The sequence below is a fragment of the Nelumbo lutea genome, chromosome 1, assembly GCF_056320005.1.
Source record: "Nelumbo lutea isolate HS-2025 chromosome 1, American lotus-T2T, whole genome shotgun sequence".
NCBI classification, from domain to species: Eukaryota; Viridiplantae; Streptophyta; class Magnoliopsida; order Proteales; family Nelumbonaceae; genus Nelumbo; species Nelumbo lutea.
Genome location: NC_142684.1, coordinates 77,456,359 through 77,564,447, shown reverse-complemented (window position 1 = coordinate 77,564,447; position 108,089 = coordinate 77,456,359). Strand labels below are relative to the sequence as shown.

Genomic DNA, 108,089 nt, shown 5'->3' with positions numbered 1-108,089 from the left:
AGAAACCAAATTTTAGCCCAAATGCCCATAAATCCACTGTTAAATTGACATGGTTATTCCCTCTTGATGGTCTTGATTATGCCACATCACCATACTTGATCCCCAATCGAACTCCATCACATGAAACAAAATCCTTAAATCACCAATCGACAAAATTTCAACTTTAAGTTCCTAGATTTAACAAATCATCCATCAAAGATTCCATTTCAATGTGTATAACACTACAATGCTCCTCAAACCTAAAACCTATGATCTGCACATACCTAAGACAATTAAACCCTTCCAACAGCCCCATAATCCCAATTCATACATACCCACTAAAATTTATTACAAAATTCCCTTGTTTGACCCAATATCAAGCCTTGATTTTGTTTTAACGAATCTTATTAATCAAAAGCTCACATGTCATGAATCTCTATCATCCAAGCCTTATTTGACCAATAAAACCCTGCCACCATGTTCAGATACCCCAAAAAAAAACCCTAATACATCAAACTATATGTCCTAATTCACCCATTTGACCATTAAACTAGGAAGATGCTATTTTGATGCATTAGATTGAATTGCCACATCAACTACCCAACCTAGGATCTTAAGAGAGTGGGGACTAGCGTCAACTCTATACTTGACCCCATTAAAACACTTCGGGCTACCACTGTTAGCCCTAAATATACATTTTTTGCCACTGTCAGCCCCAAATATGGGGCTACAACGTCTAGCATGCCCCAATCCCTCATTAGATGCACGAAATCCATAAGAAGCCTTCTAAACTCAAGAAAATTTATTGCACAAAGAAAGGAGGTTCAATTGCAAGTCATTCTCTCTTAAAATCTTTTGTCTATTTTAGTGAAAGAGCTCTATTGAATTATAAACACTGTAACTAGATGAATTTCAAACTCATCTCCCTCCCTTTTCCTCTATAAATAGAGGCCTAACTCAAGCTTGAGGAGGAGATGAGAGTAGTTTCCCAACTTTTGTAATACAACCATTCTGCTTAAAATCTCAAAATCCCTAAAGCCAAATTCAAGCCTCATCCCCTGTTTTTCAAATTTAACACTAGAAACAATCAGCCTAGTTTTGTGTCTCGCTCAAGTTTCATTTAAAGTCCTTTTAACTATAGGAAAGTTTGTTTCAAGGTCGCATACAAGAGCTAAGCCTCTCACTCCACCATCTCTCTACTTTTAGTTTTGTTTAAAATTGCTTAAAGTCTTAAAACCAACGTTTTTGAACCGTCGTTGACCTGGACGGTCGGACTGTTTGGACTGGAAACCGGTCACTCAAACAGTTCTGGGTTTACCTCAAACCATCATCTTGTGGAAAAACGTTGAAAGAGAAAAAGAAAATGTCAACTCGGCCGGTCAAACCGTTGACCCATTCGACTTGGCCAATGGTTAGCGGTTCGATATTTTATAAATTTTGTTTTTTTTATTTTAAAATAAAAATAAAACAAAAAATAAAATACATAACATATCCTTCAAAACCCGAAACTCAAAAGACAGCGAGTTAGGGTTTTGACATTTTGTTTAGCCAAACACCCAAACCCAAAACCAAACTCTGAACTCTGCAGATTGAAGTTGTAGCAGCAATAGGCGTTCACCTAAGATGATGGCGGCGATACACCGGTGCCACCCTTCCCAAAATCCGCACAATCACTTGTTGGTCACCAAAGTTGCAGCGAAATTCAATGACTAAAGCTTCATTGCAGCTTCTGGAAAACATTGTGAAACCAAAAGGTTTCACTCTTAGGAACGGCTCCGGCGGCTATCTTCATTGTGGCTATTGGTGAACACTGTGGACTCCAACCTTTGGTGACTACTATTGCGGATGCCGGTGAACACTGTGATTTTTAGGTAACTTAGTCAGTTGGTTCCTATTTAGATTTTAGTTTTTAACTTTTTAATTTTTTTATATCTCATTTAGCCATTTCAAATTTTCAATGATTTTTAATTAACTCTTTTTTTGGCAATATTATGATTTTTCAAAGAACCGAAACACCATTTGCATCGGTGACCACTCCATTGGAGTCGAGAGCAACTGTAGAATCTGAGATTGAGGCATCCCCTGTTTTTCAATTTTGATTTGAAGCTTAAACTAGTATATTTCTTTCTTATTTGGATTTGGCATTTTTGCTAAGATAACTGGAGTCTGGAAAACCGAAAAAGTATGCTCCATCATATACTGTTCTGTTGGATTTTTTGGCTACCTACTATTTGGTGACTCAATCATGTCTGATATACTTGTCAATTTCGATCAAAATTCTGGTTCCACGATTAGCTCATTGCTTAATGACACAGTCTGCTTAAGCTACGCACTCCATCTCATGTTGGTCTTTCCTCTTCTAAACTTCTCTTTGAGGGCCAACATTGATGAACTTCTGTTTGCCAAATCCCCCCTCTTGGCTTCATACAACAACCGATTTTGGGCCCTTACTTGTGGTCTACTTGGGTTAATCTACATAGCAGCGATAGCCATCCCAAATATTTGGTATTTCTTTTAGTTCATGGGATCAAGGTGAAAAGCTAACAACTGTTGAAAGAAAAATGAGAGTTTTTCAGATATATAATTTGAATTTCTTTCTTATTCAGGTCAAGTATGCTACTAATTTGAATTTGGATTCATCGACTCAGCTTTTTAGATACATCAAAGAAAATTAGAAAAATGCAGATGCTTTCGATTTGTTTCTAGCATTGAGGGAATTCATATTATTAAAATGGTGGATTAATTCTGGTTAGTTCAACCTTATATGGTTTTAGAAGATATGGGTTTGGCACCTTGTACCTAATGGGAGGTGATACTTAACCCCTCAAATTTGATGAAAATTTGAATTGAAATCCAGTTAGTTTTGGTTAGTTCAAGCTTATATTTGATATTTTGAACTTTTGAGTGGGAGGTGATAATTTCTAGTAATAATTCTAAAATAGCATAAAGAAACAAGATTTTTTTTCACATTTAGTTAGCATACTCTGTAAAATTCTCGGGTCTCGCTGCTGTGAAAATGCAAGGAGACTCTTTAGCTAGTTTTTCGAAATCTGAATGCTCAAAAAGACAAAGTGCTTTAGTGATGTAGCCTGATTTCATTTGATTTGTTTGATAGTATATATTTTGGTTTATGAGTTTAAATTTTGGTTGTTTAGCTATTTCTCAATTTTATTTTTGGTTGTTTAGCTGAATTGTGTAATCATATATTCATATAATTCACTTTACTTAGTTATTTAGCTGAATTGGTTGTTTCGTTTAACTTTTGGTTGATGGGTGTTTGTGATTCTTTTACTAAATAGAGATGTAATCGAGAACAAAAAATGACCAATCTGATCCACAATCATCATCAGAGTCTACCTCCTCAAAAGTTAGGGCGAAAACTGATCCTGCATGGGAATATGTCACCCTTAAAGTAGATCTTATTAGTGGAGCAAAGTCAATGACATGCATGTATTGTCAGAAAACTTTTAAAGGGGGAGGCAATAATAGGATGAAGCAACATCTTGCCCAAAGAAAAGGAGAAATTGTTGTTTGTCGGAAAGTACCATATGATGATAGGATTAAAATGGGGTAGTTGTTAGATGGAATTATTGAAAAGAAAAAAGCTTCAAGCTCTAAGTTTGGATTGGATGGTACTAAAACAAGTGATGATGTTGATATTAAGGAAGTGCATCCATCTGGTACAAATGAAGAGAATTTAAGGAGTAGTCAAGGGAAAAAGTCAAATAAACCCTTAGGAAAGGGGAAATCACTTGTAGGGCTAATAACTAGCCATTTTGTTCCATGAACTACTTCAGGAGTATGGCCATCAATTAAGAGTGCATTAGCATCTAAGGAAACAATTAAACTTGTAGATCGTATTGTTATGAAATGGATGTACGATGCTTACATTCCTTTGAATGCCATTAACTCAAAATATTTTCAACCCATGTTGGATGCAATTGCTAGTGTTGGTTCAGGTTATACAGCTCCTTCATAGTATAGTTGCAGGGCTAATTTGCTAAGAGATTTGGTCAATTAGGTTCAATTGTCCAGTGATAAACTTCGTAGGGGGTGGGGATCTTTTGGTTGTACCATAATTGCTGATGAATGGACATATACATATAATCGGACTTTGATAAATATTTTGGCATATTGTCCTGGAGGAATTACATTTATTAAGTCTGTGGATGCCTCTGATATTGTTAAGAGTGCAAATAACTTGTTTGGCTTGTTCAAGGAAGTTCTAAATTGGGTTAATGTTGAAAATGATGTTCAAATTGTCACTGATAATCTAGCAAATTATGTAGTTGTTGGAAGATTATTGGAGGAAGAATATCCATGGATTTTCTGGTCACCTTATGCAGCACATTGCTTGAACTTGATGTTGAAGGAAACTACAGAGATTGATTATATTTAAGATGTGATTAGACATGCTTCTAAAATAAAAAATTTTGTATACAATCACACTTTTGTATTATCAATGTTAAGAAAGAGACCTGGTTAGATAGAGATAGTGCGCCCTGGAGCCACCCGCTTTGCAACTAGTTTTCTTGCATTAGACAATATTTTGAAGCACATGCATGATCTACAATATTTGGTGATTGATAGAAATTTCAACAAATCTAAATATGCAAGAGATGCAAAGGGGAAAGAAGTGGTAAAGATTATATTGGATCTTGTTTTTTTGGAAATTATGCAAAACAATAGTGGGTTTCACATCACCACTTGTTAGTGCATTGAGAATTACTGATTTAAATAGGAGGCCTACAATGGGGTATATGTACCATATCATGTTGAAAGCAAATGATGCAATTAAAAAATAGTTCCATAATAGGAGATCTGAACATGGCCCAATTTTGTAGATTGTTGAAAAAAGATGGAACAGGCAAATGGGTCAAAAGTTTCATCTTGTAGATTATTATCTCAATCCAGCCTTTCAATATAATATAAATTCAAAAGTTAAAACCCCAACTGTTATGTCAGCAGTTCTTCATGTCAATGAGAGGCTCATAGATAGAAATGAAAATGTGCAAATACAAATCAACAAAGAGCTCTCTCTTTTTAAATCTTGTCTTAGTGATTTTGGGAGGGACATGGCTTTGAGAACGGTTAAGAGAATGGCTCCAGGTAATAGTTTTCTTTCTTATGACATGTTTGTTATTTCATTTTTATTATATAATCTCTTATTTCATTTTATTTATTTGGTTCTACAATCTATATAATTTATAGGTGAATGGTGGATGAGGTTTGGTTGTGGTACCCCAATTCTTGCAAGAGTCATTGTGTGAATTCTTAGCCAGACTTGTAATTCATCTAGTTGTGAACTTAACTGAAGTGCATTTAAGCGCATTCACACAAAGAGAAGGAATAGGTTGGAGCATCAAAGGCTCAATGATCTTGTATACGTTCACTGTAACCTGCGTTTGATGGATAGGTATACATTTTATGTTTCATAATGCATATTATTTATTATTTATTAGTGTCTAATATATTCCTAATTCCTTATGTCACTCCATTTTACTTTATCATTTGTGATAATAACTTGTAAGAGACAAATTCAAAAGTTTGACCCAATTGAAGATGATCATATTGATATTCTAGAAGATTGGGTGGTAGATTAGGATGAGAATCCTCCATTATTTGACAATACTAAAAATGATGATATGTTTTGTGGTGATAGTACAACAAATCCAATATTGGAACCTTAAGCAAACAAATGATTTAGGGATGAAGGTAACTTAGTTAATATCATCTCATATTCTTTGTTTCATATTTTAGTCTTGAATCTTGAGCTTTATGATTAATGCGTATAGAATTCTAATTTTGTCTTTAATTTTTTAGATGACTATAATTTTTTCAATGAGATGTTCGAGGAAAATCTAGAACATGATCATCTAGATGCAAATGAAGATGAAACACAACTTAGAGATGAAGGTGAAGCACAACCTGGAGGTGATGATGATGCACCACCTGGTTTTAGTTGGATCCGTCGATGAAGAGTTTATAAATTTGAAATTTGAACTTGTTATGTATTAATTCAACAATTTGTCTTTGAGACTTCATAGATTTAATTTGTGGATCTTATGTTTTTATATTTACTATTTAGTTGTAACTCACGGGTTATAGAGACTTGGAAGTTGGAAAGGTTATTTAATTTTATATTATTGCATCTTGTTTTATGGTAGTTTAAGTTGTACTACCTATTTGGTCATCTCTAACAAGTCAGTTGTAGGTTTGGGACTACACTGGCTTAGGTTATACAAGGTACAATGCAAGAGATGGTGGTAAAGAAATACTAAAGTAAGCACCATGCACTCACAGGAATGCAAATTTTGTTGTTATCATGAAACTATCAGTCAAATACTAAGGTCATCTCTTTCTTTCATGCAGAACTTGAAGTTGCAATTGTTTCGTGCTATTCAACAGGATTATAGTGAAGTAGCCAAATGGGTAATCAAACTTGTGGAAAAATCTGGGACGAAGAAGGATGGTGGATTGATAGAAGCTCAACTTGTGGAGCTCAGGGTCTGTCTATGAACAATAATTTAAATTAATACCAATCAAAAGAATTTTTTAGAGGAATATTGTTCACTTTTATGTTTTATTTTCATCCAGAAAATGGTACCAAAGAATAAGGCAACTAGGCAAGTGATCAATCGAATGCTCTTTTATTTGTGATTAAACTCCAGAGGAAGATTATAAGAACACTAAACGAGAGCATTGATGAACTCAAATAACGTAGAGATAGCCTATGGTGGAGTAGGTGGATCCCCAGAGAGGAATAAAGGAGGTATACCTACTATAAATTTTGTGTAAGCATTATAATTGCCCAATTTAGTTGAGTGAGGTGGCTATGTTAAATTGTTAATTGAGCAACTGGTGTATATAGATGGAATATGGTAATGGTAATTGATGTAGCTACATGCTTTAGGATACTTGTTTTCATTTCCTAATGTGTGGTTTGGGATCCTTTTTACAGGTTGGAGTTGATGGGGCCAAGAAAACCTGTGGTGCAACAGAATACAATTGAGAAGTAGAGGAGAATATCCTTCTAGTGGAAATGATAAGCTATGACAGCATCGGCCTTAGGCCTTGTTTGTTTTTCGAAAGGTCACCTATCTAGGTAACAGCCCTCATTCTCTCTTTCAAAAGGTCATCTATCTAGGTAATACAACTTATCCACACTTATCCAAGAAAGTTCACTTACTTGCCCATACTCTTTTTTTTCCTATTATGTTTTGTAAGCTTGAGGAGTTGAGGGTTGTTAACCCCTTGAACTTGAATTATTGTTAATCCCATTTCTTGAATGAGATCCAAGAGATCTTAGAAAATAATTTTGCTCTTATAAATGGATTTTGAGGGTTGTTAATCCCTTGGCTTACTCTCTATCTAAATTGGAGGTGAAAGCACTTTTGTTTATCTATTATTGATGTTATTTTTCTATCATTACCTAGCTATGCCGGGTTTTTTTCTTTCATATTGGTGGTAGGGGTATTCTTGTCATTATAACTTCTTTTATTTGTTTTATATAAAAGAATCCACATGGCTGTGTAATTTTCTATATTTTTTGGATTTTTCTATATTTTTGGAAAATTTTCTTTATTTTTTGGTTTTTCTGTATTTTTTGTATTTTTGTATTTTATTATTTTTATATGTAGATATTTTTATTTTTTCCATATGTTGTTCATTTTTTTTGTATTTCTCTGTGTATTTTTTGTATTTTATTTAAACTTTTATGGTATTCTTCATTATATATAAATATTTTTTGTTTTTAATTTATTGATGACATCACGGGTTGAACCGTTCGACTCGAACAGTTGAACTGCCGAACCAAAAAATGGTGCCCAGAATGGTTCCGTTTTCAGGTCAGTTTTTAAAACCTTGCTTAAAATCGTGGGAAACTTACATTCCCGACTTCCTCCAAATTGAGAAAAAGAGGTAGAGAGACGAGGATCTTAGGGAAACTCTGATAACATTACCTCAAATCAATTCGGGCCAAATTGGGAACATTTTCGCCAGATTTTAGAAGCTCTAAGTAATCCCATTAATTTGTGCTTTAGTAGAATTTGAGCCTGAATTACTCCCATAATGGGCTGCTATAGCAACTTGGAGAGATGAGTGCCTAACACCTTCCTTCTCCCAATCTTTGGGACCAAAAACCTTTCGGTTCAATACTTTTCCCATGGAGGACAGTCACTATTAAAGACTTAAATCAAAATTTTTAAATCTAAAAATGATGACCCATTTTCTATAAAAAATAGATGGCGATTCCATCTTTTTGATTTGGCCATGAACTTCTTGGAGCTCACACTTAGAGTTCTTTTTTGTACTTTGGCATGCCACTTAATGCCGATCAATGATTTAGGAATAAATTGACAAATTTTGGGAATTCAAATACTGCATTGGAATACTAACCTAAATTACTTGATACTAATATAGAAATTTCCTTTTTTATTATAGTTCCACGTTCCATAACTCTATTTGAGTGGACCATTATAGGTGACAAATGATCTATAACCAACTGATGATTTAGCTTTGTCTTGAATCATTATTTTACAATGGAATGTTCCAATGGCAAGTTAGACAAATTATTAAAACATAAAACCCATCAAACTCTCAAAGATTTTCCAATGAACTTCTTTCCACCTATTCGATGGAAAACAAAATCAGTTGTCATCAAATCAAATTAAATAAAGATTTAAAAACTAAAATAAAGTGCCTTAGTTTTGACAACCTCAAACTTATAAAATACATCTCTTCAGGAACCCAAGCTGAGTCTTTATCAATAGTTTTTTATTAATAAGATTGATTGTTAACCCAAGCCGACACTGAACATTGATTACATTTTCGTTTAGGCACTGCCCTTTGCTATATTTAAAACATCTCTTTGGGAATGTAATAATTTCTTATTCCGGTATTGTCATTTTCAAGTATTTAGGCGTTCTTACACTTTGCATCAGTAGTTTCCTTGAAAACCTCACCATGGCTGTTGTTCTTATTACTTTTTTCATTTTTCAAATCTACTAGTAGAATGGCCTATGCGATGCACAGGGTATTTGATATTGATGGTGATCTATGACTATACTTTTATATCTCGGGCATAGATGAAAGTTTACAAACTATTCAAGTCCTATGACAATTATAAAATACATAAAAAAGATTATCCTCACAAAATTATAAGATCTAAATTTTATAATATGCATATAATGTTGGTTACAAATGCATTAGATTGAAACATTAGTGCACCAAATCAATGATAAAATTAGATTCAACCACATTATATGCAAATACAGTTCATCCTGGTGAAACACAAAATTTATGGAGAATAGGAGATGCCACTCTTAACCAATCTCCTATTTTGTAATAACCTAAAACCTATGAAAATAATTACTATTAATGGTTAGAAGTAAACAAAGATATTATGCTAATTTACACAAGTAACCATTGAATAGCAGAAGTCATTATCTAAGATGACTATTAAATGACTTACATTTAAGCCTAAAACATTTTCTTCTTACTTTTAAAATAAGAGGAGATAAAGAAATTAGTTGAAAGAAAAATTTACCAACCAACCACTAAAGTAACATATATGCAAACACCTTCTAGGCATGTTGAGCACCTATGCACATTTGTCCAAGAATAAAACAATCGAACAATTCATAATGTGTCACTGCATTGCATATGAGTTACGACATAAGATGTAGACCCTATTTAACAACCACACACATGATAACAAACAGTCCCAATGGCCAAATGCTCTTATAAGACCTGGGCCTAATTGACAAACATGTCTAGGGCCTATGGAATGAAATTTTTATATTTTCATTTTTTTGCAATTTATGGTTTTCTTTGTTTTTTTGTAATTTTTGTTATCTTTCATAAATTTTTATGATTTTATACATTTTTTTTGTAAATTTTTTTGCATATTTCTTTTTTTTTGTAATTTATATTATTTTCTTCATTTTCTGAGTTTTTTATAATTATTTTGTATTTTGTATTTTTTCTTTAATTTATGTTATTTTCTACATTTTATATCTTTATTTATATATTATGTATTTTTTATAGTTATATTTTTCTAGAATTTATGTATTATGTGAAAAATTAATGGGTTGGGCTAGTTGGGTTGGGTTATGATAGGTTTGGGTTGAACCCAAAATGGGTCATTAGTGGGTTGGGTTGAAGCTCAACCCAAACCTAAGTACCTAACCCACCCAATTTCCTTTTAGAAACGACATTTTATTTTTTTTTTGCCAACAACTATCATGCACCCTCATATAGAATTGGGATGTCAGAATAACCAAAAAACTAAGGGGTAGAATTAGTATGAAAAACCAGGATCTTTCGACCACACTAACTAAATCATTCTAATTTTTTAAACATGGTAGTATATATAAATTTTTATTTTATTCTATAAATTTTGTTCATTTTTCTATAATTTATGGTGTTTGTTTCTTTTCTGTAATTTATTTTTTCTTCAATTTTTATGATTTTCTATATTTTTTTTGTAAATTTTCTCTCTATTTCTTTGTTTTCTGTAATTTGTATTATTTTCTTGATTTTATATGTTTTTTCATAATGATTTTGCAATGACATATATACAACGGGAAAATATAGAAAGTTGAGTGTAAAGTTGAAAAGTAAAATCAATGTGTTTTGACCAAACCAATTGCAACATTCTCATTTTTAGTATGGTAGGTATAGAAATTTCTATGATTTTCTATATTTTTTGTAAATTTTATATGTATTTCTTTGCTTTTTTGTAATTTATATTGTTTTCTTCATTTTATGTTTTTCATAATTATTTTGCAGTTACAATATATACAATGGGGAAAATAGAAAGTTAAGGGTAAAGTTAGAAAGTAAAATTAGGGTGTTTAGACCAAACGAATTGCAACATTCTCATTTTTAGTATGGTATAGAAATTTTTATGAGTTTTTATATTTTTTGTAATTTTTTTGTGTATTTCTTTGTTTTCTTGTAATTTATATTGTTTTCTTCATTTTGAGGAGAAAGTTGCATAGGATAAGAGAGACTCCATTTCTGCTTCCTCCTTCCTATTGTAAAGTAGGGAGAATGGATAAAGACATACACCATGCACAGAGGGGTTTAAAGGAGAGAACTGGGGTTTTAGAATTTATGTCTTCTTTTAATGTGTGAATGATGACATTTGGACTTCTTGAAAGAATGGTAGGATCCATCTAATGGACACCAAGAAAGGTGCGGAATGGGGGGCAAATTTCAAAAAAAAATTTCCTACCTTCTTCCAACTGGGAATCATATTCCTTAAATTTATAATACATTATTCAATGATCCTACTTGAACCATAAACAAACCAGATCTGAACCAAAAGGAAACAGGAAGGATTATACCTGATCCGGAGAAATAATATCTCCCAAAGTTGGTGTTCACGCCCAAAGAAGTAACCAAGATCCGCTCCTGCTGAAGATGACACAGTTGTGGATGGAACGGAACCAGCAGGGTGCGTCCTACACACTAGATTCTTCACAAGAACCCTCTGAAAACCTTGAACACCGAATCCTAGTGTCTTTCTTGCAAGACTATTGTCAAGAACTGCTTTCTTGACTTCCTGTTGCTGCAAAGATCCAATCTTCCAACAGATAGTGGCGGCGGCTGAAGGAGGAGAAGTCCAGGGACGAAGAGGACAAAATTCTCTCTTCTCTCTAGAGTCTGTGAGAGATCAAATCTCAGATTGCAGGATGTGTTTCTTGCTTTCTCAAACCCCCTAGTTCGAAATCTAATATTTCTGCTAGGGTTTTCTCCTCTTTCTTCTTGATTAAGAAACCTCCCAATATTTTGGGAGTTATCCCAATCCAAATCAGTATTTGGATAGAGGTTAATCTTAATCGTATCTGCAGATTAAGTTAGTTAACTCCTGATCTTATCAGGAGGTTACCAGATTTAAATCTAATTTGAGTTTGGTCTCTTAGAGTGGATAAGGTCAAAGACCCAATCCTTTTACTAACACTAATCTCATATTCGCCCTATGAACTGGTGATCATATCAGCCCAGTTCGAAATGGGCTTTTGGCCCATTAAGTGTTCAATGTTTAACTAGTTTCCAACCTGTTGCCCAATTGGGCTTCTTTGTATGGCGTGGGACCCAAGCATTGATCTACACACCAGCCACATGGGTTTGGCCCAGCCTTTATTACAAGGCCCATCCGAATTCACTGAAAGACTCAGTGACCCCCTTGAGCCCATCACATGGACCCTATGGGCCCAAACTTACATTAAGTGGTCCCTGGGCCAAGCCATCTTATAAAAACCCAGGGACTGTGGGTAGGTTAGCCCATCAGGTATTACCCAAAATGGCCTTACACTTAACCTCTCAGCCCTTAATGATCAAGCACTGCCCGTCAAGAGAAGACCTCTCTCTCGGCTGCAAGGAACAGTGCCGCACTCTCTGCTCACATGGATCCCGGGAATTAAAACCTTTTGCAATGATTGAAATCAATTGCCGGAAGTTTGGTTTCCAACAGAGAGAGTGCATTACCGATCATTACCATTGTCCAACAAAGGGGCTGATCCTGTCACTATGACCACTCACTTAGATGAATTCTCAGACTACCCCAACATGTCCAGGTTTTGACCCCCACTAAGGATCTCACTGATTGACACATCAAAGACAGCCCGATCCGACACCTAGTGATGTGTCATAATCGAGTCTAGGGGTCAGGTGTAATTTTCTAGTTTTGCCCATCTGTCTCCAAGGTCTAGGGCAATACTGGAAATCTGGTCCGGTTCAAGGGTTCAAGCAATCCCATACTGCATGTGCCTTGGGTCTTACCCTGATGGCCGAAACAAGTCATCCCAACACTTGGTGGCACACCATTATCAGCCTTGGCAGGATAAATCTCCCCAGACTTATCCAATGGCTATGAACATTTAAAACTAACACAAGTTTCTATAAGTGTCTAGTTTTAGGGTCTTACACAGAATTAAACCAAACAACATGAATCAAACATGCACTTTAATTTATTTCCACTAAATAACAAAAGTACATCAAATCCGATTGAAGCTAAGGGCATACAAGACTGTCTAACAACTCCCACTTGCACTTAGGTCCAATCTGGTACAAGCCGGAGTCCCATACTTTCCACGTGTTTCTCAAACACCTTCTATGTCAGTGGCTTAGTCAATGGGTCTGTCACATTATCCGCTGATGCTACCTTCTGAATTAGGATGTCCCCTCTACCAACAATCTCCCGCAGTACATGGTACTTCCTCTTGATGTGCTTTGACTTCGAGTGGGCCCGAGGCTCTTTAGCCTGGGCGATCGCTCCATTGTTGTCACACAACAACGGGATGGGTGATGTGCTGGACGGAATCACTCCCAATTCGTGTATGAATTTCTTCATCCACACGGCTTCCTTGGCAGCTTCACTTGCGGCAATGTACTCGGCCTCGGTTGTGGAGTTTGCAGTGGACCCCTGTTTGCTGCTTTTCCAGCAAACAGCACACGATCCTATCGTGAAAACATACCCAGATGTAAACTTTCTATCATCTGGATCCGATTGGAAATCGGCATCGGTATACCCCAGAACTTGTAGTGAACTACCATCGAATACCAGACAAAACTCTTTTGTCCTTTGAAGGTATTTAAGTATGTTCTTCACAGTAGTCCAATGCTCCTGCCCTGGGTTAGCCTAGAATCTGCTTACTACACTCATCGCCTGAGCTATGTCTGGGCGAGGGCACAGCATGGCATACATGATGCTCCCTATGGCCGAAGCATAGGGAACGTCTCTCATGCCCTCAATCTCCTCAGAAGTCTTGGGAGACATCTTCTTGGAGAGAGTTACTCCATGTCTGAAAGGAACATTTCCTTTCTTGGAGTTTTCCATGCTGTACCTTTTGACAATTTTGTCAATGTAAGCAGCCTGGGATAATTCAATTATCCGCTTCGATCTATCTCTATAGAGTCGAAGACCCAGTATGAATGAAGCTTCTCCAAGATCTTTCATGGAGAACTGCTGTGACATCCATACCTTGACCGAAGTCAACATTCGTACATCATTCCCAATGAGTAGGATATCATCCACGTACAATACTAAAAAAGTAATCTTATCCCCACTGGACTTCCTATAAACATAGGGCTCATCCTGATTCTGCTCAAAGTCAAACGTTTTGACGGCAGAATCAAAACAGATGTTCCAACTCCTAGAAGTTTGCTTAAGTCCATAAATGGATCTATTGAGTTTACATACCATGTGTTCCTAACCAGCAGCAATAAAGCCTTGTGGCTACTACATGTAAATATCTTCATTAAGATCTCCATTCAGGAATGCGGTTTTGACATCCATTTGCCAAATCTCGTAGTTATGGTATGCTGCTACAGCTAGCAGGATCCTAATGGATTTAGGCATGGCCACGGGCGAAAAGGTTTCCTCATAATCGATGCCTTCTTTCTGAGTATACCCTTTCACCACCAAGCGAGATTTGTTGGTCTCAATCCTGCCATCGGGGCCCTTCTTCTTCTTGTAGATCCATTTGCAACCAATTGCTTTTACCCCAGAGGGCGGATCTACTAGAGTCCAAACTCCATTGGTCTCCATCGAGTCCATCTCAGCTCTCATGGCCTCCACCCACTTCTGGGAATCTATGTCTAACATAGCTTCCGCGTAAATCACGGGATCCTCTTCACTAGTCAAGGCTTCCACCAGGTACGTATCCTGGTAATAACCATATCGGACTAGTGGTCTGGATACCTGGGTGGACCTTTTAGGTTGGTCACTACCTGGAACTTGTGGGACATCTTCCACTGCTCCTGAGCTCTCCTCATCAAGAACTATTTCCTGACGGTGAGTGTCCATGATGTATTCAGATTCTAAGAATTGAGTGTTTCGACTGCAGAACACTTTCTGCTCACTTGGGTCATAGAATAGATAACCCACTGAATCCTTTGGGTAGCCTATAAATAGGCAACGACTGGTTTTGGATTCCAACTTGTCCGCACTTGTTCTTCTAACGTGTGCAGGACAACCCCAAATCTTCAAGTGTCTCACACTTGGCTTCCTTCTGGTCCACAGTTCATATGGAGTTTTTAGAACTGATTTGGTTGGAACCCGATTCAGCACATAGATAGCAATCTCTAATGCATATCCCCAAAAGAATGTGGGTAATTCTGAGCGTACGAGAAGTGACCAGACCATGTTCAACAAGGTCCTATTCCTCCTCTCTGAAACACCGTTGAGTTGTGGTGTAGCAGGAGGAGCTAGTTGTGACACTATCCCATTGTCCTTTAAGTAGTCCCTGAATTCGTCAGAGAGATACTCGCCACCTCGATCTGATCGAAGGGCCTTAACTTCTCTCCCTATCTGTTTCTTGACTTCCTGTCTAAACTCTCTGAACTTTTCAAAGGATTCAGATTTGTGTCTCATTAGGTACACGTAACCATATCGTGAAAAATCATCTGTAAAGGTGATGAAGTACACGTGTTAATTCCGTGTCCTAACGCTCAGGGGACCACATACATCAGTATGTATTAGGTCAAGTGTGCCTCCAGATCTTTCAGGCTTACCGTCAAATGGCTGCTTAGTCATATTACCTTGAAGGCAAGGCTCACAAGTGGGAAGATTTTCTACGGTTAGAAAATCCAAAGGACCATCCTTTACCAGTCTTGTGATTCGGTCAATACCGATATGGCCAAGTCGGTAATGCCAGAGGCACGTGGGATTAATTGTATCACGATTCCCTTTCTTGGGATTTTCGACTGACATAGTTTCAGTTAGGTTAGTTTCTAGAGAAGGATGTAGAACATAGAGACCATTCTCCAGTTCCCCGCATGCGATGAATTTGTTATTCCGTTTAACAGTAATCATATTACTAAAATAAATAGTATATCCATCAGCACACAGTTTAGAAACAAAAATTAAATTTCTTCTCAAGTTTTGTACATAAAGACAATCTTTAAGTACAATGACTCATTCTCTAAAAACTAATTCTACGGTTCCTATCGCCGCAGCTACAACACTTGCAGTCGTTCCCAAGAATAGTGTCACCTCGCCATCACTCAATCTTCTGCTAACTTTGAACCCCTGCAGTGAGTTACACGCATGAGTTGAAGTCCCGGAGTCAACACACCAGGACACAGAAGTAAATAACATATTAGTTTCTATGACGCAAGTTTCGATGTTACCTTTCTTAGATTCCAAGTAGGCAGGACAGTTCCTCTTCTAGTGGCCGGTCTGTTTGCAGAAGTGACAGACATCCGATGCCTTGTTCTTCTTCTACTTCTTGGGTTTGGTAGCTTTCTTCTGGGGCTTCTTTGCCTTTCTCTTTCTCTTGCCCGATCTGTTAGCTTCAGCAAGCATAACCACAGGCTCATCTTTCTTTAAAAGATCCTCGGCCCTATGCAACATATTGCTGAGTTCCTGGATGCTGACATTCAGCTTATTCATATTGTAGTTCATAGTGAACGCATTGAAGGAAGAGGGTAAAGAATTCAGGATGGCATCCACTTGCGTGCCAAGATCTAGCCCGGATCCAAGAGCTTCAAGTTCATTAATGTATCCCATCATCCGAAGACAATGGTCATGAACTTTCTGCCCCTTGGACATCTGCGCGGTCATGAACAATTTCAGGACCTTCTGTCGAGTAGAACGGTATTGCTCTTCATACATTGTTCTTAGACTGTCCAATATGTCCTTGGCTAGTTCGATCTGATCGAATTGCCTTTGTATTGAGTTGTCTAATGAGGTAATGACAAAGCAGCGGGCTAGGGAGTTCTTATCCTCCCAATCTTGGTAGTCCCTCCTACGGGACTCAGAAGCCCTATCACCCGAACGTTCCAGGGGAGGATTTTTCACCACCTTATCTAACTTTTCAGAAGTTAGGACCAGCATAAGATTTTTGTACCAGTCGGCATAGTTTGAGCCCTTAAGCTTGTTATCATCTAGAAGCTTTGCAAATTGACCGTTTGCCATTTTCTGATAAAACAACAAAAACGTTAGTCCACAACCTTAGTTTGATTCATGTTACCTATGGCTTTTAATCTATGTTCCATTCCCATTTACTTATCTCTGAGATTTTCACTCCCTTCTCAGTGACGGAGACGACGAAATGTCTTTAGAAATGTGGGAAATCACATAGGGTGCGTGATGCCAACTGTTTCAGCTGCATAACCCCACCACCTTTCTGTGACGGATCATATCCACTCATCAGATGAGTTTCCCTTTGACCTCTATCAGACAAGGTTCAGAGCCGTTTTTAGGTAAACCTTTCTGTCCAGTGAGTGCACACCCATCATATTCAGGTTACGCCAAGGTACCGTGAGAGAGTTCCCATTTTCTGGTGAAGCCCCTCCCACATCGGTCTATGACGCCCCTATCATCTAATGAAACACTCTAACAGATCCAACAACAAATGGATAGCCCAATTTTATGGTGCATTTCCTCATTACTGATGGACCCATCATTGTGCTAATGATGGAAGGCCTTTAGAGAGTCCATCAAATGGATCTCCCTATCACACGCACTCATATTTGCTTGGAGGGAACAAAATTACGCCCTAGTTCTAATTTAGGTCAAACCAAAGTGGCTCCCACTGGCTTTCATAAAGCCAGATTTCTGGTGGGCCTCAATCGGCTAGGGGTTCCGTACACATCCCTTTTCAGGATTGTGGGGCCCACTAAGTAGAGAGGGGTCATCCAATGACCTTAAGGGGCACCATGGCAATGATGTGCATTCAGCCATGATGTGCGCAAGAGTCACTAACGAGTTAACATGGGCCAAGTGCTTATGCCCCATGGTCGTAGCACATCATACATCTAAACATCACATGTAGAGGAAGAATTGATCCAATCAATTAACTGTTGTAAAGCCCATCGAATGGTCCATTTAAAACTTAAAGCATTAACAATTAATGTTTACTAGGTGTATGGGCTGAATTGCAGTTAGCAGTTCGGCCCATACACCTTTTCTCACAATAATGGGCTTTTGCAGTTTTAACCCTTTAAAACTGGGCTTTACAAGTGGGCCGAATTAATCCCTGTAATTGAACAACAGATTTGGAATAATCAGTGTGAGAAATATGGACTAAAAAACAGCCCCCTTCGAATTTCAGATTCGGTCCAAACAATTTTGGTCCAATCTAGTCCGAAAAGGTCCAAAACTGATTTTCAATTCAAGAATTAATTCAAGAGAGATATGAAGTTAATAATTTTTGATTTTAGACAATCACAAATAAAAAATATGGACTGTTTGTACCACCTACAAAATAGAGGTTAATCACAAAAGTTACAGTTTCATAAACTATAAATCGCAGTATGCGATTTCTCCATCTACAAATCTCCAGCGCTGCCATCTTCTTCCTTCTTCTTTAATCAAGAAAATAAATAAAAAACAGAAATCCTATTTCTATTAATTAATTACATTCTTGATCAAATCCTATACATTCAGTCTAGAAAAAAAAAATATTTACAGACCGAATAATAATAAAAGGAAGAAAAAAGGGTGCGCAGACTATCTACGCCAAAACTGCACTGCGATCTCCAGGTTCGAACAGTCCATTATATAAAAAATAAATAAAGAACAATTCTAAATAAATTTTTGGATTTAACAAAATTAATTTCAGATCAAACGCCCTTAACAAGCAACCATTTCTTGTAAAAAAAAGGAAAGCAATCTATGTAGATCTTGGCGGAACATTTTATGTTCATCTGCACAGGGTCAGATATGATTTTCTTTTGGTTCAAGATTCGAACCTGTGGCTCTGATACCACTGAAAGAATGGTAGGATCCATCTAATGGACGCCAAGAACGGTGCGGAATGGGGGGCAAATTTCAAAAAAATTTCCTACCTTCTTCCCATTGGGAATCATATTCCCTAAATTTAGAATACATTATTCAATGATCCTACTTGAACCATAAACAAACCAGATCTGAACCAAAAGGAAACAGGAAGGATTATACCTGATATGGAGAAATAATATCTCCCAAAGTTGGTGTTCACGCCCAAAGAAATAACCAAGATCTGCTCCCACTAAAGATGACACAGGTGTGGATGGAACGGAACCAACAGGGTGCGTCCTACACACTGGATTCTTCACAAGAACCCTCTAGAAACCTTGAACACCGAATCCTAGTGTCTTTTTTGCAAGACTATTGTCAAAAACTGCTTTTTGACTTCCTATTGCTGCAAAGATCCAATCTTCCAACAGGTAGTGGCGGCGGCTGAAGGAGGAGAAGTCCAAGGACGAAGAGGACAGAATTGTCTCTTCTCTCTGGAGTTTGTGAGAGATCAAATCTCAGATTGCAGGATGTGTTTCTTTCTTTCTCAAACACCCTAGTTCGAAATCTAATATTTCTACTAGGGTTTTCTCCTCTTTCTTCTTGATTAAGAAACCTCCCAATATTTTGGGAGTTATCCCAATCCAAATCAGTATTTGGATAGAGGTTAATCTTAATCTTATCTGCAGATTAAGTTAGTTAACTCCTGATCTTATCAGGAGGTTACCAGATTCAAATCTAATTTGAATTTGGTCTCTTAGAGTGGATAAGGTCAAAGATCCAATCCTTTTACTAACACTAATCTCAGATTCGCCCTATGAACTGGTGATCATATCAGCCCAGTTCGAAATGGGCTTTTGGCCCATTAAGTGTTCAGTGTTTAACTAGTTTCCAACCTGCTGCCCAGTTGGGCTTCTTTGTATGGCATGGGACCCAAGCATTAATCTACACACCAGCCACATGGGTTCGGCCCAGCCTTTATTACAAGGCCCAGCCGAATTCACTGAAAGACTTAGTGACCCCCTTGAGCCCATCACATGGACCCTATGGGCCCAACACTTACATTAAGTGGTCCCTGGGCCAAGCCATCTTATAAAAACCCAGGGACTGTGGGCAGGTGCAAGATTAGCCCATCAGGTATTATCCAAAATGGCCTTACACTTAACCTCTCAGCCATTAATGATCAATCACTGCCCGACAAGAGAAGACCTCTCTCTCGACTGCAAGGAACAGTGCCGCACTATCTGCTCACATGGATCCCGAGAATTAAAACCTTTTGCAAATCTTTTTGAAACCGTACATATATATATATATATATATCTTATTTTGCAAAACAAAATTCCAACGATTGAAATCAACTGCCTGCAGTTTGGTTTCCATCAGAGAGAGTGCATTACCAATCATTACCATTGTCCGACAAAGGGGCTGATCCTGTCACTATTAACAGAAATTTATTCATCGGGTCGGGCTTTGACTCTTTATTAACAAAAAACTGTTAGGCCCGAGCCCGAGCCCGACCCGACCAATGGGCCTACAGCTTGGGCCTGAGCCTGGCCCTGATGAAAAGCCCGAAGCCCGAAGCCCGACCTAATAAAAGAAATTCAAAATTTTCCCTATTCAAATGGACATTTTCTATTTTAATTTAGATGTTTTTTCCCCTATTTAAATGAACAATGGACCTACAAGTGAATCAATGACCTTCTCAAATCAAAAAATTTATTCAAATAGACATCACATAGGGTTTTTACTTAGGTTTAACTATAGGTCGGGCCGGGTTTACTTAGGTTTAACTATAGGTCGGGCTGGGCCGGGCTCGGGCTGGGCTATTTTGGCAAAGGCCGAGCCTGGCTCAAATTTTATGCGGGTTGGGCTTTTTGGCCCGAGGTTAAGCTCGCGAGCCAAAAATCCTGTTCAAGCCCGTCCGGGGGTCGGGCCAGGCCAGGCCAGCCCGTCAGGCCACCTGGCCCATGAACAGGTCTAATTAACGGAGACAATTGAAAAAAAAAACATGGAGAAAAAAAAAACATCATTTAATCATCTAATAGATTGTTCCATGATGAAAAGAGAGAGGTTGAAAAAAATCCATTCCTCCCTTCAATTCAAATTCGTGGTTTGGGCAAACCATCCAATACTCGACACGTGTTGGCTCTAATCAATGAAGAGGTTCGTCATGTAGGTAGTTCAAGAGAAGATCAAATAAGGCAAGGAGTAGGTTCCACAACAATCTTATTATTATTGTTATTATTTTATTTGCTTTATCTAATTACAAGTGTTAACCATTAATTAAATAAAATTGAAAAAAAAAACATAACAACGGATAGAAATGGAAAATGAAAATCAAGCTTTAAAATAAAAAAAAAAACATGATAAAGGGTAAACACGGAAAGTAAAAAATAAGCTTTTTGATGAAACATTGTCACCATCTTCTTTTTTATAAATGGTATAGAGATTATCCAATTACAAGTGTTAACAGTTAACCATTAATTAAATAAAATTGGAAAAATAAAAACATATTAATATAAAGGAAAAAAATGGAAAGTGAAAATAAGATTTAAAATACAAAACATGATAAGGGTAAAAATGAAAAGTAAAAAATCAGGCTTTTTGACGAAATGTTATCACCATCTTCATTTTCATAAATGGTTAATTAAATAAAATTGGAAAAAATAAAAACATAATAATATAAAGGATACAAACGTAAAGTGAAAATAAGGTTTAAAATACAAAGCATGGTAAGGGTAAAAATGGAAATTAAAAAATCAGGCTTTTTGACGAAACATCTTCATTTTTATAAATGATTAACCATTAATTAAATAAAAGTAGAAAAATAAAAACATAATAATATAAAGGGTAAAAACAAATCATCTAATCGATTGTTCCATGATGAAAAGAGAGGTTGAAAAAAATCCATTCCTCCCTTCAATTCAAATTTGTGGCTTGGGCAAACCATCCGATGCTTGACATGTATTGGCTGTAATCAATGAAGAGGTTTGCCAGGGAGGCACTTCAGGAGAAGATCAAATAAGGCAAGGAGTAGGTTCCGTAGCAGTTTTATTATTATTTTAGGGTAAAATGTAAAAACCTCCCCTGAACTTTTTGATAATCATAGAAACCTCTCCTATGATTTCACTTTAGCAAAAACTTTCCCGTTATGTTTAAAAATTTTGACAAAAACCTCCCATAATGGCGGAAAACGTTAAACCGATGATCAAATATTTTAAAATTCCTATTTTACGCTTTTACAAATTAAATCCCTCGATCTAAACTGGTCTTGATCAGCGGTGAAGTTCCTGTGCTACAGTTCGACCTTCCTGAAACTCTCTCTCTCTCTCCATTGACGAACCCAATAGCAATAGCTTGATGAAAGACAAAGAAGAGAGATAAGGAAATGAAGAGAGAAAAAGCGAATATTAGAAGGTTTACTGTTCATTATCTTCAACGAATGAAGACGACCTGAACAGAGGACGCCTTCCCGCCCCACCATATTAGACTTGAATAGAGAACTCCGCCAGAGATGACATAGTCATCATCCCCTTCCACTTTGTTCTCTTTCTTCCTTCCCCCTCGTCTTTTATTTTCTTTTTATTCGACTCCTCCCTTGTCTTCTACAACTATTAATAACCTAGTCATCAAAGCTTGGTTCCTCTCTCCAAGGAGGTGGAGTCACACAGTCAGAGTCTCCTACTACTCCTTGAGAAAGATCCTTGGTGGGTGTAGAAGGCAATAGGGAAGAAGAATTATCCACTCGCAAATTTTGAAGTGTTGTAAATGTTTCCCTCATAACAGACATGGCTTCAAAGAATCGGGTACATGATGCTAGAGCAACAGGAATTGGTCGGAGCATTTCCCCCCATATAGATGGTGGATTCCTGAAGTTCTGGCTCCATTGAAAATTTGCGACAAATGCTATCAAGGCCCCATAATCACTTGCGACCTTAAGCAACAGTTCTGAGAATTGTTTCTGATATTCTGCTTCCACTGGAATGCAATCTAGTGAATATGGTTGTTGAAGTCGAGCAATGATGTGATCTTTATTCTGAATAACATCCTTCAATATAGCACTAATCCTTGCCGGTGATTCGTACTTTTTTTCCATTTCACTCACATGCGTTAGATGTGGAATATTCTTGTCGTCCTTTGGACATTGGAGCTCCACTTGCAAATCTGCTATTTTTCTTTGTACGGTGGTTAACTCTCTCAAGACCTTTATCAAATCATCACTTATTGGCAGACAAGCTTTGCAGATCTTCTTGGGAAGGAGGAGGAGAAACTGAAAAACCAAGATCAGCTGCAAGAGATAACATCAGACATCCCTCCTAGGCGCCTAAGAGGTTTCTTTCCAACCCAATTCGTATCACTCCCCATTGACATATCAGCAATAGCAGCCTTCCAAATCAACAGTAGGCCCTCTCTCTTCTTTGGTTTGCGCGTTGGCCAGAATTTACACAATGCAATAGGGGAACCGCGGTCTCGTTTCAGGATCTGACCTCTTTGATTCGGAATTGGTCTAAAGGGATCTATTGTAAGAAAATGGAGTTCCGAGCTTTAGCTTTTCAGAGTTGATGAACAGAATATATGTTGGAGCTAACATGACACACTAGCGCTTCTTCTACTCTCAGCCTGCGTGAATGACGAACTAAAAACTCACAACAGTGTATGGGATGTGAAAATGAAAAAAGAATGGAGAAGAGAGGGAGAAAGAGAGAGAGAAAAAGAAATTAAAATCAGTGAAGGGAGGGGTGTCGTTCGCGGTTTCTCTTGATCTGTTAGGGAGGTTGGGGATGATGGACAGTGACCTTCCTTCTAGTCTGGCTTTGGTTTCACCGAGAAGGGACGTCACGCTAAAGTTAGAATCAATGATGGAGTGATGCGTCGTTGCTGTGGAGAAGTGACCGGAGAGGGGGAAGAGAAGAAAACGTTGCCGCTAAGATCGAGAGGTTTTTAATGCCGAGTCATCGCTGCTCCTCTGTTTTCATTTGAAGGGGGGAAGACAATGAACAGTCGATTATCTTCCCTCTCTGCTTTAGAATTCGGCCCCCTACTCCATTGCAACAGTTGGTTTGCGTTCTTCTACTCTGTCAAAAATAATATAAAATGTAAGATGTTGCTCCAGTTACGAAGTGATGAGATGACATAGGGAGGTTTTTGTCAAATTTTTTAAACATAGCAAGGAGGTTTTTGCTAAAGTGAAACTATAGGTCAGGTTTTTATAATTGTTAAAAAGTTCAGGGGAAGTTTCTGTATTCTATCCATTATTTTATTTGCTTTATCCAATTACAAATGTTAACCGTTAATTAAATAAAATTAAAAAATAAAAAACGTAACAAATGGTAAAAATGGAAAACGAAAATCTAACTTTAAAATAAAAAAATGATAAATGGTATAAATGGAAAGTGAAAATTAAGCTTTTTGATGAAACATTGTCACCATCCTCATTTTTATAAATGGTACAAAGATTATCCAATTACAAGGGTAAGGGTTAACAGTTAAAAATGGAAAATGAAAATCAAGTTTTAAAATAAAAAAAAAACATGATAAAGGGTAAAAATGGAAAGTAAAAATTAAGCTTTATGATGAAACATTGTCCCCATCCTCATTTTTATAAATGGTACAGAGATTATCCAATTACAAGGATTAACAGTTAACCGTTAATTAAATAAAATTGGAAAAATAAAAATGTAATAATATAAAAGGTAAAAATGGAAAGTGAAAATAAAATTTAAAATATAAAACATTATAAGGATAAAAATGGAAAGTAAAAAATCAGGCTTTTTGATGAAATGTTATCACCATCGTCTTTTTTATAAATGATTAACCGTTAATTAAATAAAATTTGAAAAATAAAACATAATAATATAAAGGGTAAAAGTGTAAAGTGAAAATAAGCTTTAAAGTACATAACATGATAAGGGTAAAAATGAAAAGTAAAAATTTAGGCTTTTTAGCGAAACATCTTCATTTTTATAAATGGTTAACTGTTGATTAAATAAAATTAGGAAAATAAAAATATAATAATATAAAGAGTAAAAACGAAAAGTGAAAATAAACTTTAGAGTACAAAACATGATAAGGGTAAAAATGAAGAGTAAAAATTCAGGCTTTTTGACGAAACGTTATCACCATCCTCATTTTTATAAACGGCAGAGATATAAGTTCATCAGACTTTTGCATTTTAAGAGGATAGGGTAGGGAGATTTCTCTAAAAGAATTAAACTTCATCCAAGAAAACAAATAAAATCAAAATAATACAACTTAACATAACTGGGACAGGGCCACTGCTAAGAGGCCATGCGGTGAAATTTTTCATGTTAAGAGAAGAGGAAGAAGATAACCGTGGATTAGTGGATTAACAGTTTTACTCCTTCCAAAACTGACAAGAAAAAGTATTTATAGCTACGGCAATCTAGCTACGAATACAAAAATCCGTAGCTAAAGTATGGGCTATTTCTACGGAGATATTACTTAATTAAAAACCGTGGTTAAAAACCCTGTATGGCAACGGATTTTATTTATCAGCAGTCATAATTAGATAACCCTAAATCGTAAAATATATAGTTACCATATTGACCGTAGCTATTATCTCTCCCCAAATCGTAAAAAATATCTTCCTCCTTTCATTTTCGATCCAAAGAAATCCCTCTCGCGCGTATCTTATTTTAATTTTTTTCCTTTTGCTTTCCATGTCTAGGTATTGGAACTTCATTGTTTTCCCCTTCCTTTTCAAGTTTCTGACTATCGATTCACAGAATATGAGTTTTAGGTCTTGATTCACAGTAGACATTAGATTTGAATTTTGCTGCAGATTTGATCACCAATGGGTTATACAATCAGCGATTTTGGAATAGAGGTATGATTCTAATTCCTTCCTTGAAGTTTCTTTCACTCGATCCAATATGCACAAAAAACGAGTTGCATCTGACTTAAATAAGTTCTAGTCGATGATTGGCAGCAGATTTGATAACCGTTACAAGGGGTTTAATTATACAATCTGCAATTTTGGGACAGGTACGACTCTCATTTCTTCAAGTTATTCAAATATGCACATATTTAGGTTTTTTTTTTTTTTTTTTTTCACTTGTAGGGAGTTTATACAATCTTTTTCTTTTTTGTTTTTGAAAACCATCATTTTGATGTTTCTTGATTAGTGTCGTGAGAGCTACATGCTACGAAACAAATCTGAGCATTTATGTGTACTTATTTTTCAAATAACCTGAGATGATCAAATTCCAAGACACTACATTCCTATCAACCATTTGATCAAACAACCACCGAACATGATCAATCTTGCTACATTTCGCATACACGTCCATTAAACTATTTGAGACAAAAAGATTTCTCTTACATTGCCAACAATAAGTTGTCCAGGTATTAGCTGCCCACACTTCAAATTCAATAGTTGTGAATATGCATTTAAAACTAGATTGCAAATTCCCTACCAGCCATATTGTTGATTTTTCTTGAACTTGTATGCATTGTGAACTTTAGTGACAAATGGTTAAAGGTTTCCATCATGCATGATACTCATATCAGTACCATGCTTGACAAATGCAGAAGCCAAGCAGGAGTTTATCATGTAGGTCCTACTGAAGAGGTTGTCCCTAGAGATATCCTTAGATTTGAGTGATGCTTTTGTATCCAATAATATTAGGAGTGAAAATTAGAATTCTTTCGTATGGAGGGACTTTCTAAGTAGAAAAATATTCCTCACAAGTATCAGTCTGGGATACTGAAGAGGTAAGAATTATATAGGCTGTTTACCCCAATTATCGATTCCTTAACTGCAATGGCATCACATTTTCTCAATCCTTGTATAATTCTCAATTTAAACCATCCACAATCCTTGGGGAAATCCAAGTTAGCTGATCCTCCTCATGATGATATGGCAATTAACAAGACAATGAGAATACATATCTCCAGAATCCAATGGATATACTTCAGTTATCTAAATGTACATATATCTATCTTTTTTCACCATCCAAATGGTGCTGAAATGAAATTTTCATAAAGGTGCTAAAATGGATAATGCTGACAACGTTTTTTTATGATAATGATGTTTGATTATTGATTTTATTCTATTTGTTATGTTTGCTAGATTGAACACCAAACAATTGGAAGGAAGAAACATTGATGAACACGATGTTTTTACAGGTATTAATAATATAATGCTTTCTCTCTCTCTCTCTCTCTCTCTCACTCTCTCTCTCTCTCCTATTCTCAACCTTTCTTATCTCAAAAATCAGTGTGACACAAAAATACAAATCAGTTTTACAAAGTTTATTTTCCATTAACTACAGGTGTCTCTTTTAAGTTAAAATATTTTTCTTTTTTCCTTATTTCCCTTGCCAGTAGGTTGCTATAAAACATTTATACCAGAACTCATTGAAAAGAGCTGGATCAAGAAAAACTTAAAACATCTAGCATACAGAGTTAACTTCCTAAAGCTACAGGTGTCTGGTTTACCATTTTCTGCATTCCTTATTACCCTCACTACTAGGTCGTTTTAAGATGTTAGCACCTGTCCTCACCAAGTCACCATTTCCAAAGGATGAAAACACTAGAGACTGCTGTTCAAAACAGGCTTCTCTGTCGCTATTCCCAAAAAGATCTACTAGAAATAGATAACTAGATACATAAAACGGAGGAAGAGGAATCAAAACATAAAAATACAACAATGAGATGTTCCTCTTAGAATAAATGAAGTTTAGCTAGGCCATCTACCTTATCATTAGGTAATATTGGGACATAAAGAAACAAGAAATCTTGCTATCATTCATGACCTGGCTATGAAGTGCTCTAACCATCCTTAACAAGTGGTATTGATTCCAAAGAAGACACATGTAGGATGTAGCATAGCCTCGTAATCCAACAATTGGCACCACAATATTGGTGACCAAAAATGGTGTGAAAAAAGAGGGCAACAATAGCATGACTATTGAACTTTGGAGTCCCAAATGCCTAGAGACAAGGGCTTTATATTGGTGTGTACAAAAATAAAAGTTGTGGCCGCAGATGGAGATGGAGCATGCATAACATATTTGATGTCCTCCATGGCACCCCTGCCTAGAGCTTTCATGGCAGTATAGAACCAAGGTGCAATGTATTTATATGCACCCATATTGGCTCTTCCTGACACCATACAATCTCTGCATCTGAAAGATCAAAACAAATAAATTACATAATAAGTCAGCACCATGATCCTCCAAATCACCTAATTCCACTTCTAGTTAATTTGGAACCAACCCTAACTCTACATAATCAAGAATATCCAACATATCCAGAGGGTTGGGGGTGCTGGAACCTAGCATCTGTGCGAGCAGCATATTGGTACAATTGGCATGGAAAGTGCTGCTAATACTGGAGATAAATCCTGCTTTAGAAATGACTTTCTAGAAACATCAAAAGAAATTTTCAAACCTTCAACAAGTTCCTCATATGACATTTTATGGTTTAACAATCCTTGGCAGTATTGACATCACAAACAGATCCATCCAACTCTTCATTCTGATCAAGTTCCAGTAGTAATGATGTTGATTATTTCTTTTGTCTTAAGACTATATGGTTCAAAACACATCAGACTAGACTCTAGGGTTAGGCATCATATTTCACTTTTCCAATCCTTAAGTTATACTTTTCTTTTTTAAGGTTTTAACAGTTTAGCAATGCAGAAATATCCTTTCCACACATACACACACACATATATATATATATATATATATATATATATATATATATATATATATATATTCCTTTCCTTTTCTCAAGTTAGATGAACCTACTTGGATATCTCTTTTTCTCTTGTTGGATTAGGTCATAAGGGAAGGGACCTTTATAAGATGCTTGAAATGAGTCCCTTATTTGTCAAAAGCAGGGTGGCCTTGGACATCATCAATCTCATATATTTGATTTGCAATTCTTGTGGCATAGCAGGTTGTTAGGAGCCATTACAGAGTTCAAATCAGCCCCCCACAAGATTGTTTCCCCCCACAACGTCCAACAGAACATCCCCGCCGTGTATTGCGAACATCTCCCAATGATGACATCATCACTTCTGGTATTATCATCGGGGCATGTTCCCAATACATGGTGGGGATGTTTTGTGGGACGTTGTGTGTGGGGCGGGGGCGATTTGATCTTGCCATTACAATGAATGGTTTTCTGAATTCTCTGTGGATATGAGAGATAAAACCGTACACTATTAGAGGAGAAATTCATATAGAATATGCAAAATGAGTACTAGTATGGACTTTAGAAATATGTACTTGGTGTTGCAAAACATGAAAATAGTTAGTTGGGGTTGACGTCAACATCTTTCTGCTTGTTGTTCAAGCTTATGTAATCTGAGAAAGCTTCCTTGACCTCATCTTGAGATATGGAGCTTAAACTCTTCCGGACATAACCATTAGCGGTCCTCCTTGATGGTGTTTGGAAACTCTGGATTTTGTACATCAAGCATTCATTGATCCATTATTGATACACCAGTTCTTTGTTTTTTGATAATCGGTACACCATTTCTTCAACTATATTGAATTTGTTCTTCTGTAGCTTCTAACTTGCTTTGATAGATCATCATTAACATGCCTTAGATTATTTCTCTTCCCTCACTTGAGCGACCACTTTGCCCTGCAGTGTCACAAGTTGATAACAAAAATAAAAGTATATACTTATCTTATATTCTCACAGTAGGCATCATATGGATGCATATGTGTTGGTTGATGAGTGGGTTTGATCATAGTAACCTCTGTCATATTGGAGAGAACAGTTAGTCTAGCTTCAAGGTTAACTAATTTAATTGCCAAATCCCACTTCTCTAAATGAAGTTATTCGGATTTCAGGATTTGTAACTGATGCTTCGGCTTATATGTTGTTGCAAATATTTGTTTCTTTTTCTTTACAGGGTGATATCTATTCACCATCAAGTTTTTTTCCATTGTAATGAAAAATTTACCTTACTAGCCAATAAAAAACCTTACATTTTTTTTTTTTTTTGGTAGAAAGGAAACGTTACATTTGAATGGCGTCTGATCTATCATTCTTTGGTTTTAATTGATTCAAATGAGTTCTAAAAATAAATTGTATGAAAGTGTTGTTTTAAATATTCTTTTACTTGTGCATTTTCAGATAAACATTATACATTCTATTTTAGTTAATTGTGAGGTTTGGTAACTACTAAAGTAGGTACTGAAAGCAAAATGAGGAATAAATTCCAAACCTGCAATCAGCTTAAATCTAGGGGTATTATTGGTATATGATAAAACTTTTAGAGGTAAGATAATTTCCCCAATACCCTTGTTTCATCATTCAAGAAATAAGTTGGTTTCAAGTTGCTGAAATACTGAACATGGAATTTTATTTGGAATCCTTTCTCCATTCCATTTTCATTGTCTCCTATAGCAGTTATCAACACCATCTGAGTAATGATTTGCTTTTTCCTACATTCCCCCTACAATTTATACTCCCTGTATACCTTTTTCTTTTGATATAATTTTTGTTATCTATATGAAATGTACCTGTTTGAGCAAGTTAGGTTGTTATCAGTTAACCATGGCATGCTTGCAAAATTAGGATTCCTTTTAAAGTGGGTTAAAATAAGTTCCATTAGAGCAAACTAACAAGTTCCATAAGTAATTTTTTGTTGTTGTGAGGCCACCCTCCAGATCATAAACACTTGTTATAGGCTTCTAGGGTATTCAAAAGGCTGGTGTTTTTCTTTGTGTGTATTCTTTGTCTCAAGAGTAGAGAAAGCACAAATCACCTATTATTATCCTGTTAATTTTTAGCCCACATTTGGAATAACTTGTCATTACTGCTTGGCATCTCTTGGAATGCACCACCAAGTATCATGGAGCTTTTCTTACTTTCCCAAAGTTCTCACACAAAATAGAAGGAACGTCTTATGGCAATATAGGATGTACAAGACATGCTACCAGTTGGAGCATTTGGGGCGAGAGAAATAATCTTTGAGGATAAAGAGCAAAAACATATACACTTTGATTGCACTCATCAAGGTGAGAATAGGTCATTGGGTGCTGACTAGTTAAGAGTTTAAAGTGGTATCAATAAATGATTTAATAAGAATTTGACAAATTGTTGTTGATGTTTCAAGTGGGAAATAGAAAAGAGTTGAGAATTGGAACCCCCTCCCCCTACCCAAAGTGGGCAGACTAAAACTGAATTTTGATGGCTATAGCCTTGTAATCTGGGAGAATCAGGTGTTGTTAGGTACTAAAGAATGGAGGTATTATACTACTATCTTCTTTGGACCAGCAGGGAATACCTTTTAAGAGCTGGATTATTGGCTATAGTTCATGGTTTAAAACTAGTTCTATCAAGCAACTAGAGAAACATAATAGTGGAGGGGGGGCTGCCAAGTGTTATCTCATGGTTATTGATTTCATCAGAAAGTGTTGTCCCATGGAGATATAGGTCATTAGTTAGAGAAGCTTTGTTGTTGGGAAGAACATCTGAAGAATTACTTGTTTAGATGATTTTGAATATTGGAAATGAAAACTTGCAAATGGACTTGCTAAAGCAGCGGTTATAAGATAGTTTTGTTTGGGCTACTATTCTGTGTTACACCCTCCCCCACCCAAAAATATCTTTTATGCACATCTTACAAGTGTGAACCACAATAGACAAGTCTCATCTCAAGTTTGATTTCAGTCCTTGCACTTTTGGTTTGTTTAACATTAGGCTTATTTTCTATCATTTCTAACTTATTTTCTAACTTCTGTTAAAAAATGTTGAACATGCTAAAGGAGATGCTTCACACGTGTGGATGGAGACATATCTGATCAAATTTTACATATCAAGTTTTTTTTTGAGTTTCATGTATTCAATAACCTTGAATTTGTATAGATTTTAAACACATGGATGCATTAAAGCACCTTGAGATGAAATTCATTTTTTATTATACAATCTTTTATTGGAAATTTGCGTTCAAGTTCCATCTTATATTGTAAATGAAACAAGTTTTGCTCGTATACAATACAGGAAAAAAAGAGTAAGGTTTAGCTCGACGTGTTAGATGTTCAGCAAGCTATGGAACCAATTACAAGGTTCCACGCTAATAATAAAATACATGGACAGTTAAAAATCATAGCTATAAATTCATGTTTTTTTTTTTTTGCCATAATTTGCTTAAACCATAGTTATAGGTTTCTAGTTTTTAGCTATGGATGAACTAAATCTGTAACTATAGCCTTATACTTTTAGCTTCGGTCAAATTAAACTGTTGACATAGGTTCATATTTCTAACTACTGACATCTCACAACAATAACTATATATATATATTTTATGGAAAAAGGTGAGCTACACAAGCCTGGGGTCATATTTCCCCTTACATCTGTTTGACAAATAAAATTAAAATCATAAGACCTAAACTCATTATAACCCTCTCGATTATTAAGAGCTTTACGAGCTAACCAATCAGCCAACTATAGATCTAAATTCTATAGCTACGGACATCCAAAAACCGTCGCTATAGAGTAACATCGAGCTACGACTATAAAACAAATCGTAGCTATAAAGTCAAATCTGTAGCTACAGATAACTTAAAAACCGTAGCTAAAATTACATATATAATTATTGAATTAGACTTTAGCCACAAGCATAAACCATAGCTATAGGTTAGCTTTAGCTACAGATTCTGTCATCCGTAGCTATTACCTATAGCCACCGCGATTGTAACTACTATTTTTTTACCGTAGCTAATTCGTAGCTATAGATCTATAGCTACGGTTTTGGCCGTCATAGCTATAGGTTTTTTTTTAGTAGCCTTCATGTTTATTTGATGGATCATAGTTATTTTAACTAGATTATAATTTTGGGTAGAAAAAATCTATGATACATACCAGAAATACATGATAATACAAGAGTTTTAACAGATCAAAGCACCCATAAATTTTGAAGTCTGCCACTTGATTGGTCACACTTCTTCAATGACACCTTTTTTTAATATATTCTAAATAAAGGGCTACACATCAGGAGTAGCCATCCCCCAACCCAGGTATAGGCAGGATTTATCTATTTTTCTGTTAATTTCTTATTTTAAGGATTTATCTATTTTTTAGTTTATCTTAGTTTTGTTGTTAAAAATTCAAATATTCATAAGGGCATTCATAAGGGCATTTTATCCAAAACCCCCTACAGTTAGACAATTGGCCCACCTACGTTCAAACACCCGCCTTCCTAGAAGAAAGACGACCACTAACTTGTAGACTAACAAAACCACTAATAAAGGCCAAAGCCAACTACCATACAGACACGTGGCAATTTATGAGAAATTCCTACTAAATCCCATAGCCCACTACTAGGCTACAGCCCCTCACCATTCAGACACATGGCCTTCTCGTTTTTTATAGAAAGCTAGACACAACATTTTCTGAGAAATTGTTGTTAAAGCTCACAACCCACTACTATCATTTTCAATCCATTCATAGAAAATGCAAAAAATGCAAAAGGCTATCCCCAACCAATTTTGCCTACATCCTATCAATCTCAGTTAATCATTAACCCTCCACTTATCATAACAAAAGAAAACTATCCATATTCTAATAATTATTGTAAAACTATTTTTTGAAATAAATATTTATTAATTTTCTAATAATTATTTAAAATATTAATAAATATAAATATAACATTATCGATTCCCCGTACTTGATACCAGGTCATTCACTAGTAACTTAATATAGTAGAAGATGAATGATATTTCATTTGTTCTTTTTGTTTTTCCACAAAGGCGGCTACATATTCGCCAAAGTTTTAATGAAGAAAAATCTCCTGCAGGGAATGGAAGAGAGATATTTGGCTGGAGGATGGCGAGTATTGACACCCACATCCCATTCGTCTGAACGGGCAACTGCAATTTGCAAATCCATTCTTGACAGAGATGTTTTCAATTTAATCAGCTGATTGGACCAATTGATCCATCTTTTGGTGAGTCCAAATCTCCTGCCTACACAAACTCTACCCACATTTATCACAGCTACACATGGAGAGCATCTCATCCTCTGCATAGTATTATGCAAGGGGAGATGTTCCAAATTCATGGGGGGTAGTGTGTTGTGGGTAGAGGTGGGCAGAGTTCTCGTGGACAGGAGATCCAGAGTCTCTTTTGGCTAGGTTTCTTTGTCTTTTTAGTTTGAGGTATCTTGGCCTTTTTAGTAGACAAATTGTTTACTTACGAAAGAAATTTGACTAATTAATATACGTATTTGGAATAAATTTGATCAAGTCAACATTTATAATAACCAAGTGACCCAAAGCTCATTTTGACCATGATTTTCAATTTGATTGGTCTAATCATCAAAATGCTCTTTGCATTAACCACCTCTTGCCAAATCAAATCTATTATTTATCAGATATCTGATTCAAATATTAATATAAAGAGATCCAACATCAAACCAAGTTTTCCATTGTTATCAAATGCCACCTTAACATACTTGAAATAATCATGAACTAGCAAGGGGAACCCATGCTCAACACGGGTGATTAATACAGAGTAATTGGGAGAGTGAACAATGAAAAAAAAGAAGAAATAGAGAAATACCCACTAATGCTATTTATATTCCATGTCATGAAAATACTATAAATGGATAAATGCAGTAAACAATGTTATAATATGATTGATCTTTTAATGGTTTTAAAATCCAAATTCTAGTTTCAAATATCATTGGTTAAGAATTCAAAATGTATTCGTGCACTTATGCCTGTGTAGATGGTTCATGAGAAACAGATATAAAAAGGAATGTAAATAGGAAATCACATGTGTTTCAAAGAATTATAATATGATTCTTAAACCTTAAACCACAAGATTTTGGCAGCAACCTCTATTAGGTGGACTGAAACTTGTAGGGCACATTTTTCTGATGATAAACTTTCATTGACTATTTTAAAGCGTTGGTAGCATGTTGCGCTTATTTCTTTTTTGGGTAGGCGTTAAATCTTCTAATCCATGTTAGGCTTCAGGTATGTGATGCGTTATTGAGACGAAAACTCAGCATTAGAGAGCACCATGTGCAGACAAGTTTACCTTTACCCATTCTCACTCACGCTGGACCAGACCCGACGGTCGGGCCGGATTTTCTAGGAACCGGTCAGGCGATCGGTTCCATTTTACCCAGAATTGTTATTTCCCCCAAAACTGTTGATTTGGTCAGTAAACCATTGGCCCAAGCAGTCTAACCATTCGAATTGTTCAATGGTTTAATTGGTTTTTACTTTTTTTGTTAGAACGGATTGTCTGTTTGGTTCGAACGGTCGGATCATTCGACCTAGGAACCGGACCCTTAACCGATTCATTATCTAGGTCAGTTTTAAAATCCTTGCTTTCTTCAGGTTCGATTTGCAAGGGTTTGGAGCACATGTATTTATCTATTTCTTTCTTATTTCTTCTTCTTCTTCTTCTTCTTCTTCTTCTTCTTCTTCATATATATATATATATATATATAAAATCAGGTCTATCGAGTCAAACCCGATTGTCTGAGGAACTGATCGGTTTGGTTTTAGGTCAAAAAACTACAGACCTTATCGGGCCTGGGTCCTCAACATTTCATGTCAAGTCGGTTATGGTTCTAGCTAATTCCGACCCAAACCCAACCCATTGACAACCCAAATTTACACACAATAATTTAAACACTTTAATCATTTATTGATAAATGCTTATGTACATCAATTTGATAGGAGATTTAAAGCTAATGGCATACACTGTCTAACAAATCCATTAGATTACATATATACTCTCCATAAACATCAAGATGTAGGGGCAGAAGTTGTCCAAACAAACAGCCCTTTACAGTCATGGTGGGCCATGTTCATTTCCATTCCCCTATAAAGTAATTAATTCATAAACATTGTTCCTTTTGCTTTCAATCAAGGTTTTAAAAATTGGGCCAGAAACAAAACGGTTTTTGCCACCAGTTTTTAGGTCAATTGGTCCAACCATCTGATTTAAATAGATGGTTCATTCTAATTTAAAAATTAAAAATAATTAAAATTAAAAATGGCCATAGACCATTGTCTGGGTTGATGAATCTCCGATTCGACCACCCGGATCAATGGGTCATTGATAGCCAAATCAAGGGGTTTTGGCCCAGGAACAGTTTAATGGTAAAACGGAATCGGTCATCTATACCGAAGTGAAAGGATGACTTTTTTTCAATTATTTTGTTGTGGACTTTACAATGGGAGGATGAAATGGCACATATATGTGGCTTTTGCAATGATGAGTATTACAGCCTGAATCATCTCAATTCAGATTTCCTTATTAATATATATGCAACATTGCCCCTAAGAGACTTTGAGACGAAGGGACAAATCTTGTTCAATAAAATAAATTCCATTCACACTTTTATAAATAATATAGGTAAGAATACAGATGAATATAGACACTACCAGTACCCAAACAAAGCAAGTTCAGATATGCTAATGACAACATACAGTTAGCCACATTTATCCAACGGCACGTTGGCAACATCTCTTATAATTTATAATTTATGTCACTAATATTCAAAATGTGTGGCTTGATGAACGTAGCCAGCAATGCATTGTAGTGAGCATATCTGGACTTCAACAAAGCATATCCCTTCCTTATTTGTACACTTGAGTCCGGCCTGGGCCAGAATAGAACCTAATAAGTTCCACAAAACAAGAATTTCCTTGTTTTGTTTCAACGTAAAATTGGTGTAAAACTTTTAATATTTGAATTATGTTTTGAAATTTGAACCCTTTACCAATAAAACAGATATTTAACAACCCTACCTCCAACTCCCACCCTTCTGTGAAAATAACAATTTCGAGAACTATTAGTAGTTTAATTAAAATGCAAAGTGTATTTATATTTTATTTCTTTTCATGGGAGTATACAACGGGGTAGCCCATCCCCCGCACCCATAACCTCCGCCAACCGTAGGCAGCAGGCCTACAACCAGCCAGAGACCCAGTTGGCAACATATAAATGCATCCAAAAGAGAGATGATCAAACATTTTTTAAGATGCTCATGAATGAAACAATTTTTTCTCAACGATACCGAACTTGGATTGAAGTCCATCCTACCCACTTGTGATTGGTGAATACATGAGTTTCGAGAGAAATGGCCAACCGTCATTAGAGGGGTTTTAGCACAAGAGATGTCAAGTGATACAACTAATCTAAGGATCAGCATATTTCATTGGACCCATGAAGCTTGTGGATTGGGGTATTCAGCGTCCGTTCTTCATTGAAACAATTGGAAGAACAAGCCAATGAAGAAACATTTCGCCCGTCTATGACTTGGATTTTTTTTTTCGGGTAATTAACAAATTATATTACTTGGAATCTGAAGCTCTATAATTGGAATTTAGGAATCTATGAAACTGAGAAGAAACAAGTTTCAAACTGCTTCAGACGAACTCTAATCTTCTAAGCTCGTCTATGATTCTGTGAAGTATTCCTCAAGTCTTAACCACATGTCGTGGTTTTATTGGGAGACATTGATTGTTGGACTAGGTTGATTAGCTTGCCATCCCGGATAATTATTGGCTAGAATTAAGAGAAGAAACATAACTAAGATCAAAATTTAAGATAAGGAATACAGTGCATCTTCCAATGCTCATATTCAAGTCATCCACATGCTACATGAATAAAATCAACCGGTCTGTTATCTCATTTCTTAAGCAAACCCGCGAGCCCATTTATGCCAATGCTTAAATGTATCTTTGAAAGTGATAAATTCTTGTCCAAGCTTCAGTTTCTGGTATTTTGGCCTACATAGAAGCGGATCCAAATCCTATAAACCATTGACCAGAGGAATATACTCTGGTAGCGGGCATGTTTACACAAGTGATCATGGCCGTGCTTATAGTTGTGGCAATTATAAAAACACCCACAGATTTCGCCTCACAAGCATGAACATGACTGTATTACTCGGCATGGTCAAGGAGAAGTTCAATCTCAGCGTAGAGTGATGTCAATCCACCTTACCCTTGGTTTCATCAGTTTGATCTTACAATGGAACTCTGATTCTCATTTTCCACTGATGAGATTTCCTAGGAAATTCTATGCGTGCATGAAGATCAATTCTTCTTCTCCGCATTCCCTAATGCCAATTTCTAATACTTCACCGACTGAAGAAGGCAATATGTAGCAACAATGCCGTCTTGGGGCCTGCAACTGAATAAGCAGGAAGAAAATTACGTTACAGGATTCCTTTACATTATTTTCAGTCATACTATTATGTACTAACTGCATTAATAGAATTTGAGCAAACCAGAAATCAGTAAATAATTACTGGGATTCGTGAGTGAATATACTATGAGACCTTGATGAGGCAATTCAAAAGTTATATATCAATTACCTGTCTGATGTCAAGCTTTAGCTTTTTTGAGAAGACTCTTCTTATCTTTTCCAGTTTCTTCGAGGTTCCCTTGCTTTCTAAGACTTGTCAGAAATACTTCTCCTGTAATTGTGTAATTGCTCTGTATTACTTGTCCATTAGAAGACAAGCTTTCTAAGAAGAAAAGAGTGGGCCTTCTACATGGGTCTTCAGGAAGCTCCCTTGTATCAAACATGTAAGGACTGGGCGTAATGGTTTCTCTTTTATTCCACACTGTAAATGTATGTTGCACAGGACCTAAGGAAGCAGCAGTGGTGTTGAAAGGAACCCATGAAGCCTATTGTGGAGACGTCACGACAACATTGTACCAGAGGTTGCAGAGGTTGGGGTACTATTGGCAAGAGATGAAGGCAGACTCAGCCAAGACACGGAGTGGTTGTGAGAAGTATGTACCAAAGGCAGATAAGTATGAACGCCTCATAGTATGCGATGTGAAATGGCGAGACATGTACATCGATTACATCCAAAATGGTATCACACCATTCGACCCAGTGTTACTAAGAAAACTTCTAACCAAGGCCAAAAGGTTTTACCTACAAGACGGAGTGATTGTGAGAAGTGTGTATCAAAGGCAGATAAGTATGAACGCCTTGTAGTATGTGATGTGAACTGGCGAGACATGTACATCGATTACATCCAAAATGGTATCACACCATTCGACCTAGTGTTACGAAGAAAACTTCTAACCAAGGCCAAAAGGTTTTACCTGCAAGACGGAGTGCTCTATAGGAAATCCTACACAATAAAGCCTATGCACTACCTAGCTGGTGAGGAAGTGGAAGAAGCGTTAGATGCAGCCCATAGCTCCAAATCAGCCCCACACCAAGGATAGATGGCCTTACACAACCATATTCTGCACCTATGCTTCTATTGGCTAACCATGTTAGAAGACACCCAAAAACATGTGCGCAGGTGTCACACATGTCAAGTACATGGCTAGTGGGTACATCGGCCAACCAATGACCTCCACCCTATTATGACACCACGGCCTTTCCATACCTGGGGGGTAAACTTGATAGGTAAGACACACCCGCCCTCTAAGGGATATTGTTTCTTTATCGTGGCCATGGATTATTTCACAAAATGGGTAAAAGCCATACCATTGAGGAGAATCTATGCAGAGAATGTAGGAAACTTGTTAAGGCGGCACATAGTCCAATGGTTTGGGGTCTTGATGAGGATACTTACAGATAATGGGTTAGACATATTAGGGTAGTATGGAGCACGACTATGAACATCAACAACCTACTACCCATAAGGGAATGGGGCAAAGGCAACTAACCAAACCTTATTGAAGATGCTAAGCAAAGTGGTAGTCGAAAACCAAAAAGATTGGGCTGAATTTTTGTTTGAAACACCCTGGGCTTATCGCACAACAATTAAGAAAAGTACACATGCAACTCCATATTCTTTGGTATACGGCCATGAAGTTGTCTTACCGCCAAGTAAGAAAAGTACACTGACTTCTCAAAGGAACATTTCTCACATACATCAACTGAAGAATGACTTGGCCTTACTTCGACAAGGAGAATTAGGCGTTTCCATGTATTTCACCAAGTTGAAGGTGCTCTAGGAAGACCTAGCTAGCTGACCCACTTGAATGTTCATGCAATAGCGCAACATGACTAGGAATGGCAACAGGGAGAGGCGGGGATGGGGAGCCATTCCCATCCCCGTGAAAATCCCCATCAGCGTCCCCGTCCCCATTCCTGCTAACGGGGACAAGGTTATCCCCATCCCCGTCCCCATGGGGATCCTCATCCCTATGGGGATCCCCGTTCCCCGTGATTTTTTATAATGTTAACCATTTTGTTTTTGTTTTTCATTTTATTTTATTTAAAAAATAAAAACAAAATAATTAAATTTACAATCCTATTAGAAAAGATTCAAACATATTCAATCATATTTTAAATATTAATATATAGATGTATGTGTACATACATACATACATACATACATACATATATCCATATATATATATATTAGTGGGGATCCCCCATGGTAGGGATCGGGGTCCTCGTGGGGCGGGGAGTGCTCTCCCCATCCTTTAGGAAGAATGACACCAGACAATCTCGGTAATGCAGGGACCAGCACTGGAAGCTGTAGCTGTGAATGCTTCAGCCAAGCCCCCATCTCTATCCTCAACAACTAGCCATTCCAAATATTACTATGAGCACTGTAAATGCAATGGACATACAAGAGATCGGTGCTACCAACTAGTGGGATATCCACTTGAGTGAGATAAATCCTAATCAAATTGATGGGGCAATAATCAACAATCCAGCTCTTGTGCAATTTCCAAGGCCATCAAAGCATCAGCTAGTAGCATCTCTTTACTTCCCACCCTGACATTTCAATAAATCAATCAGCTTTTGTCACTCATGAGCAAAGAATCTGGTGTCATTCCTACCAAACTGCTAGTAAGATTACAACCAATATTGAGTTGCTACTCAATGGTAGTACCACAAACCATATGATTTCAACCCCATCATACTTTCTTGATCACATCACATTCGATAAACCCAAGACTTTTCAGCTGCCCAATGAAGACTCTATTCCAGCCATATCATGGGGGTCTATATCCCTATGATCTTTGATCATTACAAATGTACTTTACATACCTCATTTTATATGCAATTTTCTATATGACAATAAACTAACAAAATAGCTCAATTGTGTTATTCCCTTCCTCTCTTCCACCTATATTCTCTAGGACTTAGACTTAAAGAAAATGATTGGGGTGGGGCATCAACATGAAGGACTTTACCGGTTCACCTTTGCCTCTTCTCAGTTACTTGCTCACACTACAACCATGACCGAACCTCATTCATCTAACACTACCGCTTAGGCCACACTTTTCATCAATCCCTCTCTCCGATACAAGGTGTTCCCCTCAATGCTTCAAACTACTATTGTGATGCTTGCCACCAAACAAAGCAAGCTAGAATCCCTTTTCTCATAAGTCAAACAAAGTCCTTTCAACCATTTCAACTAGTATATTGTGATATCTGGGGAGAGTGTAAAACTCCATCACGCTGGAGCACACTACTTCCTCACATTGGTTGATGATTTTACGAAGTGTACTTGGATTTACTTACTTCAGAATAAATCAGGAGTAGTCATTTTCTTGCTTTTCTTTTGTGCTATGGTTTCGCCAATTTGGGAATGTCATTCAAGTTTTATGCTAAAATAGTGCCTCTAAATTTTATGCCCACCCTCTTCAAATACTTCACTACATAGGGCATTGAACATCAACATAGTTGTGTAGACACGCCCCAGTAGAACGGCATGGCTGAGAGAAAACATCGGCCTTTATTGGAAGTTGCCAGGGTAATCCGGTTTCATGCTCACAGGCTAATCTCATTCTGGGGTGATTCCCTACAAACAATAGTTTACAATATCAATCGACTACCCACACCACTTCTTTCTAGAAAATCACCTTATGAAATGTTATTCCACACCCCACCATCTTATGACCACATGAAAGTGTTTGGTTGCCTCCGTTTTGCCCAACTGTGACCCAAACCATGTGACAAATTTGCTAGTAGAGCCATTAGACGTGTTTTTGTGGGCAATCCTTATAGACAAAAAGGACATTGGGTTTATAACCTTGAAACCAACCAGTTATTTACAAGCTGAGATGTCACCTTCTACGAGTCTCAATTCTCTTATTCAAACCAATAATGTAATGTTGACCAACCTCCACCAACACTGAGACTCTTTTCCCCCTGCAAACCCAACATTTGATAACTTCACTACATTAATAACTTCCCCTAACTTTCACCCACCAGAACAAGATCCAACTAAAGTTGCATCCATTCCACCAATACCCCAATACATCTGAACCTATGCCTATTGAATGCTTTGTTGATGAGCTAGGTACAATTAGGCCCACTATCCAGGCCCATTTGGAAAAAAAACAAAAGAACACCTAAAATTGCCACTCACCTCCAAGATTTCGTTTGTGATCTCCCATCAAAACCTACCACCTTTACTCAAGTCAATGCTGATATGTGATGGTAGTAAGCTATGGCTGATGAGATTTCCGCTCTTGAACATAAAAATACCTAGACTCTTATTGATTTACTACCCAACAAACGATCCATTGGATCCAAGTGGGTATACAAAATTAAATACAAACCCAATGTTTTAGATGAACCGTTGAAGTCTCATCTAGTAGCCAAAGGATACATCCAAGTTGAAGGTTTAGACTATCATAATACCTTTGCACCAATTGCAAAAATATCAACTATTTGATGAATATTTTTTGTAGCTACCATAAAAAAAAATGGGAACTTCATCAATCGATGTTAATAATGCATTCTTACATGGAGATCTCTGTGAAGAGGTGTATATGAACATTCCACAAGGCTTTACCAAAGATGGCGATAGTAGAGTTTGCAAACTCCAAAAATCCCTTTATGGGCTCAAACAAGTCTCCTACATATGGTTTGAAAATTTTCAGCAAACCCACAATCTCATATTGGTTATTCCTTCCTTAATCCACAAATAGTGATTCCTTTGTCATAGCCTTGGTTTACGTAGATGATGTTCTTCTCGTCAACAATAATCATTCTCGTATCTCAGCTCAAACAATTCATCAATGACAAGTTCCACATCAAAAACCTTGGGCCTCTCGAGTATTTTTTGGGCTTGGAAATTGACCAATCTCATGAAGGCATATTTCTTAGCCAACATAAGTACATCTTGGACATCTTACTTGATGCTAGTCTCCAAGATTACAAGCCATCAGCCACTGCTATAGAAATTCAATGGCATTTTATAACACTTCAAGCCCCATCCTGGATATACCCTAAGTCAGCATATACATCAACCCCACCAAGAACATCTTGTTGCTTCACATCGGGTGATCAAATACCTTAAAGGAACTCTCAAGCATGGCATCTTCCTCTCAGCTCACACTAATACTATTCTTCATGGCTACAGTGACTCACGTTGGGCCAGTTGTCCGATAACCAGGCGCTCCAGTACTACTGGGTATATCACCTTATTGGGTTCCTCGCCCATCTCATGGAAGACAAAGACAACAGCTAACAATATCCTGCTCCTCCGTCGAAGCTGAATACCGCGCAATGGCATCTGTTACAATTGAATTAGTTTGACTCTATCATCTTTTAGCTGATCTCACTGTTCAACTATCATCTTTAATGCAATTGCACTGTAGCAGTAAAGCAACTATACACATTGCTGCCAATCCAGTTTTTCTTTAGTGGAATAAACATATAGACATTGATTGTCAATTTATCCATCCGTGAACAAGATTAAAGTGGTGCTTTGCAGACCCACCATTTGCCTAGTATCAATCAGTCAGCTGATCTCCTAACAAAGGCTTTCCCAACTGAGAAATTTCACACTCTTGTCCAAGTTAGACATCTCAGACCTTTCTTACGCACCAACTTGAAGAGGTTTTAGAGTAAGAATCTTGGGCAACGTGGCCCACTTACAAGAATTAGTTACTCTGTAACAAACTCTATTTGCACTTATTTACCATCTATATCTATAAATACATGTATAAGAAATGAAACAATACACATAATTTCTTTCCGTCTCTGATATCATTTTACAAAAACTAAAGGAGAGCAACTTTTACTTTCTACCCTTCTACTAGAAGTGAGAGAAAGCAAGGAGACATTTTTCTATGAATTGGTTCCCAGTGAATGTGGTGAACATAGGTAAGCATCACTTTAAACTCCCTATTTTTCAGGGTTCTTCTACATTCCTTCTACTGAAACTTTGTCTATGGTTTTTGATTTTTCTTTCCTCCCTTCTATCTTTCTACCGAAGCACACTAACTGGAAAGCAACATCTTTGGATCTGCTCCCAGCAAATGTAGTTCTGTGAACACAAGTAAGAGTCACTTTAAAGTACTCCTTATTTTGGGTTCTCAAGGAGGACCAAATTCTCGGCGGAGAATTTCTGAACGTAGATGAAATTCCATTTGAGGAATCTTCAAATCTTTTATTTATTTATTTATATATTTTTGTTTTATTCTTCCAACAATGTTATGGGTTTCAGTTTATAAGTTTTGAGTTAATGGTAGTTTCAAAATAAAGGCTCAGTTTAGAAAGAGTACAAATATAAATATGTACAGTATAAATACATATAAAATAATACATAATATAAGGTTTTGCGCTCTCTGCGTATTTGTATTTGTATTTGTACTCCTTCCAAATGGAGCCTAAAGAGCATAATTGAGTTTTTGAAACAAGTTTAGATGCACATAACATCACATTCCACTAAGATCATCCAATAAGGGAGGTTTAAATCCTTTGATAAATTAGAGAGGTGTTAGTATTTATAGGAAATCTAAGGGGAGGTTGTAGATACAAAACGGGTGAAGAAGATGATAGTAATGGCTAGGGGATAGGTCAGGCTTCCACATTGTACCCAATCCATTCAACCAAAAGTGACGTGGCTTCCACATTATGTTAAAATAAATACTATTTATATTAAAATAACCCAATCCAAGATGTTGGGTTAAGTTTGAATTAGGGCTAGGATGGTAAAAGAAAAATTACTAATAATTTTCAATAGTTATTAATAATTTACTAACCTAGGCCCAACTTGAGTCCAACATCTTGGACTGGGCTTTGACTTGGTAATGTTGAGCTTTGTAGCCCAATTTCCAAGTAGAATATATTGATAATATGTAGATATGTTTATCATAAAATGTTGGGTGCACTCAAACTTGAATGGTCGAGTTCAAACTATCCAAGGCTTTAGCCCAAAGCCTAACCTAAGTTTAGGTTCGGTTTGAGTTTTTAGGCCTAAGCCCAACTTGAAGTTCAAAAACTAAAGCCCAATTTGTGCAAAAGCTTTGATTGAACTAGGTTAGACTCAGGTTAGGCCCACCCAACTTGCACCCCTAGCTCCTTTTGCCTCAAATTATTTTAACAAAGCATGTGCATGACATGGTTTCCACTAGTATACTATATTATACAGAGACGTAGGCCACATCAAAAGCCCTCTCCTTGCTCCATTACCCCAATCCTGGCTTCTCCTTATCTCTCTCTCTCCTCCCTCCCCCACCCCCACCCCCCCTTTATCCCTTCCCAGCCCTTATATGTAACAATGTGGCAGCCCTCTCCTCACTAGAGCCACCCCAACTCCTCTCTCATGTTCCTAATCATTTAGCCAACCTCCCTCTTGAAATTTCCCTTAAACTATCTCTCCCACCTAAAATTCCTCCCAAAACACATCTTAGTCTATCTTACATGCCCAATCTAGCCACATGGCACCACTATCCCCTATTTTCTCCTAAACTATCTTTGATTATCTCTAATGCCTATTTATCTCCTAAATTATCTCTAATTTAGGAAAGACTTTCTCTCCTAAATTATCTCTATTTCCTATTTATCCTCTCCTCCACTTTTCATCTATATCTATCTAAAGAAAGTTTGAATTAAAAATTTTAATAATTATTTACATATTATAACAAAATTATGTAATAACTTTAAAATACTTAAATTTTACGTATTATGAAATTCATAATGAAATTACGTATTAACAATATAAATTATAATTTTATGGATTAAAAATTTTAATAATAAAATTACTTAAATTTTATTTGAATAATAAAAATTTAAATATTTTAATAACTAAATATTTTAAATAACAAAATGTTAAAATAGATAAATAATTATATAACAAAATATTTAAACTATTGTTATTTATTAGAGATTAAACTATTAATTTAGTTGACATTGGGAGTGTTTAGGGGTCAACTCATTTCGGTTGTAGATTGTTTGGCCAACTAAACCAACTTGGTTGGGTTGGGGAGTTGGCCACTCGAAACTAACCGACTATTAGTGAAAACTGACCAACTTGGGTTGTAACAGTTTGGGTCGATTTTTGGTTTGGTCGATCGATTCAAAAGATTTGAACTCAAAAATTAAATTTAAATTAAAAAAAAACTATAGTGGTATTATTAAAAAATAAATAAGTTTAAATTTACAATATGAAATATTTTAGACTAATAAATATGGGAATTTTCCCACATTTTTGTATTAAAAATATATCTAAAATATGAAATATTAATATATATCTATAGTAGGGTTAGTTCGATTTTGGTCGATTTACAAATGGCCAAACCGAAATTGACCCAACCTAATTAGGTTGGGGAAATTACTTAACCGAAGGCAACTGGAAATACTAGAAAACTAACCAACTCGATCGGGTTGAATTGGATCGGTTTGGTTGGTTTCACCACTTTTATGAATAGCCCTAGCTGAAATTAATTATTATTATTTTTGTATTATAAAAAATTATTAAAAATAGTACATAAAATATAAATAATTATTAATTATTTAAAAAGTTATCATATAAAACAATTCTCTACTCTTATCTATTTCTATTGTTTAACTTTTACTTAACAAAATCGTACATCTTACAAATCCTTGCCAGTGTATATATATATTAACATGGGTATCCACTCCCAATACCCAATTATAAACCTCTATATATATTATAAAAGAAATTATATAAATAGTAAAAATGATTGAGTGAGGATTCACACCAGTGTTTTAAGACTTGTACCGGAAACAAAACCAAAATGCGTACCGGGTCACAAGTCAAACAGTTTGATCGCAAGTCACATAACAACCATACATAATAGATTTTGTAAATAAGAATAAGGTAGTAACTAGATGTTCAAAGCATTGTTCTTTGAGATAGATGACTGCGGTTCAAATCTTTTAGCTTCTATAATTTTTCAGAATATACACTTATTTAATTAGTATATATATTAAAAGAGGCAAAGGTAAGTATAGAAAACAAAATAAGTTGATGGTTTAATGCTAATATATGTAATGTAATTAAGAAAACTCAGGTTCAAATCTCTCTATCACCATTTTAAAACTAATAACCATTTCGTAACTCAGACAGGTTGTGGAATCCATCTGGTTTTCTACCGGTTTTTCAGAAAAATGAAAACTGGGATTTCCCTTTTAAAAACTAGAATTCCTTCCATTCACGAGTTGACCGATCTGACCATCCGGTCTGAGTCATAAAACAGTGATTTAAACCCTTGCCCTTATGTCTCATTAGAGGTGTTTTCAAAACTATCCTACGACATCATTTCTTCTACTTAAGAGGGTTACCACATTTGATTATGTGATCTAAATTAAAATATTAAATAACGTGCAAGATTCAAAATCCCCCATTTCATTCAACTATTTAATTTTTTTTAAATTTTCAAATTATCCCTATTTTATTTATTTGAACGGTGAAAAGACATCTCCAATCAGATCGTCATGGATACCCATGACCACAGCAATGATTGATTACCTCTCTCTCTCTCTCTTTGCAGGCTTGTAGACAATAGTTCAATTCTCGATGGTTTTGTCCCTTTCTTTTTTGTTTTTGTTTTGTTATTTCTAATATTAGAATGGGCATTTGGAGTTCGACTTTTTTGCTTGACATCGCAGATGGAAGCACAACTGTACTGATGGTAAATATATTATGGAAGCACTTTGAAAATTTTAAACAATGGTCGAATTCATGGAAGTTTATCTAAAAGTTACAACGCTTCAGGCTTCATAGCATGTAATAATTTCAAATTGATTAAATTTCTTTTCTATGTTACCTCTCTCATTTATTTTGTGGTTCCTTGAGCTATGCTTCTTTCAAGTCAACTTTTATGAAGGAAAAGGAATGGGCAACGAAAAGAAAATAAAAATGTTCAGTTGGCATTTTGATTATTTAATGCATTCTATCATCTAATTTAATTTAACGGTTAAGGGGTATTCTTTGCATGCTAAAAGTTTAGGAGGTGTTTGATGCAAATTAAAGTACAGCCTACAGCGATAACCCATAGTACATGGTACAAGAGGCCTTCTAATTTACTCTTTTTTTTTTATTTTATTTGGGTAATTAACAAATTATATTACTTGGAATCTGAAACTCTAGAACTGGAACTTAGGAATTTATGAGAACTGAGAAGACAAAAGTTTCAAATTGCTTCAGACGAACTCTAATCGAGCAGAAATATTCTGCAGTCCTCTAAGCTCGTCTACGTTTTTATGAAGTATTCCTCAAGTCTTAACCACATGTCGTGGTTTTATTGGGAGACATTGATTGTTGGACTAGGTTGATTAACTTACCATCCCGGATTATTAGCTGGAATTAAGGGAAGAAACATAACTAAAATCAAAATTTAAGACATCGAATAAAGTACATCTTCCGATGTTCATATTCAAGTCATCCACATGCTACATGAGGAATAAAATCAACTGGTCTGTCATCTCATTTCTTAAGCAAAACTGCAAGCCCATTTCGTCCAGTGCACCAAGGTATCTTTGAAAGCGATAAATTCATGTCCAAGCTTCAGTTTCTGGTATATATCTTGGCCTACATAGAGAGCGGGAAGGATCCAAATCCCATGAAGTATGAACCATTGACCAGAGCAACATGCGTACTCTCGTAGCAGGCATGTGTACACAAGTGCTGGCCGTGCTTATAGTTGTTGGAATTATAAAAACACCCACAAATTTCTACTTACGAGCGTGAACATATGACTGTTTTACTCGGCATGGTCAAGGAGAAGTTCAATCTCAGCCTAGAGTTATGTCAATCCTTCTTACCTTACAATGGGACTCTGATTCCCAGCTTCCACTGATTAGATTTCCAAGGATGGGCAGTAATTTCCTAGGAAATTCTATGCGTGCATGAAGATCATTTCTTCTTCCCCACATTCCCTAATGCCAATTTCTAATACTTCACCGACTGAAGAAGGTAATATGTCGCAACAATGCCGTCTTGGGGCCTGCAACTGAATAACCAGCAGGAAGAAAATTACGTTACAGGATTCCTTTACATTATTACTAACTGCATTAACAGAACTTGAGCAAACCAGAAATCAGTAAATAATCCCTGGGATTCGCGAGTGAATTATGAGACCTTGATGAGGCAATTCAAAATCTATATATCAATTACCTGTCTGATATCAAGCTTTAGCTTTTTTGAGAAGACTCTTATCTTTTCCAGTTTCTTCGAGGCTCCCTTGCTTTCTAAGCACTTGTCAGAAATACTTCTCCTGTAATTGCTCCGTATTACTTGTCCATTAGAATACAAGCTTTCTAAGAAGAAAAGAGTGGGCCTTCTACATGGGTCTTCAGGAAGCTCCCTTGTATCAAACATATAAGGACTGGGTGTAATGGTTTCTCTTTTATTCCACACTGTAAATGTATGTTGCACAGGAAGAACGTCGGGAAGAAGTATATCGCGTTCAAATAACTGAACAGCATAACCCCACGAGACAGAAATTGTCCATGAAAACCAACGGTCGTAGCAAACTGTTTGTTGCAAGATCCTTGCAGGATCGAACTTCACAGCTTCAAGTAGATGTTCTAAAGCTTGCTTACTGCTCATGTTGGGGAAGATTGGATCTATGTAATTTAAGTGATGAAGTGATACCAGCGGTCTTAATGGGTGAGCAGCCAGCAATCCGAAAGCATCTCCCCTGAAATCTACCTACCAAGAGGAATAGACACAGACAGGCACAAAAGAAAAATTAAGGAGTTGGATTAGACTCAGCCTCTGATCTCAATAATAGTTTAAGTTGCAACTCCAATGTGAGAATTTAGCTATCACCATCAGAGAGGGAAAGGTACCTGATGAAACCCTGGCTCATGCGTCAGCCCAACTCCCAGCTCTGCCAAGCAAGAGAAAATCCTAGCATCACTTCCATAAAGATGTGGATACCGCACCAGACATGAGTCGAAAACCTTTGCCAGAACTCTGGCGAGCGGATAGCTTATGGCGAAACCACCTCCTCCGAATGCCATTTCAAAGGAAAACAAGGAATTCTGCTTGGAGCTCTCTGAGTTGGTCCCGATGTAGTACCACAGATTATGGTCGTACTTGGAAAGTGTCTTAACCAGATTCCCTGGGAAGAACATTGTATCATCATCCCCGAAAACAAACCATCGGACTCCTGTGTGGTTGAGAGCAACAGTTTCTGACACAGCTCGGGCCACACGAATTGCCGATCGGAGACCACCCCTGTAAGTGTAACGAAAATGGGATGTGTCCTCGGAGATGCAAATGGGAGGAAGGGTGCTACTATCGTTATGCTTGTCCACAGTCGTCGGTGGCATGCTGTCAACAAATACACAACCTCTCATGGATTGCGGTTTCCACCAGAGCCTTACATATTCCTTCCGATTGGGCCAGGATTGAGCAGTGGAAGCAATGCCAAACACTAAATGGTCCAGAGTGGTGGGCGGCGAGACGTAGAGCGACGGAACCCATACATGACTGAGGGTAGAAGGACGGACGAGGGAGATGGATACAAAGAGGTAGATGATACAGAGACAAGAGGAAATCAGGAGGAGGTTAATGAGGCGATAGGAAGTCAGGCTCTTTGAGGGTAACTGAAAAAACGACATTTCCCGGAGGGAGACAAGGTCTGGAATCATTAATAGGGGATGGGGATGGGACGAAGGAACCAGAGTACCAGACCCCTTTACTTAAGAGCATGGATTGCGCGCGGTTCACGGTGCCCAATGACCTGTCAATCTAGTGACTTTCTTCTCTAAAATCTGTTTTCTGATTTTGCTTTTTTCTTTTTCAGGCACTTGTACAATTACAAGCACAACTGGTATGGCCTAAACACAGTTTTAAGAACGTTACTCTTCCTTTTCCGTTACGGTGAGTGACTGGTATGCACCGTGCACTATTTCGTGAATAGAAACTCCGTTTGACTTTTGCTGCGGACGTGGATAAGTAGCTGCCGAGACACTTCTGGTTTAGATAGAACTTCGGAGGCCTGCGTGGACGAACGCCGGAAAATTAGGTAACTATTCACTTGCTGTGATACAAAGAGAAGCATTGAATATTAAGACCCAGGGAAGTGATACTACGATGGTCAGATGGTGTACTGTAACGTAACGAGGATAAGTGTATTAATTAGCCCCATTAATTTGACTCTATTTTTCTCATTAACGAAGAGCTAAGGAGCCATTGGTTTTGAACCCACTACCCACCTAAAGAAACTAATCCAAGGGAAAATACAAAAATTGGTGAATACTCAAAAGTCAAAACAAAGGGAAACATGTGTGAAATTCCTATGGATCGCCCGAGGAGCGAGGCAAGGCAGAGATCAAATCAGCCCCCCAAGACGGCGCCCCACAACGTCCTACAGGTTACAGCATATTCCCACCGTCTATTGACAACATGAAATAGCATCCAACCATGGGAAGATGTTTGGCACGATGTCCTGTGGGACTTTGTGGGTTTATATTTTAGAGGGGGCACAAGTGCACAACAGAAAACAGAAACTTCATTCAATTAAAAGAAGTTTCAAGTAATTAATATATTTATATTTATTAATTCTAGATCTATTAACCATGATGTGGGTTATCGAGTTCCTACGCCTGGAATATAAAAAAGCAATGTTTTAAAAACCAATCAAGAACCGAAAACACTTTGTGGTTCAACCATCTGGTTCAAATAGACAGGCTGTTTCGATCTAAAAAATAATAAAATAATTAAAATAAAAAACGGTTAAAAACCATTATATGGGTTGACAAATCAGATTTGACCACTTGAGTCAGTGAATCATTAACAAAATCAATAGTTTTAGCTAAAAACTAATTTTAAGGTGAAATGGAACCAGTTGCTTGAATAATTTCTGTTCAACCAGTCCAACTGTCCGATTTTCATAACCTCGGTAAAAAGTTTCACGAGATACAACACTTTTTACTGTATCAAAAGGAAGAGTGGAGAACTGTTGATTGTTGAACTAGGGAGACATGGACTGGTTGTAGTATAGATACTGCTTACTTGAGGGTACATCTAGGGCTGTTATCAGGTTGGATTCTCGGATTGGACACACATCTACACACATACACAACATAGAGAAACCTTGACTTGACTGTCAAGATTGATGTACATACAGATCAAGCTTCCTGTTGTATTTAAGAAAAATTTACAACCCGAGTTAAAATGCATAATTCCCATGTCTCATTGGATTTCAATCACCCCCCAGGAGCCAGAACATCTTTATTCAACTCAATGAAGCCTTGTCCAGATTGACTACATGAATCCTTTTATGCCATTTCGCTCGAATGCCATATCCGACCAGAACACCATTCCTCTTCCTACCAGAAGCATTATAACATCATACTTCATCTAGTGAATCAGACTATTCCTTTGGTAGATCATTCCTCCCGCTCTTGAATCTACTGATAACCAACCAATCTTCACCCAACATCCATCAGTCTCTTGTTGTCATTCTGATAAAACCCAAGATGAGGCTATACATCAAATGTACAACAGCTTAAATATTTGGTTTCCAATATACCCAAATGATTGGAATTGTAGATACATGACATTATTCGGTTTGCTAGCGAGTCTGGGTACCACTTAATAATTAATATCTTGTTTTGGCAAAAAATATTTGAGATTGGTTTGCTTCTTTATTTAGGTGTATGCAGACACCTCCAACTAAACTGCAAAGCTTGTTTTCCTTTTCAACTATTGAATGCTCAACAAAAAGATAAAGAATAATGTGGAAATGTGTGAGAGCTGCTGTTTGTTGGATATTATAGGAGGAAATAAATGCAAGAATCTTCTTGGAAAAGGAGAGAGGCTTGGAAAATATGGTAGAATTGATTCATATAAGAATAATACATTGGGTGAAGACAATGAAAGAGTTTACAGATTTTTCAACAAACGATTTGCTAAGAAAGTGAAAAGAAGTTGCTAGCTCAATTACAAGGAAGAAGATTTTGAATCTCATGTGGAACCCTCCACCTCCTGGGTTTATCAAACTAAATTTTTATGGCAATAGCATGGGGGATCCAGGGCCTCAGGAATTGGGGGGTTCTAAGGGATGAGAGGGGTAATGTAATAGCTTTGTTCTCTAGTCCAATTAGAGTGGAAGACTCCTTGAGGGCTGAGGTGTTAGCAATGTTGGAAGGGGTGCAAAGGGCCAAAGAAATTAAAGTTAAGAAACTGATTATAAAAGGAGATTCTGCGGTTGTTGTGGATTGGCTGAAAGAAGACACTTCCAAGATGTGGAGCTACAGCAATGAGAAAAGAAAATTCAAGCGGCTGATTAAGGATACGAAAGTCCTATGTACTTGGGTTAAAAGAAATGCTAATTCCTTCACTCATAGATTGGCTAGGCAAGGAGTTTTTAGAAATTCTGGGTTTTGAGCTCAATTGTAAGGTTTCCAGTGTTTAAATCAAATGTATTTCTGTTGTTTTGGGGAGTTTAGAATCTTTAGCTTCTCTTCCATACAATTTTTGAAAAAAAAGAAGATACATGACATTATTTGGTTGGTTTGAGCCGGACTGAAATAATCCCCTGAGGAGGTGGACCTGAAACGAAAGGAATTTTGGATGTTAAACATACTGATAAGCCGAAAAAAGCCTCTACTGAAACGAGCCTTCAACAAAGTAATGACTAAATAACAGTTGGCAGATGGAAACCAAGATCTGGAAGAGTTTATGGATGCTGCACCTCATCGCTCATTTGAGACATCTGGCAAGTACAAACAACAGACGTTGCTTGATGTTAACATAGCCTTTTTCTTCATTATTCATGCCCGAACCCTTCAAAGATGACAAAAAAGGCCAATTTATAAGGCCATAGTAAAGCTAATTAGTATACAAAGATGAAAAACAGATAAATGTTCTGGAGATACTTATTACTTTGGTTCCTTAGAACTATGAAAGCAAAGAAGATTATGGGACAATATATCTCTTAAACCTTTTTTACTGTTCACGAAATTGACAAACTGTATTCTTATTGTTTAGATATTGTCTTGCCCTATTCTTAAGTTTTCTGACAATTGACATTATCATTAAGTGCCAACGAAAGGAAATGAAAAGTCAAATTTACCTTTCATTATTTATCAAATTTCCAAAATAAAACCCAACTGATAAAAAACTCCTTGTTTCCAAATTTTTCAAGGTTTTGCTTGAAAAAGAAATTCATGCCTCTTTGTTCTGGAGTGGTTGTTCATTCTACACCTCGCCCAAGTTCAGAGCATGGTGGATTTGGTGGAAGATAAAGAGCCAGTGGGTGAGTGGGATTTTCCAGGAAACGCAGCAGTTCTTGCCTTGGATTCATGGGCAGAGAAGGAAGTCAGCCATTCACGGGCAGAGAAAAAACTAGTAATGGGCTCAGCCCGCTCAGCCCTGTTTCTGTCGCTTCCGGCACGGAGAGCACAGCTTTGGAGAAGCCGTTGGTTTCACCAGATTTTCTCGCTCTCAGATACCGCATGAAAAAATTCCATGAAAGTTCATCTGCAAGACTTCAATCTCTCACGACGTCCGTCTCTTCCACTATGCGTTGACGTCAAAGGATCAAGTCCTGGGATTACCAGTAGGGAAGTGGGCTACCATAGACTCACAATGTCTCTTCTACAAGACTTCAATCTCTCTGAGCGCCCCCCCCCCCCTCTTACTCCCTTTCAATCCTCCAAGAAACTACTTAAAACCACAAATCAGGAAAACCCAATTGAAGCAATCCTTGCTCGTCACACAAGTATAGCCGATACCCGTCATCTCCCTCCAGTTCAATAGGATTCAGCAGCTGATACAATAAATCCGATGGACTACCACACTGCAATTGATCAGAGACACCTAATTGATTGTACTCATTCTTCAGTCTTGGCCCAGGAGTATTTGGACCCAGCATCCCCAATAGCTTCTCCATATTAAACAGTTCTTCCAATGAAAAGTTCTGCACATCATCAAAAATGATTGCATCCACTCTCACTGAACTGAGTCAACTGAACTGATCAGGATTCATGGGTTCTACAGGCTGCTCTTCCTTCGGCTCTTGCTTAACTATATTCATTGGTGCTGCCCAGCTGCTTCCATTGCAGTACAAGGCTGACTGTAAATCCCCAACTCATACTACTCTGGCTTAGGTTCTACCTTTGGGAAATTTACCTTCAATTCCTCATCTAAGTAAACTTTAGAATAGCTGAATGAAGTGGTAGCTGAGTATGAAGATTGCATCGATGCAGAGCTTTCAGGAAAGTTGAGACGTACACAAAGACAACACATGGCTTTGGTAGCCTCATCGTAAGCAAGAGCATCTTCGAGAGTGGTGGAGAAGGTTCCCAGCCAAAGCCGGCTTCCTCTGTTCGGGTCTCGAATCTCGGCGACCCACTTTCCCATTGTTTGCTGCCTGATGCCTCTGTAGTTGGGCAAAGCCGGCTCCATGGGAATCACTTGTTTTCTGCCTCTACAGTCGTTCTCCCCAACCACCATCACCATTAAGAGGAGAGCTCCATTCGGAAGTTGCAGTGGCCACCGTCACTTGTGACGATGATACCAAAATTGTCGCCACCGCTGCAACTTCCAATAGCGGCGATGAACAATAAGGGTATTTTAGGAATTATAAAATAATCAACACTCACGTGATGTCACATGTGAACGGAATGTGACGGAAAATTAACGGCAAGGGAGGTTTTAGACAATTGTCAGAAAACTTAAGGGTAGCGTAAGACAAAATCTAAACAATAAGGATACAGTTTGTCAATTTCGTGAACAGCAAGGGTAGTTTAAGAGATTTACCCTAAAAATTTTAACATTTGGCTTCTTTAATTTTTGGTACCAATACCAGACTTGCTTGACAGTTTCAATTCCTCCAAAAGATATGAGCTCCTGATTCCCAGTAGTTTCCCTAGGTTTTCATTCCTATAGAAGCCTATCTGCTAATTCCTTTATTATTTTATCTGCTCTTCTATTTTTCAAATTTAAAATGTTCATCCTGCATCAGATTGGTAAGAAAGAGTATAAACCATTAGAAGGATCAAAGTTGCCCTCTTCTTAAAACTTTCAGATTTTGTGGATAATATTAAGCAATAGTGGACTCACATGGAAATTATTCAAACTGGTTATACTGCAAATGTAGCTCCCACTAAGGGTGAGAATGAAAAGGAAAAGCAAATCATTGATGAAGGAAGCTTTTCATCTTTTGTCATTGAAAATCTCAGTGAAGAAGTTTGGAGTGTAGCAACGCAGATACAAGCCATTTTTTATTATATGGGATATATTAACTGATAAAACATATAAGAAATACAGGGGATGTTACTAAATGGAAACATATAGAAGTTCCAAATTTTTTAGGTAAATTAGATTCCAAGCATTCCATGGTTGACTAGTAGCTATTTATGATTATTTTGAATGGTTAAACTTGTTTTATGAGAGATGACTTATGCTCACTTTTCTTGTATTCCCTTTTTTCTCTTAATAAACTTTATTTTATTGTCGAAAAAAAAAACTAAGCTCATAAGTCTTAGAACATGCTAGAATCTGAGGTGTAGAGAATCATATCAAACACAAAAGACAAACTCCATGGCTATGATCATGCTTCATCAAAGAATTCGAGCATGTGTGGAGAGTCATACAAAATATGAATTTCATTGAAGAAAAACCCTGTACAAATAGAGGCTGTAACAGGGAGTGTCATACAACAACTAATCCACTATCCCATCAGCATTAACAAAAGGATTTAAAAAATAAAAAAAAAAAGAACTAAACTCTGAAGTCTGAACTGCTTAAGTTAAACCGAGCTGACAACCAAGAAAGCAGTTGGTCCACAATTTTTTGCCAAACACCCTCCTCTTCACTGCCTTTGGAGAATACTCTTGTTGTCAGGTCACAGAAAGATGAACAATTGACTTTTTTTTCTTTTCCCTTCTTTCATTCTTTTTTTCTTCTGATTCTTAACAATAAGAACTTTTACGGATGGAGGAACTCATAAAAACAGAGAGCACAAAAGGAAGAAAAAAGAGAAAAACCCTCAGGTTGATAAAAGCACCAGGCTTCCCATCCACCATCAGAAATCAGAAAGAAAAAGAAAAAGAAAAATAAACTCTAGCCTGGTAGGATAGTGTACCAAAATAAACCACTCACTGTAACACCTCCCCTATCCAGTATGTCAGCTAGATTATTGGCAGATCTCGTGATCCAACAGAATGAGATGTTCCAACCAGTAGCCAATTATCTAGCCTAAAGCTTAATTCCTCCATCCCTTAACTAGCCAATATGAGGGTGTTTGGTTCCGTTTACATTTATGGGTGGCCATTTACTTGTGCTTTTTCACTTTAAACATTTATTTATACTTTTTCACTTTAAATGTTTTTTATTTTAAATGTTTCCTATTTTTGTTGTTTGGTTGGGATTCTCTTCAAACGTTTTTTATTCTCCACCTCAGATTAATACCCATTAAAGTGTAACACATCAGCATTTGGTTTCAAGAAACGCTGGGGCGTTGGGGCAAACAAGAATTTGGCATTGCCCCAAATGCCCCATGCACAAAAATCAAAGTGTTTCAGTTTTTTACTGTTTATTTGATAAACGGTGAAACCAAACATTTGTTTCATTTTGCTTCGTATGCAATACACCAATGCCTATGTGGTGTTTTTTCAATAAACGCCAATGAAACCAAACACATACTATATAGTTGCAAGTCCCCCTTTATTCCCACCCTGGAGTAACCTAGGGCACCTACTAGAAAGAAGTCTCTTAATAGTTATAACAGTGTTCCCAAGTAGAATCCTTCCACCCAACTGGTCCAGGGTAAAACCTAAAGAATCCTCCCCTCATGATTTCTTAATACACCACCAATATCTGATGGGCCCAGGGTATAACAGTCCTCTTTCTGTATAACCATCCATCAAATTGATGAATAAAAGAACAGTCTATTGCAACTGTCTGTGTTAATACAATACTAAAGGACCATTTTTACAATTTATTCTAGTTTGATTCTCAGCGCTACTACACAATAGAGATTATAGAATGACAAGGTATGGAACAAAAGGACCTAGGAAAACTAACTGCAAAATTAACTGAAAAAAAAAAAGAACCAGAAACAAGTTTACAGTGGATTCTATGTTAAGAGAATAGGAATCCTGATATCTTGTTGATAAGATAAAACTACCTTATCATTTCCCCAATAAAAAAGCTGGAGGATCTCAATTCCTCTTCCCAGAGACGTTTTCATAAGCCAGCAGCAGTGCCAATCAGATGCTACAAGTGCATCGCAATTATTTCATCATCTAAACATTGTCTAATGCCAATTTCCATCACTTCTTCAGAAGAACGAAAAACATCACAGCAATGGCGTCTAGGTGCCTGCAACTAAAATAAGACAGCACCATAGCAAAGCAATCATGAATGGAAAATAGAAAAATCAAATGATGCAGGGAAGGAAATGAATTGGGAGCTTCACCTAAAACTTCTATGGTAATACCTGTCCAAGATCAAACTCTAGCTTATGTGAGAAGACTTTGATCTGTTTCAAATTCTGTGAAGCACTTTTCTGCAAGCAATTTCCAACAGTAACCCTCCTGCTGTAGTTGCTCCATATCACATTGGTATCAATGAAAACACTTTCAAGAAAGAAAATGATAGGTCTTTTACATGGATCTCTGGGAAACTCCCTCATGTTAAACATAAAATGACTTGAATTAACATTACGACTTCTTTTCCATGGCATGAATGTTCTTTGCAATGAAATGAGGTCAGGAAGAAGTTGATTTCCTTCAAAAACTTGTACCGCATAACCCCAAGATACTGAGACAGTCTGTGAGTTTGACTGGTCATAGCAAACAGTTTGCTGTAAGATTCTGGCAGGATCCACATTTACAGCCTTAAATAGATGGTCTAAAGCTTGAATCTGGCTTTTATTGGGGAAGATGGGATCCACAGCATCCAAATGATGAAGAGATAGTAGAGGTATTAATGGATGAGCAGAGAGCATTCCAAACAAATTTCCCCGAATATCAACCTACTCAGATGCAAGTTACAATACTCAGCCTCAGTGTATTAATTACCTAAGTTGGAAATAGAGAATCACATATACAAACTCAATGCTAGAATGGTTGTCAGGAAACTCTGACAGTACAAACAATAGGAAATTTTAAAATTCTAATGCATCTTTCGTGCTGCAGCCTATTTAACTTTTGAATTCATCATGCAAAGCACTTACGAGTTATGAACAGACCGATAAAATCATAAAAAAAAAAAAGATTTCAAACATGAGGGCACTTGTGATACACTGATGCTAGACCCACATTGACAAAAATAAACCTCAAACCAAAACCCTCAATCAATTTGACTCATTTGAGATCTATTTGAAATCAAGCCTCATATAAATGGGGAGACCACATGTTCAGAAATGACCATAAGCAGAGAAAGATCCAAGCATGCAAGCTGAACATAAGGTAAAAGACATATTCAATGTTGGATTCACAACTATCCTAACCATCATTAGTACAGATTCTGCACTCAACACTTTAAACCAGGCCTAAAATTCAAAATAATGATAACAATCATTACCATCCGCAAATCTAGAAATGGGCCAAGAGGAAGCCAACAGGTTGCACAGTTCCATAAATAAGATTCTGGTTGTTGTAACATGTACGGCATACATTATACATGCATCAAATAGGGCTGTGCAGGACTTACCAACAGCAATCAAATATAGATTTATTTTGTTCCCAACAACAATTAACATATTAATCAGAAAAAAAAAAGAGCACTGCCCTACTCTTCAAAAGATTTAGCGAGTTTGAGACAACACAAAACAAAAATAATTTTTGTTTGGGGCAGAATGGAGAAAAGTGGAAGGGAGAGCTAAGGCAAAGCAGTTTTTGTTTGAGAGCTGTTAAGTGTAGTGATGGGCCATTTACACTTTACAGGTCATCCAACAAGCTGGCCAAAAAATATTGTGGGCCATTTACAGTCCTCGAGCGCATTGGCACGGTGGCATATCGCTTGGATTTACCTGCTGATTCTAAAATCCACTCCGTCTTTCATATCTCGGCGTTAAAGCCCTTACAGGGCGAAGAAGTCGGTGCTCCACTTGCATTGTCTCAAGACGCGGTGGACAATAGACCGGTCTCAGTACCAGTGGCAATTTGTGCAACGCGGCAGGTTCTCAAACACGGGAAGGTTGAAACTCAAGTACTTGTATAGTGGAGTGATGGGTCACCCGACGATGCTACCTGGGAAGCACTTGCGGAAATTAAGCAGCTATATCCGAATCTACACCTTGAGGACAAGGTGGTGCTACAAGGGGAGGAGAATGATACACCAACAATTCCGGAAAATATCAATCAAGATGAGCACAAAGTTAGACGTTCCACCCGAGAAAGGAAAGCGGCACATTGGATGGATGATAATTACATCTACAAATAAAGGAAATCTGTCAAGACAGATTTGTGGAGATGATGGACCTCTAATCAAGGAGAACAGATGGAGAGAATTGTGTCATGATGATTTCCTATAATCAAGGAGATTTGCTTCTTATTTGTTAAGTTGTTTTGGTTAATTATTTTGCATGACTCTATATATTGTCCTTTGCTGTATGATGGGAGGGGAGTGAAATAATATCCAAACTTTCTGCCTAATCTTCCTAGTTGCCTTCTCTCATTCTGTTTCTTCCCCATTCTTCTTTCCTCTACCTTCACGTAGGAGTAAGCACTCACTCGGAAGAGTGCTGGAGCCAATACAAGGCCGTATCAGAAAGGAGGTTGGTGGTCAATGCTTCAAAGGAGGATTGCGAAAAGTGGCTAGTTGTGAAAACAAGTAGGCCTCCAAAGGACTGGAAAAGGATAGCAGAGGAGGTGGTAAAAAACTTGAGAGTGAATAGTACAGCTATTTTAACTCCATTTGAGATTTGTAAAGCACTGTTGGAGGCATCAGATGTTGAACTAGAGATTGAGGCAATCTGCATTCAGATGGAGTGTGGTGCAGTGGTCTCCTTCAGCTAATGCAAAGGAAATTTCTGTAGAAGACTCCGTTACAGTTTGGATGTTGGGTCTGCCTTTTCATCTTTGGAAGGCCGAAGTGTTTGAATCAACTGCTGTCTTGTGCAAGGCACACTTAGATGGATTCTTTGTTAAGGATCTACATTCTGCAGCTATAAGTCTCAGTTGTGTTTTCCCTGAATAAAGTCCCAGGAAGATTAAAGTGACCAATGGCGGTGTGTTCTTCTCAGTATGGCTAATGACAGCCATTGAAGCTGCTCTCTGGGTTGAAGCTCAAAAAAGAGAAGACAAAGGGGTAGAAAAAGACTGGCTACGTGGCAATTTGGGAAAGGCTAGCTCTAACTCCTCAGAAACTTACACGCAAGAGGAAATCCTTGAGAAGGAAACTTTGAAAGAGAAGCAACAACATACTGGATATACACAGGTTGTTGGTAGGTCCTATGCAGAGGCTTTGAAAGAAGGAAATAGGGAGCAGAATAGAGGCCTGCAGATGGTTACCTTAAAGGGGAAGACTGATAAGGAAAAGGAGAAATTCAAGCCCCCTGTTAATAGATCAGGACAGGTGGAACTTGATGGTTCAAAATTTAAAACGAAAGAACATGTGGGCACTAGTTAGGAAGGGGCACAATTAAACGGCCATGTGGAGACTTTCCAAGAGGGAATAAATCAGGCTGGGCTAACAGGGAAAAGTGGGCCTGTCGAAAGAGGAATAGGGCCCAAGAGACCAGCGAAAGAGTGGACTTGGGTTTATCCAAGTCAACAGAAGGAATGTTAGAAAACAATGGGGTGGGCCAACGAAATAGGCTGGACTCTTAAGAGGGGCGAAGATAGATGGAAACTTAGATCCATCATCACCCTCATCGAGAGGTCCTACCGATCCAAGCTTGAAGAGCATAACAGGAGTTTGAGTAGTCTACAGTGGCAGCCATCTAGGGCTGACCATACGTCGCCAAAGCGCTGGAACCCTAGGAGTAAAAGATCAACGTCGGAAAAGGAGGAAAACCAGCTGGAAAAGGAAGGTTTATTTTAGTGAGCATGGAAGTGATTCTGACGAAACTGAACGTCCAAGCATTGGCAGTGTCTCTTTGGGGAAATGTTTTTCACAACAAGAATTAGAGAGCTTTAACACAGAACAACTATTTTTGGATGAAGAAGATGATACAGCAGTGTTTCTCACACCTGTTCCATCAAACTCTGGAGCTGAACTGGTAGTTTAAAGGGGAGAAGAGAGTTCCATTGTTAGGGAACAAAACCTGAGACCAATAAGTCCAAGTCCGAACTCAGAGGATCAACTAGTACAGGATATCTAGGGGGGAGTTAACAGTCTTTCTCCAGGGCAAAACGAGGGTACTCTAGTAGACGTCCTTGATCAGTGTCCACCGGGTATTACCAGTAAAGTCTGTCAGCAGTCCACTCCAGCCAAATCTGATCTACAAGGATTGTGTTCCAGTCCAGAGGGTCTTGTCCCCTTATCCATTGAGAAATCTCTCTCCAGGTAAAATCGTCAATTTGGTTAAGGATACTGATGCTCTCCCTGTGTTTGCAGATACCACAGGTTACCAACACCTAAAGTTGAGCCAGAAGGGAAGTTGAGAGAAGGGAAAGAAAAAGAGAAGGATAGTGTGAAGGGGGTGGATTGCTTGGAGCAAGGAGAGAGAATTTGTAAGTTGGTGTGTGATTTTCTAGATGAACTTAGGATCCAAGAAGGCTATGTTGAAGATTCATTAATGATCTTGGGGAGGTGGGTGAACAGGATGGTAGCGAGCCTGAAAGGAGGGAGGTGGAAGGTAAGAAGGAAGGTAGGAGAGAGATGGGTAGCAGAGTAGCAGAGCAGTTGGGCTTGCAGCTAAAGGAGGTTAGGAATGTTAGTGTCTATACCAAAAAGAAAGGGAACAAAGAAAAATCTAGGAAGAAAAAGATGTCGGAGGTGGAGAGATTGAGATCTAATGTAGAAGGCGACATTGAGTTTAGTGCAAGAGGAGAAAGAAGGAAAAGGCAAAATTGAGGAAGGAAGAGTTTTGGGGGGTTATAAAATAGTGGTAAATGAAAATAATAAGCTGGAATGCAAGAGGGTTGGGGAGTGCTAGGAAGAGAAGGGTTATTAAAGACTTGCTCCAAAAGGAAAAGCCAGATATAGTGATGTTACAGGAAACAAAAGTAGCAGAAATGGATAGGAGGTGGGTCAGAAGTGTGTGGAGTTCTAGAGGGATAAGTTGGGTAGCAATGCTATCTTGGGGAGCTTCTGGTGGCTTACTTACAATGTGGAGAAATGAAGACATGGAATCTTTAGAAGAGGTAATTGGTCAATTTTCAGGGTCTATAAAATTCAAGAATGTGAGGGATGGTTGGGTGCAATCTAATATATATGGGCCAGTTAGGTATAGTGAAAGAGGCCAACTATGGGAGGAGATTTATGATATCAGAGGTCTATAGGAGGGGCCCTGGTGCCTAGGAGGTGATTTTAATGTGATGAGATTTACAAATGAGACAAACAACCTCAACCAAGTGATTTCCACAAGCACAAGAAGGTTCAATGAGTTTATTAAGGATTGTGAACTAAAAGAAATACTGATTCAGTAGACCTGCTTCACTTGGTCCAATTTTCAAGCTTCCCCCATTTGCTCAAAGCTGGACAGATTTGTGTTCAATGTTGCTTGGGAGGAATACTAGGGAGGGCTGGTGGTGAGGGCTTTGCCTAGGGTTGCCTCAGATCACTGTCCAATTAGAATAGGCACAAAAGACTTTTTGACAGGTCCTACTCCTTTTAGATTTGAAAACATGTGGCTCACCCATCCCAACTTTATTAGCAGAGTGGAAGATTGGTGGAATGAGGAGGTGGGGGTTTTTTATTGGAAATGAGTAAAGTTTCACAGAAAGATACAACACTTAGAAGGCAAGTTGAAGGAGTGGAATAGGATGTTTTTGGAAGAGTTGAGGAAAGAAAATTGAATGACACATCTAGAATTAAGCAGTTGGATCAAAAGGAAAGTCAAAGGTTGATGACTGAGGAGGAAAGAAGATTAAGGTGGACATTAAAAATGGAGTTAGAGGAAATTTTACTTAGGGAGAAGATCTGTTGGAGGCAAAAGTCAAGACATAAGTGGATTAAGGAGGGTGATGACAATACTAAGTTGTTTCATGCAATAGCCAATGGAAGAAGAAGGAAAACTTTTGTGGATAAATTGGAAATAAACGGTGAAATCTCGAGGAGCCAAGAGGAAATTGCAAGTTGTTTTGTGGAGCATTTTAAGAGTGTGTATAAGAAGGTGACTGATGTGGGTGTGATTGTAGAAGGTTAAACTGGCCAAGGTTGGTCCCAGAAGTAGCAAGGGTGTTGGAAAAGGATTTTGTGTTGGAAGAAATTAAAAAGGCAGTTTTCTCAATGGATAGATCTAAAGCTTCGAGACTGGATGGCTTAAGGAACATTTCATTAGCCCTGGGATCAATTCCACTTTCTTGGCCTTGATACCTAAGAAGGATGATGCCATTAGTCCAAGAGATTTTAGACCTACTAGCTCGGGGACTAACATGTATAAAATTCTAGCTAAAGTTCTGTCGTAAAGGTTGAGAAAGGTCTTCCCTATTTTGGTTACACAATCTCAAGGAGATTTTGTTCAAGGTAGACAAATTACCGATCAAATTCTAATAGCCAATGAATGTGTGGAGGATTATAAGAGGAGGAGGAGAAAAGGTTTCGTGTGTAAATTAGACTTGGAGAAGGCCTATGGCATGGTGGACTAGATTTTTCTGTTGTAAGTATTGAAATGCTATGGTTTTGGGGAAAGATGGTGTAGATGGACTGAAAAACGTTTGAAAACCTGTCATTACTCGGTATTGGTAAATGGTGTAGTGAGGGATTACTTCAGCTACTAGAAGATTAAAACAAGGGGATCCCCTATCCCCCTTCCTTTTTACCCCAATGGCGGATGTGTTTAGTAGACTCCTCCTAAGAGCATATATGATGGACCTCTTTGAAGGGTGGAGAGTAGGCAGGCTTAATACAATGGTGACACAGTTACAGTTTGTAGACGATACAATTATTTTCTATGAGGGTGGGGATCCATTAAAGGCAAGGCGGTTGAAGGAGGTGATCAAGCTGTTTGAACATATTTCTAAGTTGAAAGTTAATTTCGAGAAGAGTTGTGTGGCAGGAATAAATTTGTAGCAGGAGGAGCTAGATGAAGTAGCAGATTCTTTGGGTTGTCCGATAAATGTTTGACCCTTGAAATATCTGCCAATAGGAGACAATCTGAAAGAAAGTAGGTTTTGGAACCCAGTTGTGGAAGGGTGTTCTAAGAGATATTGGCTGCTTGGAAGAGAAATTATATTTCAATGGGAGGTAGAATTACACTAGTAAAATCCACATTAGCAAATTTTCCAGTCTATTATTTGTCGGTGTTTAGAATGCCACAAAGGGAAGTGATGAAGCTAGAAAAGTTGATGAGAGATTTTCTGTGGGAGCCAAGGGAAGGTAGAAAGGATCATTTGATCAAGTGGAATATAGTGTGTAAAAGTAAAGATAAAGGGGGTTTAGGCATAGGAAACTTAAACAAGAAAAGTTCCTCTTTAGGTAAATGGCTTTGGAGGTGGACTTTAGAGAGGGGGAGATTATGGCAAGGGGTGATTGGTAGTATCCATGGTTATACAGGCAATGGTTGGGATGTTGGGGTATCTTCAATGGCTACTTTGGCTTCTCCTTGGAAATCTATTTATGGAGTGCTTCCTCAAATCCTAAGCCAAATCAGGTATGATGTTTGTTCTGGAGACAAGGTTCTTTTTTGGGAGGACCTTTGGATTGGCAATTCAACCCTTAAAAATTTGTTCCCCACTTTGTTCTCTCTTTCTTTGTTAAAAATAAATAAAAGGTCTCTCACTTTGTTTCCTTCTCTGAGTTGTCTGGGTTAAGCTGAAATTTAGGGTTAAGAAGAAATTTAAGGGACCTTGAATCAGAAAGGGCAACCTCATTGTTACAAATTCTTGATTTTGTTGTCCTAGATTTTTCTAAATCAGATGGTCGGGTTTGGATTCCACACCCCAAAGGTCTTTTTTTTTGTGCCTCCTCCTTCACTTTCCTGTGTTCATATCCAAACTCTCCTCCTTGCCCTATGAATGAAATTTGGTCTAAACCTACTCCTCCCAAGGTTGGGGCTTTGTGCTGGGAAGTTTTCCATGGGAAAATAAACACCTTGGATGTTTTGCAAAATAAGAAGACCTTTTATGTACTTGTCCCCTAACTGGTGTACCTTATGTAAAGCAAGTGGAGAAAACTGCTGCCATCTTCTGATTTCCTGCCCTTTTCTTGCTAGTCTCTAGGAAAAGCTTTTTGAACTTCTTGGTCACAGGCGGCATTTGCCTACTCAGATTAGAAGTCTCTTTGAACCAACGACCTTCAGTTGGCCAAAGAGAAGGGATAAAATTTTGTGGAGATGTATCAGGGCTGCATTGATTTGGACGGTGTAGGAGGAAAGGAATGGCAGAGTGTTCAATGATAAAGAAAGAAATAAGGAAGCAGTTTTGGATTGCATATTATATAGAGCTTTAATGTAGGCTAAGTCCCTAAAGTTATTTTCTGATTTCTCCTTTGATGATATGCAGAGAAATTTGGAAGCTGTAGCTAGAAGTTCTGCTACAAGGGTTAAACCTGTTGTGGGCTGGAAACCACCAGATAAAGGGCTCATCAAACTGAATTTTGATGGCAGCAGCCCAGGGAACCCAGGCCCGGCTGGTATAGGGGGAGTTTTCAGAAACTATGAAAGCCATGTTGTTGCTGTGTTCTCAGGTCCAGTTGGAGTAGGGGACTCAGTTTTTGCAGAGTTCCAAGCTGTCTTGCAAGGAATACAAATTGCTGAGATTTAAATTATGATAGACTGTTAATTGAAGGTGACTCTAAACTGGTAATAGGGTGGTTGAAGGAACCTGAAACTATAATTTGGAAATACAAAGAATATAAGAAAAGATTTAAGTGGCTGGTCAGAGATATGACAATTTCAGTCCAATGGGAAAGGCGGTCAGCAAACAGGATGGCTGACTTCTTTGCAAAATAGGGGGTGCATAAATCTGAATTTTTCTGGGCTCAATTGTAATCTGTTAATCTGGCTGGGGCTACATCTCGCGCCACTGCGGGATGTTCTCTGTAATCATGTGATCCTTATTATGCTCTAATAATTTTTTATCATTTATCAAAAAAAAACACAAAATAAAAACAACCAGTAAACAGTCAAAGACTGACAAAACTGATAAAAAGGTTAGAAAGCTATACTGTTACAAACTTGTCGCTGGGCCTAGTATTCCCCAATCTCGTATTCACACCCATTCTTACTAAACCATCACCAAGATGTTTGCTGGTCTTGAAGCCAGTGAGAAATTTAGACTTGATGCCAAGGCTCTAAATTCCCTGATCATAAATCTTACTGCCCTCAGCCCACCAGTGACCAGTCCTTGTAAGAAACCACCCAAACACCACTTTACATCCCTTCAACTATACTCCTGTTCCAGCCTAAATCAACAGCTACTTTCAGACCCTGAAAAAGTGCAAGGAGCTCCACCCTTGAATAATTCCCAGTTCCTACTAAGACGTGAATAGACCTTCATGGTCTTAACCCACAGTAAAACAAACTTAGGGGGTCCCTTACATCTAACCATACAACAAATTAGTGAGGCATCCATTTTTTTTTCTTCGCAATAGGTATTCTGGCTGGACAAAAAAGCTCTCATTTCCCAATTAATAAGGAGGATTTTTCGGCCACATAGAGAGGGTTCAGGTGGAATTCAAATAACTCCTACACGCAATCCTTTGAATTGACAGCATGGGCATTTCTCCTCTCCACGTCAGCTTATACCCTACATACTATATAATCCTGTGAGCACTGAGCGGCATTGATTTGCCTTGTGTTTTCTTGTTCACCTTCAATTTTAATTAAGAAAAAAAAAAAAGAGACAAAAACTGAAGTTGATCAATGGGATATATTACATTGACTGTTTGAACCCCAAATCCATTGCTATCAACATATGCAGGTAACATTTCAGGCACAATAGTTGAGGGAATTCTTCTCCTTGGCGAATCCATCATATGTGACTCTAAGATCTCAGATTCTTGTGCTAAATATTGGGACTGAACTGTAAATTTGTAATACATGAAAAGTTTAGTTTAATATAATCCATTAATTATTTAAGAAGAATGTAGCCCAACAATTCCTTGGTAGTATGAGTCCTTAATCACGGAAAATATTTGGCACGACCAACCATGTATACGTAAGTATATTCCTTTCTGTGGTTAACTGTTTATACAAAATCCTCAAGGAATAAAAAAGGACCAACCAAAACTAAATATATTAGTAAATTAAGAAGACAAATATTCTACTTCACCTGATGAAATCCAGGTTCATGCGTTAAACTGACGCCAAGCTCCGCCAAGCAAGAGAAAATCCTCGAATCACTTCCATACAAATGTGAATACCTCACAAGACACGAATCGAAGACCCTCGCTAAAACCCTAGCGAGCGGATAGCTAATCGCAAACCCTCCGCCACCAAACGCCATGTCAAACGAGAACTTGGAGTTCTGCTCGAAACTCTCCGAGTTGCTACCCACGTAATACCACCGGTTGTGATCGTATCTGGACAGCGTCATTGCCAGATTCTCAGGGAAGAACACCGTGTCATCGTCCCCGAACACGAACCACCGGACATCCGACAGGTTCCGAGCGACGATCTCCGAGACGATACGAGCCACGCGGATAGCCGATGGGAGGCCGCCCTTGTAGGTATAAGGGAACCGGGAAGTGTCTTCTGAGACAAGCACCGGCGGGAGAAAATCGGTAGTGTTGAAGTTGTACATACCGGTGTCGGGCGGTTTACGTTCGAGGAATACGTAGCCTCGCATAAGTTGGGGTTTCCACCAGAGACGTACATAGTGACTACGCTTGGGCCAGGACTTGGAAGCGGAAGTAATGCCAAATGCTAGGTGGTGGAGGGAGATAGGTGGGGATAATGAATACGGGTGCATGTTTCGTATTTGGATGGGCGCAGAGATACGGTTACGGGATACGATGAGGTAGAGAATACAGAGAGTCGAGAAGATTAGTAAAACATCTTTCAATCGAGAAGAAGTTAGGACTCTGTCGGGAAATTGAAGCAGATGATTCATTTTGTTTCTGTACTCCCCTGTGAGACAGATAGTCGGACTGAGAGAGAGGCGTTTCCTCTGTATTCCTCTGTCTGTGTTCCGTCTGCTAAAATTTTGTTTGCTTCCAGTTCCCAGGTCCAGGTGAGAACTGAGAACGTGGATTGACAGATCGAGAGGACGATTTTCCTGGTTAAACCACTTTTATCAAATGGCCGTGGCCCATTGGGCATTGGCCATTGGCCATTGCTCTTTTAGTCGTTATGGACAAAGACATTCTTACTTATTGTGGTCGGTTTCGTTTAACCGGTTTGGTTTGGTTTGGTTCGTCCTTCTTTCGGAGTTGGGACGTCGTCCATCAATCAGCCCGTTCAGACTAACTCCCTTTGCAACTTTGCATTGACTGTAGTACTTTACAGAAAGCACTAGTGGAGGTGGGCCTGTGGGAGTGGCACGGAGCTGAAAGTGCAGTCTACCACGGAATCTCACGTTCACCTTGCTTTGTCGAAGTCCATCCAACACGTCGGGGCCGCACCCCATTATGTTCCGCTTGCGTGTTCATTCATTATTTGTTACGTTACTTAGCTTTGCTTGATTCACGCCTGGTCTTCGTTACCTCAATCATCTCGCGAGGAACAAGTAACCAGCTCCGGGACTCGCAGATCAATTGTCCCGTTGTCCGGTTGTTCCCACTCCTTACCCTTATCCTTCACGTAGGGATACAAATTGGATTCGGAACACCCATATCCAATCCGATATATATATATGTTATTTATTTATTTATATAAATATAATATATATGTTATTTATTTATTTATTTATAAATATATTGTTTATATTACATTTTTGTAAATTTATTATATTATTTATTTTTTTATAAAAAACATTTATATGATCAAAATAGTTAAAAAGATACATGTATTTTTTGTGTTTCTTTATTTAAATTGTTATATTTTATTTTTGTTTTAATAATTTTTTTAAATCAGATCAGATCTGATAAGATCCAAAGATCTGACGGCCTCATTAGATTCGAATTCAAATCCATGTTTATGAGATCCAATTGGATCTTTGGATTGGGTTGAATCTCCCCTTAAGAGTGTTGGATCGGATTCAGATATACCCTAATTTGAATCAAATTTGATCTGTTTGCATCCCTACCCTTGAGTTAAGAAAATTATTATTTATTAAATAAAATCTATTGTCACCTACATTAACGGGTGGTGACAATTAGACCTGTTCCCCGAACGGGCTTGAACAAGTATATGGGGCCGCGGGCTTAACCTCGAGCCAAAAAGCCCAGTCCGCAATAAATTCGAGCCGGGCTCGGGATTTGCCAAAATAGCCCAGCTCGAGCCTGGCCCAGCCCGACTTATACTTAATCCTAAATAAAACCCCTAGACGAGACATCTATGTCTCTTCCCATTCTTTTTTTCAGTCGACCCTTCATCTCCAATGTCCGATTCTCCACATCCTCCACACTGTACAGTTCTCATCCTCACACTCTTAGGCAGCCACAACCGGCGAGGCGGCAATCATTCACCGATGCAACAACTCCAACAGCAGCAGTGAGCTCTCTCTCTCTCTCTCTCTCTCTCTCTCTCTCAGACGCAAACTGATCAAGTGATCATTGTAAAAATCATAGGTCAAGCTCGCAGCTCACAGACCACAGTCATCGATTCACCGTGAACTCTCCAGCAAATACAATCACCGGTGGCGGCGATGAGTCCTCTTTACCATTTTATTCTATAACAATCTTTAGTGTTTACTGTTTTTATAACTATTGGTCCTACTGAAAAGAACAAGGCAGAACCACAGAAGTGGCTTGTTTCTTCTCTATGTCTAGGAACAATTAAAATACAGAAATAATCAAATAATATTAAACAACAAAATAAGAGAAATGTTGTAACTTGTAAGCCATAAAAGAGGGATGGGGTGAGAACTGAGAACTGAGAACTTGTTAGTGCTTGAAGCAGAAACGTTAGGAGACTTAGAAACGTCAGGCTCGGGCTTCCGGCTTTTTGTCAAGGTCGGGCTCGGGCCCAAGTTCTAGGCCCGTTGGTCGGGCCGGGCTTGGGCCTATCATTTTTTTGTTAATGAAGACTAAAATCCCGGCCCGGCCCGGCCCATGAACAGGTCTAGTGACAATAGGCTATGCTTGGAACTAGTGCAGTTTTGGGAGAGGTGTTTTATATAAAACGGTGTGGCATAATCATATTATTTTCTCAAATTTTCTATTTAGTACCATCGTTGTTGCTGCCACATAAGCACATTTTTTACGAAAAATTACGGATAGGCCCAATGTAGATTTTTTATTTCCACTACAGAGCTATAAACATTCAAAATGTCAACAACCCACACTCTATGCACCAAAGCTTGTCCGTGAATTGGCATCAATCCTGAGTTGGCACCTACCCCAACTGTACTTTGGGCCTACAAATTTTGACCCAAGGCAGAACCGTCATTCTCCTTTATTTTTTTAATGTCATGTCATCATACAATTACTAACAAGAGAATAAAAAAAGGAAAACACCAAAAGGACCATACATTTCCCAATTTCCAAGGCATGGTATGAGAAAATGTTTTTCAAAAAAATGGTTAACCAAACAATAGACATTTTCCCAAAAAATGGATTTCTAATGTGGTGCTAATGTGGTTAGGGGTGTCAACGGTATTCAAAAATCCGATTTCGAATTCGATACTCGACATAATTGAATCAGAATCGGATATGACCTTATTCGATTCGATAAATATCCGAATTTGATCGATTATTTAATTCTTATATACAATATAAAATATTTTATATAATTTATATATATAATAATTATTAAGTTATATAAATAATTTATATATTTATATACTTTATATCAACAAAATATTTATTTTATATATTTATGAATTATCTAAAATGGTTAATTAATCGAATTCGAATCGAATCGAATATTTGAATACTTAGTTGGATTCGAATTCGGATATTAATTTTTAATATCCATCAGATATCAAATCGAATTTGGATATCGCTTGATCCGATTCGAATTCGATCCATTTACATCCCTAAATGTGGTGTTGTTTTCTAAAGAAATGGCATTGATGCCAAACATCTACTAGTCCCCTAAACTTTTGAATTTTAGCACTTTGCCTCCATTAAGCAACATTTATAATTAAGATAAATTTATAAAATTGCCCATTTGAGATTTAGGTTCCATTTGGTTTGGCAGAATAGGGGTATGGAATGGAATAGAATTGGAATAGACCATTCCCATTTGAGATTTAGACAAAATTGACCCTTTTAATAATGAAATTTTATGGCTAGAATGGTCAATATCTTATTTACCTAAGAAATAAAAGAACAAGGGTGAATGCACTTACCTAGGTAAATGTTTCCAATGAAATACTTATCTAGTTAAATATAGTTAAATGCATTTATCCAAATAAGTTACTTACCAAGAAGTGAACATGGCCTGATTATCAAATCTCTTATGGACAATTTAATCATTTTAGCATTTTAGTTTTATGTCAACCTTCTAAACAAATTAGGAAGTAAAGTGTTGAAATCCAAAAATTTAGAGGACCAAATGGGCAGGGGACAAAATCATGCACACACAAGTGGGGCAATTTATCATGAATGAACACAACATTGTTCATTCATATCAAGGACTTGTTGGAGTGGTGGCTGTACAATAACTATATCAAGGACAAAATTCTAAAGTACGTTTACCTCGCAAAAATCTTTGCAATCTTCAAAAGCCTTTGGGATGCAAGAAATGATATTATCTTCAATGGAAAACCAAATCCTTTAACAATCTTACGGAAGGTTGGTAACTACTATACTTTTATAGTATCTGAGCCCCAATGCTCACCTCATCCTTACCCAAATATTGAATGGGACCTGCAAGATGTCCTACTCACAGAGCTCCCGATCATCATGGTGGACGGATCATGGAACACTATCACACATAGTGCATTTATTGGATTCTTTATATTCTCACATGGATCTCCTCTTCTCTTTGCAGAATGACAACCTTGCATGACAGGATCATCATCAACAACTGAACTCTGGGCAATTATAAGAGGTCTGCATAATCTTTTTTATATGGGCTACAAAAGTGGTTTTCTACCATTAGACGCTAAGAATGTACTGTTGAAATTAAAAGAACATCACATGAGAAGTTCAAGTGTTATATGATTACATCTTTGACTTATTATCATTTTTTGTTGATGTAAAGCTATTATATGTAAATAAGAGGGTGGTTAAGCCGCCCCCATGAACTTGCAAAACAGGCTAGGCTTAAAAACTTAGCAGGTCCAACCCCCATGTCCTTACATGCATGCTTTTTGAAAAGCTGTAAAAGGGTGCTCTTAATGTACCCGTGATGGAACGCTATACATATGTAGCACTAGCACATTCTCTCATGAAAAAGTTGTCTAACCCACTATATATAACATTGCCTCCGACCAATCCAAACATGAAATTGAAGGGGTCTTTTGTCACAAAACAAAGTTTAGGAATCCGGATTCAACATTGCCTCCGCTGTAAGTGTTATGGGGACGATGTAAGGACAAATTTTGTGTGTACTGAATCGAGTCTCAAAGTTCGGGGCTACGTGTCATCACCCCTAAATACAGTGTGACAGTTTATGATTTACCCAAAATCCCAAACTATTAATTGAGTGGCACTTGCAAAAAGAAAGAAAGAGAAATTAGTAGAATGGCAAGAGATTTAAAGCAAATCTAGGCATGAGTAAAGAAATTATATTGTCAATTATAGCCAATGCTGATAGACTCAAGCCGAAAGGAGGGTTGGACCATTTGACCAAGGATTTGTGGCTAAATCGGTTTTAACATCTATGGCTTTGGGTCAGGCCCATCCTTCGTCAACATCCAGAGCTCATTGGTGAGTCAAAAAGAGAAGTCCTATGCTTCCCCAACCTATTGTCACAATGGGTGGAATGTTCAAAATGGTTTTAACTTCTTAGATTCATTCCAATCCAAATTTAGTCCATTGACACTTATATTCTTATATTCTATTAATGAATCAGATGTTGATTCAGTCTAATGATGGGCCAAGTCCAATCTAATCAATAAATAATTTGGACCATTAAATCTAGGCTGATCCAATTTAATATGTTTCATTGGTCTATCCAATCCATCTAAGTTGATTTTGATTTGAATAAGATTTAACTTAAAACTGGTCCATTGATACCTCTATCTGTCTATCTGTCAGGCACATAGATCCATAATCCACTACAAAATCTACTCAAAGGCTATTAATCATGTCCCATGCTTTCCTAACCAGTTGTGAAGGTGAAACTATCCCAATTATACAAAGAACCAACTCAAAATTATGTGCTATACAGCCAATGACTGAATTTAAGGCTAAGAATGGATCATAATGGATTCTAATGAGGGTGGATTTGGCCCTCCAATGACATCATGACACATGGAATCTTGGAATAGCTAGTTGATACGTAGACACCACCTAAGCAATGACTTGGAGTCCCAGATCGTGGTTTCTCTTCGCCCAGACCTGACAACCTGCCTTCACCGCCAACCTAGCGACCTCGACCACAACTCAGGTCGGCTAGAAGCACCTCGTTTAGGGCCGACCTGCAGCACCTCGTCACTAGCCGAAGTGACCTCAACACAATGAGCGACCTCCCTTGAGGGCATGCCAGCCTGACTGAAGTCCAGGTGGCGACTTGCAAGACGTGCTCGCCGACAAATTCGGCATGCATATCCCGACATTCCCATGATTCTTGGAAGTTGGCCAATGTATCGAATGTTCTGGAGGGTGGTCAACGTGCATGATAGGATTTCAGACCGGTTAGGCATGATCTCCCGGAAATCTTGGATGCGGTGCGTGAGGCCCACACTAAATAATGCCTATATAAAGGCACCAACCCCAAAGACGTAGAGGAAATGAGAAAAAAAAAGAGGGTACACGTGATTACTCTACTCTCAAACTCTCAAACTCTCAAATTCTCAAAGCACTTAGCTTGCATATACTAACTTAAGCATCGGAGCGACCTCGCCAGGTTAGCCACCCCGGGTTCTCTGATCCGTCGTCTTGCAGATTGATCCAGCTCGTTGCTTGATTGGAAGCTAGATCACCCTCCAGCTAGGAATAGTTAGATCATGCTCCATCAATTAGCGCCATCTGTGGGAAATGCTACAAGAAGCTAAGTTCTCACATTCTAAAAGACTAAGTCCTCTTCTTCCAGAAAGCTAAGATCTCACCTTTTAGAAACTAAAGTTCTCACTTTCTAATTTCCATTTTTTATGAAATCAAAGGCACTTTTGAGCAACATCAACATCCAGAACAAATACCGATTACTGGGGGGAAAAACATTTATGATGAATCTGGAGAACTCCCCTTTGACAAGCAGAAAAGTTTAGGCCAAACTTAGCATCGCCAGTGCCCCAGATAAATACACTGCTGCTGTATGTAAACGCCCCTCTCCCCGCGGTAGAACCATCAGTGGTTCCCATCGGGATTGAAGCGTAGCAGTTCTATGAGATGAAGCATGAATTTCCAGATTCGAGCATGGGAGAAACCCAATGTAGACAACAATAGAGCATCCTCAACTCATCCTCAACAATAGTCAGTCAGGACGAGGCCTCATCAGCCCTATTTCGTGAGGTCGTCTCTATAAGATGAGCTCTTCGTAGCTTCCGCGGGAGTTGGTAGCCAATGGACTGCATGGAAGCCCTTGCAAGTCGAGCCTTCCAAGTCTCCCGTGCAAGGTGGTGACCTAAAGTCAGTAGTGCTGCCCCTGTAGGTCGAGCTCCCAGTGGCTTCTTGTAGGAGTGGATGACTGGTGTCACTAACGAGGCTAATGTAGTGTAGTTGTGGCCTTGAACTACCGACTCACACTGACAACAACATTATGCCCTCGCAAGGGGGGCAGAACATGTACGTTGTGGTCTTGCAAGCACTTGCCCAAGAAGATAACCCCACGGGATGACGTAGAAGCAGCCATATGAGAAGTTACTACAGAATGACCACCTTCTTAGGTGGAAAGGTCAAGTCGCGCGTTGGCTAAATAAGGATAAGGAGAGTGGACCGCAAGTTGCTCCTAGAGCCCTAGGGCTAAGGTGTCGAGCTGATAAAAGACCTTGACACCACATGAGACCCAATCGCCTCTTCGGCATGGGCAAATAAAAAAATAGCTTGTGCGTAGGTAGGACGGGCACATACCCTACAATGTCTGTTCACTTCAGCATACATTGAGATCGTGTTATTCCTATTAGATCCTAGCTCGTCAGCTTGACACTTCGTTAGTAATCTACACATATCCACGTTAGCTCGAGCATATACCTAGTTGCCTCTTCGGCGTGGGCAAAATAAAAAAGTAGTCCGCGTTTAGCCTCATCGGTGTGCATACAGTTTGGCACCTCAACGTAATCCACACTTAGAATACTTTTACACAATGGAGTGAAAGACAAAATACAACACCTATTCGACATACCAGTTCGGCACCATGTCAAATGCAAACTTGGCTGATCTCTTCACAGTCGACCTCTACCTCGGTTTTAGGCTCCGCGTCGAACTCACTGGCTACTCTTTTGAGAACCAGTTTGAGTGACATTGTGTCGAAGTCTACCTAGGTGGAGCGACCTAATAAAGCAGTCACGCAGTTAGAACCCCCCCTGAGGACAGCATGGTAAGCTTCGCTCTCGAGGTAATGGTCGGATTGCAGAACCCCTTGACGGTTACATCCCTGATAAGGTAGATGTCCTCGGGGTACCTTCTTCACCTCTCCTTGAGAGGATGAGTTCGCTCTCGTGCCCCAAGAATCAAGACAGCGAGGTCCTGCGTAAGGCAGCAAACACTCGAACTATCTCGATTTGAGAAGTAAATCAGACCAATGCTTGTGACTACGAACTGATCGAATCAGTCATCTTGGGCCAAAAGGAGCAATCTCTTCCCTTCGCTGAGCTACTCTCAGCTCGGGAGTGGGGGGCAATTGATGAGGGCGGATTTGGCCCTCCAATGACATCATGACACATGGCATCTTAGAACAGCTAGTTGACATGTAGACACCACCTAAGCAATGACTTGGTGTCTCATATCATGGTTTCTCTTCTCCCAAACCTTGCGAGAAGCAGCTCGTCTAGGGCCGACCTACAACACCCCGTCACTGGTCGAAGTGACCTCGACATAGGTCGGCTAGAAGCACCACATTAGGGCCGACCTACAGCACCTTAAGGGCATGCCGACCTGACTGAGGTCCAGGTGGTGACTTGCGAGACGTGCTCACTGACAAATTCGGCATGCATATCCCAACACTCCCACGATTCTGGAGGGTGGTCAACATGCATGATAGGATTTTGGACCGGTTAGGCACGATCTCTCGAAAATCTCGGATGCGGTGCGTGAGGCTCACACTGAATAATGCCTATATAAAGGCACCAACCCCAAAGACCTAGAGGAGAGGAGAAAAAGAAAGCGTGTGATTACTCTACTCTCTAGCTCTCAAGCTCTTAAGTTCTCAAAGCATTCAGCTTGCATATACTAACTTAAGCGTCAGAGCGACCTCGCCGAGTTAGCCACCCTAGGTTCTCTGATCTGTCGTCTTGCAGATTGATCCAACTCGTTGCTCAATCATCCTCCAGCTAGGAGTAGTCAGATCACGCTCCATCAGATTCTGATAAATTCCTATCTAAATTTGGTTCAATACCTGGCAAGATATGCAAAAAATGGATTAGATAATCCAGTTCAATCAAAATATCAAGGCCAAATCAGCCCCCTATAATGTTCCACAATACATCCCCGCCATGTATTGAGAACATTTCCAATCATCATCATTTCTAGGATTATTATCAGGAAATGTTCACAATACATGCTGGGGATGTGTTGTGGGACTTGTGGGGGGCAATGTTGTGGGAGGCTGATTTAAACTCCAAAATGTCAGTAAATCTTTATAAACCAGCATAAATTTTATAAATTAAATATAAATAAAAAATATATGCTATAAAGTAGGTCTAGGTCATGAGTCACGGGGTACATCTCGGAGCCTCTCATACACGTATGAACTAATAGTTTCTTGAAATAAATGCTATATTTCAATAAATTATATTTTTGTTGAACAAGTGAACAACCTATTGATAATCCTGAAGCTTCATTGAAAACAAATATCAATAATAACAACATAATTGTAAATTGGCTGTATAGGCTCAGTTTAGAAAGAGTATACATACAAATATCTATAGTATAAATATATACAAAATAAAATAAAATACAAGATTTTGCACTCTATTCGTTCAGTCTTCCAAACTGAGCCTAAGTGAATAAAGATGAACTATTCTTCTTTTTTGGTAAGGCATTGGTTTATGATGTAACGTGATTTGGCAACTCTCACATGTCTGATGATTCGGACGTCGATTCGGATACTTGCCTGTCGATGGGTAAGCTGTACTAGGTCGAGCTAAGGATGGTCGAGCTAACTGTTCTACAAGAGAGTTAGAGTTAGAGTGTCTGAGTTGTTTTTACCAGGGGTGGACACTCCGATGTTTAAGTCAGAAAATTGTGTTGAGAATTCTTAATAGATAAGAGAATGCGAGTACTTGATCGTACGTACCTTCTCAGGTGAAAATGAGTGCTTTATATTGACATGAGTGACCTGAGACTTCTTGCAACAGGTCTCAAGTTCTTGTGGAGCCATTTCCGTTAACTCGGAAGAGTAATTACGTCAATTACATAATTTGCATAGGGGTTGTGGTCCATTTGATTAATTTTGATGCGTGTGATGCGGTAGGTCATCCTAACGGTTGACTCATTAGTACTATGAAGATCTTGGACTGACAACGGATCTATATAACAAATCAACGGGCTCGCCTTGTAATTTTCCAATAGTACTTCTCTTAGCTCGGCCGATAGGTCACTACTTGCTGGGAGACCTAATAGTCCCATCTGGGCGAGGTGCTACAAGTTGACTTGCCAAGGTGATCCGCTTGCTTAATGCTGAGGTGTCATTTAAAAGCCACATGTCGTGATGTAATTCGGAGGACCAAATTACTCCTCATCAGTTTACATTATTTTTTTACTGTTTTCCTTGATAAGCACATTTTGGTTTTCTTGACCACTTCAAAGATGAACTGTTTTTCCGAGATGGAACTTGAATAGAGAGAAGTAGGAGTTAATGAGCCCGGATCTCCAACAAATAAAAATTTGTGAATATGTCCCTATGCATTTATGTTATATTTATGAGGAGGATTTCATGCTTTAATAATAGGATTTTCTTGTTTTATTACTGCTGCACAATTATTGTTTGCAAGGGAATCTCGTTGCAGGGTCAGAGATCAGGGGCCCATGTAGGATGAAATTTCGTTATCCGTCAAAGAAGAGAAAAAAAAAGAAAGAGAAATCATTGTTAGAGAACAGAGAGATTGGTTGCAAGCCAAACTTTTCTCTCAAAATCAACAAACAAATTTCATTCATATTGCACCGTCCCACCTGCTTCGATTAAGATTCAAGGTGCAATAGGGTTTTGGGTCACAAGTGAGAAGGGAATTTTGGAAACGTGATATGAATTGGTTAATCCAAACAAAGGTTAAAATAGTAAATTGCCAAAAACTGCCCATCTCTCAACTTTTGATAGCAAATCCGTGACGGGGTTTCTAAAGGTTTTGAAAAGTTAGGGTGAGTTTAAGAGAAATGAGTTTTAGATAATAACCATTTTAAGTTTCGGGAGTGCTTAAAAATAAAGTGCTTATTTGGGTGGAAACTATATTTTTAAGCACCTAATTAGTGTTTGAGAAATTGTCCTCAGTTAACTTTTACACTTTTTTACAAAGGAATTTTTATAAAATTCCTTTTATGAAAGTGAAGTATTTTTACAAAAGCACTTTTATGAAAGCATTTTATGAAAGAACTTTTATGAAAATACTTTTATAAAAGTACTTTTACGAAAGTACTTTTATGAAAGCATTTTTGTGAAAGTACTTTTACATAAAAACACTTTTATAAAAGCATTTTGACATAAAAACACTTTTATATAAATACTTTATGAAAGTACTTTTATAAAAGCACTTTTATGATAGTACTTTTATGAAAGCACTTTTATGAAAGTACTTTAATAAAAGAACTTTTGTGGTTCTTACAAAAGTACTTTTATGAAAGTACTTTTACGAAAGCACTTTTATGAAAGTATATTTATTAAAGCACTTTTACGAAAGTACTTTTATATGAAAGTACTTTTATGAAAGCACTTTTACGAAAGAACTACAAAAGTAGCACCTTTGTAGAAGTACTCTTATGGAAGTACTTTTACGAAGCACTTTTATAGAAGTGATTTTATAAAAGCACTTTTATAAAAGTATTTTACAGAAATACTTTTATCAAGGTAGTTTTATGAAAGCACTTTTGTAAAAGTACTTTTATTCATTCACTTTGGATTAGATCTTTTGAAAATTTGAAAGAAAATGAATGACAAAAGAGTCACAATTGCTTATTTAAATGCTTATTGGTGAAAAAGACCACCAAAACCCAATATAAAATAAGAGCTTTTTTTTTTTTTTAAATAAGCACTTGAAAAAGTTGAGTGCCAAATACAAATAAGTGCTTATTTAATAAGCACATATTTCTAACATAAGCACTCCCAAACATGGCCAAAAAATGACCATATAAAAAAGAGAAGTTGTGGAATAAAATATGTTGTAATGTTGATGATGTTGTAAAGCAATTCAATGCAATACTTCTTAAGCCTTCCTTTGAAACGTTAAACAATTAAAGATGATGTTGTAAAGCTAACAAACCTAGGAACGAGAAAATTAATGAAAAATAGAGAAAGGGGAATAAAACCATAAAACTTAAAATAGAGCAACACGAAGAACAAATATAGATTTACATGGTTCAGCTTATAGCTTACATCCAAAGTCATCAGAGGAGAAAAAAACCCACCAAATAATGGAGATTACAATTACTATTCACAACCTTCTCACCAAATCCTTGCCCCCAATACACCCAAATCTCTCTCTCTCACACCCGTGTATTCTCTTTTTCTTGTCACTCAAGATACAAGATAACTTTTTGTGCAAGACACAAGGCTATTTATATGAGAAACCCCAAACTGAGTTAGCCCCATAACTTGCTAAGTAGTGGATTCCACAAGTTCCATAAAATGCCTACAATTAGTGCTTATTTTGGGATCTACAAGTTCCATGTCTTATGTCCAGCTTGCAATTAGGGGTGGCAACTTTTAATCCAACCCGCTGAACCTGCCCAATCCACCCAACCCGCCCATTTACTTGGCGGGTTTTGTGATCAACCCATCACCCAACCCACCCATTTAAATGGGTTGGATTGTGGATAACCACTGGGTTAACCATTATAGACATAAGTATTAATTCCTTATCCCTTTTTTAAATATTCTTCATTTGACTTAAATAATTTATAATTAATTCATTAATTTTCTATTAATAATTGACTAAATTTAGTTGTCTTGAATCAATACACTTCGCCCAACATAAATCCAAATCAATTTGACTCGAGTTTAGACCAGTTCAACGCAATCTGACATGATCCAGCTTATACTGATCCGGGTCAACTTGAATCCAAATAGACACCGAGCGGGATGGTTCGGTGCTGCTTCCTCTGTTCATTTTGGGCCATCCGGTCCAACCAATATTCATACACTCTGACCTGACCTGGTACAAGTCAATTTGGGTCGACCGAATCCGAAATGGTTTTGGGCGGGATGATTCGACCTGTACATGCTTTGCCTAGGGTTGTTCATAAGAAGACCCAACCCAACCAAATTGACCAACTCGGACCGACCCAACCTGAGTCGGTTGGGTTTTCTTCAACACCAGTCGGTTTCGGGTTATAAAAAATCATAAACCGATGATTTGGTTCATTTTTCATGTGTGAAAACCGAAACCGACCCAAACCAAACCGACTTAGTAGTTAGTTCCTAGTTAGTAGTTACAACCTACTTAGTTCCTACTTAACTAAGTTGTCTCTATCCTAGTTACAACCTACTTAACTAAGTTGTCTTTCAAACTCTGCTCCCTCCACAACTGGATTCTTGGATGGGCCACACAAAACATTAAGAAAATGTTGGTTTCCTTTGGGAATGTAGAGCCATAAATGAACACTTGAACAACAACTAAGTCACCACTAAGTAGAGCTGAAACCGACCCAAACTGACTCAAACCGATCAGGTCGGTTTTGCTTAACACAGGGCCGGTTTCGGTTTCAATTTCAGGTAACCCGACCAGGTCGGGTCGATAGGAAAACACCAGTAAATCGACCCAACCCGACCCGTGAATAGCTCTAGCTTTGCCTGATTCGGACAGTCCATCCGACCAATATCCACATGACCCAACCCAAAACCGAACAGACCCAATTTAGCTACGTTGACCCGGTTCGGGTCAACCGATCTTACCCCCGAACCCGTGCACAAACCTGATATGGTCCAATCCAACTCAATCCACCATTGACTAAACCGGTCTAGTCTGGTCCAACTGGATTGATCCAGATCTAAATTGTTCAACCACCCTTGACCTAAGTGGTTTAAGTTGGTCTGACCGGTTTGGACCTAAGTGGTTCGGTCAAACCCGGAATCCAAACACAGTCAAATGGCTTTGCTTGTGTAAAAATAACATGCATCTAAAGTGATTTGAACCTTCACCACTTGTATAAATAATAATTACAATAACCACCAAGCTACAACCAACTTATTTGTTAAGGGAGAGAGAATTAGTTCTTTAAGTCCATAAATTTAAGACTATTTGGTTTGGGCGGGTTGAATTGGGTTAAAACGAGTTTGGGTTGAACCCAACCCATTTAATTTTATATAACTGGGTCTTCAATGGGTTGACGAGTTAGATGGATTGGGTTGAAACTCTACCCAAACCAAACCCAACCCAACCTGCCCAATTGCCACCCCTACTTGCGATTCCAGGCTACAGTGAGTATAGAGTCCTGCGAGTTGGGACAGTCTGCAAGTCTTGCGATTCTCACCTATTTGTGATTTTGGATAACTTGAAAGTCCCAAGTGCAACTGAATCAACTAATTGTGATTCCCTTAACACTGAGAATCACCAAGGGGCGAAGGGTGTTCAATGATAGGCCACGAGATTTGTTTCCACCATGGTTTTCAAAACCGGACCGGACTAGAAAAATCGGGAACCGGTCCGTTTTCCTCCAAAACCGCTTTTTCTTCCAAAACTGTTGATTTTGGCCAGCAAGCCGCTGAACTGGCTGGTTAACGGTTCAAACAGTTTTGACCGTTTTCCAATTTTTAATTTTTTTATTTTTTTGTCAGAATGGGTTAGTCGTTCAGGTCAAACAGTTGGACCGTTCAAACCAGTAACTAAACCCCTAACTGGTTCAGTCAGCAATTCGTTTTTAAAAACCTTGATTTCCACCACAAATCACTATGAAAATTTGCCTATGTTTTTCTCGAATGAGGTCGATGAGCAAATTCACAGTGGATTATAAGCCACCAACAAAACACACGAGGTAGGAGCAAAGCTAAACTTCATTACCTATCTACAAGTATCCATAAAGCCTAAATTTTAGTTATATACATGCTTTACTTATTTTTCTTGTTTTAATTGCAGTGCACAATCCCTTACGTGGAAAATTACTTACAACCCCTTGAACCAACCTGAGATCTCCTTCATCATTTATTACTTCAAAAAAATATCAATATTCATTCTGATGATGAAAATAGTATCAATTTCAAGGAATTTCAATTAAATTAAGAATAAAGAAGAAGAGGAAGAACCAGACACCGGGATCAGAACGAATAACCTCGGAATTTCCCAATTGACTTTAATCAGCCCAGTTTATCTTAAAAGTGAAAGTCTAAGGAGATTATCCCAGGTGTGCGGCCTGTGCCCCTTACTAATCATAAACCCGTAAGAGAAATTTCTTTTGTATACCATAAGAAAATCTCCTTTCAACTCAGGTGCAATAAAATCCCCTCACTATAAATCATAAGCTCTTCTTTTTCTGGGCAAATAAGAAAATCTCCTTTTAATTGGACATTCATGCCAATAACTAGTTTCTATAAGAAAATTTTCATTCATTCATTCATTCGTTCTAGCAACGGTTCATTTTTCCCAACCATACCATCTTCAGCATTTGGAGATGTGCAGAAGAAGGGATGAAGAGAGAAAACAGGGTGGCTTTGATGACATCCCCATGGTATTAGCCTCACGACACGCCCTTGGCATTTCATGAACTCTGTAGCCCACAAGCTTCATTATACTGTCAAGCAGATGACACCTACCTACGTTTACGTTGTCCTCCATTATACTGTAACAAACAGACACATGAGTTGACGTCTTGGCATTTAGACATATTAAATGCTTTCTTTTGAGACTCATAACAAAATCTTACAGATTGGAGCTTCACTTGAACTGGTGCTTCTCACCAACGCGATTTGGATGAAGAGAAGTTAACGTAATTCAGACGTTACAGTGACGAACTCAAGAGCAAGGAAGAAGAAGCCTCTTCTGTATCTTTAAGTTTTTCTTATGGTATTTTTGAATTCTGTTACGTTGTCTATGCTCTATTAAATGCCTGAGGAAGCAATAAAATATGAAATTAGAGAAAAAAAGTTGAACTAACATTTTGAACTTTCAATCGTCATTTTCTTTAATTTGCACACAGTGGAACTCTCTCAAACTTTCCAGAAGTGTGTGATAACAATTACCACTGCAACTGCATTATATTCTACTCAAAGGCAGTAACAGTTAGATGTCTGAAAACATGGGACAGAAATCTGCCAAAGCACAGAACATAGCATCCTTTTGTAATTGTTTAAGCTGGTAGTACCACATTCCAAGTGTTATATATTAGATTAAGGCTCCATTGCAAATCCAAACCAGATGCAAAATTTGCACACGGTTCAGATGCACATGCATTTGTTTGTAACTATGATTTGAACCTCTTCCTGATCCAAAGTTTGCACTTCTCGTCTCAATTGTGTTCATTGGAAATGCAAAATTTACTTTAAGAAAGTCAAGAATCATCTTCCATTTTCCTTTGGCTTTTCTTTCACATTTTGTAATTCTTTTCTTTTACCCTAATGATCCAAGAATATTGAGTAGATCATACTGCATCAACTTTTTCACATGCTTTACAAGGAAGCTATCCAAATACAGGAAAACAATGTATTGAATTCTTTCAGACTCTTTGCAGTGGGATCATTTGATACCTCAACAAGAAAGATCAATTTATGTGATGAAGGAAAATATGCCAGCAATCTCATCATTTTCTTTCTACCAAAGGATCATAGTCATAAGCTTCACCAGCCTTCACAAATCTTCCTTTCACACGTTTTCTGGTATCTGCTCTAGCTTTACGAGAAGCATATCTTATTTGCTTCCCAAATCTGAGAATCACGTACATGTAACACTGATTAGGAGCTTATAGCAAGCAAATGGCTACTAAATGAAACATTATAGTATTGATAAAGCAGCAGAAAGGAAACACAGAAATGAAAATAAATTGTATAATGGCAGACATATCCTAAACTAATATTGTTTTCCAGATTTAATGAAATATTCCTGTCTTCTATTTTCTATTTTATCGACCAAGTTTGTTTCTCAATCAAAGCCACATGCATACTGCAAGAGAATTAAAAAAAAAAAATTGTCCAATCATATTATCAGGATATATATAATAGCATCAGTAGTAACTAAAAGACAATGCCACTATAACATCTCAGCAATCAGTATTATTTTGCATACAAACAACATCAACCAACTCTACAAGTCATTGGCCTTCAACAAAAGAAAAAAAAAAAAAAAAAACTCTCCAAGTCATTGACCTCTCTTATTAATTGTTTATTGATGAAACATGTGAACATATTTCTGTAACCCTTACATAGATAAAAGAGAAATCAACATACAAATGACTAAGTTTTTCTTCATGATGAAACTTATGGGTATTCTATAGTTTCTAAACATATCTGCTTTTGTGATCTTGACATATTTCAAATATTGGACTCTTAGACAAAACAGTTCTAGAATTATTTCTAAAATTGATAAATAGATTACCTATACAATCCAAACAGAAGCCAGGAACAGAACAGTCTAATAATTAATAAACTAAAATGGCAGTTAGAAAATTTTCTGCAACTTATGGAAAATAAGTCATCTAATAAGATATGAAGATCATTCTAAACAGTCATCAAATCGTAATCATGTATTTTATTGACACTGAGTTGAGGAACATACATTCGTGTTTTCTTTTTCTCATTGTATCTCATCTTTGCTTTGTCTCTTGCTTGTGGGCAACTGGTATCCAAATTCGAATCCCATGGTGATTCACCGGTTAGAAACATTGGTGATACTCCACAGTCTTGATAATCAGAAACACTGCTTTCACCAGTGAGGTTGGAGAATGAAAGTGACAAACTTGAATTGACTTGTTGAGGGGGAAAACTTAGGTTGATGTTTTTGTTGTGATTAGGATTTAGAAAGACTCGATCTGTGGCACTATTTATACCCTGGGCTGCAGTTGCTGATCCAGCACCATAAGAAGATTGAAGAGCAATGTAATCTGGTTGCCCTGACGATGACGATGCCTGATGCAAGTGAGAACAAAGGTGGTTGTCAGCCATGTAACTAATATATGGAGCCTTACTATTTTTAGCCTAATAAATGAAGGTCTCGGATGTTTTGATGATGTAACAAAAACATCAGCAGATAGCATTCCTGATGCGTCAATGAACACATGAAGAAAAATAGAAATAGAAAATAAAAGAATGCCTCAAATGGATATACAAGGACTGAAGAAGCCTTTGTTCAACATTTGGTTACATTATAATTTCAATCAGATTAGAGATACATCTCTGTAAAAACTGGTGGATAATGTTCAGATAATAGGAAAAAAGCTCATTTCCACTATCATCAAACTGAGGAGAAAAAGAAAGAGTAGCATTGCTGGATTATGACCCTGTTTTGCTATAGCAATTAATCTAATAAAAACCTCATCAAATTTATTATGCAAGTGGATGATCATTTATTCATGAAAATCATAACCAAATATTACAAGGGAAGTAAGATGAGAAGATTATAATACCAATTAAAGGAACTAAGGAAGCAGGGGTACAATTCCCCATTTCCTCACGTGGCAAGCTAGCAGTAAGAATACGCAGAAATATCCATTACCTCACTGGGCACTTATCAAATCAATTGGTCTAACCACTACTGGATTCTCCACATCAATGCGAGAAGAGTTTGAGGATGGTGAAACTTTGTTCACATGGTTAAGTGCATATCCTATTCAAGTGCCCTGAATTCATTCTTTACAAATTTCAAAATAATGGGGGCATTCTTAATCTGGGATTAGCTACACCTGCATTCTACCAAACTAATGATAAAGTAGAGAAACTCTTCAACCACAGACCAAATCTATCTTAGATTGGCTAATATACACATTTAACTGTGAGTTGAACAAAAGAGAGAAAATATCTTGGGGAGATTGAGGAAAATATCAATTACATGGTTAAGTTACAGGAAAAAGTGTTACAGGTTCAATGGTTCCTTTTTGTGATGAAGTTGTAGACAACTACAATTTAATTCCTTCTCCCCAGCATTATTTCAAAATTATGGATATTCATCAAACATTGGGATCATCATTTTTATTGCACCAAACAAGAGATAATTGAACCAGAATTTTAATTATCATTGCGAAAAAGGAGAAGAAATACAAACTGATGGAAGAAAGCAATATTTCTCCAGAAACGTGAGGTTGGAAAATACCTCCAAGACATTCTCACTGGGACAACTAGAGTCAGCAACAGAGAAATTTTTATCCATAAATAAGCAATCCATTCCAATATCCTCAAAGGAATGACTCGGTTGACTTTCTGAGCAACCAAATATTTCATCACTATTCTCAAAATTCAACTCAACACCATCCATGTTGAGACCTTCACAGAGATCACCACCATGACAGATTTCAAGATCCTTCAACGGAGAGCAGCCCTGCTGCACATCCTGGTAAGAAGAAAAAAAAAAAAGTAAGTTTTACATTCAACTCAATAAAATGGATCTAAATTTGTAAGGAACTGCTTTGATTTTGAATGTTAAGACTTAAGAGGCATTGAATACTTATTCTTGCATTATAAATACCACAGAAATGATGATACGAAGAAACGATTTTTCAAGTGATGAATTTGTCTTAAAATTTTAGAACAACTAGTAGAGACTAAACGTACATAAGAAACCGCCTTTGATAGTTTTAACTCCTCGGGGAAGAATGGCGGTTTATCTCCATAGTATGGCATAGAACTCACGCTATGTTGAATCACCGAAGATGGGCATGCCCAAGGATCAAAGGTAGTACAAGGTTCCAACTCATTCAACCTATTTGTCGTTGTCAACCCAGCCGAACTACTTCCATTATCTCTGGGTTCCCATGAATTACTAATGCAGTTCTCATTCATAGACATCAAACCAGGTGGTTCCAAACTTGCATTGACCTCCCTTGGTGGAGAGGAAGCATTACTGTTAGAAGGCCAAATCCTTGAGAGCTCTAATGCAGTAGGACTGCCCGAGTAGAATGTCACTGCCTGACGCCGATGCCCTGGCCCCGTGCAACCACACCCATTGGAGTCACAGCTCTGACAGAGATACATTTTATCTTCCAAGCACCCAATTACTGCAGGCTGCGAATTGCATTTATTGCATATCAGTGAACGGCAATGCCTCTGCGAGATGGCGTTCGCAGAGTGGACAAAACTATCACAGTTCAAGCAAAGACGGGTGATATCCGATCTGCAATAAACCACTGCCCTTGCCACACCGCAGAAATCGCATACAGGATCCATTCTTGCTTCAAACCGAACAACTCTTAATTGAGGTTCACTTAATCACAACCTGTAGCACCGATTCATATTAATTAATTAGCTAGACTAATCAAACAGCAAACTCCTAATCCTTTCCTGTCTTTAGAGAAAGAACATAACAATTGCACGTAAACTCGGCAGTGTAGACAAGTTCTACTAAACAAGAATGTCAAACATATTTGTTATTAACATCTTGCACAATCACCTTCAAAACTACACAATCTGACAACTACTCAGACTATTAATAACAAATTGCAGCCATGCAGATTCAGCTGGAGTCGGAGGAGAAATAGGAGCATTTACCCAAAGCAAATCACCCCGTCTATATTGAGCTGAAGTCAGAGGAGAAAAAGGAGCATTTACCTATGGTCCCGCACAAGAAAAAAAGACTAATTCACCCCATGTAGGCTATACTTGGAGCTCCACGTCAGCTCTTTCTCCCTTCACCTTTCCTGCTTCCTCCTTAACTCTCTCTCTCTCTTCCTTCTCATTACGCCACATCATCAAGGCTCTCCTTCCTCCTATTATCTCCACTTCCCAATTACCTAAAAATCTTCCTAAATTCTCTCTTTCTTAAAATCTCTCCTAAATTTTCCTAAATTATCTCTCTCTCTCCTAAAGCCTCTTCTAGATCTTTTAAAATTTCTTTCTCTCTATTAAATCTCCTGAATCTTCCTTAAATATATCTCTCTAATTGACCCACGTTTTCTCCTAAAACACTCTCTTAATTACTTTTTATTCATTCACGTGGATCTCATGGGTCAATTAGAAAGAGACAATGGGTGTTAAAATTAAGGGTAAATTAAAAAGACCCCCCTGTTTTATGGGGCCTGTGACAAAGACCCCTGTCCTTTGTTTTGCGACAAAGACCCCCCCGTATTATGACCATGAGACAAAACCCCCTTCCGTTATCCTTTTGTCCAAAAAGCCGTTGCAATATTTTTTTAATTCCCATATTACCATTATAATAACTATTCAGATAAGAAAAACACTATTCATCTTCTCCAACCTTCCCTTTGACGTGTATTGGTGGATTAATAACACTAAAAAATATGTAACTCAGCCATCAACAAAACGCACATAAAATGATCTTGTCACTATTGTCGAAGGAAAAGATCTATTTTTGCCATTGCCAAGAAGAAGTTCTATTTTCACTGTTGCCGGAAAGGAAGGCCTTTTTTCGTTGTCGCAGGGGGAGATCAAATCTATTAACCAATTGACTGCTTGTGCTTACTAGGCCTTCGCAAACTGCTTTCTTAAAATATATTCATCACTTTGCTGCAAACTCTCAGATTCCTGAGCCTCTTTCTCCCTCTCCCATGGCACCTTTTGCTTCTTCTTTGTAACACTCGAACAACAACAGCAAGAAGAAGCGGGCTCTCAACAAAAGAGTGGAGGCGGGCTCTCAAGAAGATGGGTTTCTCTCTTTTGCATTTTGAGCTCTGTTTTGGAGTTTTGGTCGTTAATAGGTCATCTCTCTCCTGCTTGCTTTCTCCCTCTCTGCTATGCTTCTTGGATGAGTCACACAACCTCTTTTGGCTCTGACTTTACAAGGAACAAAGTCTTGGAATTGCAAAAACTTTTCTAGGGCAGCAATCTCGGTTGAAGTTTTTAGCAAACTAAAATGGTGGACCAGCATAGGAGGGCGGTGACCAGCTTCTCCATTCTAATGAACAACATTATCTATTGGACGAAGATAAGAAGACTCGTGAGAGTCCTGGCTTGAAAGTCTTTATCCGAGTTTGTACCTGTACTAATCTGTATAGGAAGGCTCTTTCCTTTCTAGACTAGGAACTTTGTTTTAGAAAGTCATGGGGAGCAAGGAACTCCTCCACCGTATGTATATAAATACCATAAGGATCAATGGAATGGGCATGGTTTTGGAGCTTCCAATGTTTTCTTCATGGTATCAGAACCATAACAAACGGGAGTGAGAGGTCTGTGTTCTAAGACCTAGAGATGAGTAGCGGTAACGAAGTTGCTGAGAGCAACACCGCATTCGCTTGGCTCCGGCAGAGTCCATACTTTGCACTCCAGTTTCCAGTTCGACACTTCGTCTTCCTCGTTATCTGTTCCAAACGACTCCAGAGCAAGAGCCAAGAGCAGACCCATCATTCCAGAGAGGCAGAGATTGAGAATCCTCCCAAGTAGAGTTCTTTGTCTGTTGCAGTCAGGCAGGCTGTACTCAGGCAAAGACGTAGAGTTCTTCTACAGTCTTCTTCCAATAGCGGCGGCAATATATCCTGCCCCCGGCCATTCACTCTTCATCTCTCTCATTCTCTCTTTTTAATGAAATAAATCAGAGGAGAACTGTTCATCGTCTTCCACCTCTCGACAGATGCGGTGAATCAGTGGTGATTCCCTCTTTTCCGACCTTTCTCTTCCATTTCAATATTCTCTGTGCTCCTCTCTCTTGCTCCTTGCTCCCTTGCTCTCATCAACCGAAATCGTGCAAAGTGAGAAAGTTACAATTCATCGTCTTCCTTCTTCGACGAAAACAGAGAGGCGGCGACTGAACATCTCGAATCAGTTGTAGTAGCAAAGCATTCTTCCCTCTCACCTACCTAATCTTCTGGTATCAAAGACTGTTGTGTTTCTTACTGTTTCTTCTCAATATTATTGCTGACAAGTCTTGCTGATCGGTCACCATGGCTGCCAATAACGACCGGAATGGTGAAAGCTCGAGTAAGTCTCTTGGACTGTCTTCTCCTTACCGTGCGTGGGGAGACAGACCCCGCGGTACCTCGACCAGACGTGGAGCAGGACAAGTAAAAGGGGGTGGACGTGGCCGAGGTACGACAAAGGCTCATGCTGCTCAGTCATCAGGAGGGCGTGAGGAGGTTGCTAATACACCTGTGACTAACGGAGACCGGACTGGCCTGAGCAGGTTCAATGACGAGCAGTGGCAGACTCTTGTAAGCATGCTTAATGCTTACAAAACCAGGACCAATGAAAGACTCTCTGGTAAGAATTACTCCACTGAATGGGTTATTGACTCTGGGGAATCACATCACATGACAGGAAATTTAAATGTGCTCGTCAACACCTATGATGTCGCACCTTGTCTTGTTAGGTTACCCAACGGTGCGCACATCGAGGCCGAGAAAGAAGGCATTGTTGAACTCAAAAATAATTTTAAATTTCTACATGTGTTATATGTCCCAAAACTCAATTGTAATTTATTGTCAGTAGGTTGGTTACTTCGTGACACATATCGTATTATTACATTTACTAATAAGTTGTGTGTGATACATGACCACATCTAGAGAACTCTAATTGGTACGGGTGAACTGCTTGATGGGGTCTATGTCTTCAAGGGCGTGGCGCCGGTTTATGCCTGCAAGATAGATGAAATTGGATCATGCGATTTGTGGCATCGAAGATTGGGACACCCTTCTTATCAGACGGTTAGCTTACTTTTTAGTATTGGTAATAGTAGGAATAAAACATGTGATGTTTGTTTGAAGGCGATGCAAACTAGAGATGTCTTTATTCAAAGCAGTAATAAGGCGACTGATTGTTTTGCATTAATTCATTGTGACCTATGGGGGGCTTATAGAGTACTTGCATCTTGTGGTGCTGCATACTTTTTGACAATTGTTGACGATTATTCTCGAGTAGTTTGGATTTATTTGCTGGCTGAAAAGAGTGAAGTTGGTCGAACACTCAAGAATTTATGTGCAATGGTCGAACGACAATTTAATAAGAAAGTTAAGGTGGTAAGGAGTGATAATGGCATAGAGTTTAAATCCTTGAAATCATTTTTAGATGAACAGGGAATTTTGTTTCAATCTTCCTGTGTTGGAACACCACAACAAAATGGTCGTGTAGAGAGAAAACATTGTCATATTTTAAATATGGCGAGAACACTGAGGTTTTAAGCACATCTTCCGATCAGCTTCTGGGGAGAGTGTGTTTTGACCACAGGGTACTTGATTAACCGGACACCTTCGACCCTTCTTGGTGGTAAAACACCTTACGAGATGCTGTTTGGACAAAGTCCTTATACACATCTCAGAGTTTTTGGTTGCTTGTGTTTTTCGCATACTCAGGACTGTGACAAATTTGCCACTAGGAGTAGGAAATGTGTCTTTGTTGGGTATCCTTTTGGGAAAAAGGGATGGAAATTATACGACCTTGAGTCTGGTGATTACTTTGTCTCACGAGACGTGGTGTTTAGTGAAGTTGAGTTTCCCCACTCCGAAACATCAACCCTCAGTAACCAATCCTCCAGTAGTCAAAGAAAATGTTGGGTTGCCTTGAGCCACTCCTCCTGACATGGTATCTGAGTCACCTCATATAGAAGTCAGGGAAAGCGACACGATCAATGAAGAATGACATCATAACACAAGTAATGATGAGGAGGCAGGTCCTCATATAGAAGTCAGGGGGAGCGACACGATCAATGAAGAAGGACATCAGAACACGGGTAATGATGAGGAGGCAAGTCCTCTTGATGAGACAAGGAGCCATGTAGCTTGCAGAAATAATGAAACTCCAACTGCTTCTAAGCCCACCACAGAGTTATTAGGCCATAGATATCGAGAAAAGCAGCCCCCCAGCTATTTACAAGACATTGTCACACACTCTGCTCGTCGTTTACACCCCTCCGCTGTTTCTCCCGCATCATCTCAGTCCTCAGGTACTCCTTATCCCATAACTAATTATGTGACATATGATAATTTTTCTGTGAAACACAGACATTTCTTGGTAGCTGTTACTGCAGGCCGAGAACCTACTCGTTTCTCTGAGGCAATGACTGATGCTCGATGGTGTAAGACTATGCACCAAGAGATACAGGCTTTGGAAGACAATGGGAAATGGACCTTGGAAGACCTCCCACTTGGAAAAAAGGCAATCAGGTGTAAATGGGTCTACAAAATCAAGTACAACTCTGATGGATCCATTGAAAGATTTAAAGCACGGTTGGTAGTCCTGAGCAACTCTCAAGTTGAAGGTCTTGATTACAACGAGACCTTTGCCCCTGTGGATAAAATGGTTACAGTTCGAACCTTCCTAGCAGTTGTTGTGGCCAAACATTGGGAATTGCATCAGATGGATGTCCACAATGCTTTTCTACACGGTGATCTCCATGAGGAGGTCTATATGAAACCTCCTCCAGGTTTTTCAGCCTCTAGGACTGGAAAGGTATGCAAACTCCGAAAATCTTTATATGGTCTGCGGCAAGCCCCTCGGAACTGGTTCTCTAAATAAGGTGTTGCCTTGAAAACCTTTGGGTTTGAACACTCTGGTTCCGATTATTCCTTATTTACATATCGCAAGAATGGGCTTGTCTTGCACGTCCTGTTTTATGTTGATGACTTGATCATTGGTGGGAATAACCTGGAGTTCATACACAAATTTAAGCAGTACATGAACCGGTGTTTTCACATGAAGGACTTGGGTGTTCTTAAATATTTTTTGGGCATCGAAGTGACTCGTAGATCATTGGGGATATTTCTTTGCCAAAGAAATATGTACTTGATATTATTATAGAAACTGGCTTATTGGGGTCCAAACCTGCTCCCTTTCCTATTACTCAGAATCATAAACTTTCCCTTGCTGACGGAGCACTCCTGGATGACCCTGAACGATATCGACATCTTGTGGGCCAGTTGATTTATTTAACCATTACGCGGCCGGAGCTCAGTTATTGCATCCATGTCCTAGCTCAATATATGTAGTATCCTCGTGTTGATCATTGGAATACGGCATTACGTGTGATTCGTTATTTGAAAGGACGTCCTGGTCAAGGAATATTTTTGCACTCTGATAGTGATTTGCAATTATATGCCTATTGTGATTCCGACTAAGCGAGTTGTCCTCTAACTCGTCGCTCTCTTACTGGGTATTTTGTCATGTTAGGACATTCCCCCATCTCCTGGAAGACTAAAAAACAACATACTGTCTCCCATTCCTCTGCCGAGGCTGAATACCAGTCAATAGCCACTACCAGTTGTGAGTTAAAGTGGCTAAAAGGTCTGCTATCGTCTTTGGGTATATCTCACCCTCAACCTATATGCTTGTTTTGTGACAACCAAGCTGCTCTGCACATTGCCGCGGACCCTTTTTTCCATGAACAAACCAAACATATTGAAGTTGATTGTCATTTCATTCGCAATGAGCTCCAAGCTGCACTATTGCACCTGCCTATGTCCGTACCGGTGAACAACTTGCTGACATTTTCACCAAGGCCCTCAGACAACAACAGTTTGATTCCTTCCTTTCCAAGTTGGGTATTCACAATCCTCATGCACCACCTTGAGGGGGATTATTGGATGAAGATAAGAAGACTCGCGAGAGTCCCGACTTGAAAGTCTTTATCCGAATCTGTACCTGTACTAATCTGTATATGAAGGCTCTTTCCTTTCTGGACTAGGAACTTTGTTTTAGAAAGTCATGGAGAGCAAGGAACTCCTCCACCGTATGTATATAAATACCATAAGGATCAATGGAACGATCATGGTTTTGGACCTTCCAATGTTTTCTTCATTATCACTAATCAATTAAGAAAACGAGATGATTAAATAAAACAGAAACAGAAAAGAACCCAAATGCAAACAATACCTGATTGCCACCATTGATATCTCTCTCAGTCTTTTTAGTCCCGTTAAATTCTCAGAAACAAGTGCTGAATCGTCCCAATAACCAATTGGAAAGCCTGGGATGTAACCTTGGTTGCCAGCATTACTGTTTCCAAAGCTATCATCATCAGAGCTACTTCCCCCAATACCTTCCTCAGCAATTTGAGGCATTGGCCCCAAGGAAGAGTGGGTCCTGGATAAGAAGCTAATCTGACCCTTCAACCTACCAATCCCTAGAGCCGTTTCTCCATTACAACCATTCCCGGCTCAGAAATTCCCCATGTCCCTCATTACAACAAAGCCTGCTTTTTGTTAGAAGTTTTTAGTACTTGTTCTCAAATAATTCTTTCAAAGTTCAAAAGAGAAATTTTTATGCAAAGCTTGGGCATGAGATATTATCAGAGCTATATAACTTAACTAGTGCAGAAATTAAAAGAAAAAGGTTTTCTATATATAACTCAATTTCAAAGATACTTAGAAATTGAGCAAATAATTAGTTTAAAGGTTTCTCTATATAACTCAATTTCTTTCTGTTCAACTCTACTCGAATTCAACAAATAATTTGTTTAACAGAAAATAATGGGTGATTAATTCAGATAAGAAAGTTTTTACAGAACGCAACGTTAGACAGTGTATGCCCTTATCTCCAATCAACATGATGTGCATTATGACATTTATTGTAAATGAATAAAATACATATTTGATTCATGTTATTGTGGTATGTTTCTGTGTAATACCCTTAAATTGAATACATATAAGACTCGTGTTAGTTTAGAATCTTCACAGCCATTGGATAAAAATGGGGAGATTTGTCTTGCCAAGGTTGACATTGATGTACTATCAAGTTGGTTGGGTTGGCTTGTCTTAACTGCCAGGGTGAGACCTGAGGTACATGCAGTGTGGGTTTTCTTAAAACCCTGAACCAGACCAAAATTCCAGTATTGCCCTGGACCTTGGAGATAGATGGGCAAAACTGGAATGTTACAGTTGACCCCTAGACTCGATTATGATACTGCACTAGGTGTTGGATTTGGTTGTCTTTGATATGCCAATCAGCGAGATTCTTAGAGGTGGTCAAAACCTGGGTATGTTGGGACAATCCGAGAATTCATCTGAGTGGATGATCATAGTGACAGGATCAGCCCCTTTGCCGGACAAAGTGAATGATCAAGAAAATGCACTCTCTAATGGAAACCTAAACTACTGGCAGTGGATTTCAAATGTGTTTGAAATTTGGTTTTGCAAAATATATTTATATAGAGATATACTTATATATATATATATATTGTTTGCAAAAGGTTCTAATTCCTGGGATCCATGTGAGTAGAGAGTGTAGCACTGTACCTTGCAGCCGAGGGAGAGGTCCTCTCTTGTCGGGCAGTGTTTGATCATTAAGGGTTGAAAAGTTAAGTATAAGACCATTGAGGGTTATACCTGATGGGCTAATTTTGCATTTTCCCACAGTCCTTGGGCCTTCATAAGATGGTTGGACCCAAGGTCCATTTAGTGTAAATGTTAGGCCCATTAAGATCCCATGGTGATTGACTTAGGGGTTCACTGTATTTAGTAGTAAATTCGGCCAGGCCTTGTAACAAATGCTAGGTTGAACATATGTGGCTGATGTATAGATCAATCTTAGGGTCCCACGCCATATAAAGAGAGCCAAGTTAGCCAACATTAAAAGGAAGTGAACCTGAAAGCTTAATGGGGCTAAAAGCCCATTTCGAATTGGGTTAATTGGATTAATTAAATAGCTGCAGATCTGGGTTTGGATCAGCATATAAGGATAAGAGGATAACTCTTATCCACTTAAAGAGTTCAGATCCAAATAAATATTTGGATTAGGAAACTCCTAATTTGATTAGGAATAAGCTGATTTTGAACTACAGATAAGATAAGGAGTTATCCTTATCACTTAAAGAGTCTAGATCCAAATAAAGATTTGGATCAGAAGACTCCTAATCAGATTAGGATGTTGTCTCTTTAGGGTTATAAATAGAAAGCAGGGCGGACATGAAAAGACACCCAAACACACAACACAGAGAGAAGAGAACTCAATTAGACTGATCTTGCCTTCAGTTCTTTTTCTTCCTGCTCTTGCTGCCCTACCCCGTTCGATCTCCAGTTCTTGGATCTGATCAAGATTTGATCTTGAAATTGTTTCTTGCTAGAAGCAACAATTTTGTAACTGTGCTCACTACCCCATTCGATTCTTACTAAAGAATCACAAGTTCTTGGTGAAGAGCTACCTGTTGATCCTGCCTCATCCTAAGGTGTGTCATCTTCAAAAGAGGGAGGAATTGGTATACTCTTTGGGCGTGAACACCTACGTTGGGAGGAGCTTTTTGTGTGGATTCCGGATTAGGTATATCCCTCCCTAATCTTGGTTTCAGATTTGGTCCGATTTGATTACAAGAACGAACCTTGAAAATGCAGTTTTCTAAATTGGGAATAGGATTCTTGGATGGGAGTAAAGAAATTTTTGAAAATTTGCCCAACCTTCCTACAGGGTTCGGCCATCCATATGATGGATCTCCCATCCCTTCATGCAAACCACAACTTGATAATACAAAGGCATGCTAGATTGGAAAGTGATTAGTAGAGAAGAGATCCCAATATTTTGAGGGAGAAGAGCAAAGAGGGAGATGACCTATTAACAACCAGAACTCCAAAACAGAAGCTCAAAATGCAGAAGAGGGAGAAATGTGAAGGAACCTCAAAGGGGATTACCGCCGCTGTTGTTAGTGTATCATAGGGTTGGGAAGTTGAACAGTGATTTTCTTGTCTGAAAAGTTATTATAAGGGTAGTATGGGGATTAAAAAATAATGTAACAACTTTTTTAAACGAAAGGCTAATGGAAGGGGTCTTTGTTTCAAAGTCATAGTACAAGGGGGTCTTTGTTGCAAAACAAAGTACAGGGGGGTCTTTGTAATTTACCCTAAAATTAATAAGGGTTCAATATGATACCAATCACACTTTCATCTTTTCAATTGTATTTTTCTATAATGCATTTGAAAACTCAAATAAAGATGGTAATCTAACCCACCCTAGCTTGGGGCTCCGACTTGCCCCACCCTGATTGGGGCGATTTTTTTTTACCGGTGATTGGGTTCAACACAAGTTTCATGGAAACCCAAACTTTACTAACCAAGGACAAGCTGGGTGGTATTTGTCCAACCAACCCCAAACCGGCCCTAACCCCCCACCCCCAATAAATAGTGTGCATGATATATTATTTTATATTATATTTTATATATTATAATATGACATCTATAATACATATTATTATAGTATTTTATAGGAAAAATTCCTAAAGAATACCCTAAACTTTGGGGGTTGTGTCAAGTCAGTCCCCAAACTTCAAAACATGTCTACAGTACCTTGAACTTTCAAATTGTGTCTAATAGGTTCATACTATTAGTTGACCGTCACTCAACACTATCATGTGACATCAGGTGTGCATTAAATAATTTCAAATGGCAAAATTACGCTTTATGATATTTTTCTAACCATTTTACCCATTTGTTCTGAGTGTTAAAAAGAAGGAAAGGGGAAGAAGGGTTATGAGTTCTCATAAAATAAGATAAAATATTAGAAAAATAAAAGGAAGATGGGAAAATTCTTGGTTTTTAATAGCACTAACGTTTTTTATCCTTAATATATATAATGCAACATGATATGGTTAGTTTATTGGATGTTGCATCATATCTTTCACAAGTATGTGAAACATATCTTTCATTGTTTAGTTACTCATAGTATCTAAAACTAGTGCATCTTTGATAGTGCCATTACAAGGAAACCTTATTCTTGTTTCTACTTTATTTTCTCAATTGAAGGTTTTTCTTCTTTTTTGCATGGTTATTAGAGATACAATTGTTATGTACCTCACAAAATGTAATATATTCTGTTAAAATTAGGGAAGAACAACATTATTACTAGTGTAGCAAAGGCAATCCATATACACTTCCAGAAGCACCCTCTTGCTATAGTGAATATTAAAGGCAGGGCCAAGGGAACCTCAATTCAGGAGGTGGTTTTTATGCTGGAGGTCTGTGCATACAAGTAGTGACATCTTGCTTGGCTTCCTAATCCATCTCAATATAATATCTGAAGTTGTGGTGGTTTACTCCTTGTTTCTCTTTTTTGCAGCAAGCAATAGGTGCTATATTAGTCTCTCAAGAGCCCAACAAGGTCATTCTTTATAGAGGTTGGGGAAAGGATGACAAGCCTAGTGGTGCCAAGAAACACACTAGAAATTCACTCAAGACTTGGCCAGGCAAAGAGGAAAGCACCCTAGGATCAGTTCCTCCATAGCTCATGGTAGCAATCAGACTTGAATGTGGATTTCAAAGTAGCCAAGAAAGGTAAACCTGTAGACTTGGATATCAGAGTATCCAACCATTCTTTTTTTTTTGAATTTTTTTCTATCTTTAATATATATATATATGCACACATACATATATATTTGCGCAAGTTCTGATCTGATTTATTTCAGCTCAAGATTTGAACCTGGCTCTGATACTAATAAAGGGGTGAGAGATCCATCATAGGGTTAGCCAAACCCTACAGGAAGGTAGGGTGAAATTTTAAAAATTTATCTCTCTCCCATGTGGGAATCACATTCCCTGTTTTAGAAAATCTGCATTTTCAATGATCAATCTTGAACCTAAACCGAACCAGATCTGAAACCAAAAGGTAGGAGAGGGACATACCTAATACGGAGTAGCAGTAACTTCCAACGAAGATGTTCACACCCAAGGAATGCTCCAAAGACTGCTCCCACTAAAGATTACACAGCGTAGGGTGGAGCAGAATCAGCAGGTGGTTCTTCACAAGAGCCGAATCCTTCAGCAAGAATTCGATGGAGGATATGTGAGCACAACTTCAAATCAGTTTTTCTCCAAAAACTAATATCAAGAACCCTTCTTGATCACTCCTATAGTGGAGAATGAACTAGCAATGGCGGCAGCAGGAGGAGGGCGCAAGAGCAGAAGATGACATAGTCTTACTGTTGTTGTCTTCTCTCTTTTTGTGATATGAGATTTGATTGTTGTGTTGAATGGTTCGCCCCCTCCTCCTTTTATAGCCTTAAGGAGATCAGCTCCTAATCCCATTAGGAGTTTCCTAATTCAAATTCTTATTTGAATCTAAACTCTCTTTAAGAGATAAGGATAAGCCCTTATCTTATCTACAGATTAGATCAACACTCCTAAACTTATTAGGAGTTTCCAAATCCAAATCTGTATTTGAATCTGGACTCTCTGAGTGGATATGGATAATCCCTTATCATATCTGATGATCCAAATCCTAGATCCACCCCTCTTTAATTAATCTAATTAAACCAGTTCGAATTGGGCTTTAGGGCCATTAAGTCCATGTGCTCACTAACCTTCCAAACTGCTGCCCAGTTGGGTTTCCTTGTATGGTGTGGGACCCAAACATTGATTTACACATCAGCCACATGGGTTCAGTCTAGCCTCTGTTACAAGGACTGGCCGAATTCACTGTTATGGACAGTGAACCCCTGAGCCCATCACCATGGGCTTTTAATGGGCCCAACACTTACACTAAGTGGTCCCTGGGCCAAGCCACCCTATAAAAACCCAGGGACTGTGGGCAGATGCAAGATTAGCCCATCAGGTATTACCCTCAATGGTCTTACACTTAACCTCTCAGCCCATAATGATCAAGCACAGCCCGACAAGAGATGACCTCTCCCTCGGCTACAAGGAACAGTGTTGCACTCTCTACTAACATGGATCCCAGGAATTAAAACCTTTTGCAAACATTTTGAAACCGTAATATATATGTATATCTTTATATAAATATATTTTGCAAAAACAAATTTCAACGATTGAAATCGACTACCGGCAACTTTGGTTTCCATCAGAGAGAGTGCATCCCCGATCATTACCTTTGTTCGACAAAGGGGCTAATCCTGTCATTATAATCATCCACTCAGATGAATTTTCGGACTGTCCCAACATACCCAGGTTTTGACCCCCTCTAAGGATCTCACTGATGGACATATCAAAGACAACCCAATCTAACACCTAGTGCAGTATCATAATTGAGTCTAGGAGTCAGGTGTAACATTCCAGTTTTTCCCATTAATCACCAAGGTCCAGGGCAATACTGAAATTCTGGTCCGGTTTAAGGTTTCAAGTAAACCAAAACTGCATGTACCTCGGCTCTCATCCTGGCAGCTGAGACAGGCTACCCCAACCAACTTGGCGGCACATCAATGTTAGCCTTATCAGGATAAATCTCTCCAGATCTATCCAACGCCTGTGAACATTCTAAACTAACATGAGTCTCATATGTGTCCAGTTTAAGGGTATTACATAGAAACACACCATAATAACATGAATCAAATTTGTACTTTATTCATTTACAATAAATGTCATAAGGTACATCATTCTGATTGGAGCAAAGGGCATACACTATCTAACATAAAAAAGAGAAGAAAAGAAAAGTCATGTAGGCTCACAAACCACTTGGTTCGTGTTACTGACGCGTTAGCGTCGCCTTCGAGTGGAGGTGTTTGAGAGGACAACTTCTTCATCGTTTCTTGCTGTTGAAAATGCTTTGCCATCGGAATGGTCATTGGCATCAATCAGTGGAATTTAAAGGAGGCAATCTCCGGTAGGTTCAGTTTTGAGAGCAGAAGATCAAGAGTTGAAGTGAGTAGAAATTCGAGAGAGGAGGGAGAAGGATGAACTTTTGGGCGAGCACGATGAAGGGATAGGATATCCATCACATGGACACCCAAAGATTGCAGAATAAGAGGGCAAATTTCAAAAATTTTTCTCTCCCTTCAACTGGGAATCGCATTCCCTATTTAGAAAATCATCATTCTTGAACCATAAATTGAACCAGATCTGAACCAAAAGGAGTAGTAAGGGGTTATACCTGATATGGAGAATCAGTATCTCCCAATGGAGGTGTTCACGCCCAAGGAATGATCCAAAATCTGCTCCCACTGAAGATGGCACAGTGCAGGATGAAGTAGAATCAGTAGTGTTCTTCCAAAAGAACTTGACCCTTCGCAAGAATCAATAGGATGGCTTGTGAATACAACTCCAATGATATCAAGATCAAATCTTGATTACTCTTGTAGAGAGGAGGAGATCGAACTACTAGAGGCGGCGGCTGCATGAAGGAGGTGACAAGAGTATTCGCAGGATGCAGAATTTTCTCTTCTTGTGATTTCAGCTCTGAAGACAAGAGTTGTGGATTGCATGTCTAAAGACTGCCGCCCCCTCCTCCTTTTATAATTTTAAAGGGATCAGCTCCTAATCTCATTAGGAGTTGCTAATCCAAATCATATTTGGATAAGTAGTCCCTTTAAGTGATAAGGGATAATCCTTATGTTATTTGCATATCAGATCAGCCATCTCCTAATCTGATTAGGAGGATTTCAGATCTAAATCTTATTTAGATCTTGGACTCTCTAAGTGGATAGGGTCAGGGCTCAATCCTATCAGTTGATCCATCTAAGAATTCGCCTTTTAAATGACTAATGAAATCAGCCCAGTTCGAAATGGGCTTAAGGCCCATTTAAGATTATGTATTCACTTAGCCTTCCAAACTGCTGCCCAATTGGGCTTCCTTGTATGGCATGGGACCCAAACATTGATCTACACATCAGCCACATGGGTTCAGCCCAGCCTTTATTACAAGGCCTGGCCGAATACACTGTTATGGATAGTGCACCCCCCGAAACCCATTAGATGGGCTCTATGGGCCCAACACTTACCCTAAGTGTTCCCTAGGCCAAGCCACCTTGTAACACCTAGGGACTGTGGGCAGATGCAAGATTAGCCCATCAGGTATTATCCTCAATGGTCTTACACTTAGCCTCTCAGCCCATAATGATCATACACTGCCCGACAAGAGAGGACCTTTCCCTCGGCTGCAAGGAACAGTGTTTCACTCTCTGCTTATATGGATCTCGTGAATTAAAACCTTTTGCAAACCTTTTAGAAACCATTAAATATATACTTTTATATCTCATATAAAATATATTTTGCAAAACAAATCTCAACAGTTGAAATCGGCTGCCGGTAGTCTTGGTTTCCATCAGTGAGAGTGCAACCCCGATCATTACCTTTGTCCGACTAAGGGGATGATCCTGTTATTATGATCACCCACTCAGATGAATTCTCAAATTGTCCCAACATACCCAGGTTTTGACTCCCGCTAAGGATCTCACTGATTGGTATATCAAAGACAACCCAATCCGACACCTAGTGCAGTATCATAATCGAGTCTAGGGGTCAGGTGTAACTTTTCAGTTTTGCCCATCAATCTCCAAGGTCCAGGGCAATACTGAAAATCTGGTCCAGTTCATAGATTCAATTAATCCTACACTGTATGTGCCTAGGGTCTCACCCTGGTAGTTGAGACAGGCCACCCCAACCGACTTGGTAGCACCATAGTGTCAACCTTGTCAGGATAGGTCTCCCCAGACTGACCCACTGGCTATGAACATTCTAAACTATCACGAGTCTCATTAAGTGTCCAGTTTAAGGGTATTACATAGAAACATACCAAGGGAACATGAATCAAATATGCACTTTCATTCATTTACAATAAACTCATAAAATACATCATTTTGATTGAAGCTAAGGGCATACAAAACTGTCTAATAGCTCCTACTTGCACTTAGGTCCAATCAAGTATAAGCCAGAGTCCCATGCTTTCCATGTGTTTCTCAAAAACTTTCTGTGATAGTGGCTTCGTCAATGGGTCTGCTACATTTTCCGCTGACGCTAATTTCTAAATTAGGACGCCCCATCTACCAACAATCTCCCGCAGCATGTGGTACTTCCTCTCAATGTGCTTCGACTTCGAGTGGGCTCGTGGCTCCTTAGCCTGAGCAATAGCTCCATTGTTGTCACACAACAATGGGATGGGTGATGTGCTGGACGGAACTACTCCCAACTCGTGAACGAACTTCTTCATCCACATGACTTCTTTTGTAGCTTCACTTGCGGCAATGTACTCGGCCTCGGTCGTGGAGTCTGCAGTGGACCCCTATTTGCTGCTTTTCCAACAAACAATACACGATCCTATCGTGAAAACATATCCAGATGTAGACTTTCTATCATTTGGATCCGACTGGAAATTGGAATTTGTATACCTTTGGATCTGTAGTGAGCTACCATTGAATACTAGACAAAACTCTTTTGTCCTTCGAACGTACTTAAGTATGTTTTCACAGCAGTCTAGTGCTCCTGCCCTGGGTTGGCCTGAAATCTGCTTACTACACTCATTGCCTGAGCAATGTTAGGATGAGTGCACAGCATGGCATACATGATGCTTCCTACGGCTGAGGCATAGGGAATGTCTTTCATGCCATCAATCTCCTCAGAAGTCTTGGGAGACATCTTCTTGGAGAGGGTGACTCCGTGCCTGAAAGGAACATTTCCTTTCTTGGAATTCTCCATGCTGTATCTTTTGATTATTTTGTCAATGTAAACAGATTGGGATAATCCTATTATCTATTTCGAACTATCTCCATAGAGTCAAAGACCTAGTATATAGGAGCTTCTCCAAGATCTTTCATGAAGAATTGCTGCGAAAGCATACTTTCACCGTAGTTAACATTCCTACACCATTCCCAATGAGTAGAATGTCATCTACATACAGAACCAAGAAGGTAACCTTATCTCCACTGTACTTCCTGTAGACACAAGGTTCATCTAGACTCTGCTCGAAGTCAAACAATTTGACAGCAGAGTCAAAACGGATGTTCTAACTTCTAGAAGCTTGCTTAAGTCCATAAATGGATCTATTAAGTTTACATACCATGTTTTCTTGACCTGCAACAATGAAGCCTGATTGCTACTGCATATAGATATCTTCAGTAAGATCTCCATTCAAAAATGCAGTTTTGACATGCATCTGCCAAATCTCATAATCATGGTATGCTGCTACAGCTAGAAGGATCCTAATGGATTTAAGCATGGCCACAGGCGAAAAGGTTTCCTCATAATCGATGCCCTCTTTCTGAGTGTACCTTTTCGCTACCAAATGAGCTTTGAAGGTCTCAACCCTACCATTGGGGCCCTTCTTTCTCTTGTAAATCCATTTGCAACCGATTACTTTTACCTCGGAGGGCGGATCTACTAGAGTCCAGACTCCATTGGTCTCCATTGAGTCCATCTCTGCTCTCATGGCCTCCACCCACTTTTGGGAATCTATGTCCAACATAGCTTCCGCGTAAGTCACGGGATCCTCTTCACTAGTCAAGGTTTCCACCAGGTAACTATCCTGGTCATAACCATAATGGACTGGTGGCCTGGATACCCAACTGGATCTTCTAGGTTGGTCATTACCTAGAACTTGTGGGACATCTCCCACTACTCCTGAGCTCTCCTCATCAAGAACAATTTCCTGACGATGGGTGTCTAGGATGTAATCGGTTTCCAAGAATTGTGCATTTCGACTGCAGAACACTTTCTGCTCACTTGGGTCATAGAATAGGTAACCTACAGAGCCTTTTGGATAGCCTACCAATAGGCAACGGCTGGTCTTGGATTCCAACTTGTCTGCACTTGTTCTTTGAACGTGTGCTGGACAACCCCAAATCTTCAAGTGTCTAACACTTGGTTTCTTTCCGGTCCAAAGTTCATATGGAGTATTTGGAACCGATTTGGTTGGAACCCGATTCAGCACGTAAATCATAGTCTCTAATGCATAACCCAAAAAGGATGTGGGTAACTCCGAGTGTATGAGAAGTGACTAGACCATATCCAATAAGGTCATATTCCTCATCTCTGAAACACCGTTAAGTTGTGGTGTAGCAAGAGGAGCTAATTGTGATACTATCCCATTGTCCTTTAAGTAGTCCCTGAATTCGTCAGAGAATTATTCACCACCTCGATCTAATTGAAGGGCTTTAATTTCTCTCCCTAACTGTTTCTCGACCTCTTGTCTAAACTCTTTGAACTTTTCAAAGGATTCAGACTTGTGTCTCATTAGGTACACGTAACCATATCGTGAGAAATCATCTGTGAAGGTGATGAAATACACGTGTTGATTCCGTGTCCTAACACTCAGGGGACCACATACATCAGTATGTATTAGGTCAAGTGTGTCTGTACATCTTTTAGGCTTACCGTTAATTGGCCGTTTTGTCATCTTGCCTTGTAGGCACGGCTTACAGGTGGGAAGATCTTGTATAGTTAGAAAATCCAAAGGACCATCCTTTACTAACCTTGTGATTTGGTCAACACCGATGTGGACAAGTGGGTAATGCCAAAGACACGTGGGATTAACTGTATCACAGGCTCTCTTCTTGGGGATTTCAGCCGACGTAGTTTTGGTTATGTTATTTTTTAGAGAATGATGTAGAACGTAGAGACCGTTCTCCAGTTCCCCATATGTGATGAATCTGTTATTTCTTTTAATAGTAATCGAATTACTAAAGAAGACAGAATAACCATCTACACACAGTTTTGAGACAGAAATCAAATTTCTCCTTAAATTTTGTACATAAAGACAATCTTTCAGTACAATTGTTCTTTCTCTAAAAAATAACTCCATGGTTCCTATGGCCGTGGCTGCAACAGTTGCAATAGTCCCCAAGTAGAGTGTGACTTCTCCTTCACTCAGCCTTCTGCTTACCTTGAACCCCTACAGTGAGTTACATGCATGAATTGAAGCCCTAGAGTCAATACAGTAGGAAGCAGAAGCTACTAATAAACTGGTTTCTATAACACAAGTTTCGAAATTACCTTTCTTGGATTCCAGGTAAGCAGGACAGTTCCTTTTCTAGTGGCCGGTCTTCTTGCAGAAGTGATAGGCATCCAATGCTTTGTCTTTCTTCTGCTTCTTGGGTTTGGTGGCTTTTTTCTGGGGCTTTCTCTTTGCCTTCCTTTTATTGCCCGATTTGCTAGTTTCAACAAGCATGGCAATGGGCTCATCCTTTTTAATCAATTCTTCGGCCCTCTACAACATATTGCTGAGTTCCTGCAAGCTGACGTTCAACTTGTTCATGTTGTTGTTCATGATGAATGGATTAAAGGATGGAGGTAGAGAGTTGAGAATAGCATCGATTTGTGTTACCAGATCCAGCCCGGATCCAAGAGCCTCCAGTTCATTGATATAACCCATCATCCGGAGACAATGGTCGTGAACTTGTTGGCCCATGGACATCTGCGTGGTCATGAACTGTTTCAAGACCTTTTGCCGAGTAGAACGATTATGCTCTTCGTACATTGTCTTGAGACTATCCAATACATCATTGGCAAGTTCGATCTGATCGAACTGCCTCTGAATTGGATTGTCCAAGGAGGCAATGATATAGCAGTGGGCAAGGGAGTTTTTCTCCTCCCATTCTTGGTATTATCTTCTACAGGCCTTAGAAGCCCTATCTCCCAAACGATCCGGGGCAGGATTCTTGGCTACCTTATCCAACTTTTCAGAGGTTAAGACCAACATAAGGTTCCTGTACCAGTCGGCATAGTTTGGGCCCTTAAGCTTGTTGTCATCAAAAACTTTGCAAATGATCTGTTTGCCATTTTCTAATAAAAGAGCAAACATCAGTCCACAACCTAATTTGATTCATGTTCATTACATAGATATGGATTTTAATCTGCGTTCCATTTCCATTTATCCATCTCTGAGATTTCCCTCCTTTCTTAGTGACGGAGACTACGTGTTGTCTCTGGAAATGTGGGAAATCACATAGGGTGCATGGAGCCAACTGTTTCAGCTGCATAA

General features: G+C 38.4%; 3 protein-coding genes, 1 long non-coding RNA gene and 2 pseudogenes across 5 annotated transcripts; 1 reads left to right on the top strand and 5 right to left on the bottom strand.

Annotated features, from left to right (window-relative positions):
* Window positions 1-22,315: 22,315 nt before the first annotated feature.
* Window positions 22,316-23,080, bottom strand: LOC148875520 (AUGMIN subunit 2 pseudogene; annotated as a pseudogene).
* A 2,322-nt stretch (window positions 23,081-25,402) lies between these two features.
* LOC148875519 (uncharacterized) lies at window positions 25,403-31,638 on the top strand. The gene is made up of 4 exons (XR_016098467.1): window positions 25,403-25,556; window positions 25,645-25,714; window positions 26,802-26,857; window positions 31,465-31,638. It is a non-coding gene; the product is annotated as an uncharacterized LOC148875519 (long non-coding RNA).
* Window positions 31,639-48,241: 16,603 nt separating this feature from the next.
* LOC148875518 (uncharacterized) lies at window positions 48,242-50,867 on the bottom strand. Its single transcript, XM_088964837.1, has 3 exons — window positions 49,711-50,867; window positions 49,034-49,570; window positions 48,242-48,869 (listed from the first exon to the last, which is right to left on the bottom strand). The coding sequence occupies exons 1-3, from the start codon at window positions 50,515-50,517 to the stop codon at window positions 48,756-48,758; spliced, it is 1,458 nt and encodes a 485-aa protein (XP_088820963.1). The 5' UTR covers window positions 50,518-50,867; the 3' UTR covers window positions 48,242-48,755.
* A 1,682-nt stretch (window positions 50,868-52,549) lies between these two features.
* On the bottom strand, window positions 52,550-69,635 carry LOC148875516 (uncharacterized). Of its 2 annotated transcripts, XR_016105071.1 has the most exons (5): window positions 68,206-69,224; window positions 58,320-58,856; window positions 58,008-58,207; window positions 53,568-53,659; window positions 52,550-53,425 (listed from the first exon to the last, which is right to left on the bottom strand). XR_016105071.1 is itself a non-coding variant. In XM_088964838.1 (3 exons), exons 1-3 carry the CDS (start codon window positions 68,983-68,985, stop codon window positions 58,097-58,099), a joined length of 1,428 nt encoding a protein of 475 aa, XP_088820964.1. In that variant the 5' UTR covers window positions 68,986-69,635; the 3' UTR covers window positions 57,751-58,096. The 2 variants fall into 2 exon arrangements, 1 of the variants encoding a protein (XP_088820964.1); XM_088964838.1 differs by lacking the exons at window positions 52,550-53,425; window positions 53,568-53,659 and having other exon boundaries at window positions 57,751-58,207; window positions 68,206-69,635.
* Window positions 54,424-55,472, bottom strand: LOC148875517 (uncharacterized; annotated as a pseudogene).
* A 15,047-nt stretch (window positions 69,636-84,682) lies between the features above and the next one.
* LOC148875515 (putative zinc finger protein CONSTANS-LIKE 11) lies at window positions 84,683-88,971 on the bottom strand. The gene is made up of 4 exons (XM_088965918.1): window positions 88,143-88,971; window positions 87,685-87,921; window positions 86,155-86,504; window positions 84,683-85,307 (listed from the first exon to the last, which is right to left on the bottom strand). Exons 1-4 carry the CDS (start codon window positions 88,752-88,754, stop codon window positions 85,184-85,186), a joined length of 1,323 nt encoding a protein of 440 aa, XP_088822044.1. The 5' UTR covers window positions 88,755-88,971; the 3' UTR covers window positions 84,683-85,183.
* Window positions 88,972-108,089: the final 19,118 nt, after the last annotated feature.

Coding starts and splice junctions, on each gene's coding strand:
- LOC148875518 (XM_088964837.1), bottom strand. CDS start 50,517: ATGATTCCAGACCTTGTCTCCCTCCGGGAAATGTCGTTTTTTCAGTTA. Junction 49,571..49,710: donor ATGAGCCAGGGTTTCATCAG/GTACCTTTCCCT, acceptor TCCTCTTGGTAG/GTAGATTTCAGGGGAGATGC. Junction 48,870..49,033: donor TAAAGCTTGATATCAGACAG/GTAATTGATATA, acceptor CTGGTTATTCAG/TTGCAGGCCCCAAGACGGCA.
- LOC148875516 (XM_088964838.1), bottom strand. CDS start 68,985: ATGAATCATCTGCTTCAATTTCCCGACAGAGTCCTAACTTCTTCTCGA. Junction 58,857..68,205: donor ATGAACCTGGATTTCATCAG/GTGAAGTAGAAT, acceptor GCATCTGAGTAG/GTTGATATTCGGGGAAATTT. Junction 58,208..58,319: donor TAGAGTTTGATCTTGGACAG/GTATTACCATAG, acceptor GTCTTATTTTAG/TTGCAGGCACCTAGACGCCA.
- LOC148875515 (XM_088965918.1), bottom strand. CDS start 88,754: ATGGATCCTGTATGCGATTTCTGCGGTGTGGCAAGGGCAGTGGTTTAT. Junction 87,922..88,142: donor TATCAAAGGCGGTTTCTTAT/GTACGTTTAGTC, acceptor TCTTCTTACCAG/GATGTGCAGCAGGGCTGCTC. Junction 86,505..87,684: donor CCAGTGAGAATGTCTTGGAG/GTATTTTCCAAC, acceptor CACTTGCATCAG/GCATCGTCATCGTCAGGGCA.